Source organism: Periophthalmus magnuspinnatus, chromosome 19, assembly GCF_009829125.3.
Source record: "Periophthalmus magnuspinnatus isolate fPerMag1 chromosome 19, fPerMag1.2.pri, whole genome shotgun sequence".
NCBI classification, from domain to species: Eukaryota; Metazoa; Chordata; class Actinopteri; order Gobiiformes; family Gobiidae; genus Periophthalmus; species Periophthalmus magnuspinnatus.
In genome coordinates, this window is record NC_047144.1 from 10,181,150 (window position 1) to 10,283,805 (window position 102,656).

At 41.7% G+C, this 102,656-nt stretch overlaps 1 protein-coding gene across 19 annotated transcripts; it reads right to left on the minus strand.

Moving 5' to 3' along the window:
- Window positions 1-9,128: 9,128 nt before the first annotated feature.
- Window positions 9,129-94,849, minus strand: tcf7l2 (transcription factor 7 like 2). Of its 19 annotated transcripts, XM_055229325.1 has the most exons (16): window positions 94,267-94,848; window positions 94,066-94,132; window positions 93,786-93,910; window positions 67,762-67,863; window positions 60,534-60,593; window positions 27,808-27,940; window positions 24,777-24,879; window positions 23,179-23,265; window positions 18,771-18,911; window positions 18,097-18,259; window positions 17,288-17,396; window positions 16,771-16,833; window positions 16,005-16,055; window positions 15,093-15,165; window positions 13,681-13,741; window positions 11,221-11,280 (listed from the first exon to the last, which is right to left on the minus strand). In XM_055229325.1, the coding sequence occupies exons 1-15, from the start codon at window positions 94,453-94,455 to the stop codon at window positions 13,699-13,701; spliced, it is 1,509 nt and encodes a 502-aa protein (XP_055085300.1). In that variant the 5' UTR covers window positions 94,456-94,848; the 3' UTR covers window positions 11,221-11,280; window positions 13,681-13,698. The 19 variants fall into 19 exon arrangements, with proteins under 19 accessions (XP_055085289.1, XP_055085288.1, XP_055085286.1 ...); XM_055229314.1 differs by lacking the exon at window positions 13,681-13,741 and having other exon boundaries at window positions 9,129-11,280; window positions 16,771-16,819; window positions 17,289-17,396; window positions 18,771-18,896; window positions 94,267-94,849; XM_055229313.1 differs by lacking the exons at window positions 13,681-13,741; window positions 15,093-15,165 and adding an exon at window positions 14,217-14,289 and having other exon boundaries at window positions 9,129-11,280; window positions 18,771-18,896; window positions 94,267-94,849.
- Window positions 94,850-102,656: the final 7,807 nt, after the last annotated feature.

Sequence of the window (102,656 nt, forward strand, 5' to 3'; positions counted from 1 at the left end):
TAGATTGTAATCAATGCAAACCTTTCACAATTGAAACGAACAACAATTCTAGGTTTTGACGAAAGTTTGATAAAAAACGACTTTATATAATGATCTTTCTTGAGTGTCATGGATGAACAGTAGAAAACAAGACAATACGTTCTCACAAAAGTCTACTTAAAACCGGATTAATCTTGTGGCAGAAAGGGCATCTGATAGACTTGGGAAAACTTGGGAAAGAAGTAAAAGTAATCGTGAACACTGAGGAATGAAGCAGCTATGATTAGGCTTGGTATTTTATTGCTGAAATTACTTAAAAACTTGGTTAAAAGTGTAAATTTTGCATAATATACAACTTTATATAGAACTTTTTAGTCTTTCGCCAAACTTTTAGCTTTTTAACTGACATCGCTACATAAAAAACGAGTGAAAGAAGGAAGTGGTCAATGTTACAAGACAAGGATGACCTCAGTATCTGTACTTTTCGCTATCTGGAAAAAGTATAGATCTGGCCATAGTCTAATAATCAGCTCAAGATTGTAACATCTTCGCCTTGTTAGACTGTTTCGATGAGCTCTTTCAGACAGTAAGAACAAAATTTACCCACAGATTCACTATTTCCTCGACACAATCTCAAAAAACAGATAAACTCTCCCCATTAATTCAAATACAAGATGGAAAAGGGAGTCTCGGTATTTGTTTCCGTGGCGATCAGGACACTAATCCCTGCATGGGGATGTGTCCGTCTGTTTTTCTAGACTCCTCTGTAAATACAAGTGTGAGGCGCACAGAGGAGGTCAGAGAAGAGGAGCAGGGCTGGTACATCTGGACTGCATTAGGACCGGATCACACTGGATTATTCTCACTATCTGCTCAATGTAAACTTACACTCAGCAGGGGTGTACAGCTCATTTCATTATAACTCTTCTCCAGCAAAACTTACTGTAAATAATGTAACTGTTCAAATTCGGTTTTACTTCTTTAGCCAACGCTGCCCTGTTTTTGCATGTACGGATACTATTTTATACTGTTGTCACTGTATGAAAAGTTGTGCTCTACATTCCACATCGAGCCAAGTTTATTGTCAGGATTTAGGAGTACCCAGCTGGAGGATTAACCTATATTGTGTGTAGGTTGATGTGGGAAATAATATTCAGAGGAAACCCACACGGGGAGAACATTCAAATAACCCATCAAGCAAGTACAGCTACTCAAGTAAAAGTAACTCGCTTAAAACTCACTTAAAAATGTACTATAAGAGTAAAAAGTTGAAGTATTGTTCAAGTAAGTGTTCATTTGTTGTGATATTGACTATAAAATGAAACTTATTTTGGTCAACAGTAGTAATACAAATCAATTTATCAACTTTTCTCATGAATTTTGTGTATTTATTTTCGTTTGCTCAAAGATGAAGCTTGAACTCAAAAACTTTAGTCAGGATGTTACTACGAACATGGTCAAAATAACCCCTCAAATCATACGAAAAGTACTTTTTACTTTTCAGTCCAGTTAAAAAATGTAGTGGAGTAGAAAATACAGATCCTGCTCTCAAAAGTAGTGAAGTAAAAGTAAAAAGTATCCACTGTAAAATGAACTAAAGTATCTGTCCTTTACTTAAGTACAGTACATTACTACTTGTACTTCATAACGTTCCCCCACTGCTTCTCGGAGTGAGACAAGAGCTGTTATTTATTTCGTGAATAGGATCCTAATAGTCTCTGTACACAAATGCAGCTGGCTACTTCTGGTCAGGGGGAGGGAGGGTCAGCGAAGCCATTTCCACTCTAATGTAACGTCTAGGAGGTTTTTGCTGAATCGCACTAAACTCAAATATACAAATACACAGACAGATGAGGCAGTGGAAAGGGAGCGGCGTGTACTACGGTTGTTATTTTGTAGTAGAATTATTAGTAGAATTTTACCCATGTGTTAAACTGGCATGTTCTGTATTTATATTTTACACAAACGTAACTTTTCCACCCCAATAATCATTTCTCTATATTTCTCCTGATCCTGAATTGAACATCACTTTGACACCAACTCTTGAATTCTGGACAGATCTCACCTCTCTTTTTTTTTACAGAAAGTTTCCTCTCGCGTTGCTCTCCCGTCTGGCCTCGGGACAGGGAGCACCGAGCCACATGCCTATAGGCTCGCCAGCAGCTCCGAGCCTGTGAAGAGCCTGATTATCACTCCCTCCTCACTGTTACCATACCTCCATTTACCTGTGTGTGTGTAGGCTGCTCTGTATCCCTGTCATGTGCCCACACCGCTGCATGTTTCCCACCAATGAATGCAGATAGACTTTTGCAACATTAAGTCTATGCAGTGACAGAAGTGGTGCACTGGTCCGTGAGCTGAAGAGGCAGAATCAATGCAGCTAGAAGTGGGAGATCAAACTCAATCTGCAGGTTTGGATGTGACAGTAGTGCTGCAAATAAGTTGTTCTGTTTTATGGGGTGTGTATACAGACACATTTTTATTCTTTAATTTGCTATACAGTTGTCCCTCATTATAACGCTGTGCACCTCTCGCTGTTTCGCAAATTTTTTGTGCAATTTTACATGTTTTTTTTTTACAGCGTATGAACATGTATTATGTTCTTTGTCCTGATTGGCTGAGGGACTGTAGACCATTGTCCATCAGTCTCCTCCGTGCCGTGTCTCCTGTACAGTACAGAATGTGTTCAGACAAATTTACATAAATGTTGGATTGACTCTGAAGTGCTGTACGTTTGCAAGTTTTCTCCCAGGCACCTATTTTTTTAAATCTACGAAGGTTTGAACTTTGAGAGTGTTTAAACAAGAGAGAAATGTGAGAAAATGTTAATGTCTGTCTGAGAAAAGTGTATAAAGTGTGTGGTGAGGGGTTTTACAGCCTTAAAATATATAGAACACATGTGTCAAACTCAAGGCCCGCGGGTCAAATGTGGCCCTTCACATCATTTTATGTGGCCCTCGACAGGGTAAATTAAAAGGTATGATGGTCTTAACATGTCATTTCATCAAGAGATACGCCATTACACAGCCATATTTTTACATCTGTGCAAATGAATATGCAATATTTGTAGCTTGAATAAGTAATAACTACAGAAACAGGATGGATTTCACCTGCTACGGGTTATTTTTAGAACACAATAAACGAGGGACCACTGTAATATTAAACTTATCTGTCTCCATGGAAACAAGCAGGTGACACCTTCAGTCCAACAGGTGAGATCTGTGGACAGGTGACCTCGTTCCCAGTAAGAATACATGTTTTTCAAGATGTTTCGAGCAATGAAAACCTGTAATCGAACTGCAATAGAGATACACTTAATGTCATAGTGAGGAACATTCCAGGCAAGGCACAGAGTACATAGCACAATCTTAAAGGTGCTCTATGTAACTTTCTGATGCAGGGTCGGCTCTGCTTGTCTCCATAGAGATGTTACAGGTGAGATCAGTGGAGAGGCGACACCGTGAGAATGCATGTTTTTTTGGGTTTTTTCTGTCGCAATAAACAGACCCATAACGAATAAAGGCAAGTCGAGACAAATAAAGAAAAGTTACATTGTGCACCTTCTAAGAAATCAGTCCAAAGCTCAAATTTAACACATTTAATTAGTAAAAACAGTATAACAATAATTGGCATATACAGACTGCAATGGATCCACAACTGTAAAACTAATCACAACTTCAACTTCACGATAATCTCACGTGCATCGTCTTTCTCCGTGTCTTTTAATCCTTCTATCCACTGCACATAATTAAGTCACTTTATCTGCATAATGTTGTTTTTATTCATGATACAAAATAGTCGCTCTACGTGTGGAAGCTAAAAGCGCAGTTACAACAAGAGCCCCACTCAACCTTCATCACTCACTCTTTCAGACTGTTCACGTTGTGTCTCTTTAGAAGTTTCAATGCCGCTTTTCCCACATTGTACCTCTGTTAACTAGACTTACGAGAGAGCAGGTGAATACATGAAATCAAAACTAGCATAAAGTTAAACTCTTTTGTCTGTCAGCACAATGCAAATAAATGCATGTTTGTAGATCATATTCTTGATTCAAATTTAGGGTTAGACAGTCGCCCATAGATAAATACACACTAGTTTTGCAGTATTAGTTGTAGTAATAGTAGCTTAGGCGCTTATAACTTTTGAGTTCTTAAAGTAGTAGTAATAGTAGTACTGCAGTAGTAGGATGAGGAGCAGCAGAAGCAGAAGTCAAACTTGGTTACTTTCACACGTCTTTTACCTATGTTATTTTTGGGGATTCTTGTAACACTGTAATTTATTTCAAAAGAAAAGCTTGTATTTCTTCAGTGAATGACACAAATAATCACATCTCCGTGTTCATTTGATATGTCATTGCTGGACCTTGTAGCGCATTAGAAAACAAGAGGGATCCATTATTGATATGTGGCAGCTAAAGTTGCATCACCTTGAGAGTTACCAAGGTGAAAAACAACACAAAGCACAACCGGGTGTTTTTGGTTTCTTTATTTATTTTGCTTTTTCCCTCTAGTGAGATGTCACTTCAAACACGCGCCCGGCCAAGGAGCGTTCCTGTGCTCAGAGAATGTCAGGCGCTTACAATGGGCTGCTTAATGAGCTAGTGTGGCAAACTTTCAGGCAGGGCCATATTATGAATTATTTGTCATTGGCCGTGTGCGTGTGTGCGTGTGTGTTCGGGTGTGTATGTGCGAGTGTGTCTTTGGGCCTATAGTGTAAAGCTGGGATGAAGGCAGGCCTTGATGGAGGGATGTGGCACTAGCCTGAGGGTTGGCTCCACTGTGAGGGTAGTTAGCTCACTGCACAGCGCCATCATTAGGGACTAGGGCAGTGGTGACACACAGCCGACAGCCGCACGCATACACGCACACACACACTCACACCTGTACAGAGATCTGCTGCCTTCCTCTCAAGTCGTGTCTTCTGTGCAGTGACCACAGTGCCCGCGCAGCCTCTCGCGGGCATCGCATTAGGCACTTGTCAAACCCAGGACTAAACAATGATCACACTGTCAGTAAGCAGAATTTCAAATGTGCACCTCCACAACTCAACTTTCATACATTTTAAATGTGGAAGAGCTAGTAGCACTTTTTATGTTCGTAGTATAGCTTCAAAATCAAACATGGCTCAGGTTTTAAAGGGGAACAATTCCAACTATTCAACAATAAACTTTATATCCTTCATTTAATGGGGCACAACACAGACACATTTCCACAGGCTGGGACAGTAGAGGTCATATTGACTTGGTGGTACAAGAGGGTGCCTCAGTAACTGTCCCAGAATGCTTTGGGAATGCTAAAGTGTGTTGCACCACTTTGCAGAAAGGTACCAATCGGGCAGAGTCTAGACTGCTTCAGAGGTTGGCACGGTTCTCTTTGGTTAGTGAAACTATTTCCAACCAGCCCCACCTACAGTGTGCAGGGTCAGTCTGTGTTTCACACTTGAACATACATTCCTATCGAGGGTAGTTTTTGTAGCAAAAATTGTCAGGCCAAATTAGGTTAGCTTCAGTCAGTGACACTGTCCATTGCACAAAGCTGTATCAGATCATGTGTTCATTCAACACCAGATTTATCTCTTGATAATATTCTATTGGCAATATTCATATGTTACATTTGTTGAAACGTCTTTTATTGTTAAACACGCAGCTTTTCTAATCTCAAAATAGATGATATCGCTTTGACTGGAATGTTCCACAGTAAACCAAATCTTATTTGTTTTCAGTTACAGTGTTTTTCATTGCTCAAAAACATTTTAAAAACATGCATTCTTACTATGAGGAGGGCTGCCTTTTCGCTGATCTGAACTGTAACTTGGCCTGGTGGCGTCACCTGCTCGTCACCATGGAGATAGATACCACAGAACATATCAGGCAAAGCATTAACATCTCCATGGAAATGGGCAGGTGGCAGACCCTTCATAATAAAGTTTTAAATGTAAACTTGTTGCCCGGCCCATTGTCCAGTGTATGATTAGTGTCCTCTTGTTGGCTGTATTAAACCCCCCTGTGGCCCCCCTGTGTACTGCGTCGCATTGGACCCAAGCGCGTGTGATTTGTGTGGCCTGTTGCTCGCTCACTGCAGGAGAGTCCTCAAGACAAAGCGCTGCAGCAGGCTCCCCCTGTGTGGTCGGCCCTATTTATTTACCAGATAAAAGCTCGCCTTTCATATCGTAAGAAAGAGGAAATATCTGAAAAATAGCCACCTTTCATGTGCGCTGGTTTGTTCTTCAAGGTTAGAGGACAATTGTTAGTGAATAAAGAGTGGGACGATTCTTTGAAATTTTTACTTTTTAAAAATACTGCTGGTAAGTGTGCGCGCTTCCCAGTTTAATTTGCGAGAGGTTATTAAAACGCTGAGTGCTTAAGATGTAGGAGAAATGTGAGCCGCAGTAAACACTCTCATTTGTAGCATTTTAATTTGTGAAGTATTTTTGTTAAAGGACTTTGGGGTGCTTACAATTTGTTATTTTGAACTTGTATTAATATGATTTTATAATAAGAAAGTCCTTATTCCTTACATGTCTAAATGCATTGAAGTAAACTGTAGTTAGATCCATTTGGAAACAGGACTTTTGGAGGATAAGGGAGACATAACTTGGGTTGAGTTCACTTGTCCTTGTTTGGTCCTGGTTTAGTCCTGATGTAGACTTGGTTTGATCCTGTTCTAGTCCTGGTGTAGCCGTGGTCTTATCCAGGTTTAGTTCTGGGTGTAGTTAAAGTGCTGGGAAATGAACACAAAAGGATCTGCCTCCTGTCTCCATGGAGATTGTCTGCATGGAGGTGGTGGCTCAGGCGATGTCACCAGGCCTAGTTACAGGTCAGATCTGTGGTGAGGTGGTGAGGTGGTCCCACTCAAAGTAAGAATGCATGTTTTTCAAGGTATTTTTGAGCAATAAAACTGTAACTGAACTAATACAAGACCTCCATGGACACCAGCATGTGACGACCTCCCTAAAATTACAAAAAATGACATAGTGCAGCACAGTCTTTAAGTTTTCTGTGCTTTTTTGTTTAATTGCTTTGACTATTTACTTTTTATGCTTCTATACACCCTGTAACATTTTACAATTTGGAGTGCTGTGGATGGAGCAAAACTTTTCTCCGTCTAATGTGCATATGAACAGCTTTTTGCACAAGTTGTAAATGTGCAACTACGGACAGTCAAATCATAATGTGTGACCAAAGCAGTGGTCAAGATCTGCATAAAGCGAGCCCTGGTAACTCCTGAATGAAGGACTATACCTGCAAAAGGGCTACAAAAGCATCACAATCAGTTTCAATGTGTATTTTCACCTTACTCAAGACTCTTTTCAACAAATATGACACCAAATATGACTTTAAGATGAATTGAGATGAGGTTTTGAATATAAATTTGTGTTGAAATAAATCCATTTTTATGCTAACATAACTGTTCTATTTGAAAACAGGGTCATGGAGGCCTCTTGCTCAAAACCATTCAAAACAATTTGTACTTGTTTGTCATAAACTAAGGGACATTTTATTTAATGTTCTGCAGCGTGTCTTGCCTGGAGAGATGGCCTTCTATATTGTTCTCTCCATGTCACTGGGATATCAAAAAACATCATTTCTTTTACTCAGGTATACAAAGGCTCCGCTCCCCCTTGAAACCAAATAGAACAGCGACAGAGCCTCCTATGTTGGAATATGTCACCTCTATAATGGTTTATAGTTCAAGGGTATAGCCCGCACAAATGCTTTAAGAATAAGCTTAGCGTATACACTCACCCGAGGAACAAAGGCAGAGGTTCAGCTGTCTTGATCACAATCCACAGTTATGTTTTTAGAGGACGGTTCTATACGTGACGGCCAAGCACACGCAATGTCACTTTTATGAGGACTTTGTAGATATGAGTAAACTTCACATAAACAACAAATCAATGTCATGTTTTTATATAGTATACACGTTTCCCAGCAGGCTATTGACACAGTAAAGCAAAGTGATGTGAGAATTGCATTATGGGAAATTTCATAAGATCTACACAGTTTTTTCCTGTACCAGTTGTAGTGAACAATTAATTATGCGATTTCAGGTAGGCAGCTGATACAGTTTTTAGAAGCTGACAGACCAGAGAATGATGGTATTTTTCAAATATATATTCTATCAGTGTTGATAGACGTGACGTGCAGCAGTAAATGTCTTTCTATTCACTTTGAGCACCGTTAAAAACAACTTATGATGCACTGGTGTGCAATAATCTTGGTTTGCTCATATGGTTTGTGTGGTCCATTACATCAGCCTCATTCCTTGCCTGGAAAATCCAGAATGAAATCCAGATCTGACTTGTTTTCTTCAGTGACACATGTGAAATGAAGGAGCTCATTGGTCACCTGTCATTTCTCTCACCTCAGATTAACAGCGTTTAGTGTTTCACCGGAAATGTTTAGTCCTGTTTTCTTTTTTCCTTTCTTTTTTGCTCATAAACTCCTATATTTGTTTTGACAGGGCCAGATTATGCATACCCCTGATTAGCTACATCAGCTGTCAATCACACCCATCTGATCTCGGGGAGACTCAACATCTTCGTAAAGTATTGGAGAAGTGTGTTTTTGGATCCCAGGCAACCTCCACCCTCACAGTCCATAGTCCATATATGTTATAATTAAGATTAAGATGAATTCACACACTCATTATTAAACGAGGTCATTCATGTACAGGAGGTTTGCAGTAAAGGCACTAATAATACAAACTGCTGGATATACATCAGTAGTTTAGACCTCTCTATTGCTAATAAACATTAGACCTTTTAAACCTGTGATCTGGTGTTAAATTGAACTTTGATAGTGACACATTTCCAAATTTTGGGGTTTCAGCTTCCTGATTATAGGTGACATTTTGAGGACTTTTGCCCATATAATAAAATCTTTTGTTTGAATTGGCAACAGTGCTAGATTTCATCACTCTGAAACCCATAGATATTGATGCATACTCCTTTGTGTCTTTGTTTCCTAGTTGACTTTTGCTCACCTTTTACTAATATCAAACACAATAACAGCTTTATATGTATAACTACAGTGTACAGTTTTACTATTTTTATTGCTGCACCTGCTTCTAATGTGGTTTCCTTCTGCAGATGGCACATCCACTGCACTGAGACTAGGCCTGTGTGAATAAGTGGAAGCCAGGCGTGAGCACATACTAAGTTGCTTTTATTAATACAGAACTGCATGCTACAGAGACTGTACAGCATAAACATTTATTCATTACAAAAACATGGTTTTGTGAACCATTTTAAAATAACAGGAAAAACAAACAAACAGAAAAGATAAGAGCATAAAATAGAACAGGAACATCACAGCCGTTAAGGAAACATTCAAACTATTTATCATTAGCATCTTAATAAACCAGAGAAGAAATCGACAGCTTACAGTCGTCATGTCAACTACAATGGCACCGAGGGGATGATTCTCTTGTAGCTTTTTTACAGCCTCTTGCAACATCAACATGCCTATTTTTTCTATCTACCTATATGTAGTAGTGTACTTAAAAGTGGCAGTTTGTGTATTTTTTTGTATTTAATAGTTTTTTTATGAACCTCCTAATATACATAATTTGGCCCGCGTGGGTTTATACAGTATGATGTCCGTCTTTTTATTAAGTTTAAATTTTAATATTTGACAATTTGCTACCAAACACATTTGTTATAGCAACATTTATACTACATACATAGCAATCTATGTAACGTCACAGCAAAGAATGGTGTCTAAATTAAAAATGACAATGAAATGAACAGAGATGTCCCTACAACATGGTTAGAGGGGCAGGGGAAATTATCACAAAAATTTGGCACGCAAAATCTGTACACAAATCTACAGTCTGGGAGATGGGACTGTGCAATAAAAAAGAAGGGTGTTTTTTCCAACCACTGAAGACGCGGTGCCCACTGTCGGCTTCAAGTTAGTCTTTTCTTCTTTTGTAAAATGGCTTATAGACGCATCGGTTGAAATGAGCTTGTGCATACTTTTTGTTTGTGAGTGGAATCCAGGTTTTCAGCGCGGAAAAGAAATCCATAATAACAAAACATTTTTTTAGTGTTTTTCAAATCCTCCTTGTAAAAATGGATCATTCATATATATATATAAGTCGCTTAACCTTAAGAAAAAATATTTGTACAATGTATTAATAAACAAAAGTCAAAAAGAGACACGTACAAGGAACAACAAGCAATCTCTAAAGCAATAAATACTACTGGTCCTAGCGTTGTGACATTTTGAATTTAATAACCCCCCAACTTACAATTCCCACCCACCAAGCCCCGCCCACTCACCTGACTCCGCCCCAAAAGGTAAACAACAAAGAAAAAGACAACGCAGTGGAAGAATGCATATTTAACAACAGTAACCCTCCCCCACACACTCCCGCCCCTTATTCTGTACATTTAAACATGAACAAGTAACATCACAATATTGTTCCTCGGTGAGGTGTCAACGCCAGCCTTGTGCCCTCATCACATTAGTCGATGTCAGGGATTGGTTCGCAAGCTCGTATTTAATACAAATAAAGAAGGAGAACCAATGCTTCTGAGAAAGGGCTTGCTGAGTATCCTAGCCAACCTTTATATCCTTTAGAGGTGGAACTAAATAAACGTTTCTGTTTGCACGGTTTTAACACTACAAAAAATACATCAAACAAAATTCATAAAAAATTTGGCAGATTCACAAAGCTATACTACAGCTCATTGTATTTCTTTATAATAATTAGACTTTTGATAATGATGGGTCAAATATTGACCAATGAACTTTAATAAAACAAAACTCAAATTCCAACGCCTCAATGGCACAGAAAAAGAAGATGAAGGTGACAGACAGGTCTAAAAAAGGACTATTCTACAGACTTGGTCACTAGCGACAGAGGCTGCGAGGCCGTAGAGGAGAGCAGCGAGCGGGAATGACAGAGCGAAGCTGCAGGACGTCCCATGGAAGAGCCCGGCTGACCCCGCGAGGGCGGGACGTCTCCGTGCTCCAGGGACCCGTTGTGACTGGAGGTGCCGGGCGTTTTGCTAGGCGCCGCGGAGGAAGAGTTGTTGTTGTCTAGAACCAAAGATGGCGGGCCGGACAGGAGGTGCGCCGGGTGGTGGTGCAGGTGGAGTGGCTGGTGGGCCGGTTTCATAGTCAGTGAGAGAGGTTGCATTTGTTCAGTCTGAGGTTTGGACTCTTTAGGCGAGGGGGAAGGGATGAGCGAGGAGGGGGAGGGAGGGGGGGAGTCGAGTAAGCTTCCGTCCGAAGAGGGAGGACTGGCACAGCTGCCTTCACCTTGGATGTAGCGAATGCACTTTTTTTTTCTCCTGAGGGACAAGGCCAGAGAGAGAAAGAAGCTTGTTTAGATACAATGGATTTATTTGCTTTTCAAAGACCTCAATGCATCTGCACTTGACAAAAGATCCCCTCTGACACCAACAATGACAAATTCTTAGATTCCTACTCAGTTTATTTAAAATGCATCAACAACTTATTTAAAATGTATAAAACAAAGCTCTATATACAATAGTGCTATATTGTTAACATTGAGCCATCAGAAGAAAATGTGTATTTACTCAGAGGGGAACACAGTCAAGTTAACCACAGGTGCATTTAGGTGTTTACAGATACAATGCGTTGCATTCTCATGCCAAAGAAAGATGATAGAAATGACAATATATTTCCAAAATCAAAATCACCAGACAGGACAGACATGGAGTAGTCACAGGTTTAGCGCCAGGACAAGAAACAGCAGAGAAACAAGGAGACCAAAGAAAAATGAGAGATCAAACTGGATGGGTCCTCACTTATTTTGTTTTTAACTAAGTTTTGTGTTATTTATTTATTTATTTATTTCAATTTGATTTTCGCAGTACTGATTGTTTTTATTGTTAGTAGGTATGCCTAAATTTGGGCTTTAAATACGACATTGTCATTTAATTAGTGGAATGACTTATAACTCCTGTAAATGTCAAAACATAAATTGTGTTTAAAACTAAATTGGGGTGATGACTGAGCCCTGGGGTACTCCTTCAGCAAATTATGTTCACATTTTGAAACATCGTGTGACAAATTTTTCTGTCCCAATTACCGTGATTTACCAAAACTATATCTTGTCCTAATTGCGTTCCAATCTGAGTGCAGATGTACATAAACTTTCATTTCATTCTTGAGATAACAGCCTGTGCGTAAAAAGGCCTACGCTGCAGCGCTGTTTCTACTCGCTCTTCTCCTGAGGGGGTCCAAGTTCTTACAAAGTCGACACGATCCCGGCTAACCCTTTGCCTGTGCCCCACAGACACGAGTGTGAGTGCGCGTGAGGGGTCAAGGCATCATGTCTGCACTCCCGCCTGAGGTCACGACCCCTCCCCCTATTGGCTGCCGAGTCCCGAGGCCTTAGCGGTGCTCTGGCTTTGGGAGGAAGCAGAATAAAGGAGGGAGAGCGGTTGAATGTAGTGTATGTGGAGTGACTGCTCACATTTGGTTCAAGGGGGATTCTCTGCCCACCTCATCTCTCTGACCCCGGCACTGACCTCTCTCTACTATGTATTTTATCACACGGATGCCTCAAGGATATGGTCTAGTTTTCAAACTTAGAGGGACATATTTTATATTTTATTTAAAGATGCAATTGAAACAGGAGCTTGAGCTTGCAAGTTTTTCTCTTTTAAAATGTGGACTGTGCGGAGGGCAAATTAGAAATAAAGTATGTTTGATACTACAGCAATTGTATTTTTTATCCTACGTATTACTCATCATTCTGTGTTGCTTCAGTTAGTATAAGTTGTCATATTACTTCCAGATCAATTAACTTATTACCATTTACAACATAAATATTCTAAATTATTTTTATTTTATTATGTTGGAGAATCAACCTACACATGTTTTGCTTATCGTTTTTAATATTGTGTCATATTGTGCACCCTATTTGATCCGATGCCATATTTACCATGGTCTGCAGGCCTTTACTAGCTCACAAACTAACTCTACAGGTATTTGGTCGCTTTTGGGTGGCACGGCGTATCGACCGGAGCGGAGAGCGATCATTTTGCCTCTACATAGACATCTTGCTCCCGATAACTGTCTGTCAAACTGCTACAAATGAGCTAATATCCATTTTTGAACAGACATATCGATTCATAGTATGTGCCTGTGTTTCTTATTGATTTCTTGGGTCTCGCGGGAAATTACAGCAGATGCATCTTTTAGGAAATGGAGCCCAGGGAGAACTTTTAACCTCTCGGCTCCCACAGCAAAACGCCGGAGCTCGCCAGGCGCACATATGATGTTTTTCTTATGAAACACATTGCAGCTACTGAGAGGGAATGAGAGAGAGCGAGAATACAAGATACAATTTAAAGTTGTTATAAAGTTATTCAATTAACAGTAAATAAATGCGTATAGAATTCGCCTGGATCCATTGAGGCCTATTCATATTTTTTCAGATTGATGTAAAATTAGGACCGTTGCCATAGTAACCTAATCCTCAAAACGTTGCCTCTAATAAGAAGCTGAAACCTATGAATATTACAGTGCAACTCATATTTATCATATTTGCAATTTTTGGTGTTTGATTTTGACTTAAAAGATAGTTTGTTTTTTTTGTTATTTAATTAAAGAGTTTATGTAAATGTGAAACAATAAAAAAGAATGTTGGTGTTGAAAATAAGGTGACTGAAGCCAAGACACAAAGAAGGGTGTATTACTTAGCAGAAACAAATACCTACCATGAAAATATTCCCAATTCAAAGACTGCTTGTGTCAGAACAGAAAGACAACAGGTAGGGACTAAGTAAGGGTTATTGAAGAGGAAGAGGAGGTGGGAAAGGAGGAGGGAGAGGGCACAGAAAAGAGTGTCACTCAAAAGGCCCTCAGAGGAAACAGGCCTAAATTTGTCAGCATCACAAGTATCAAGGGCGCCAATTTAACATACAGACAGTGAAGAAGGGGAGGACTATCCACTGCCCTGGAAGAAAATGGATTCCCACACTCATAATGAAACAGTTAATTTTAAATAAACACAGAAAACATCAACATATGTACATTATTAATAAATTATCCTAGCTAGTTAGAAATCCATTTTCTGCCACTGGGCTTGAACCAAATGAAAAATTTATAGCAGGAAATTTCTGAGTTAGGAAAAGGAGTTTGCCATCTGTTAGCACATGGCTGGAAATAAGTTTTAGAGCGAAATCTGAGCAAATAATCAAGAGGAAGGATCTGCTCAGTGGACGTCCTCCTCCCGTTGGTACAGCAGTTATACCTGCACGGTTTGCACCATAAACTCAGCTGGTCAAGCCCGAACAAGGCGCGACACTTCTTTGGGGTATTTGCATCTGTTAGCCAACGAGGTACACAGACATAGACACAAAAGAAAAAAAGGGAAAAGGAAACAAAATGGACACGTCATTGCACAGACAAAAACATGGAGCCAGGACTTAGGCTTTGGCTGGACACACTGGGATATCCTCTGTGTTCACCAAGCTACCACCGCTCACATCTGCCTGAAGCTTTGACCTGCCACGTTTCTTTAATAACAAATTTTTAGCGTATTTAACACTACATATAAGGGCTGGGCGATATGGTGGTGAAAACTGAATCGTAACCCAATTCTGAGCCGGTAATTTTCCGAGTTTTAACTGCCCTTTCCTCCTATTGGTCAGTCTCTGTAAGGCGTCTGAGTGACAGGTGATTATAACCAATCACAGTAAAGGGTGAACTCTCAACAGAAACAGATGGCCTGCGTTACCTCTTAATGCCAGATAAAAAGATACTAACTGCGTGAATTGGGATAAAATAAAATAAAAATCTTGATCATTTTGTTTGGCATATCGCCCAGCCCTACTACACATTCACAACAACCATACACAAACCTGCTGTAAAAACCCACTTCCCCAAATAGGAGGTCAAATCGAACAGTGCAAGCCCAACGAGAGACCGGCAGGGCGCAGCTAGAGGAAGCTGTGAGGTGGCAATAGCTTGGCCCGACGCACACACGGAGGCAAGAATCACAAGAGCAAGAGCGGAAACATGGAGCACAGCAGCAGCAGCAGCACAGCCAAGAGAAAAATCCCAGTGTTTAGAAGAGTTTAGCGTCTAGCCTCGACCTGGTCCTGGCCTGCGCACACACCATACACACCTGCAGGGGCCACACCAGTTATTCTGTTGATCGAGACCAAAGCGCGCTCGGCACTTCTTAGGAGCGCTCAGATCTGATGCCACGGCGACAGGGGGAGGGAAGCCAGCACAGAGGAAGAATAGAAACCCAAACAATGATTCAAAAATAATAAGAGAAATGAGAAGAGAAAACAAACAGTGAAACTATGAAGGCTAGCAGTCAAATCATGTCAAAGCAATTCTTAAGATTTTAGTCATACCAAAATGCATGCAAAAAAGGTCAATTATTATTCTAAAAAGGAAAACAACTGCTTGCGGTAATGTTATCTAAAGCTGCAGATAAGATTAGGTCGTCTGGGATTTCAAAAAGGCAGTGTGAGTGGAGCTAGAGCTAGTGGGTTGCTAAAAATTGCTTGGTTGTGAGTTAGCTTTAGCCAAAGGAAGGATTAAAAAGGCTGGAACCTGAAAGGGGGACTATGCCTTTTAGACCTGGCATCAAACACTTCCAGTAGCATTGGCAGAAAACGTGCCACATTAAAGCTACCACGCTAACAGCTAATCAGTGTTTGAGACCAGGCCTAGATGTTCAAAGTGCAGGCCAATCTCATGCTGGCCCATAGGAAAGGCACAAGCATAGATCAGATACTATAGAAGTCCATTAAGGAGGTTTACCCTGATATTTCACACTTTTAACATTATCTAACTGTATTTTTGTCAAACAACGATATTCCAAAATACGTTAAGCTAACTAGCATCATACCTACTACTCCTAACGCTATAACAGCAGCAGTTTAAAAAAGAAAGCAGTAATAAAAGCATATTGTATCCGTACGGAACAGTCAAAGAGGAATAATTTTACAGATCATAATAAGAAAAAGAGTAAATAAACAAGTTAGTAAAAATATTTAAATTAATGTCAAAATGTCATTAGCACCTGTAATCGGAGGGAGTGAAAGGCAAGGGTTTGGAAAATATTCTCTGTGTTCTGAAAAAAAGAACAGATAGAGAGGCCTTCAAGAAGAAATCCATCACCAAAATGAGCGCAAAATACAATGATACAAAGTTGCTCCGGTTTTCAAATCAACAATGATCAGGATATAGGAAGATATGAAGGTGGGGAAATGGATAGGTATAAATAAATAGATTTGCAAACCTCCTTAATTTGAGATGTGAGTATTCATAAAGCATGCATGAAAGCGGGCACTGGGGGGCACATGCAGTCACATACACACGCATTTCAATGTACTACACACAGTACTGTAGTAGTAATAGTAGTAACTGGAGGGCATAGGCATCTTAAAACAGGCGCTGGCAAAGTTAATGGCTTCAAGTTCTCAAAACACACATCATCACGATACGCTAAGGGGGAGAGAGAGGGTTTGGGGAGGGTCCAGCGGGGGACTGTTGTGAGGGGGGGGGGTCATGCATATTCAGTTATTATTAGCTAAGGGAAGGCTACGGGGAAATGGGAGGGGAGGGGGTTGTGGGAAGGGAGGGCGTCTGTGTTACAAGCAACACTAGCATTTAAATATTGCATCGCATTGAGTAGTACAACTATACCAAAAAAAAAACAGAGCCAGGCACAATAACGCAGGCAAAAGGAGAAAAAAACTAGCTTGACTTTTATCTGGCAACATGTCACATCTGCTTGACACATGATGGGGGTCTTCTAATATAGGAGATAATTGCAGCTCACTTACCATTGCTCTCTGCTTGCTGCTTTTCCCTTTTTCTCTTCTTCCTTTTCCCCTGTTGGTTAGCCGCCAAAAAAATAGAAAGAAAAAGAGAACAAGACACAGACAGGAACCTTAGTTATTATATTGCAGAATGCCCAAAACATAAAACAGACAACAGCATTAGTTTTTTTGCTTTTGTTTTTTGTTTTTTTCGATTCATTCAGGCTTTTTACTTTTTTGTCTCGTCTTTGCCCTGCAGTTTTGAAACAGCTACTATAGGCCAGACTTCCTCCCTCCCCTCTTCTGTCTGGTCCTTATCTACCTCTGTTGTAATGTTTTGTTTTTTTTTTTATATTGCTCTTTTCGCATTTACAAAACTTGATGCGCTACAAGTCTGCAGCTCTGCTAAGGTTTCCACTGCTCAGACGAGACTGTGATGGGATGATTAAAACGCATTAAAAAAAACAAACTATTTCCAAACATTTGTCCTGGTTGTGTTTGGGAGAAAGGATTCATTATAATTTGAAAAAATAAAAACTTACATAGTTGTCTCGTGCCGACCAGCCGGGGTAGAGCTGCATGTGGAGCTGTCGTTCTTTCCTGGCCAGTTCATAATACTTGGCCTGCTCCTCCCGCGATAGGGCATGCCACTGTGAAGGCCAAGGACACAATACAAGGGATTCTTAGTGTCTGGGAAAGCAGCCATATTTCTAGACAGTGGACTGGTTTTAAAGGACTGTAATTTTGACCCATGCGTATAAAAAGTATACTTGAGGACAAAATAACTACTACTCAAAGCTATTTAGATGTTTTAAACAGTTTGCCTTTCTGTTGAACTATTCACTTAAAGGGGATGGATTATTTAAAATAGACGTTGTTAGCCATGTTATAATCATTGGCTTTCGATGCGTTCATGTGTGTTTGAGGCTTGAGTGCTCTGAAAATTCCCATTATCACCTACCCCCTATCTCTATCCATTCCTCTGTAACTACTTGCATTTATTAAAAAAAAATCAAACTAAGGGTCAAACATGCAGTGTTCTAAAATGTCACATAACAAACAACAACAAAAACATTTAATTTAAAATCTGCTGCTTGCTCTGGTGACATGCTACTATCAGAGGACGTTCTTTGAAGTTGCTGTCGGTCACAGCCAGAAAGAATCTAATTTATTCAAGTCCCAAATCAATTTAATGTAATCTGCAAGTCAAGTATTGCAGTTCAGACGTACTATAGAGAGTTGACATGAACTAGAAACTACGTAGAATGGACAGGTGGATTTGTCATTAAAAGCTAATGTAAGTTTCATGTCAGTGTAATCTAAGTGTAATTATTGTCTTGTGCGCCTTACCCTTCGGCCCAGTATCTGGTTGATGGCGGCGCTCTCCTTCAGCGTGCACTCGGCCACCACCTTGGCTCTCATCTCCTTCATGTACAGCATGAAGGCGTTCAGAGGCTTCTTTATGTGCACCTGCTTCTTCTTCTCCTCCTCCTTCTTCGCGTCCGACTGTTTCCTGTGTGCGCAAATATAAGACAAGCTCTAATCAGTATGGTATTGTGCCTGGCATTGTAATAGAGGTGGGTGATTTATTGTAAACAAAATCATATTAAAATGTTGTGTTGATGGTGTGTTTAGAATATAAACTACATACGAATACTGTCAAAAAGCTGCCAAAAAAGTTACAGAGTGAAGAACAGAAACTTGCAGGGTAATCATTCAAACAGGGGCATGAGTATGGGTGGGCGATTTGCCAAAAAGCTGTGATTTTCTGACAGTCGGATCACAATTTCAGTTTTATTATGATTCATGTACATATTTATATTGCTGTTAAGAGGTAACAAAGGCAAACTGTTTCCTTTGAAAGTGAGTGTCTGAGTTTGAACATAGAATTACTGAATCGTGATATTATGATTTGGCCCAAAAAACTGATCGCCACAGCAATAAACTAATTTTATTTTTATCGCCATATACCCATCTACATCTAAAAATGTCAGGAAATGTGAGTATTTCCAAAGTGTACTCACGAGCTGTTGAGGGAGCTGATGTCGCTGTGTGAAGACTCCTGCTTGACGTTGGGGGTGACGATGGCTGGGTGGGGGATGCCGGTGGTGTGCAAACTGTGATGGGGGGGCACCATGTGTGGGGGGAACCTGGAGGAGAGAAGACTGTGTAAATCGTCAGAATGGACACGGGTGAAATGGGGAGATGAAGCACAAATACACAATAAGAACAATAACAAAGACACTTCAATGGATAAAGCTCAGCCCCAGTTCCCAAGTCCAGTTCAAAATCTATGTTCTGTTGCTTTACTACAGGAATGGGGCTGACCTTCAACTTGATAAATACAAGTACATGCACAGGCAAACATGCACATGAACATGGCCAAGGACAAAAGTGCTATTCAGTCTTCACTGAGTAGGCTACTTCAAGAATTTCACAATTATGACCATGACAATTAGGCCTGTCACAATATAACATTTTGAAGTATGATTTATTGTTTCTTAAAATATCATGATAAACGATAATACTGAAGATGTAAATAGACCTGTCATGATAATAAATTTAAGTGTGATATATTGCTGAAGAAAATATAGATGATAAAAGATAATACTAAAATTAATTTATGCCACTGACACAATAAGACTAAAGTAGAATTATTCTTTAAAAAAACTACATAGCTGAACGAAACGCTTTTAAGTAGTTTGTATCTATAAAGACCCACAGAAGTTATTTATTCAACCCTCGACAGCTCAGATCTAATCGTAGTATAGAAAAATAACAGAAGGTTTAGCACTTTTACAAAAAAAAAGGTCCCCACGATAATTATTGACCCCCATCTGTCATCTGTTGAACAACAAGTCGACATAGTATTTATCATGACAGGTCTATAGATGTAAAAATCCTAGTAAACTTTGTCTCAAAATAAGGTATGCTCATAAAACACGAGCTGCAACAAACAGATATAATTATAGTAGTATAGTATAGATAGTACAAAGAAATGCAAAAAGCCTAAAACTACTACATAATGATGTATGATGAATATTGACCCCTAAAAATGGTTGTTCATTCCATCATCATTTATTGAACGATAAATTGTGACAGGCCTATGCGCAATTACATGTGTAACAAAATAATCACAAAAAATACTGGGTAAAATCAGTGTATGCGATAGCTGTGATAGTGTAGTGTTTTCATGTCTAAACCATATAAAAGTATTGCATAAAAGGCTAAGCTGGTTTTATTTAGCTTTGTTACCCTCAAACTTTGAACTCAAGTGTTTATTGGTGAAAATGTTGTGTAGATCATTCTGAAAACATCTGTGCATACCTCGCAATTAGCAGCCAATGATTTCCTAATCTGATTTTGTCACCACACATGACATATTCCAGTTCACTGATGATAATTTATGGCAGAATATGTGAAAATGTGACTGATATGACGCTGGGTTCCTAGGTTTAAAGTCAGGGCTATTATCTCCAATGAAAGAATAGATTAAAATGGTCTATCAAAGTCTAGTATCACTTCAGGTATTGGCTCTCTATTTGCTTCTTCCTAGTTTTTTCTGCCAATTCAGCACTGTCAGCAGCTCTGACATTTTTATCTGCCTCCCTCTCCTCCGCTATCATCATTTCATCATCTCCACAGCTGCACACATTCAGGCCAGAACCCTTTATTTGTGAAATGGATTCAGAACGAGAGAGCAGCCAGAAGACGCCGAGGCCGCGCTGCACCCAAATGTTACGCTACAGTTTGTACCACACTAATTATTCGCCTGTGATTATTCCAACCTGCATCTGCATGTGTGTGTGTGTTTACAAAGTGCACACACATTTAAGAGAAGAGGATGAAGGAGAAAAAAGAAAGATGGAATAATTCTTTTTTTTTTTCTTTTTTTTGAAAACAGCTCATTATCTGGCTGTGTCTGGCTGCATGGCTCCGAGCCAGAATATAATGATGAGGATAAACTCGCCAGGAACAACTAGTTTCTGTTGGAGGCCATCTCAGGGGAGTGCCAGTGTGCTCCCCCCTCTCCTCTCTCTCTCCTCTCTCCCTCCTTCTCCCCTCTTCTGCCTTCATCACTGACACATTGGTGTTTGTGCCATGTCATGCGTTGATGGGGAGCTCAGGCAGCACACTGGCTGTATATATCGCCCATCATTAGGGCTGCCGCATTTCCCGTGCTCCCTGCTTCTTCCTCCTTTTCTCTCTTGTTAAAATTTCCTCTGTTCCAAGATCTATTTTTTCTACTCCTCCCCTGTCCCCTCGCCACCTCACCCCAGTCACCCTCCCTCCTCCCCTCTCTCCCTCCTCCCAGAGCGTAGCACAGGTTATGGTTTAAACATGACGGCCATCTCTTTGAAGGCATCATCTTCATCAACCATCATCAGCAGCAAAGGACCAATTTAACCGACACAGCAAAGAAGAAAAAAACTCCAATGCCCCTCCCACCACCAACCCCGGGGCTGCGACGTCTCTATCTGAAAGGTGAGGGCGTTTGGACGGACAGGAGGAAGAAGAGGAGGAGGAAGAGGAGGGGGGTCAGAAACGCAGCGAGCCCAGTGTCAGCCAGTGCCATTTAATTGCCGGTGCTAGGCAGTAGCCCGTGCGCCTGTTTAATGTATAATGATCGGGCCGGTTCGCTTCCCCTGTTCCCCGGGAAAAAGAGAGAGACGGAGGTGTGGGGGCCGTATCAAAGGGCAGGCTTAAGCAGAAGGGGCCAAAGGGGGGCTCTCATATCCTCCCACCTGTCACACCATCCCACATTATATAAGGCACCTGTGCCCAACCCCATTATCAAAATAATGTCTTTCATTTGCTCCGCTGACTACTACTACTACCTCTTTTTCTCCACGTCCTGAAACAATGTATTTTTTAACAGGACCTGGGTGTAAGGTGCTCATTGCGGGCCTTACAAGATAGCACGTCCGCTCTCTGCATCCTAATTCGGCGATACAGAAAAGAGTAGACTTGGAACAAGAATACAAGGCCAAGAATGTCTTTTTGCTTGCGATTTTCCCCGCGCCTGTTACACATCTTTGAGCTATAACAATGGTTGAAGTCTTTGAACAAAACCAACCGTCTGACAGTTGCGCTTCTCTTGAATTTTGTCAACAAATTGAAGCCTCCTCTGTCCTGTACACTCACCACTTTTTTTTCCTTTTTATTTTTTGGGAGATGTTTTAACCCTCCCCATTTTGCGGAAAGCCCTCCCTTAGCCCCCCATCTATTCAGTTATCCTAATTCAATTAAGGCCCTCATCACAGGCATTAGGTCTTCCCTGTGGCCAGTGCCCCCCTTTGCACAAGCCAGCCGGCAGATTCAATTAGCCACACTGGAAATACGATGATCACAATGTAGAGGCTGTCATTATGGGGGCAGATTAGCAATCACTTAAGGCCCAGGTTTTGGCTGTGTGCATGTTGCCAGATGCCAATGTCTGACCCCCGTGCCCCCAAAACAAGTTTGAAATTTGACACACACATAAATACAATTGAATTTAAGAGTAAGGTCATCTGAAGGGAGTCATCCATTCATTCATCTGGACTCTGCGTAAGCTCACTGCCAAACTTTATTTCAGAGCTTTAAATAATACGGCGCCCCCTACCCCTCCTCTCCGCATCTGCATGATCCATCAATGTCACGGAGGCCTAACCAGCCGCCCTCAGGAGCTGCTGTTCCAATCAGACTGTAATTAAACCAAAGCTTGGATTCGTCCCCTGACTCCAAATAAAAGTCCTAAAAGTCCCCTGCTGCAATGGCATTAAAAAGAGGGAGGAGAAACAGAGGAGAGAAGGAGAGAGGGAAGGAGGGAGGGAGGAGGAGAGGGAATGGGAGCTTGTTTGCTTTTCTGCTTTTTGGGCTGTTCTAACACCACAAATCACAGGCTTTTTAGTCACCCCCCCAAATTAATTCTCCTCGCTTTCCACACGACATATAGACAACGTGCTCCTCTCTTGGGAACAATAAGTCGTTTAGCAGGCGCTGACAAACACACACATACGCATGTATATGCAAGATGGTAACACATACAGCTTCGCCTCGCGGGTGCAATAACATCTACACTCGAGTGGGACTCTAATGGGCTAAAACCAAAGTGTCAAGGCCTCGTCTCCTATCAACTAGTCCCCTTCAAAGTGTTTTGCAGTGTTTGTTTATATGCTCAAATCTGAAGCAAGGACACGGCTCGGGCTGACATGCGGCGGGGGTAAACGTACTTCTGGGGCCTCATTAGAAAAAGATAAATATAATTAATATTTGAGCATGCGAGCTGAAGCGCCACACTGGAGGATTGGGCCTTTTGATTGTGGAGATGTGGAGAGGGAGTTCTGGTGAAGGGTCTTTTGAGTGAGAAGCTAAGCCCAGTGGCACCTATGAGCTAGCGTGTGTGGGTTTGTGTGTGTGTATGTGTATGGCAAGAGTAGCAGGCCTCACCTTGACATGGACGCGTTGACAGTCAGCGCAGTTGGGTAGGGGTGTCTGAAACCCCCTGTTGTGATTGGATAAACAGGTTGACCTTGCCTGTGAAGAGGGAGGAGAAGAAGAAAGGTGTAGAGGTAAAGATGGATGCTTGACGGACGTGCTTAGCAAAGGTACGGCCCCGTGTCTCGCGCCTGCTCCCCAACGCGGGCCTCTTTATTCTCATTTGATCAGGACAAAAATCTAGGGGATTGCAGAGCGCGGATCAAAGGCAGGGAAAACTCTGAACAATTTGAATGCCACAAATCTTGATAGCGATGGCTAATTAAATTTCATAACCCTTCGCACGGTGACGACGTAGCGGGGCCCTGTTCCTCCCCGAGCTGGAACTAGGTGTTTTGTTGTGATAATTAAAGACGAAGCGCGGTTTCCTTTAATGGAGCCATCACGCTAATTGAGGTCTACACTTCCAAAGACAAACAATAATGAATGTAAATTTATACCAAAATAAAGTGCAGCAAATCAAAGGGCGCCGTGGCTGTGCTCGGGGCCTCTTTCGGTATTTAGATCGCGGTGAGAAAACATTAAATTAACAGAGCTTAATTTGTAGCCTTTTGTCATATTAACAAGTGTTGACATGAGTTACCAAGGGAGAGCCCCCATGTGGAATTGTGGGTAAAATACGGCCAATCACAGTTCATTAATGTAATTGGACCATACAGAGACATGCAAAATAGTATGTGCCACGGAGTTGGAAGTTGGGGTTGGCGCGGGTCGGGGGAGCTCTGGTGGGCTTCATAGGTTCAGGAGTAAAGATGAAGTTAAACACTGGGTTAGACAGGTGCAGACAGGTGACCCACTCTAGAGACCAGCGCTAGACAGATCAGGTTTACGTGGGCTGAGTGTTACGTGGACTAAAGGCACCTTGACGCTAGCGTTTGAGCAATAGCTGGATATCTTGTTCATTTTCAGTTCAGAAAGTTGAGAGGTAAAGTTTGACCATCTTCAAATCGAGGTGCACATGATCAAAACAACTAATTGAAGCACTAATAATATGAATTTCACAATAGCTCTTAATGGTCAGATGCATTATGTAACTTTTCTGATGAAGGGTCCGCTGCCTGCTTGTCTCCATGTAATTGTATTGCTTGGATAGATATGTTAATGCCATACTGTGAAACATTCCAGGCTAAGAAATAAAAGTCGAAAAGTTGATACATACTGAACCTGAAGTAATGTAGAGAGTAATAGAGGCTACAACATCTATGATAAGTAAATTGGTAAAGCAGATACTGTATATAATGGTGGTGGTAAACACGTGTAACTGTATTACATAAATTATACAAATAGAATAGATTCTGTAGTACTTGGTTCATTGATTCTCAGCCGGTATAGTTTGCTTATAGGTGCCAATTTTGTGAGACTGTACAGATGTTTTTTATTTATCAAATATTTTAGTCAAATCAATGAACCTTGAGTAAACAAACTGACCGCACCAGCTGAAAACCACTGACCTATATCATAAACAATTGATAACAAACATGCAATTCTGCGCAGTGACATACTCCAACTCCCCAACTCATTGAAAAAGAGTAATAGAAGGTTTTGCTTACTGTGGTACTAACCAGCCCAGCGGATGGGGGATTTGGCCGACTGTGCCTGGTGACAGTGGGTAATAAGGAGATATATCTGGAGGGTGTGGAGGCCTCGGGATCCCTGTGAAACGGGTGACACAGAGAAGGGAGGAGGTGGACAGAAATGGAGAAGGCAGAGGGGGAAAAAGAAGCAAATCTTTGTCAGCACCAGGTCGGCCTTTTGTGGAGAAATGCACAAGTGAATGAGGGATACATCAGAGGAGGAGAAAGAGGGAGCTAGAGTGTACACAAATCACACATTTTGATCAAAGGTAGACAAGCAGTGTGTAGCTAAAGGTGAATGGGAAAAACACCAACGTGATTCTTGTCATATTTGTCTCAACTAAATCAAATTAACAGAACAGAAAATGGATGAGGTTATGACAAAACATTAAGGTTGATGTGTGATTGTAGATACTGGTTCTGTGTAGGAAAATGTAAATACACCATTGCAATGACTACTGACATTTTTTGTTTCGTTTTTTGACAACCTGATTCAGAGATTATTTTTAAAATCTCAAAAGGGGATAATAATCAAAACTGAAAGTGGTAAAAACCTTAACTATGAAAAGACTTCTAAACTAAACATTTTAGTTTCTGACACCTTAGTTTCATTAAAGCTCTGACAAGGCTTTTGTCTAGTTCAGCCTGCTTATATACTGTGGGCCCAACAAGCTGCTCTGCCTTGATGTGTTCAAACCTAAAGTACAAATTTATATAGACTGTAAGAACCATACAATTTCAAAGCAATACTTTTTCCCATCATAGTTGCGGACAGCTCAGATGCAGCAGGTGGTACTGTTCTAAACTCATTGGTGGATCTGATTCAGCAGAAACAGCAGCGGTGCCTTGTGTTTGTTATCCCCCACAGGTAAATAGTGACAGAGATGTCCAATTTGAGGACAGCACTAGTTGAGGGCAGCGCCAAACAATCACAGCGTCCACCATGTTGCCTTTACTTTCGGTGGCAGGTGACAGGCACAGAACCGGCATCAGCGAGACGTCCCCCGAATCGATGATTTGAAAAGGTCTAGATGTGTAAAAATAACTTCTTTCTTTTTCTCGTGACAAACTTGAGACTAGAAAAATGGGCAAAAGAACGCAGCGGGGAAGTGTGCGTACCTAAAAGAGTGAGATTTGGAGAGGGACGGTTGTGTATGATGCTTGGCTTGCCTGAGCACATGCTGGAGATATTTTGGCTATTTTAGTGCCAGCATAGCTCAAGGAAAACTGGAACAGTGTTTGTAATCTGAATTTGGAAGGAATCGATGGTTACACCCAAGATCTGCAACTGATCAGGGCCGTGAAGGGAACTAGCTAGGTGCTTTTAGAAGTGAAGTTCAAGTTTAACATCATAAGTATTGAATTAAAAATACTTGATATACTTTACTCGTTGATCTAATGTATCTGCACCTTCACCTTAGTGTCAAATGGTTAGACATATTATTGTTTCGGGGGTGTTTAGAACCAAAGTATAACATATGTTGATTGTTATGTTACATTTTGTTCCAGCCACAATATCGATCTATAATGTCTTAATACTAGACCAGACATTGATTTCCTATTCAAAAGTGAAAGGCTTCGTCATAATGGGCTAAACTGTAATAAAAAACGGAGACTTATTGTTAAAAATAGATGTGACATTTTTGAAGGGGACATGGGATAGGTGAAAACTGAAATTTTCTGAGACAAGGACAATATATAATGACTCAAACATGCGTGACTCAATCAAAATACAACTTTGATTAGGGGAAACTGGTATAACATGGTTAAAAGCTCATAAATGTTGATTGTTCATAACATGTCCCCTTTAATATTAGAGTCAGTGTTAGTTAGTAGTGTCATAGTTACATTGCCCTATGCCCCCTTTGTCCCTGTTATAATTGATCTTACAAATGGGTATTAATGGCTTCAGTAGTGCTAGTAATGGAAGTAGTATTGGTGCCAAGTTGCCATGGCAGTACCACTTCTGTTTTTTACTTAAATCAAAGTCCTACTCTAGTACAAATCTGTTGCAAATTGTGATACTTTCACTTTTACATTTCTGCAGCGTTTAGCTTGAGGTTCTCCAACAGCTGTAACCTCTGACTTATCCCAGAACAAAAGGAAAGTGTATTAAAAGCCAACATTATCCCATCGCCACCCAGTGCACGAGACCTAATACTGCTCATTAATTAATTAAATACTGAGCCCAATTAAGCAGCCCCCATTAAGCACTACATTAAACAGCAGCTGGCACTTTGTTCCCCCTTTGTACGGGCCATCATAATAGACCAACATTATTACCTAAAACGCAGTCAAACCCACCAGAGAGATGAATGAAAAGCATGGAATTACCGCTTTAAATGCACCTGAATACATGGAGTGAATGAGATTTTTGCAGAAATGAATCAAATTGTCAAAAACTGTATCATTATTTTGGTAAAAATCTTGGTAAGTTCAAAAGTTTTTTTTAGATCTACAGTTGCAGTGTCAGTGCTGATAAGATTCTGGCAGGAAGCATTGCGGTCATGAGATACTGTGGTTACACGCTAAATTCCACAGTTCATGCTGGGTTTGACAGACACTTATCGGGTTATTAATAATGAGGAAAATACATAAATATTACCAGAGTCTGGAACAACTGGCACCATATGGGAATTCAAAATGTTTGTATCTCCAAACTGTTTTCTGCATTTAGGTTACAATTAGCCATCTTTACACGCCAGGTGGTAAGTTTGTTGTTGTCATTTTTAAGAGAACTTGGCAACCAAAAAAAGAAAAAGTTTACTTTTGGTTCTACATACAAATTTATGGATACGTATTTATGTACAATTGCAAGATAAGGTCAATGATAATGACTTTAAATTCAAATCAGTTTCTGCTGTATTGGTAGTTAAAATATATAGGTACTTTGAAAGCTTCATGTTTGTGGAAAATAAGAATACACCGTGTATAGTTTTAATTGTGAAACAGATTAATAAGGATCAATCAAACTGTATACATTCAATAGTAGTTGTAGGGCGCATACCTGTTTTGGGGTCCACGTCTGTCTGTAGGTGTGGAGGGGGGTTGCCTGGTGTGAAGTGCTCATTGCTGTAGGTGATCAGAGGCGTGAGGGGATGCACGTGGTGAGGGTGCTGTACCACAGGAACTTTATTCGACTGCAACAGAGACAAAAGACAACAGACCAGCGTGTTAATGACATTTATGATGAAGGCTTTGAGACTGCAGGAGCCTACCACACGCTCACAGCCGTGTCTGAAGAGGGGGGCTATCAAGTTCTGACTTCTCCTAGAGGCGCCAAACCACGAAGCCACAGCGAAAATAGTGCGGTTTGTAATTAAAAACACTACTTGTGGTGTCGCCGTGGAATTCGGTAATACAATCTAAGAGGCTCTGGGGGCGTTTGCCAGTTCACATTTAGGCCGAGAGTGAGATGAAGATCTCTTAACCGCGCTTTGCAGCAAGTAATCGATCATCTGTAAACCACACAAATCAAGCCAGCGCGTGTAAATCTGCAGTCATTAGTAGCTCCAGTTCTCTCGCCTGGTCTTCCTCCTGCGTTTTCTCCCTGGGGGGCTCTTGGTTCATGGCGGGTTAGGGGCGTATTGTAATAAAAGGGTGAGCAAGAGTAGGAGGTGGAGCTAAAAATCCATTTCTGCATTTTTGCCAAATTAGTTTTAGCTATGTAATCTTCTTTTTGTGCTGCTAAGTGGCGCACGCAGACCCCGCTTTTTTTTTCAATTACCACAAAGATTACAGTGGAGCTTGCCTTTGGGGCCCTCAAAACCAGCCCGGGACAGAATACACACACAAGCCCCCCTTCCAAATACCAGATAACCAGATTAGAGCTAGGCTAGTGGCTGCAGAAGCTCCTTATCCTAGCCCTTAGCAGTCAAAGAAGCAGCACTAATCAGGCTTATCATAACATGACGCTTTCAGAGCTAGCTCGCCTGCGTACGCGCCCGGCTCAGAGGCCACACATCCTCATTAGCGACTCGAACCCAAATGCGAAGAAATAGAAGAAAAAATGCTCCGCTGTGGCACCCGACTTTGAAAAACACTAATAAGACTAGATGTTGGCAGGGGAGGAGCGGGGGCTTGGTTTACGCGATGCTCATTGACAATACAAATGCAAAACTAGCGAGCCCAAGGGCGACTTTTAGACAAATGTGGGCCGAACTAGAGACATAATGATTTACTTAATAAGGGGCCCGTTTGAGATCCTAATACACCCATCCTCCATTCAAGACTGTTAGCTCTTTTGGCTAACGTGGACCCATATAGTATAGACTTCTTTCTGATGGAGGTTGCATGGAGCAGGAAGAGAAGAGAGGAGTGAGGGGGTGGTGTATGGGGGTGTGGGGGGGCATTCCCTATTGCCATGGTCCCAATGAAAGATTAATGAACCCCAGCAGAACTCCGGGGAGGCACTGGGACTCCTGGGACCCATTCACAGCCCTGAGCTGAAAAGGCAGAAGAGAGAGAGTGAGGGAGCGTGCATAGCGTCAAGGCAAAGGGGGGTTGGAATAAGATTCATAAAGAAGAAACCAAGATGCTATTCTCATGATGTGGAAAAATAACATTTGTAAATAAAAAAACACAGTCCGGTCAAAGAGGTTACGCCATATAACCCTATCTAGTGGCCTATCTTCACCTCCTAACCTCGCACTCCATTCCTCCCTCGGGTAATGATGTGAAAGAATGTTGTCAATTCTTCATCAGTCTTTGGGCACTGAAAAGCCTGCAGTGGTCATTTAAATAAGGCCTTTTGTCCAGCAGGCCTGCACCATTCAGAAGGCAGTTCAAAATGCCCCTCCAGTGAGTGCACATTTAGATGGAGGGTGTTACAAAGGGCTGAGGGGCAGAGGAGAGGCAGCCAGAAGCCAATGTATTTACATCATTGGCACTTCTGGGCTGCTGTGGAGGCCAGACGAAGGCCCATGGCAACAGGCTATAGGGACATCGTGAGTTAAGCTAGGTATGTTATCAACGCAAATAACTGTTATGTAATAGTCATCCGAGCAGTTAGATGTATGGGTTGAGATCTTAAAATGAATGTTCGCATCACTTAACTGACCATACTCTGCCATTTATTAAAAAAAAAAAAAAAGTGAAAAGTGCAAGTTAATACAAGTTAATGTTCTTTATTAAATTGAAATACATTTAGCCTAGGTAATATATGAAGATTTTGAGATTGTGCAATTTATGTCTTTGAAGCAACACTCGTCTTTTTCTTGGCTTGGGAGTAAAACTAAGTACTAAGGTTATGGAAAAAAACAAGAAAAACATTCCTTTGAATCCAATCATATTGAAATCCAAAAGATGTATTCCAAATTGAATCAGGGACCAAATCATTATAATCCAAATAAAAGATTCACACCCTAGTGCACTTGCTTGTGGCCTTTTGTGACTAGACAAGGATCAGCAATTTCAATGGTAAAGGTGTAAGTAAATAAGAAAGTACAAGCAGGTGTCATTGTGTCCTCAGCATGACCATATTGTCAATAGACAGTTACAGGGAGCATACAGACTGACCGCTGGCTGTTCCAACTTCACTAGAGAAACAAAGGCAGTCGACGTGGGTGGCTTCAGTGCGCCCCTTTTAGTGCCACAAAAGCCAGGGGACAAGAAAGCTTCCTGCCATGACACCCCTGCTGGCTCTATCCTTACATTACTGCATATAAAACAACAAGCAACAATCCGGTAAAGCCTGTGAAGTCCATATTGTCTTTTAAAGCTGTGATGAGAGACTCCAAATGAAAAAATAAAAAATAGGAACTTGAGTTGGACCTGAGTGAACACAGGACACATAGGGAGGCCGCTGCTGAGGCCAGTGTTGTGAAGTCAAGTGGAGGCAAAGAATAAAACGCACAGAGCTTTTTATTGATAATGCCACGGCTCGTTTGTCAGCACTTTTGTTCTTACGGTTTAAGCTATAACGGGAACAAAGAGTAGAAATATAGTGAATTTTAGCACAGTAATATTATAATGACTACGAATAGCAATCAAAGACATATATACTATAAAGTCAGTTTAAGTCAGGTCACCAGAACACATTAAAGCTGCAGTGCAGGTTTTTAAAGACATAGATGGTTTATGCCTGTCATAAGACTAGATACACATGTTTATTAAGGATTTGGCACAATCATCAAATTGCAAAAGCTGTTTTAGATAATAGAATGTTCCCTGCAAAGAAGAAAATATCCTATTTTTATAGAAAAAAAAACAACTTGTAACTGACTGTAGTTTCAGTCTCTTCAAACATTTTCTGCAATTCATGAGATTCTTGTATTGGTTTATCAGTTTATATTCCAGCCGTTTACAATGTTTTCAACAGAATCCTACTTTTTAATATCACAAATCTAACCACAATCGCAATATTTTTTTTTTTTTTTTTTTTCAGAATTCACCCTATATAGCATGTGTTGTGAATTTCTTAAATTTTCCTAAAAGAACTTTTCATATTTGAAGCCAGTAAAGTGCACAGTCCTCACTTTCCCTAATGTGCCCTCAGAGCTTTTGGACTACTGAATAAGCTGCTTTAGTCCTCCGTTAGTCCCATTCAGAAGGGAGGGGGCACGACCACAGTGACAGCGGGACACAGCCACACAAAGAATAGACAGGGGCTGCACACTGCTCCGAAAAGGGGGGCGAGAGAGGCCGGACAGGAAAAAGCTGTTGGCCTTGCATTTCCGCCTGGTGGCACCTCGCAGGGCCAATTTGGGGCCTAAATGTGAAGGTGCTGACCCCACAGGCCTCGGGGGGCTCGGACTGCTCTCTGCTTTATGTCATGATATGATGAGTTGTCACAACAGCTCGCGGGGCGCTAATGAGGCTAGGGCAGGAGGAAGGAGACGAGGGTAGGAGGTAGGAGGCGAGGAGGGAGGAGGCGAGGAGGTTAAGGAAGCACACACAGAGCAGGAGATGTGGGGATGACAGTGGAGTGATGGATCGGGCTCCTAGCAGCTCTCTGGATTCCAAAGCAAGCAGAAAATGTTGCCAGAGCCTCTCTCAACGTGCAAGTGGCAGAAGTCCAAAGAGGGGAACAAAAGGGAGAGTCTACAGCTGATGAGAATTTTTGTATTTGATTACAGCAAAACAAAGTAAAAAGTGTGGCAATGAAAACTTGTAATTCTGTATTGTTGGTCCTAGATTATGAAACGAGCTTCATCCGTACCTTAAACAAGCTAATTCACTTTTAAAATTGTTCCTTAAAACAAATTTGGTTTGTAACTAGTTCGAGGCCATAGTGTTTACTGTTTCAATAATTGTAGTCCTTGACTGTTTTACTCTTTACTCTGTTAAGTTTTATGTTCGTGTACAGGACTTTGGTCAGTTTTATTGTTTCTAATAGAGCTTTATAAATAAACTTGATATGGATTCTAGGCTAGGAATGCATACCACTGAGCTATCGAGCGTGCCATCCAGGTCAAAGATCAACTTCTAGCAAGGAAATCGAAATGAAAAACTTGTACAAATCACATTCAAACAGATCATCTCAGGGAGTACTCAGATAAGCACCAAAACACAATCCGACAAATTAACGCCTTATCTCACCCTGCTAATTAAAACACAGGCAAATTATATATTTCTTGGTTAATGAAGAAGAAAGGACTTTACAGTATTGAGAATCTGGGGATTGTGGGAAAAAGGGAGGAGATCTGGGGGTGTTGATCAGTTTTCCTCTCTCTCGGAGGGCGCTGGGGGCTCTCAAGACCCTGCTATATTTAAAAGTTAATCTATTCACTTTGCTGCAGTGACATGCCGACTGCTTGATCAGAGCGTTGAACAAAAATATTATGTGGGCCAAAGCCTTTGCCTCCCCTTCCTCCTTCTCGCCGCTCAAGTCGTCACCGCTTATTTTCAGCTTCCATCTTTGATATTCAGCACATCAAATGGAATGGCAAAAAGGACATGTCAGGGCTAAATAAAAGTACGCACAAATAGCTTAAATATGAAGTGGTGTTTGGTAAGCGCTGTTGTATTCTGTAAAGATTTAGATGCGTGTTGAAGTCTTTTTTTTTCACCCCTTTGCCTTGGCCCTTTCAGTATAAACAGACTCTTGAGCGCTGCTACCTGAGTTAAAGGGTCTTTCTCTAAGAGGTGATATTGTATCGCGGTGTTAAGAGCCGGCGTGAATTCTGCCTTTTGAAATGCAATCAGCTCCTCACAATTTCAGTTGAAAGCCAAGGCAATTAAGAATTTGAATTGGGTGGCAACATTTACAAAGGGATATGGTAATGCGCAAGGTTATTGAAAATCTTACTTTACATGTCATGGTTTTGCATGAGTTTTGATCAAATAAGGTTTTAATAAAAATTCACCTCAAGAGAGAAAATGCCCCTTTCAAAACTTAATTTAGTGGCGTCTTTTGAGAGATTTCAAAGATTCCAATTAGATTCGAGTGCAGAAATGGTTATTGTAGACACATTTACCTTACATAATACTGTCAGACTTAACAACTGCGCAGATGAGCAGAGGCCATGAACACAAAAGTACACATACAAACTACAAAGTGATCCAACAACTTGTCATGGTAGAATCAAACTCTATACCAAGAAATGTATATTACAGGGATAAAACACTCTTTTCTCTCAGGTCAAGTTCACTAGCATTTGTTATTAGCTGGATTGTGAAAAGAGGAATAGTAAAATACAGTCAAAATAAATATGTTGTTCCTTGTAACTTCTTCTTCTTTTCAATACAACTAACAAAATTTCTACTAAAGAAAAAAAAAAGGCAAAAAAGTCTAATTAACAATGATCTCAGGATTGTACATTCTTCCAACCAGCTCTTTAATCAGTAAAAATGAAACTTTGATTACAGCCAAACAATTATTCAAATGTAAAATGACTGAAATATTTACGAACGGTTAAATGAAAAGTGACAAACACACAAATACTGTACATAAAAAGATACCCCTAAATGACCCTTACACGTGGCTATTACAAATATTATTATTCAAACAAGCCTGTGATGCCTTCTCTTTGAATCTGCCCCTGTCCAAAAGGCCTTCAGCTGTTTCATACATTATTCACTGGGAATAGGAAAGTTCAAATTTTGTTTCACGAATATCATGGCCTACATAACTGTGATGAACAATAATAGCACAATAATTACGAAAATGTCTGAGTGTTTAAAAATGTTATGGATATAAGTCTTCACATTATATATTATGAGTGAGTTCCATGTTAAATAACTATTATAAAATTGTTAAAAGTTAAAACAACAATGATGGAAAAAAAAAACAAACAACTTTTTCCTGAACATTCCGGTGATAGAAGGACGATTATCAAAATTTTAAAAATGTCCCACTGTTTCCTATCCCATCTGTATTACTCACCCAGTTGCTGAGATTGAGATGCCAGCATCCCACCTGTTGTAGCAGAGACAGTCCCGGGCCCATCCCCAGTCCTGCTTTAGCCCCCTCGCTCTCCTCCAAGATCTCCTCCAGCACCTCCTCCTCCCCCTGCTCCTCTGCCCCCGTTGAGGCACTGTCCCGCGGATACATCACCCGTCCTCAAAATGCTCTGCTTCGTAGGGTCTCGCTGGTCCTTCCTTTAGCATGTGTTTAGCCCGCTTTAGCCGCCATTGTCCCCTTGAACTCTGGGTTGAGGCCTAGTAGTAGTAGTAGTAGTATCCTCAAGCAGTCACTACCAGCGCAGTGCCTGTGCTCCCCTCCCACCCATTCTTCAAAAAAATCCTGCTTGGTGGAGGGCAGCCATATCTTCGGCTCCTCTGCTCTAGTCAAAAGTTGTGAAGATGGTTGTGACAAGACGTACACAAGAAGGATGCGCCGGGCAGAAGGAAAAATTATTGCAGTGTGCCGCCTTCTCAGTACTGCTTCCCACCAGCAATACTGCGCAAAAAATATATGCTTCTCACAAACAGACAGAGAAAAAAAGGCGAGATATTACCCAAATCCCAGCTGTACGTCGGGCTGTGTATGCCTTTCTTAAGAGTGTGTGTGTATATGTGTGTGTGTGGGCTCGGCTCTGCCTCCAGGATGCCCAGAGAAGAACTGGCAGCTTGAAAAGCTCTGGCTACAAGGTAAAGGAGACAAAGAGGAGAGAGCAGCATGGAGAGGGAGAGAGAGATCTGGTGGAAAACGGGAAAAAAGGAACAAGACACAACAACATCCACAAAGGGAGGGCAGGCGCAGCAAAGTGTGGCCAACAGTAGTGACAGTCCGCTCCTCACACACTTTTTGTTCCGGGGGGAGAGAGAGTGTGGCTCTGACATGGACGTGGCACCTCTCGTCGCCATCCTTTGGAGTTTTTTTTTCTCTTTCTAAACAATCGCTCGCAGAAGAATCCTACACACTCCTCCATTCAAGGTTCATGTGAACAAGGCCTAGAGCAGCTCCCTCCTCTCAGGACCAGCACTCTTCAAGTCTCGCCTTTGTCAGAAAGTCAAACGCTCACATTCACGTGGTCAACACTTCCTCTTTTAGATAAAAGACAAAAAGCAAATTCCACATATCTCCTGGCCGCGATTTGAACAAAGATGGAGGTGAATTCCTCTAGACTCTTGTGATCTGACTTTTAAAGGCAGGTTTTTTTGTACACAAGCACACAGAACATAAATATTTCAATCTGAATTTGGATTCAAAATTTTGCTATTTTTTACTCGGTTGAAAGAATGTTATTTCTAATTTTGCATTCTACCGACAGATATTTAATTTAGGAAATGCTCATTTAAATAACAATTTGATTTTAAACAGACCAAAATAATAATGAAAATCTCTACATTAATAAAACATAATCATTTACTTTAACATCATTTTCTTGACTCATTAAAAATGACTTGACTCGTCTTGAATAAAAATCCTGACACGTTTCCCACTGAGGCTCGTCTCTTGGATTTGTTCGTTCTTCTAATTAACTGGACGTGTCATCCTTAGATTATCTCTCATAACCTCTAACTACCTAAACCTGACTAATGACCATGACAAATGAAATATTTATGGAATACATTACGCGCACGTCGCCCCGGTAACACGTGTTCTACGGATGTAAAATGTGACGAGGTTCAGTGGCCACACAAAATAATGAAAAGTAATTAGGCGTAAAACATATTTGCACAAAAAAATCCTGCATTATTTTTTCAAGCCAGGAGTTATATTTTTTTGAGAGCGCGCGGTCGCAGCGGCCTGGAGAATCCTGAGGCCCTGGGAGCAAAACAAAAGCCCGGGGAATGTCCTTTACACAGTTTGGGACAATAGCAGCGGTGCGGGACAAGGCAGCGGCTAATTGGCTGCCCTCCCTCCATTCAGATGCCCCGCCACGCTCCTGCCACCTCCTTTTGTCCTGGGACCACTTCGCCGAGTAAACTGCTAGGGCACCGCAACTGACGGACAGCTCGCCATCACCAGTGCGACAATAGCATCAACAACACAATAAAAAGTGAGGGGAAAAAAAACGTGCAATGTCAAAAAATATACACACAAGACCAAAAATTATGTACCCAAATTTAAGAATTAAAAAAAATATAAAAAAGAATACTTATAAAATGTAAGAGTTTTCAGAAATTTTAGTCATAATATTAAAACAAAAAATAATACAAAACACACTAAAAATATTAGAATAAAAAATATTAAAAGAAAGAATACATTTGTGCTAAACACAAACACAAGAACACAAGCTCTTTCACTGCCTCACATTTACATGCAAATCTGACATTTCATATTTCAAAATTTCTTCTAAATAAAAATCTAATTTACAAATCAACTTGCATGTAAGTGATTTTTAGTGGCAATAAATTCTGTGTGTGTTTATCTGCATGGCTCTCCATAATGGAGCCCTGTCAGGCTGTCAGGACAAAGCAATCAAACAGCGTCTTTCATTACCCAAATTGTCAATGTGTCACTTAGCCACATAAGTGTTATAAATTGCTAAACACAGCAGAGGAGGCAAAAAAAAAATCAATAACAAAATGCAGAAATATTTCAATAAAAACACAGCAAAAAATTAAAATTAATCAAATTAAAATGATAAAAAGTCTTACCATTTAAAAGAGCTGTAATAGGGATGCTGCTCGGTTCCTGGTTAAAACAAGCATGCTGGCACTCTCCGTAGTGCACAGACTTCAAGCAGACTCCCACCACCATGTCAGCAACTATTCCACTGGGGGGCAGCACCTCCTTCTAACCGCAGCCTGCACGGCGGACGGTGGGCTCAGCCGATATGCAGCGACCGGCCCGGGAATCACTGGAAGAAGAAGGACTTGTGCCGACTTCTTCTACCCTCCATCCGGCTGGAGACGCAGGGGAGCGAATGGTGCTTTCTGGGATACCCTCCGCTAGACGATCCCCCCTCTGCGCCCCTACTACGAGCCCTTTTGTGTCCATCTCTTTTTCTTTTGATAAGTTGAAGGCGAGAGGGGAGAGAGCGCGCCGGGCTTTCATTCGCGGGACATAAAGGTAAAAGCGGAGTGCGTATAGCGTCTACGAGTTGCCCCTAACTTGGCTAAAAATCTCAACACAGCGAGTCGTCTCTCGTCATGTCCTTAATCCCCCTGAAACTTAGCTACGCTCCATTCAAGTGCGAGTCACACTAAATTAAATACAAAATCAAAAACACAAACGCCTGGTGGAAAAAACTGTCAGGGAGCAAGGGAGAAGAAGAAGCCCAGAAAACACGCTTCGATCCTGGGCAGAGCGATCAGGTTTGCCCCTCCACGCTTTTGCCTCATCGGTGGATTTTTTGATGCTCCAAAAAATCAAATCCAGGAAAAGAGAAAAAAGGAAAAATATTTATCAGCAAAAAACGCTTGTCATAGCAGCGCAGCTTTTTCCAAATCCAACTTTCAAGCCTCAACTCTCTCTACTGAAAAGGCTACAAGCAACTCCAAAGTAAGACCTGCCAGACACCAACAAACCAACGTTGAGCTAAGTTAAAACAATAGCAAAAATACCAATAAATGATACAAGCGCTGTAAGGTTTTCATGAGAGCTGGCAATAGAAAATTCACGCCGGCCAACTGGTGGCTTGAAGAGAGGAAGCCCACTCTTAAAGCCGTGATCCGAGCATCCACTAAACCACCGCTGTGAGCCTTTTAACCACAACAGAAAAAAATGACTATTGATCTTCAAATGGCGATAATTGAAAAGATCAAAAAGATTAAACAAAAAAAATCAAGAATGCTGACTTACCATGTTGTGCTCCTTTTTGTTGAAAGTTTTTTTTTGTTTAAAAAAATATTTGCTCAAAGATGCAGCATTGGAGGTGTCAAATTTTTGTAGCCGTCTTCTGATCGTATTACTTCCACAGTGCTGGTTTCCAATGCGTCTGAACTTTTTCCCTTTCTCTTTTATTTTGTTTGTGGTACCTAGCCTTTTTTTCCCCTGCTTAAGACTTAAAAAGCCTCAGCTCAGCAAAGCAGCACAAATTATCTTGCCACCTTGCTCAGCTCTGATGCTTTGGCCGCTAACTTTGGAAGGCCCTTTACTACTGCATCAAAATTAGCATTGTCAAAGCAGTTAATGAATATTAATATTGTATTTGTCATTGGAGCTGGCCCATTGCTGAACTCCAAGTCATCCATCAGGGACAAGATTAAGCACACAATTATTTCTGACTGACAGGGACCAAATCTGCAAGATTTTTTTTCTCCAACAATTTAAAGAAAAAGACACAACATCATCTTAAGGTACCTCCCATGAGAGCAGACAAGATTAATACACTTTTAATGAAGCAAGATTTCATGGTGCACGAACAGCGGGAACTGCCAGAAAAAAAGGAATTTTAAATAATTTTCTTGTAATTTTAACAGTTTTTTCAGACAAAAAATTACAAACTATGACTAATTCGGACAACCGCTCACGGAATGCAATTCAAAGAGCATCATCCTTTTAAGATTACACAGAATTTCACTGCTTTTTCTTTCACAAGGATATGGATTTTCACCTTTCTCAGCGCACACAGAATAAGATGTAGACGCACCACGTTTGAGAGGCACTGGCACTAAATTTAACATGAAACATTCATTAAAATCCTGGACCTCCAGCGCAGCACGCGGAGCCCAGCGGAGCCCAGCGGAGCCCAGCGGAGCCCAGCAGAGCCCAGCGGAACGGCGAGTGGAGGACCACACAGAGCCCACACACAGCCTGATGCCGAGGAAGACGCCTCGCACCTCATCGCCTCTCATCTGTCACAGCTCTTATTCTCTCCAACAAAACAGCAGAGAACGCTCGGTACACAGCGTTTGACACACTAAATATGTGCCACAACCAGACAACCCTACCTGCACCTGTCTTTAAAAATTAAGCAGATGACACTCGTGTGCTTTTCTCTGCGTTCCCTCAACATCACAGTGTTTTACACATTATTTCAACAGAAAGCATTTTCCACATTATTTAAGACAAAAATAATAATATTTTTTTTTTTCATAAAAAAAATAAATAAATAAATAAAAAAAACTTTTTTTTTTTTTCTTCTGCTAAACTGCCGGGCAGCGGTTTGGACTAAAACATCAGCACACACAGCCTTTCACAGCCACTTTAAAACTCATTTTCACTTGCACTTTTCACAGCAGAATAAATACAAACAAAAGTGTTGGGGATTTGTACGAGCTGGCAGATGTGAGAGAGCGGTAAGACTGGCTGTGAAGAGGTGACACTGCAGGAGCTCCAGGCTCTGCTCCGGCCTGGGCCTTAATGCCATTAGCTCCCCTCAGATGAACACTCTAAATCAGCCTTTTGTTCCTGAGGAGCCGCTGGGCCCAGCGCGGAGCTGCCACCTCCACGGCTCATACAGATGGTCTTTTACAAACCAACAGCACGCTTAAGAATACACTTTCTTTAAAACTACAAGTACAAAGCCCACGGCAATGTCGCCGCTCGCAATAATTGAAAAATAAAAAAAATGTAATAACTGAATTTAATAACTTTTATACAAACTATAAAAAGCAAAGAACTATATTAGCTACATTAACAGATGTTTAATGTGGGATTTTTAAAATGTTTCCACATTTTAGTAAATAAAAATATATATATTTGAAAAAATATATATATATATATTTTATTATTACTCTTAAAACTTGCCATAATATAATAATAAAAGAAATAATAATTTGTTGACTTTGTTCTGTAAATTTCCAAATATTTTTCTATTTTGAAATGACATGCAATTATATGAAAATTATTTGAAACTAAATGTGCATATAAAATCTATGTAATCTTGGGTATCACACAGTGAGTGTTGCTTAAATGCATTCCACATAAGTGTATACAAACAGTGAAAGACACCAGCAGTGCCTGATTCAACCCGTGAGGCTGACAAAGGTCCCGTGTAGGTGAGAGGAGACAAGGAGAGGAGGGAAGGACTCTGCAGTCCAGTGTGATCGCATCAGTCCCACTATCACATTAACGCACGGCTCTGAAAGGTATTGATCTGTTATTAAGACACTAGTGAACCTGATGAGGTAGTGCTGTAGGTGACTCAGGGACTTCAAAGTGTGGCAGCAGCCTCATAAAACACAGGGCTTTGATCGGCGCTATCACAGACCGCCCAAATCTGGGACGCCTGGGTCCTCACTCTGCCTCCTCTCCACAGCACCGCTCAGGCCCTGAAACTGCAGCAAAGAGGCGCTAACACACAACAACATTCAACTGTATTCAATCTCACTCCATTCTTACAAACAGGCTGAGTGTACAGCACTGCAGACAGATCCTCTTTCTGATTCAACAAGAAATAATAAACCAACATACACCCCGAATATGAAATATGATGTCAAAACAACTACTAGAATGCGCCGGCCATCTAAGCGCATTGGCATTAAAATTCAGTGCGGATAAGAAGGGGATTCTTCATGCCAAATACGGCATGTAATAAGGTCGGGATGAGAGAGACAATGCAGAGCGCCAGATAGCGGCACCATTGTGTCGTGAATACATCCCCCGTCGCTTAAGGCAACTCTTCCTGCTACATTAATGCCGTGTGCTGCCAATCATGCCTGCCTTTTTTCACTTTGTGCCACTGGGTGGAGGTAGTACTTAATGTTTTCAGCACCTAAATAGACTGAAGGCCGCTCCTCACTTTTAATGGGATCAGAAAATAAATCTTTTCCTGTTTGCATCATGGAGAAATCTCAGGTTCACCCTCCACTAAGCCGCTAACTTAGCAGCACGGAGGGAAATAAATATTAACGGCCAAATTAATCATGAGCGGGCCGATGTGTGCGCTGGGCGCAGAGCAGAGCCGGGGCTAAGCTGTGCTGCTTTAATTAAGAGGCTAAAACAGATGACAAATGGAGACAGTTAAACATTTAATGTGCACTTATCTGCCCTCATTTATTTAGCTACGAGAGACTCCCTCTGAGTGGGCGGGTTTAAGAGTGATGCAAACACACAAGACATCAGCCATTTTCTGACTATTGTTTTGACGTTTGGCAACTTAATTCTGTTTGATGAGGATTACATGACAAAAGACAAGAGAATGTATACATCCAGGCTGTTTTTGAAATGTACCTAAATGCAGTGTGCATTTGAGCACAAATTAAAGGCTTTCTCAAAGTGCTACACTCTCCTTCATTTCACCTGACACTGATTTCATTCTTTCGGGATGATCCCATTGTGTATGTGCTGCTGATGCACATTGCCTAGAGTCAATGTCAAATCCCAGCTCCGGTAGTCGTCCCGAGAAAAATACAGAACGAACAGTGCCCGCGGCGTACACATCCCTTTACTCAACCCACTTGCAATATTTCACCCAAAGTTATGGCTTCCTATGTGACAATGTTAAAATGAAAAACAAAAAATAGATATATAAATAAATACGGCAAGGGGAGAGATAAAATGGATGGCTGAGATGGGGCGGGGGCGGATGGGGGGAAGAGGGGAGAAGAGAAGAAGAGCAGGAGGAGGAGTGAAAAAAGCCCTGTGCCACGAGCATATATAAGAGAAACCTGCACCAATTAGTGTGGAGGAACGGCAGAGGGAGCACTCAAAGAGCGGGCCTGGCGGCGGAGCTGTCATGTCGGCAGGATTGATCAACAGGCCTGCGATTTCTAATGGCATGTTGTCATGAAGCCGCAGCCATGGGGAGCCACCTGCCTGGTCCCACTGCTCTGTTACGCTGTGTGCAGGGTGGGGTTGGGGGGTCCATACCTATTCTGTGCCCGTATATCTTTTACTAACAATTTGAAAACAGCGAGGCTTCCTCCTCCCACTCTCTGGCAGTCTACCTCGCCTATCCCTGAAGGTGGAAAAAAATACGCTCGCACAGCAAAGCTCGGCTATTGTAAAATATAGCACAATAGAAAAAGACTGTATGTTATAAAGGGAAATGAAAGGAAAAGGAACAAAACAGAGGCATCATAATGTTCAGGATAAATATCATCTGGGCTTTGTTTGGTTATTCTCATCAATTTCACTGTATTTAAAAGAAACATTTTCAACACAACAAATGAAAGCTTCAATCACAGAGAATGAAACGCCACATTACATGGTTAAAACCCTTGTCGAATTATCATCTGAAAAATAATGCATTTGATTTCTTGAAAAAGCTAGCAAAGCAAGTAATCTGCAGATGATGAAATCTCCTCAAGAAAATGCCATCGCCGGAAAAGCCCAATCAAACATTGTTCTCAAACAGACACGGCCATTATCCGCTCTTCAGTGCGGCACCTAGAGGCCGCTGTGTTTCCCCCTTAGCCTTTAGCGGCTAAACAACAGCGGCCTCGCTAACAATATAAAGTCAAATAAAAGTTACAAAACTTGAGAGTTCAAGGTAGCGTGGCTACTTGGAGTGTGTGTCACGTACAGTTAACCTTTTTATCGGGCGCGCCTGTGGTCTCATCAGTCGATGAAATTCTTCGCCCGCGGCGGTGGCTTAGCCGAGGGACACGGACCAATAGAAAAATATTTCATTGTGTTAGCATTTCAAATGGTCGTGGAGGATGGCGAGGAGGGCATTTGGAGGGGCGGTGGGGGAAGACGCTCGAACCGATCGTTGCCAACAGAATTAATTGCCTATTCGCAGAATCGCGTCCCTTATCCACGATCCTTGGAGGCCGAGCGATAGCAGAGGCCACCTTTTTTTTGGTGTCTTCAAAAGAGCAGCGCTCAGGGGCACCGGCCACATTAGGCTTTAGCGTAGGCCGCTTTAGGCCCACCAAATAATCAGAAGCACTGAACCAAAATGAGCCCCGACGTGCGCTAATTAAAAATGCAGACACTATTACCACTCTATACATTAACATGACATACTAGATAATTTAGATGAATATTTTAAATCATGTTTGAAACACACAAGTGTTAGGGATTCAGTTATTCAAATAAACGTAGTAGAGGAAACAAAAGTATGCTTGGCTTAAAGCCAGCGCTCGATAAATGGCTCAAGATTGAGTGACCCAATGGTGCTTCTGTCCTTTTATTTAAGCGGATTTATGTTCAGGCTCTGTTTCACATTGACCAAACATATGCAATGACCCTAACTGATATGGGTGCATCTTTAGCCACATCTTAATCTAACCTTTCTAATGCTCTCTGGCTTTTCAGAGTCAAAACAGCATTAAAAACGAGCATTGTTCGCAGCAAACACGGAGGCCGCCCTGGGAGCGGCTGCTGACAAGCTAGGCCAGGAGCCGGTGGAGAAACAGCTGCTACTGCTCCAATCAGACTCCGCAGACCTCCGTAGATGGCCGCCACTAAGACAGTCCCATATTTGAGGCTGAGGCGTTCCACCAGCCCCAGTTCAATGGCCCCATACCACCAGCCCCGGCCTCATACCACCAGCCCTATACCATGGCCCCCTATCACCGGCCCCATGCCACCAGCCTCATACCACGGCCCCATATCACCGGGCCCGGGCCCGGGTCCATTTCATCCTGGGCAGAGGGACGCGCTGCTCGCAGCAGTCCCATTACACGCCTCTCCTCAGCTCATTGTGGATTCAGTCAACGAAGTCAATCTTATTAACTTCCGCGCCGGTTCACACATGACATTTTCTTCAATTTTCTCGCCAACATCAAAAACATCAATTAGCAGCTCGAAAATGGGTAGGAGCGAATGACAGAGTCCGATAACGCTGGCTTATTTGAAGCCCTGAGTAAATCTATTCTCCAGTTTTGAATGTGTTCATTACAATTGCATTTTCAAAGAAGACCTCCAAATAGCAAAGAAATTAAATTTATCTCCTAGAAATGTCCAGAAATTGTTTTTTTCTTTTCCTTTCTTTTTTTTAATCCTGTGTCTATCTCTCCGCCTCAGCGGGTGACACAAAGCATTGTGGAGCTGCCTTGGCTTTTTCTCATTAGAACAGATCACAACTCTCAAAGCCGTAGAAACCCTCCACTGTAACCTCCACAATAACCCATAGATTTTGTTTTAAACATGACTTCAAATATCAGACATCCCCAGTGGTGACCTACAATTTAGACAAAAAAGTGGGAAAATTCCCTACTTCCTTTTAAGTCCAGAAATAACATATTACACCGCTTTAACATGAATGATGGTTTAAATCATGTATATGTAAACCTATTTCATGACTTATTTGGAAACCCTATGCATTGTGTTAAGACTGTCAAAAGGAATACTCAAAGTAAACCCTTTTAATGCTAACATTCCTGTCAGGCTAAAACATTTGTCCTAATCAATTGCTCCAGTCTTCTCCATCCATTTAGTTACATCTGACCCAAACTTCTATTTTATCCCGCTGCTCATTGATCATTTCCTGCCCGTGCACATCACAGCTACATCAAAACATGAAACTCAAACCTGGGCATTACCAAACTCCTCTGCCGCTGTCACTGCAGAACATGTAACTCTATAGACCTCGGCCGTAACCTTTAAGTAAAAGGCTATTTTTCGCTCCGTGTCCAAACATTGTCGGCCGGCTTCCTCATGCTTCAGTTACATCTCCAAGGGGGCGAACACAAGCAACTCCGACCACCGCAGAAAGACACCCATAATGCAAAAGGGCCGGGGGTCGCACGGAGCCGAGCGGATCATGTTCCCGCGGTTCATTGATTTCTGATCTTTTGACATTATTTAGTTGCTTTATATTTTCTCGCCCGTCTTTTATTCCATGTCACAAAAGACAGAAGTGTCCAAACAGGCGATGTTACAAATATCTACTATCTGTCAGAAGAGCAGGCCTTTCCCGGCATTAAGACGAGTAAATGCTCTGACGCAGTGCCGAGAAGCGTCGGGATGAAAATATCACTCTTTATAATGGAGGATAATCAGATTTCGGATGCCGTTTGCCTTAGAGCTAAAAGGAGATAAAAAAACGTACGACACCGGGCTGTAACCAATATACTCCCAGTTCACTGCCAGTCTGACCTCCACAGGCCCCATTCTGTCTTATATCGCTAAGTGAAATCTGAAAAAAATAAATAAATAAATTTAAATTAAATATCTTTAGTAAAAATTATGTGTAAAAATGTTGAGTTTTTTTTGCCAGTGTCAAAGTGGATAATAATGGGTATAGCAGGTGTAGTAACAGACAAATTCATGGGTTTCAGCTTCCTGCTTATAAAATATAATTTGCAGACTTTTGCCCATTGAAAAGATATAAATGTTATTGTAAATTACTAATTGCTATAGCAACAGAGCTGGATTTTAGTCGCTCTGAAATCCAAGTATAAGCAAAGGTGCTAGTAGCAGTTCTGGTAACCACAATTTGCAGTTTTGCTTCTGTAGATTTTGTATTTAATATATAAGTTTACAATATTTATTAAAAGCAAAGCAATGTGGGTAGTAAAAAGCAACAGCAAAAAACAAAAGCATTAGTGATAGTTTAAAAGAGTAGTCCAAAGTATTAGTGACTGAGTAGCTGTAGTCATAGTGACAGCAAAGCACTTGTGGTGACCATAATATCAATTGTAATAGCAACACAGGAGGCAGTGTTATTTTTTTCAACAAATATTCTTTGACATAACCTTATTTTTACTCAAGTACAGATTTGAAATACAGATCTGGACTGAGATTGTAACAAACAGAAGTGATCATGGCATTACACATGGATTTGGCCTTGTCCCCACCACAGAGCGTCAGATTAGATCCCTGTGAAAACGGTCAAATGCTGTTTATCTGCGAGTAATTATTCTGCTGCAGATGACAGAGATGGGTTGTTTGGATGTGGCTCCATGAACACGCACACAACACAAGCACACACACATACACATACACACACTGTTGGCATGAAACTAGCCTGTCACTGCATTAACCCATTAGACTGTCCACACAAAGGCCAGGACACGCGGTGTAAAATGGGGGAAATAAAATGTCAGGACAGTGCATGCGTAATTACAGGGCTGTGTTTGCTATCTTATGACTAATGTTCATGTTTTTGTTTGCTGGCAGAAATGGACTTTCAATGAGAAACATTTGGTGGTGAAACAACAATGGAACAGGTTGAACTGAATGTTACAATAAAAATGCATATATATATATGTGTGTGTGTGTGGGGGGGGGGGGTGTATGTGTGTGTATGTATATATGGGTGTGTGTATGTGTGTGTGTGTGTATGTATATTAAAAAAATCAGAGTATCAGTCAAACGCTATGACTTACACTAGACTGAAAACCCACCACTTCTCTGGCATTTAAGACTAGCTGGACAGGACATCTTATCTTTATGGTTCTGTTTTTTGTTGACTTTTTTGGTCAGCTGAAGTTTTTTTTAAATGTGCTATATACATAAACTTGAATTGAATATAACAGTTCTTTAAAGATGGAACCTATTCATAATATAAACATGATAATTATTCATACTCATTACCCATCCAAAACATTTTAAAACTGTAACTTTAATTATTATCATGATTAAAATCATTAATCACAATTATTTAAGCCATGATAATCGCAACACCAAATTTCAATATTGTCCCATGCCTACCATACACTTGTAAATATATCCTTTAAAATGTATACATAAAAAATACAATTAACAAACCTCTCAAAAACTGCACGTTGCATTCAAAAGTTAACTACTGATATGATTCTGTATTATTTATTTATTGTTATAATTTGAAATACATTTTGCCACCAGAGATGTGCAGTGTATTTGTGACATTTAGCATCAGTAGATTCGTGTTGTTTTATCTCACCACAGTTGCTCTCCGAATAGCCACCGACCATATGGCGCCCAGGACTGAACCGCTGTTAATCCGGAGGGGTCATTCTATGCAGATCTTGTGCATACTATTGCCCTTTCTATACTACTTATAAATTCAGAGAGTTACAGTCCACAAGATGACTGACTTCTCCTTACTCCCAATAATCAACTCCACTTTACTGCAGCGTGTCACCCCATTACTGGCCCTTCATATCTACCTTTCCAATTACTTTTAAGAGTTTTGGATGGACAAATTTGTGCTTTCATGTAGCGTGTTAGCTTACGAGCTGCTTCTGGCCATGAAAAGGCAGTTTTAATGAGTGAGGCTGGGGTTAATTGGTTGGACTCCCATCCCCTGAGTCATCTGCCCCTATATGAAATTAAGTCTATTTCCTGGAGTTTCCCTGGATGTCTTTAATAACAAACACTTCAGACCAATTTCCCACAAAAAGGGGGATGTAGATGCAGACCAGGCATTTGTGGTTAAGCCTTCCTTGCTGTAAGTGTTAAAATATGCTTGATTTTTAATGTTTTTTTTCCTACAAAATGTATATCTTGTTTTGTTATTATCATGTAAACTAAAATACACTACAATCTACTACAAAGACAATTTTTCTTTGTTCTCAACTAAAAAAGAAAAATGTAGCCAGTTTAGATGCTGATGGTAGAAACACATCTCATTGTGTTATGTCTCAAGCTGGGACAAAGTCAACTAAAGCCAGAAAATTAATTTGTATTTACAGTCAGTCTTTTTTGAACTTTAACAAATAAAACAGAAAAATATAAATGGAATAAAATCTATTATGTGTATAGTTGCAAAATCTGTAAAGTACTTTTGTTGTCCCTGCTCCAACTTATTTGAGACATGTTGCTGCCTTGAACTAAGTTGTTTAAGCTCTATTCTGAATAAAATTGGTTGGAACGAAATGAGGACATCGGTGCATTTTTATATTCAATGTTACAGCTTACATACTATAAAATGCTAAAAATAACAAGATTCGCAGTTGATTATATCCCCCCCCTTTTCCGAAAGTGCCACATGAGCCGTAGTCACGTGATTCACTTTGTGTTTGGGACAATGACACCAAATAACACACTCCTAATCCTTTTGCTATTGTTTTCACTGCTGTTACAATGAGGCTACAATGACTTGATCACCGCTATTGATTCGGTGCCTGGGAACGCACACACCCGCATCCACGCGCAGACAGGGGGCGACGCTCTAATCTACCGCAAACGACCGGGCCCTTCACTTGCCATTAGTGACCACATGAAGTGAATCAACCCAGGCCGCGGACCTTGTAATCACAAACACTGGCGCGAATGTGTTAAGTTGAATGTCTTGCTCAAGGGAGGGGCAGTGAGTTAGCGAGACAGTGTAATCACGGGTTATGACCACAGTGCGTCGGCTTGGGCACTTTAACGCTAATTCAATCCATCTTCATTTCCAAAGAGTGCCGCCTCTGCTGTTGATGGATAGTTATCATTAGAGGGTGACAAAGCGCTGGAACGGCCTGGGCGGGACAGGGAGGCGAGCAGTAGGATGTGCCCTCTCAGATTCACTCTATTGCCCCGAGAAAGCAGGATTATATATGACGCGGAGCAGAATAGGACAGAGACAGGGGACAAGTTTGGGGTCAGGGCAGCTGGGTTGGATGCTTCAAACTATGGCTGAATATGAGAGAAAATACACAACACATTTGACAAGTTTCTTCTGTTCTTTTCTCTTCTGTCTTGCTTATATTCAGGAAATTAATACTAAACACATTTTAAAATCTTTGTTTTTAATATGACGAAATAAAACTGAAAATTGTGATTGATTGCAATTAATCCTTCGCTCATATCACTCAGTCCAGTTATTTCTGACATTTACATTTACAAGTTTTGAAAATCTTTCTATGATGATGAACTGAAATATCCTCGGAAATAAAAAAGAAACATCAAGAGCAATACCACAATTTGAAAATGTGAGCATGTCCCTTCAAAATGATGTCAAAATCAAAGAAATCTAAACAAAATGCTCATTTCATTTGAAAATTACTGATTTCTGTCACAACATATACCTGTTGAAAGTGATTCAGTGGGATGTACTTCTGCATACATGAGAAATCTGGAAATAAGGACACTGTATTTGCTGATATTGCAGTACCACTACTACTGCTCAGCCCTCTTTTACACACACACACAGAATCTCCTAGAGTGGAGAGAGTACGTGTTGGAAGCCATGCTCCGTTTGGCTCAGCGTGACCTCTGCACACAGAGAGGCGATGGCTCTGCTCACCAGCCTTTTATAGCACGCTGCTCCGACCGCTGACAGGCGCATACACACACACAGATACACACACATACACACACACAAATATACACACACACATTGGTGCAGGCCCGGGCACCGCTTGCAGCCAAACACTGAACCACAGGCTGCGATTGAGGCCGGCTGCTGCGCTCCTCTATACTTTCAGGCTATATATTCAGGCCACGCTGGGCTGTGTATCTTAATTATGTGCTCTGCCTCGTATCCTAAAAGAAGGGGTGACACAGGCAGAGAGTCAGACACCAAACAGCAGTAGGCCGCTGAAATGAGGTGCTCCTGGTCTTTACAGGGCCTCCAGCTCGGCCACTGCATCATTACAGCACTTTGGAGCTTGGGACAAAAACACTGCAGACGTCTTTTTCCCTGTGTCCTTCCCTCTGCTCTGTACTCTCTCGCCTCGTACACAACCAAAATGATCCTGTCGATGAAAACTTTCAAAACAAACTCCAAAAACCTTTCATAGCAAAAAGGAGGCAGCGAAAGGCTATAATGAGAGTAGGTTGTATAGGTAAATGGGCAGCACAATGTGATTATCTCTTTGTCTCCACGCAGGTCAGAGCGTCAGGGGTCAGGCCCAGCTCACACTCGCCCTCACACACGCTCACACATAGGGGGAGCCATTTTCAATGACTCAATCAGAGTCTCGATCGTGTTCAGTGACCCAGCAGAGGATAATGTGGCCTTAGTGAGAGACCCGCTCCCCCTGTCCATCGGCCAACAGGGGGCGCTCCTATGGTGCTAGGCTGTGGCCTTTTGCCTATAGCACAGGGAAGCAGGAGGGGATTTGTTTGCTTGGTTTGTTGTATAATAGAGGGATTTAAGGGCTTTTCTGACACCTGGAGTTGTCGACACTTCCTCAAAGACAGACGTACTATGTTTTACTGTCTGAGGGAGCGCAGAGAGGTTCACAGTCAGGTGATGCTGCCGCTTGAATGCATAAGATTCTCCGACTTGTAAGCTCTTGTTCTGTTGGCTCATTGTGAGGAGTGAATGTGCCGGTTACATCCCTCGGCCTCAGAGACGCCCACATGGCTAAATGAGAAGCTCAGTCGTGCACATTTCTAATGTGCTGTTTAACGCAGAGATATTAGCAGTAATAGTGGTACTATGTTGGATATACACACACACAGTGGGGCTGAGCGGACTAGCTGGCCTGCTTGCAGACCCTGCAGTTTGTTTAGCAACACTCCTTTTGACGACGCCCGAAGGGTGCAATTAAGCCCAATTAGAGCCTGTCAGTTTTATTAAGAGGCACAGACTGGCCAGGCTTGGGGCAGTGAGGGGTAGAGGAGGGAGAGACAGGAGAGGGAGGAGAAAGAGTCTCTAGCACCAAGCTACTGCTGCTCTGAGGAGCAGGCACAGCTGAGAGGAAACTGGTGTAAATATGAAATATGCCAAAATCCAAAGTGACTGAGTCCAGAGCCAGGTCCAGTTCAAATACATGCATGTCGTCATAATAGAGCAAATACTGCTCTGGTGACATGTAAAGTACGTGATCAGACGCTCCGAGAGTGTGGATGGATGACAAAAGCTCTATAAATATTCTGTGGCTGGAGTGAATGGGACATGTGTGGATGCAGATGTCACAAAGCCTTTTCGGAAGGGGGTTAAGGGCTGAGAGAGGAGCAGTTATCTGAGCCTGCCCTCATACATTAATGTGGCTGTGAATGGAGCAATACAGCTGGTGTGGAACAAAAACTGCAGCATCGCTTTCATCAGCAAATCAAAAAAGAAGAACGCAAATGAATGTATCATTTTCCCCCTCACAATTCCTTTTCCGTCGACCCCTCGAACAGAGATGTTTACAGATAGCTATCATTCCCTCTCTTTTTCACATTTGTGCTTGGACATGATTCAAAAGACAGGGCCTTTTCATCTCTGCTCTCGCTGTGAGGAAATTTGCTCCTTAATGGCTTTCAAAACAGGAAGCACAGACAATCAAAAAACGAGAGAAATGAGAAGAACGTTTTGCTCCCCGGTCCCCTTCACTCAATGCAGAGCTAAGTGCTTCTGCACACTGCTGCCAGTGCCAAGGTGCCAACTGTGCCAGTCACACTGACCTCCATCTGCAGGCAACTTGATAGCATCTCCACCGCTGCGCGCTCCTCTGAATGGGCGCGCTCAGTCACACTGCAGTCTGAATGCCATTCAAGGCTCAGTCTTGGAATTGTGTTTCGAGTTTGTGAGCTATTGTATTCTTTGTTCACAGCTGCTGTGTAAAAAAATCCTTTATCACGAAACGGAATACTAAAAGGGTTGTATTGGAGGAATGCACACAGGAATACATTACTGCCAATGTGCAAATCATTCCACTATCAGGCAAATTAGAGCCGATTTTACACAAGTCTTTATCAGTGACCTCAGAAGCTGAGGAAGCTTGAACTGCTACGGACTGGCTCAAATTACTCCTCACAATGGTTCCTTGCCAAGTACTAGCCTTACTATTTTAATAGTATATGTAGGTGTGTGTTTACTCATGTTGTATTCATAATTCCGCCTCCTGCAGGGCACGTGTGTCCACTGAGTGCCCTTGAACATGCCATGAGAAGTCTTTCTGCGCCTCAACTCAAAAGAGACCTGAAAGACAGATACACACGCTTCCGCACAGTTGGATAAAACAAACCTTAACCACACAACTCAACCTCACCAAAGACAGAGCGTTTTTTCAAAAGATGTTCAGAAGAGAGCTTTTTTCTCTCTCTCTCTCCTCGTCTTTGCTGTTTGTCTCCCTGGGTAAAACAAATGCATCATTTTTCAGAAAAAAATCTTTACTCCCTGCTCTCCCTCCCATTGTGCCATTTCCGTGTATGGAAGTGTTCCCTGCAATTGATTTTCTCGCAGCCAGGGCCCTACCCAACACCAGGCGCTTCCTTGCCGATGTCATCTCCCTGCGCCTTTCTTCTTTTAACTGTGCTTCACTCTTGCGGCTTAATGTACAACTGCCAAACTGATAGTGGGAGGGGGGAGCAATGGGAAAAAACTATATGCATGCTCAAAAGTTTGGGATATTGTTTTCTTTTTGGTGCCGATGAAGAAAAAAGCGAGTAGTTCAAAGTCTTTTTGATCACCACTCAAGGCAGTTGGTCATGTTGTTGGTAAGAAGCAACAGTAGTAAATGTTTTTGTTTGTTTGTTTTTTTCTTTTGTAGTGAGTTGTTCTGTTTATAGGCACAATCAGGATATGCCTACTACATCCACTGACCAACATGTACCTCATCAAGGAATAGTGAAGGGCTTGCATCATCCTGTGTGCAACGCCTGAGGAAACTGTCAGTGTGAATGTTAGCCCTAAGCTCCTCTGTTAAAAATGTAAACAAACATTGAACTGACTATTACCTTTTTTCATTCATCGAGAAATAAATATATACATAATTTCAATTGCTAATAATTTGGGGCTTGTCCTTTTTGTTTCCTCACTATTTAGATGCTCATCTGGAACCAGTTTACTTAATGTCAACCAATAAAAACAAACTTGTCAACAGGTTACAAGTTTAAAATAAATAATTTTAAATATTTGAGGTGGCTACTACTGTGATAAAAAATAATTGACAAAGCATTTGCAGCTTTGTAGTTAGTTCTCCCAATCTGGCAGCCCACTGTGATGTGTGCCTGTGTCCACTGGGGGCTACAATTAGTCCATCAAACTCATTCCAGCCGTGAATCTACTGCTGCTGCTGCCTCTCCAATCCCCTTCTCTGGTGCAGGGATCCTCTAAAGAGACAGGCAACTTGTAAGACTAGGGGGAGGTAGGCTTTGATGTGCCAGGTTCTGCCGAGACCTCCCTTTTTGCTCATATCAAGGCTAAGGAGATATAACAATTCAAATGGCGGGCTGACACGGCAGCTTGTATGTGTGCTCTGGACTCAGGGCCTTCGTAGGTTATGAGTGCGGAGGGCGGGCGGGGCGGGGGGGGTACCTCAGTGGCTGATGAAGCAACTTGAAGACACATGACAGTTGAGAAGTGTTCTTTAGGTCAGCGCTGTAAATCTGTCTCCCAGCGTCTCCTGTCCTCTGATTGGCCGGCCATGTTTCCGTCTGTGTCTGTCTGTTAAAAGTGTTCTAGCCTGTAGCGGTAGTGCAGCATTTCCTGATCTGTCACTCAACATAGAAACGAGTCTATTAGGCATTGCACAACACAAACATCTCTGCATGCCACCGGACTGGGTGGATCCAAACACCTATCTCTAGAAACATTTTACATAAACTTATAATTTTTACCATTTTGATTTTGTGAGTACAATTTATATAATTTTATAGAGATCACTATCCGGTCTCATGGTTAAACGGTTGTCTGAAATATTGCTCCTTTGAGATAAGCAATTTTCCATAATGTATGCCCTTGTGTGTGACATATATATGGAGTATAAGTGTAGAAGGCAGACATAATATCAATAGAAGTAACTTTAAAAATATTTATTCAATGATTTGATTATCCATGCTTAATACGCTGCTTCAACATGTCAATAAAATATGTTGATGGAAAGCCGGCTATTGTCAGGGAGCTCAAAAAGCATTACATGGATCTTCTGCAATAGAAATGGCAATCTTTGTAAATCTCCCATGACCCTGTGTGGATCTGTGCGCTCTGGCCTGCTGTCTAAACCTCAGGCTGCAGCAGCTCAGGCCCAGTGCTTCAGATGGGCTGCTGGGACAGTTACATTGTGTAAGACACTGCTCCACTTGTGTCTGTGCTCTGGTGGGACTGTGGCAGACAGCCAGGTAATTACACAGCACTGAGTCCAGAGCAGAGAGAGCGAGAGAGAGAGGAAGGCCCGCAACACACACAAATACACACATAAAGACACAACACTTATTTACATGGGCTAAGTACACAGACCACACAGCCCCACCTGCACACACCCATTCTCCTCCATCTGAACACAAGGAGCACATTACGGGAATGGGGGATTAACCTGCTGCAGACAGTGCCTCTGGCCCAGGCCCGTGTGCCTGACTTTACTGTTGGAGGTGACGAGTGAGCACAGTTTAAACAGGTGTGTGCTTATGCAGATGCTCCACACAAGCATGTGGTTTACATTAGACACTGCTGAGCTCACGCCAAGAGGTACTCTCTCAGGAGCAGCAGTCAGGCCTAACATGTCATCTGGGTCCACTGATCCATTTCCTCCTTATTCCCACAACACAGGAAAAGGAAGAATTCCATTCTTAAAAATGTCCAAAAGGTACAAGCGTGGATAAACTATTTAGACATACTCTGCCTCACATTTCACGAGAATAAAAAAACATCAATAGTTAAACAGGACTTTTCAATATGCTTTCTTTTGAATGTTAGTTTGTGGTTTATTGTTAATCAGATGGCTGTTGTTATGAAGCTATTGAACTTCCCACTGAGGACAAATGCCTCAAGCTAAAAGCCATGATGCAAATATTTATTCTTCAACATAAGAGTCTCAGCAGAGCCAGTATTGTATAGTGGTTTTGACCGGTGCTATCAGGCTAGTTACTTTCACCTACCATATATATATATGGTTTATAGAAAAATCTGCATCAAATTATTTGGGAGTTTCAATTATCCTGACAGTTCAAAATGTGTATTTTGACAACTATACAATTATTTACTGCTATTAAAATGCCACTCAAAACTCTTTTAACAGTGAGGTAAGTAAACTGCCCTGAGAAAAAAAGGTGAAGTCATGCTTCAAGGAGGCAGGAGGTATTGTCTCCTTCATGTTGGTTATCCCAGACTTTTTCTATAGAAAGACTTTTGTTTAAAAAAGTGCCATGGACTCTAGTGAATGCCTCTGAAAATCAGTTGAGCTATTCATGCTGCCAGTTGATTTAGGCATGGCTCACTACACACCAATCAGCCTGGGCCAACCACTCACTTGTCTGCCTTTCCAACGCAAGATGGAGACAGTGCCAAAAGTTCCAATTAAAATATCCATTTGTGATGTGTCTGCAGTAAAAAACGGGGAAAGAGGGACAACGTTATGGGCCTTTTCGATAACGCGGGAGAAAAATACAACAAAAGCTGCCAAAATTTTTGCGAACGAGCCTTATGAGTATTCCATCTGCACATAGTGAATGCCGGGCGTGTGTGTGGCATTGGGAGCGTGCATGTGCAGATTGGGAGACAGTCGAGGAGCGTGCACGTTCTTGTTATGGAGGAACAGAGCATGTCGCAGATAAGAGGGCGCCAGCGTTCAAAGAAAGAGGAGCGGCGGTAAAGTGCGCACCCATCCGACATCATCGCCTCGTACTGTCCCTTAATGAGCCTGGAGAGGAAGTCTTGGTGTCCGCCGAATCCGCTGCTGTCTCGCTCCCATCACGCTGCCGGGACTATTTTATTCAAATCTCACAAACTGTCACACATCCAGTCTGGCCGCAGCTGTTTATCTCACTCCGGGAGGATGTTAACAAGACAAATGAATGAATAAATACACAAATAATGCGTTTAGGTAATGTTAATAATGTATGAAATGGAGGATGCGTTTTGACAGTAACGCTGCGACGAAGGATTTTTCCCCAACTTTGGTGACAGGCTTGTTTATTCTTTTACCCAGCATGCATTTCTCCCTGCAATTTCTCCAAGTTGATATGCGGCCAACAGCACATCTCCATGATAAGAAAAAGTGCATTGACATATTAGTTTAGACTAGCTGCCCAGATAACGTCAGTATTGAGCCATCTGTAGAACTCCTGAATGATCATTCTTCATTTTGAGGTATCCTAGACTGAGGACACTTACCTCCTGCTATTGCACGACTGATTCTAGGGATTCTTAACAATCTTTTCACATACAGTTTTGCGAAAGCCCTGGGTAAATAAAAAGTATTTGAACACCTGCACAGGTATGCAAGTCAATTCTCTGCATCACCTGCCTCAAAAAGAAACTGTCCCAAACTTCCAGGACTATAAAACAAAACAGAGCAACAACAAAAAGCTCAAAGAAACGGGCTGGGTAGGGAAGAAGTCTCACATCAAATTTGTTTTTTTTCTCCTCATGCAGAGACAAAAGCGAGGCCTGCAACTCAGACATTGTCGACTACACAGACTTTAGAAGATGGAGAGGGGAGGGGAAAACGCATATAACAACATGCACATCAAAACAGGAGCCAAACAAATCCCACAAAAGTTCAGATAGGTCTTCGCTGGAACGGCTGCGGTAGAACAAAACCGAATAAATTGGAAGGGGGGTAGTCGTGTTATGTCCAAACCTAGGGAGGAATATGTGAGTAGGGTGACAGAGGAAAGCGAGCCAGACGATGTTTAGCCATGAAAACTCCAAACGGAAAGCCCCCTCGCCGGTTATAAGGGGCGGGAATCAGAAAAGTGAAGCTTAAGTGCTCACCAGAATCACTGAGCGTCCCAACAAAGCTTACAGAGGAGTTCACATTTGACTGTGACAGTGTACTCATCCATAGCTATAAATTGTTCTTTGGGGAATTTGGCCTGGATTCTTATTTTCATCCTAACTTTCCACACAAACTTTTCACACTCTCCATCCTCCAAAATCCTATCACCAACACAGTCAAATGCAGGTATGCGTATGTTTTCATAGATTACGAAGAAATTGATTTTGGCTTTGGTTCTTTGAAAGGTAACACTTAAAAATCAATAATCTATTATCCCAAACTGGAATCTTCAAATCTTCTGGTTTTGGTGGGGCTTCCTGAAAACCATCAGATTTCAACATTAGGAGAACATAAAGTACTAGAATCTGAAACCAGGTCAGATGTCTTCTCCAAAATATTGGCTGCAATACGACAAAGCTCTTAAGGGCAGGTCCCTGATATGAAACAGCAGCTAGCATTCTTTCAGAAACATACTGTCTTCAAGATGCACAACATATAGGACTGTGTGCTCTTTGATTAATGTGAAAAATGTACACTAACATAAAAGAGTGTTAGATATTGGCATCTAGCATGTTGCACCAATTCTACAAGAGCCCCCAGCCACATAGAATGTTAATAACTAATAACAAACAGAAAACATATGGTCCACAATCCACCCACCGCTTTTCAATACATTACTTTACTAACCTAAATCCCAGGCAGCACAATCACTGTTCAAGTTTCAAATGATAAATTAATTGCTACTGCTTTAAGACAGTTTTTAGTAGCAGTTTCTCTTCTCATTCATGTTTATTTGCGCAAATAAATCTACAATGCAAACCAAACAAACTTGTGTATGTCCACATGTGTTACTGCAATAACAATCCAGAGCCAAGAATCACTCCGAACTCCAAAGCCACCCCAGGGACTTCCACTTAATCACTTCACCTTGTTCCCAAAGTTCAGTCCACACTTCCTGGAAATCAAGAAGCAATAACAAAGCTGAGTTAGTGAGACCAATAACATTGTGTTTAATCCGTCAGTATTGCCTTGGACTGGAGTGAGAAGCCGAGAGGGGCTTAAAAAAAACAACTGAGCACTTCTGGAGACGGATGTTGTTTATATCATATTACAAACAATAACCCCAAAATTATGTTAAAAAGCTCAAAAGAAATAGTTGTATTGTATAAAAAAAATTGGCCCAACCCTAAACTCCTAATAATTTTTGTTTCTCCATAACCTTTTGAGACTGGATTAAATATGGTTAGCAAGATCTATCTTAAATACACAAGTCTTTCAAATTCACAAACCCAAATCAAAAACAAATGTGTTCCCTGGACCTATAGAGCTCCAGATTATATCGTCGTACATAGAATTTTCAGGAATGATAAACCAACAGAGATTTTAAGATGTTAAATGCTAAACTCCACGTTCATTCAAAAGTATTCTGACTCTATAGTATGATAAATGTATTTACAAGTAGTCATCCAGCAGCCATTTATACTGTTGCACAACTCTTTTGTTTACGTGTTTACAATGTTTATGCTAATGTAGTCTACATCTATGGAAGTTTTCCAAAAATCAAATTAGTGTTATGTTGCTAACTCCTAACCCCACCCTCTTTTACTCCTAGCATTCCCCCTCACAAGCAAATCCTCATTCCATAACTACAGTCAAATGATCCATTTTCCCTCCCTCCTCTTGTTTCCTAGCTCCTGTCTCCTCTCTCCTCCCTCCCTCTCCCTGTGCCCTCGGCCCACTTGCTAATTGGTAAATCTGTTGAACCATGCCAGCTCCAACAATGAGACACCTGGAGTTCTGTCACAACAAGTTTCCCAGTGAATCGGGCCTTCGCTGAGTGTACAGTTGTGCTGGGAGGCTGCTGTCATTCAGGCTCTGGGCGGGCACTGCAATGGAGCAATGCTTTTTGTCAGTGCTAGTTAGCGGCTCTTTAGCTCTGCTAGCATGTTAAGCTAATGTTTGGTTTACAGTTGAGTTGGATAACAATAGCCTCAGGTAAAACTGGAGAGTAGAATTAAAGTTATGCATCATGTTATTTTATGTAAAGGAATGGATGAATGAACTGCATTTCACTTGCATAAAGTAATAATTAAATAATTATATTAAGGTATTATTATTGGTTTTATATGCTGACATTGCAATAACGGACACTCCCATTGCTTATTACTTGAAAGTCTGTAAAGTATGCTAACAGGTGTCTTATAAAGACATCCAACACATGAAAAAAAAGTATTTGGTAGATCAATAATTGTAAATGTAGGTCACAAAATAATATAATATAACTGTTAAGAATATAAACAAAAAACAAAAAACAAAACCATAAATCTGTATAAAGTAACACTGTCTCGATAAATACTTTATCAACATATCATTCAATACATAACAGATGGAACAATCATTTTTGGGGGTCACTATTTATCGTGGGTACTTCTTCTTTGTACTAGTGGGGAAATTAGTATTTTATTTTTAGGTCCTGTGATTACATTTAAGCTGTCAAGGTTTGAATTATGAACTTCTATGACTCTTTATAGATACAAAGTAATTTATTTCTTTACTGCAGCTCATATATTTTAACAATTTTGTAAATTTCGAATACTTTTGGGGATAATTCTGCTTCATAGTTTGGTTTTAATATTATTGTTAATCGTCTATATTTACTATAATATATATTTACAGTATAATTTATCCTTCAGTATGACTTCATTAGGCTAGTGTCATAATAGACAAATGGTGATTCCTGACTATTTGAATGAAATAGACTTCATTGTTCCCCATTGTTTGCTCACTGTGTCAATCACCGTGAATACTTGTAAAATCATGTTTTGATACTGTGATGTTCCTAGATTATAACATTTGCACATTTTCAAAATCAGGGGAGGAACGGATTTGAACTCAAGAGATGGCAGTGCAAAGTAAAACAAAGACCCATATTGTCCTATCCTAAGATGACCTACCAAAGTACTACTATAGTCACACCTCAGTCCTTGTCATAATATTACACACAATACACCACTCTCCATTACATGACACTGGCTGCGGGAGACAAAGGTGCATTTTCTGAGACACAAACTCACACATGTGTAGAAACAGACAGGCACACCCTGCGCCAATCTGCCAGACCTCGTCAAACAAGTTCTAGCAAAGTACCTGAACGACTCACGAGAGGGCTGTGAGGTGACTGCATACACAGGGAATGTTGTTGTTTTTTTCTAATTCAAATAGATTAAATCAAGCGTGACTTTCTTTACTTTTGGTCTACAAATTGTTGTTTAGAGGCAAAAAACGTACTCAAAAGTATTCATCTGCCTTGTCACTTCCAATCACCTTTACTCTGAAATCTGAAAACTGTTCTGCTGTTATAATCTACTGGTTAAAATGTTATTTCGCCAAATTTGATCGAAAACTTCCAGTAGGTCTATAAAATGTGGAATTCTTTATCAACCCAGAAGCCTTCAAAGTCAATAAAATCAATGTACTACCACATATTTAGTTTAATTCAGTACCATAAAGCTTCAAGTAATCCGCATTTCTTTTCATTATTAAAAAAAAATAAATGCAAAAGTCATATTTAATCTACCCATTTTTAAGACCTAAGAATGAGAAATCCTCACATTTTATCACTTAAAACAGCTAAAACCAAAATTTGTAGGAAAGTTAGCTGATTTGATTACAGACAAACCGGTCCAAAGACAATTATTTTTACTTTTAAAACTTAAAAAAGCACCACCACTTTCTCATGACCATCAAAGCCATTGTCACCCCAATGACCCAGATACTTGACACGGCAAACAAGTGTTCTTTACATGTAAAAACCCTGTAAAACCAAACATGCCAAAATAACAGAAAACAGGCGGTTGTTTCCCGTGCGAGATTTTAAAATTTAATCACGTACTTTGATCAGAGACGAATGAGAAATTTACTATCAAAACAACCAACACCCTTCACCTGGATTGCAGTAATTTGCATCAGCCCGATTTCGTTTTGATTTGAAATTGTGTTAGAAATCGAGAGCAGATTCAGAATCAAAATATCAAGCATTTTTTTCTGGAGGAGGTCTCTCACCAAATGAAATTGGTATAGGCTCACATCTGACTGTCCAGGGTATTCCCAGCAGAGGGGGCCCTGAAAGGCAAAGATGGGTGGTCCCAGGTCACACAATTATTCCAGCTTTATGCATACAGAAGCCTCACATTCAGTTTCAGGAAGAAGCAACATTCTCCTTGAAAATTTGACATCCCGTGGCTTTTTAGTTATTTAAACTACGAGCTTGTCTCTGCAGCCTGTTCAAACACATTATTGGTCATTTTACATAGAAAGAAAAGGAGAAAACTGGGTTATATTGGTGTTAATGGTCTCATGCTGTTTGCTAGGGCAGGATTTAACTATGTAGAACACAGATTATTACAAGTGGTCGGCTTAAGCTTGGAAAGAATCGGGCAATATGAACATACGTAAAAACAAAACAATAATCATGAATAGTTTTACATGTGTTTGTTAGTTAGCATGGTTATTTATGTTATGTTAGCCAATAGAAAGCTAAAGATGACAATGTTAGTTTTGGCATGATTCCATCATTTCCTGAATTTTTCTATATTTTCACAGTGACCATTGTGTTCTGCTAGCAGCGTTAGACCTGTCATGATAACAGATTGCTACGGAGATATACTGCGATAAATGATAATATTGAAAGCACTTTATGCCACTGATACACTAAAATAAAGCAAGATAATCTCAGTGAACCATTTTTAAACAGATAGTATCATTAAAAAGCCTGAGCTGCGCCAAATAAATAGCAGAATGATCTAATAAGTAGCCGTAAAAGTCACTTACTCAACCCTCTACTGCTCAGATCTTACTGTATTATAACAAAAATAACAAAAATACACTCGCTTTTGCAAAGAAAATGTACACACAATAAATACTGAGCCCCAAAATCTATTGTTCCAGCTCTCATATATTGAACGATAAGTGGATATTGTAATTATCGTGACCGGCCTAAGGAGCATAACTCAAAACCAGTGCGTTACAACTTGCAATAATGAAATGTTGCTGTGTTGGATATTTTCACCCCAGCGATCGTTCACATTGGTAGGGCGCACTCAAAAGATTTCTGCCAACTTTGATCGATAGACATCAAACTATGACAAAAGTAGACAGGGAAAGCTACTTTTCAACACATTCAAAAGCAGCTGGTCTTGTATTTACTAAAAGCCCTCTCTACCTAAGCGCTACTGCACAACTCCTTCTATTTGTGCTTATACTTGACCCGGGGTCGGCCTGATAACTTTTCATAAGAGCCTCACACAGCAGTTCTTAACGCAGACACAAATATGCACTATGTTTTAAAATGTCCGCCGTGGAGTGGCAGCTTAAGTTCACTGAGGTTGGACAAAGGTCAAATACCAAAGCAAAGACAATAACTGCCTTCAACACAAGAGGAAGCTATTCACATTGATTACAATCGGGTGACTCCTTATTGATCACAATTCAATATAGTTGGTGTTAAAACTAGTCTTTCAGCAGTTTTTCTTAATAGATGTGGCATTACCAATAGCCATAACATTATGACCACCACATGACTAATAAACACAACCCCTTATCAATGAATTGTTCTGCTCTCTTAAACTTATTAACAATTAAAATGAAATTGTGATATGATTTTTTTTTGGCATATGGCCTAGCCCTACTGACTAGTGACTACTATCTTCACACGCCAAAATCTTGACACATTTTTTATGCTTTTATCACATCAAATTCCAGATAAAAAGTTCACTTGTTGCCAAAAATCATACATCCATTTAGGGTTGTGCAATTTATTAAATTTTAAAAGAGATTTATTTCTAATCATCCTCTGTGAGTAAAAGCATGTGGTTTGGGACAGAGTTCAGACTTTAGAGGAAGAAATTTGACAATTTTGTTTTAGCTGACAATAATTAGAGTATGTCTTATGTTGATGAAATAAAAACTGAAGGCTGTTTTAAAGAGACAAAATAAAACTAATAAAAGATTATTTGTTAAAGGCTCATTCTGTCTTATGTTTTAAATGTAGAATCAGTGATTCTTTTTGACAGACAGGAGCATTTGTTTACATGCTTTACATGTTTTGGCTACTTCCTGTACCTTCCTCAGAAGCGTCACGTGATGGTGTAGTGTCTTGTACGCTGCTTAACTTTGTTTTGCCCGACAGCAGGGGAAGCTCAAGTGCACGACTGTCTGACGCCTTCTCCAGGACTGTATCCCATGTGTGTGATAAGGTGTACGCTCTCTTGTCATGATTTATGCTCCTTGGACCTTGTTTGCGGATCTCAGTGGCCTCTGAAATATGTAAAGTGGGTAAACAAATGCTTCTGTCTGACAAAAAAATCTCTAAATCGTACTTTAAAACTGAAAATTGTTATTGATCAACATGAGGAATAACTATACATTTTAATGCCAAATCACACAGCTCTATCTCCATTCCACAAACAGGAGCCTTGAGGTGGTGATAATTGTTCAGTTCAAATGTCACTAGTTGTAATGTTATGGCTGGTCAGGGCGAGCTCTCTGGTTGTGGGACAGAGGACAGACACTTGAGGCATTGTTGTGGTATTGTTGCTGACTAAGCCAACACTGAGTGGATTGTCTGAGGAGAAGCCACCCAGACTGCTGCTGCTGGACACACAAAGACCAGGGTGCAGACCAGGGTGCTCCCATTCTCATTGTTTCAGAGCCCGGGACTGACGCCACGTCTCGTCCGGCCGCATTTTGGCCCTGGACGCTGGTGTTACTTTGACCCCTCTCGTCTGGAGGAGACAGAGGAGCAACACACAACAGTTCATTGGTTCAAAAAAGACAAATTCTGGAAAGCATACAGTTTGATTTTGGCTTTTCAGCAGCAACATTTTTATACAATTATTCAATATTAATCTTTAATTAATATAGAGTCTGAAAAGTGTAAAATAAATGAGATTTTGTAACTGTTGGAATCGCATACTGTTTACAAAACATTAAGGATAAGGATCATTGTGGGCCCTGTCATGCGTGTCAAGTTATTTTAAAACATTTTCCCTTCTTAACAAAAAGATAATCAAAAATCTTGTGACAGAGGGAGGACAGTAACAAAAATATACTCTTTTATGAGAGAATGAAAAGATTCCACAGTGCAGATTTATAGAAAAAAACACTGGCTCTTGAGATTAGTGTTGTCACAATGCTAACATTTCAAACCTGATTTTTATACTGAAGAAATATTTTTTTACAGAATAGAATGTAATTTCCAACACAAAATAAGAAGTTCTTTATGTTACCATGTGATCTTTAACTTGTTCTGATAAAGCATCAAGATCATTATAAAACTACTCAGGAAAGGTCAAATTTTGTTCTGCTTATGTGGGGTTTTTATACATGATATGAAAGCTCGTATCAGAAGTATCTACTGTCGGTATTAGTTTTAGTATCTATTAGAATGTGATTTTCGACACTTTTGCCAACCCTACTTGAGATACAGCCAGGTGAAGGGTTGTTTGGAGAGTGACTTGTTGAATGAAGTGAAAGCCCAGTCTTAGTCCACACAGCACTGGCCTCTATAGGTAAAGAGCATTAAACTGTGTGCTGCTATGTGTGCTGTCCGTGGGGTCTCTCATTAACGCGGACAAGGCCAGCCCTCCCAGAGCCCCTCTGCTTTGTGTGCTTGGTCCAGGTGCACGGCCCTTTCAGACCACCGGAAGCCCCCTTTATCCATGGGCCTCAGGACGGACAGGACATGGTCAAAAGCCTTAAACGTGATCTGTCTCCTGAACATATTTGAACAGGAATTTAAGCTTTTGTGCTAATTTTTGTATAGAATCTGAATACAGCTGTTTTGAAATCTCTAATCATGTATTTGACCAAATGACATTTCTTCATTGAAACAAGTGCACCTCAATGGAAGTCAAAAACCATGCTCATTTTGGACAGGCTCAGGTGGGAGGTCTGTGCTCCCGTAAAAATGGCCAAATTCCATCACTTCCTCCACTATAATTACCATACACTTAGTGCGAGTGCCCTCCCTCTCCTCATCGCATGCCTCAGTACCTCACCCCAAGCACACACACAAACACACACACATGCAGCAAAATGCGTCGTAGCCGGGAAATGGTTAACACTCCAGCCATCCCCTGCTGCCAGTGAAAGCTCATAAAACAATGGAGACATTGTTGGGCCGGGCCGGGGCTGTAGACCACGGCTGTGAGTGCATGTGCTGTGTGTGCATGTGAGTGCGTGTGTGTGTGCACGTGAGCGTCAGGGAGGCAGTTGGTGCGTGTGCTCTTAACATATGCGAGTTTCTGCCCCAATTCCCAGTCAAATTAAGAAACATGATTCCATTGGAGTGACTTTGATTGCTGTGTTTCTGTGTGGTTAATATGTGATTCTGGAGATGCGTTAGTGCACATTACAAGACTCTGTGATGAGGTGTCCACTGTCTCTAGTGTTGTGCTGTCTGCTGTGTGCATCATTTGCACCTGTCACTGCATAAATAAACAATTATGAAAATGGGCAGCCCCTTATATGTTTGTCCACGAGAATAATGCCAAATTAAAACGTCACAATGAAAGGAGAGCTGACAAGCAGGGACTGTCTTTCTGTGATCTTTCCCTCAGGAACTGTACGAGGCAGAAAAAAATGTGTCTTGAAGCCTACCCCTCAAAAACACACATCAATAGGTGAATAAATATTGAATACGTTTGAGCCAATGGCATAAAAGTTCAGGAGCGGCAGGTTTGGAGGCAGCCTGCGGGGTGGTCAGGCACTTCAAAGGCAGCGGCCTGGCCCCCTTTGAGGGCATGGTAAACAGGGGCACGAGCCTGCCCTCCCAAAGACCAGCTGCGTGAGGTCACTTCCCCTATCTCTCCTCTCTCTCCTCCAGTGCTCCAGAGCAGCCTGTTTGCATCATCCATTGCACAGCTCTACAGCTCTATAACAGCGCCATCTATTACTTTCTATTGTTGTTTCAACTGTCTGAGGGTCACAGGCTTTAGATCAGCCTTATCAGGCAAACCCATCGACAGCGTCTTATCACTGCCAATGCAGCAGTGAGCGCTGCAGGCAGCACAGGTCAAGGTGCCAGAGTGTTTCTTCGCATTTGTAAACAAAGAAAAACTACCGTTTACAACCCAATTTATTGATAAGGAGATCACGTACTGGAACATGGAGGCCATCTTGTAGAGAATAAGAGAGAAAGAGGAAGCTTGAGTGAGTGACACCAGAGGGAGTCCGCGTGGGGTTATCATTGGCATTCACGTAGCTGTCCACACTAATCTGACTTTTCTATATGTACGACAGGCGTATGATGCAAACCTGGGAAACATCCAATCACACTTCCTCCTCGGCGAGAGGTGGATGCCGGAGCAGGGTGCAAGGAGCGCCAACAATACAAGCTGCATTTCACATTCAATTTCATCACTTGTGCTAACAGCAACTTGTGTGTGTCTATGCGGCAACAGCACCATGCCTCTGATCTTAGCAGCCTGTGTACTCTATCAAACAGAACACAGTAGGGCTGGGCAATACGACCACAAATATTACAATATATTCCTTTATATTGATCACTGTCAGCACTTGTAACAATATTCATTTAACTGGGCTCCCACAGCTCTGTTGTGCTCTGGCTTTTGTCTGCACATTCCACCTAATGGAGAAATCAAAGGCACTAGACACTTGATAACTTTCCAACACATCTGTGTGCTTTTGGCCCTCCTAAACTGACTTTACCTTTTTTTTTTTCATTCAAAGTCTTGTAAAAATCCAAAGCTATTACTATTATTATGATCCATGTCAAATAAAAGGAATTTCAGTATCAACCAAAAAGCCCCATTTGTTAAGGTTAAGTATTCATATTCAGTACTATAGCAGTGTATCTAAAAGCATCTCTTAAGTGTGCTTCTCAGTGGCGGTTTTGGAGCATGTAAGGTGGGAAGTATTTACAGCAGCATGACTCAGAACGCCGCAAACCTCAACTATTTACCTGCAGCTTTTGCAACCCACGACCAGTTTAATGACTTCATAAGAGCTGAGACGCTGCTTCTCCAAAACACCAGAATAAAAGAGGCCCCTTGAACTCTTCTGGTTTAAAAATAACATGAGCATCACAAGCAGAGAAAAGGGACGCCCGCTGTTTGCAATAGTAATGTCACTACCTGCTTAAATTTTTGACAAACATTTTTATTTCTATTTAAAGATGTTCTTTATTTATCCAGGCAAAAAGGAAGTCAGAAATTACACATCAAATTTTGGTACGTGTTTTTTATAGCCAACAATACAGTAGTAGTCCTTCACAGGAGATGATCTATATTCATAAGTTTACAAACTCAGATTGTTTCTTTATCAAAAAAATCATTACAAATTTTCATAAGATATGTAGAAGACTGCTGGAACAAAAGTAACAACTGTGCCAATATGGGCTCAGGGCATTCTCAGTCACCTCACTAATTCTGCTCAATCCCCAACTCTCATTGATTTTCCTGGCTAACCCTGTGACCAAACACACAACACCTCCCAAAGTTCAACCTTTTTGCTGACCTCTTCAAAACTTCACGCCTTTGGCTAGCTGCTAAGTTCGCGCTCGGTGCTCGCTCGGGTGCTCGCTAGCCTCTTCAGATATTGACATGCCTTAGGTGGGTGCTCTGTAATTCTTATGTGTAGCGTATGCCCCCTATGGCCGTCCAGGCAAACTCCAGTGCCAGAGTGCTCCTTCAACTCCACAGATAGGCTAATCAATGTGCAAGGAACGCCCACACTTTCCTACAAAAACAGTATTAAGCTAGTTTGGATTTGTGCAATGTGGTCAACGTATTATTTCTTTTGAAATCAAATCTTATTCATGACTTCAGAAAAAAACTGCATTGGCGATAGCTACCACAATCTCTTAAGTTGAAGTATTCAACTGTTTTCCCCCAAGAAAGTATATTTCTAAAGCAGTACTAAATAATCCGACCACTACACACTTTCTCTTAATCTAATTTTTATCTATTGCACACGTGTAAGTCAGAGCCATGTGAATCACTTTATGACACTTTGGGAGGAGAGCCGATTGGCCTCTTAAAGGTGGTCCACCCAGCTTCACTTCTCTGTGCTAGTGATCAAAAAAGGCATGCATGTGAATACTAGCTATGTGCCAAAGGGTTTGTGGAAGCTAGAAACAAGTTAGTTAAACAAATACTTCCTCCTTTCACTGTTTGAAAATCAGATACCCCAGCTTTAAACATGAATACCAACAACAACATAAATTCAGAGCAGTGCAGAGGAAAAGGTGCAGAGTGGTTGGTCTACTTACAACGATGTGTGCCGGTGACGGTGACCTGGCATCTTTAAGTGCTTGTCTACTCTGAAGACCTCCTGGTTGAACATCTAGCAGGGGCCATTTCATCTGTAGGTACTGAATGGCAGAAAGGAAACACAATGGAAAGAAAGAAAACAAAACATGTTAACAATGCAAAAAAATCAAACCAAAAAGACAAAAACAGGGGAATCGACAACATTTCTTAAGAGGTGGTGCATGAGTGTGTGAACTTAAAATACATGAGACAAGCAAATCAAAATGTGAAGGCAGAAGAGAGGATGGAGTGGCCTCGAGCATGCAAGGCTAACAAACAGACAGCTAATTACACTAACATTAAAGACACAATGCTGACCAATATATTAGAATTTTGTGGGATATTGCAGTATCTGTAAACACAATATTTTATGTTCACATCTGTCACATATTAATCTTACAATATTCATTTCAAGAAAAAAGTAATATGAACAGCTCTCATATTGCCCTTGTCCTGCTCAGCCATTCCAAAGTCTTGTATTTGTATTCATGGACAAAAAAAATGAAAGGTACACTATGTGACTTTTCTGGTAGAGGGCCCGCCACATTCTTGTGCTCAAGGAGATGTCAACACTTTGCCTGTAAAGCTACAGGTCAGATTTGTGGATAGGCAACCTCGCTCACAGCACGAAGCAAGCATGTTTTTCTAGGAGTTTTTAAGCTATTAAAACATCTGTAATGGAAGAAATACAAGAATGATATGTTTAATGCTGTGGAAAATTCTGGGCAAAGCAATAATATCGCCATGGAGACAAGCAGGCGGCAGACCCCCTCAATAATGTACCTTTTATAAAAGACAAATTACATATGTATTCCACGATGTCTGTTGATTCACAAATGGAACTGTACAATTCATTGACAGCATCAATTAACAACAGATTATTTACGACCACTGCTAGATCACAGTTATCAATACTTTTTTCTTTAATTACACAGCTCAAAAATGTAACATCTTTCTGACATTACAAATACTCTTAAGTAAAGCTATGATCACTGATGACCTAATGTATAAAGGTGTGTCATTGGCCTTTTTATTGTGAACCATAAAGAGTTTGGAGCATGGTGCCCGGACACGCTCCTCTCCTCATCAATGATTGACCCGGGCCCTATCAGAGCGTCTCCCTGCCGTCTCGCTCACAGCCCACAGGAGCAGATAAGCTCCACCTGGGGCCATGAGAAACATCTGTGTGTTATAAAAAGGGCGGAGGCCTTTGGATCTGATGACACCAGCAATTCTGAATATTCTAGTTTCAAATGCAGTCTTTAAAAATTTGAAGTACGTCACTTTGTTGACAGGGTTCACAACTGACCCAATACCTTACTGATGGCTGACATGACTTATCAATGTCATAACCACCTAGTCGGAGGGAAAGAGGTCATTGCTCTTGTAAGTGTAAATAAAGCAAATGTAATTGAATAACAACATTTGAAAAATATAAGCTTGAAAAAACAGGTGAACACTGTGGAAAAGGCTAGAGCTGAACCATTTGCGTAAAATAACTAATTGTGTTTTTTTTTCTGACAAACATTGCAATTACAATTAGATTTGTGATTCATCTTTTATCATAGTTTACATTTTATACGTGTGCAGAAAAATTGACAAAAAGACTGAAATATGAACTGACAAACTAATACAAGAATCACATTTCAGAACATGTTTGTACAGACCTAAACTACAGGGAAAGTGTTTTTATGCAGAATAACACAGGATATTTTTACGGTGAAAATGACTAAATGCAGTCTTTGTGAGTTGCTAGTTGCATCCATTCAAATTGCGATTTTGATGCAGCCCTAGAAAAGGCCATAGTGATCCATAGCTATAAGATCCATGAAAACAGAAAGATGAATGAATGTCTCATCATCGTAGAATTACACTGAGTACATGCTGAAACTTTACCTATCTTGTATAACTGTAGGGATGTCATGTTATTATATACAAACCACATGACCTAAGCTCGTACCTTTAGTTAACTTAGTCCCAGACAGTGTGGTGATGTGGGCACATTAGAGTGTATGTCTGTGTGACCGCTGGTTTGTATGCATGTCTTTGTGTATGTGTGTGTGTGTGTGTGTGTGTCCACGCTGGTCTGGGAGGGAGCATGTCGCGACCCTTCCACAGTCTTGCGTCTAAATCAGTGGTAATTAGCAGAGAGTTCACTGCGGGGTGCCTGCCAGTGCGAGACGCTGGAGGGAGTTATTGACTCCGTGTCCTCGGTTACAGCCCCAGCCCAGGAAAAAAAAACTGCTTTCTGCCTGCTCTTTCTCCACTGCTACCACTCATTTATGACCCCAAGTCGGCTTTTACTGCTAAAAACCCGGTTTGTTTACGCTTGTTTGTATGTCCTGAGAGTGGAAAATGGAGAGGTTGTAAAAAAGTCCAGAGCTGAGTTCATGTTGGTTTTTTATGGACCCCCCACGCTGGGTATTAATTGCCAAGAGAGGCGTGGCAGAGGAGGGAGAGAGGAGCGTGATGGGGTAGTACCAAAGCTGCCATCAGTGAGAGCATCCATGACAAGTATCCTAAGCTGCAAATGTGCAAATTTGGAGAGAGCTAAAATAAAACTTTGTGGTTCGCTTTTAGCTTCTAGACTTCATGACAAACAAATATTCACAGGAATGCTAAATAACAGCATTATTTATGGCAGTGCGCAGAGATATTTGAGCACAGCTGCTGTCAGGGGTCGAGGAGGTGCGCGTTGCGAGTAGGCGGTTAAGAAGCGCGAAGGTGACACCCATGATTGCTTATAGTGCAGGGGGACACTGGGGCGACCATAGGGGGACGGTGCCATAACGCATGTCCTGACAAGAGGCTCTACTTCAGTCCCGCTATTCTCACACGCTAATCTCTACTGCACGTTTTACAAGCATGCCAAGGAAAACTGCGCCCTGGCTAGCACCCCTGCACCCTACTTATTGTCCCGCCCCTTTCTTGGCCTCGTTTCTTTCCCACCAACCCCCACCCTGCCCAAGCGACCACCGACCCACCCACCCGTTGGTTGCCCACCCTGCTAACGGACACACCGCTTGGGCTTGAGTATAGGCCACAACCTTTGACCTCTCCGCGCTGCTCTCTAGCCCCTCCCTCTTTCCCACTCCGCAGTCTGAAAACTCCGCAGCTATGTGGGGGCCCCGTGGGTAACTCAAGTACCCATTCCGATGTGACAAATTGCAGTGGAGTTCGGGGATAACTCTCTCTCTCTTTGCCCCCTCCCACACACACACAAACACTAAACATGCCCCTTTGACAGATCTCGCAGGACTGTGCAGCAGACGGCTTCCTGCTCCCCTTTCTCCTCTTTCAGCGTCGTACCCCCACCCTCTCCTGCCCCCCCACCCCACCCCCACCCCCCGGACCTACTCCCCCACCACTACCCATCTCTCAGCGGCCCTGCCCCACAATGGGAGCTGAATGACTCAATTGTCTCTGATGAAGTGAAAGACAAGGCACTTCTCTTAATCCTAACACAGGATGAACTTACTCTGGCCGCCCTGATTCTATTAGGAGGCCGTTTACTATGATGTAAGTAGTCTTTACTTACATGTGGAGTGTTTTCAGATGTATTATGTCAAAAATGCTAGGCCGACATGATTTTGGGATATCTATCTAATATCTAATAAAAAATAAAAAATAAAAATTGGAAAAAGTTTTTAAAAACACACAGAGAACATAGAAATATAGTCTACTAAACTAATAGAAGATTCCCACGCATTTCAGGAGGTCTTTTTAAAGGTCTAAACTACAGGTTTAGCAGGTTTTATAGATAACATCCCATGGAGACAGGATCATTTGAGAAAAAAAATCTAATTGCAATTTGTCTGACAAGTATTACAATTGCAATTTGATTTGCAATTTATGAATAAAAATGTTTCTTTTCGATGTGCTCATTTCAAACATGTTCAGGAGTATTGACATTTGAGCAATAATTGGAACAACTAAACTAATCCCAATAAATAGAATTAGTCAATTAAATTAGCAAACCTCTGACATGGCAAGGTGAGTTGGTTGCTATGAAAGTGTAAAAGATAAAAACATTCACCTCATCAATTGTTCTATTTTTCTATATCTTGTGCACCTTTCCAAAGTTCAGGCTTGGCGTTGCCATGCAGGGCAGTGAGGCGCGTGTGAGTGACTGCTGCGGCTCTCAGCTTTGGCATGTTATGAGCTGGAGTGTGTTAACCCAGATCCGCACTGACTGTCATCACAATGACAACAAGCCGGGGCCCTGCTCTGTGCGTCACCATGAGGGAGAGAGAGAGGCCCCTGACAAAAACAAGGGCACTGATGGGCTCACACATCCTCCTCACATCACTGTGTTGTTACTAATTTAACATTTTAGGATCAAAGCAATTTGGTCCAAAACAGTCCCTGTTGGTATTGCTGCTAGCTTCCGATTCTCCAGAAATAAACCACTTTCTTTCATCAAACATTAACCAAACGTCAATACGGGCTATAGATAGGAGGAGGAGAAGTTGCCCTCATATATTTTTAGTGTGAATGACAGGAGAGGAAAACTGCTGGACTGTTTCTGCTTGTTTCTGGTCGTCTCCCAGCTCTTGCTCCTGGATCCAGCTCCATCTGATGTGTTCATCGAATGAGGCTCGGCGGCTGGAGCAGTGGCCAGCTCACGGCTTGTCCATTTTGTTTTGGATTTAGAGCAGACAGCTTTGAAGTAATCAAACAAGCAGGGACTGTGGTGTGCCAACGTGGCTCCGATGCACTGGACAGATGATGATGGGACTATAGCGACGATTCACTGCAGACATCAGCTATGCAACAAACAGCTTGGCTTCGGCGTTAGCATATGGAGGGAGGGTGCAGCTCCAGAGAATCCATCCCATCTTTGGCCCATCTGTGGCTCCCTATCAAACGGACCATGTAGTTGTGTGTATGCCGATTGTACTTCTGACACACTTTCCGAAAGGGCTGAACGATTTGGGAAAAAGATCTAATTGCGATTTTTCTGACGAGCATTGTGTGTGCGATTAGATTTGCGATTTATGCTTTAATAATAGGATTCTCTTTAAGTTCACTTTTCACAACGAATCCAGAAGAACTGATGAAAACACTGAACTATTAAATGATAAGCTAATACAAGAATCATATTTAAGAACATGTTTGTACAGCTTTAAACTAAAGGGTTAGCACTTTTCAGACAGAATGAGACAGGATATTTTGTTGTTTGTGGAGTAAATGATAGCGCTTCAAAAACTGCAGTCTTTGCGATTTGTTAATTGCGTCCATTTAAATTGAGATTCCGATTTGATAATGATTAATCTTGCACATGTAGTTTCCTCCATGGATCTCAGCACCTAAACAACAGCGTTCGCCCACTTTTGAAGGTGCTCTTTGGCGGACGGGCCCAGCAGCTCCTCTGGGACAACGCACAGGGATGGGATTGACAGCTTGCAGATTACACCAATCAGACTGTTACTATAAAGAGCTTTATTTAAGGCTCAAATGATCAAGGCTAGTAAGACGAACTGGCTCAGACCTCTGCAAGTAAACTGCACTGGGCTTAAACGATTAGTCTATCTGCAGTGACGACAAGTTTATCCCTTTAAAAACAAAAGCTAAACATATTGTCCTAATCTGTTGTCTCGTGTTAACTTCAGGGGCAGAAGCTAATGCTAAAAAAAAACTACACAGCTGATTTGATAAAGCAGATCATTTGATATCAATCTATGAGAAAACTAACCTTTGTTGTGCCCATTTGTAAACTAAAAATTAGGTTTAAATACACTAGCATTCGCATAAGAGGCCATCATGACTGCTTTGGTTCTGCTACTGCACATTTTATGAGTAAATATTAAAGAAAAAACACCCCACCTGCTCAGATAGCCAGAGGCGTTTTGCAACCAGGAAAATAAAAGTGGGATGTGGAAAAGCCTGGGGTTTCTGTGCCCTGGGGCAGGAGGGTCCTCTGGGTCCACATCTCCTCCTAAACCAGGACCGCTGGGGGTTTCTACCGGCCCCCACAGCAACGTGTACCTGCTCCCAAAGCTTGCCTCCTCACCTGCTCCTGCCTTTACTAAAAAGACACATGTAAATCTCACTGCTTTTCTTACAGGAGAACTCCAACTGACAATGGTTTTGCAAGTAGGTGGATCAGTTACTACCAACTTACGAAGACTGATCATTCCTAAAAATATGCCTGACAAGGATATACTGTTTTAAGATGCTGGTCATTGGAAGTGGTCTGTGGTTGAAAATGAGGCATTTCTGCAGACTTATTCAGGTGTGCCTTGGAAGTGAGCTTGGCTGACTTAAACACAGGTTCAAGTGAAAAGTATAGCCTTGCTCTGACACTGTTTACTTTGCAGGTGTGGACAAAGTGCTACTCAAACACCAGCTGACTGACCGGAAAGTTTGGAGGGATTGCACAAGAAGAATGCAATACACAACACAGCAAATATACCCTATAGTTCCTTCACAATTAAAAAACTACAGAGAAGTGAACATTAAAGGTGGACATATGGACACTGTTCTCCAAAGAAATAAGGAGGAGACCAGAAACTTCTCCAGGAGGCTGCAGTGTGTGACTTGTCGCCCTCCCCCCTCACTGTCCCTTTCCCAGTGTCATTAGGAGTGTATCTTGGCTGCTCTATAAATAGTGCTGTAGGGTGAAGGCCAGCAGGAGCTGGCTAGTCTTCCATCAGAGCGCTAATGAACAGGCGCTCTGGCACCTTTAGCATCTGGCTCGGAGGCAGAATGCCTCTGCTTTCAGGTCCCTGCCACTTCACACACGTGTGTTTGTGGCTCTTCCATCTCGCTGACACCTCCTTTTGCTGGCGTTTCTTTGACTCTGACACAAATATAACCTGGACTGTGATGAGCTTTCATAAGCCTCCACATTCACAGGCTGGAGGAGAGGGAGCCATGGAGCACTAAGGATTCTGGGTAAGGGAAATAAAATGTGCATCATAGTCACTTTCCAAACTTGTTATGGCAAGTATTTACAGTATTAGATGACTGTAAGAGAAACTATGTCCACATAAAACGAATAAAACAGCAATAGTTTAACGGGAGGAAGAATCACAGCCCAGTAGAAGTAAACCGGAGCACTTCCTGGGTAAAGATCAGGTTGGACCACACTGGCCCTCAGCAGACCAGTGCAGGTGAATGTGCCAGGCCCTAACACAGGGCCAGAGCCGAGGGCGGAGAGAGGCCCCTGCACTGCTCGCTCACCTTCATGAGGAGGAAGCTGGGCGAGAGGGGCAAGGAGAGAGGATGAGGAGAGAGGGGAGAGGGGCGTGTAGAGAGGAGTTAAAAAGGTGAAGGCAGCTGCTGAGCTCTGCAGAGGAGAGAGAGCACCCACGTCTCTGCTCCTCCACGCTGTATTTGGTATTGTGCTGGAGGAGAGCTGATTGCTGCCCTTGATGTTGGGTGTCTGGTTTTGTTCTGAGAGTTCACTATGAATTAGTTAAATGGTAGACTGGATATAAGAAAACTCTGAAACATGCCTCAGAGGGAGAGAATGTGTACTCATTGGCTTCACAAAGACTTCCGATATTTCCACGCCAACGCTTCAAACTATCACACAGTTCCACCTACACATCGTCGTCAATCGGAGAGCATTATGTCGAAGCATCACAAACACACCAACAGGCAATTAATCTGCACAAAAGCTTCATAGGAACCAACAAACATTGAGCTTGCTCCACTTCTCTTTCTGACTTCCACACAGCACCTTGAAGCAGTGCAGCCTCCATATTCATGAGGTCGACTCCCTGAGCATTGCTAAAGCCCGTGAATTTAAGGCTTTCGCTCCCTTCTCAAATATGGTTTCAGGTTATGGATTTAGCACCCAACCAGGAGGCTAATTCACCTGCTTTTAGCTATCTATTTTGGGTTTAATTAGCTTTAACCTAAATTATTATCCTTGTTACAAAACATGTTATTTGCTATGATAATATGAGTGAAGGAGGGGTGAAAATTCCCACACAAGCAATTACATGCAAACTGGCTCAGTGGGGTACTGCCGCTTTGCCACGACGGCTTAATGAATAAATAAGTAATAAGGGCTTGGTTACAGGAGCTCATTAAAATGTGGAGATGCTTCCGTGACAATAAGACCTGCAGAGGGTCAGGGGTGGCCCAGGACAGAGTGGGTGGCTAATGTGCCCCCCCTCCTCAATCTCCTGTCTCCCTCACCCGGCCCTCACCTCCAGAGCACCCGAGAGCACCCTGAACCCTGCTTCACCTTATAGGTCTCTACCCCAGCACATACAAACAGCCACGCACAAGCTAGCAGCGCGCGCACCTCTCTCACGGTTAATTACCACTTAGCTCAATCACGTGCTGATGGGTCCATAAGAGAGCCCCCTCCCTTCTGCCCGCAACACAAACAGCCGCACACATGCCAATTATTGATGAATCTTTAATATGCCGTTTTACAAAGTCTCCATCTCATTTCCGACAACTGAGAGGGTGATTATCCACATGTGTGCTATAAAAACCAGGATCCTCGATATTATACAGAGAGTCTTAAACAAGGATATGCAAAGTGTGGATATAATATTATTTTGGCATTTACAGAAAGTGTCCAGAGCCATTTGAAAAAGCACTTTTTTCTTTGCCTCAACCTGCCTCACATCTTTGCTGGTCTGTGCTAGTGTGTATAAAACCCCCGGACAAAAATCCCACGCCGTGATAACATGTCAATAATGAGCTGAGGCCATCTATTGATCAGCTTAATTTTGCATCTATTAGCTGGGGAACGGCTTGCTCCGGGGGCGAGGGGAGCCAGGCGCTAACACGCACCGACAGGCTGGATGGAGATCATTACAACTGATGTTCACACACACGCTGTGATTGACATGGAGATAAGGCAGGAGAGAGAGCGCCTCGCACGCCTCCCTGCGCACTAAGCTAATGATACACCAAACGTGTGCTGCTGTGTGTATGGCTGTGCGGGCATGAACGCGCCCGAGACAGCGTCTATCTAGAAAGAGAGCTGGAGCGGGGTAAAAAGAGAAAAAAGAGGAGAAGAAAAGCAGACCGTACGCCTTTGCTAATTGGCTCAGTCAGACAGGGAAGCTCATAAAAGGCAAGAAAGTATTTAGTGGAGCACCTCAGCTTTCTAGATGGCCTTATCAAGCCTGTGCCATTTAAATGCAGCTGACGACAACACAGAGGAGCCCGGCTTTGACCTGCGATGCATGGTTTCATCTGATAATTCCTTCATTTAAGAACTGCATTTGCATACAAAAACTTAGTGTAGGCGTTCATTAGAAGATGCCTCCATTATTGTAAGCTTCACTTGCACTGTGCCAACAACACACCAGCAAAAAGAGCAGAAAAGAGAGCAAAAAGCAGGTCTTTCTCCAGCTTTGATCGACTGTCTTTTTCTACCATTTTGAACTGAGAAACTAAAGATGGATCCATGCAAAGAGGGCACGCAGGAAGCTACATGGTGCGCTTGCCCTTTGCTCCTCCTCGCTCACCTATCCGCCATCACCACAGGTCGGCCTGGCATTGATGCAACCAGCTGCAATACAAGATGCTGTGGGAGAATGAGAGAACCACTACAGCTTTTACTGCACAGAAATATACTTGCACCATCTGTATGTTGAGGACTAAAAGGGAGGGGGGCTGTTGTGAGTCTACTGTACAACCCAGGTCAGAGGCACACAAACCTAAACCACCAAATGTGTGTTTTTGTCAGCTGAGGGATGTAGAGGAGGGAACGAGGGAGCAGCGAGGAAGAAGGGAGGGATAGAGAGGTGAGCGAGTGAGAGGGGGAGGAGGAAAAAAAGCCCTCAGCCAAGCCATCAAGTTGAACATTGAACTTCACAGTAGTAGCTGCCTTTCTATGCCTCTCCTTTTGATGTTACCTCCAAAGCAAAGGATCAAAGGCTTGGAGTGTGGCGTGGGGAAGTCCCAAGCTCTTAGCCTGCCAACCGGTGATATATGCAAAAGTCTACGCCAAAAGAGAGAGAGAGAGTGTGGGTCAAAAACCAGGAAAGAGGGAGAGAGAGAGGGATGGTAAACGCGAATGGAATGTGGCTAAATAGCTTTGTGTGTAATGAACGACAAGGGGATGACGCAATGTGTCAGTGAGGCTCAATCGTTTGCATACGGCTCATGAGAGGGAAACTACAAAAATGGCCGCCCATTGTCAAACTGAAGTGAAAGTGAAAACAAATGACTGAAATACACAAGCAGCCTACAATGAATCCTCTGACATACTGCTAGTTTTGATATTAATGTACATTTACTGGCTAAATAATTATAGTGATTTAGCATTAGCAACATTATCATATTGTTCTGTTCGTTTGTATTTGACTGGAATGCTAGCATATTTTAATGATAAGGATAAGCTCTAGGAAGTAGTTGTACAAATGCTAGATTTTCTAGGTTTGCCATAAAGTTAGCAGCATCGCAGTAGTTTTTGTTGACATCACACATTTCCCCTTCCACCTTCAACCCCCTCCTCCACCTCACACCAAGCCAGCGCTCTACAACATCAAGGGCTTTCGAGGCTGTGTCGTCTATATACAAAGTGCCCCGTTAAACTGAGTACTACAGTAAACACGCGCGTGACACATGAAATCCTGCCCGTCCTTCCCTGCACCCGGCGTCATAAACAAACAGTGGACATTCAGACACGCTGTAGGCTCAGCTGGGCCAAAGTGCGGAGTGGAGGTGTGCTAAAATTGACAAATATCTATGAGACAAAAACACACACACACACTCACACACCCCCTCCCCAAGGCTCTGGGATTAAGAGGTCCAGCTGGCTGACAGCAAGCTCTTCCTTCCCACGTATCCCGTCGATCTGCCCCCCCCCCTCCCTCCCCAACCCCAGCTCCACTTCCACAGCCCCTCCCACCTCTCCAGTCTGCACCCAATTCTGCCAACCTGCCCAGTGGAGTCTGTAGAGAGGATGCCAAGAGGACACACATGTATTTGACATTAACTGGCACAGAGCGACTTCATAGAGCAGCAAAAAGTTGTCAGTAATGGTGCGGATTGTAGTCCAATATTGAGTGTCAGAATAAAGTTACGCCTGCAGTGACAAAATAATAAGACTGAAATCCATATTCATTCATCAATAAATACTATCTGAATGTTGTATACAGACACTGACTGTGAATGATTCTGTTAAAAATAAGTAAAAAGTAAAACTCAACCAGGCTTAAATAAAAGACTGAAAATGAAGAAGTCTCTAGACCTTTGCACAAGACCACCCCAATCACCCCCCCCCCCAAACCCCACCAACCCCATCAACCCCATCCCTCACCCCACTCCTGAGCAGCTGCCAGGTCACTTTACCAACGTCTGCAAGAAAATATGCACCCGGGTGTTGTTGGAGCGTTATATCATTTTGTCGACAGAGAAGTATGTGCAGGAATAGAAGCATGGCGTTGCAACATGCGCGTTGGCTAAAAGTATAGATTATATGGGAATAGGCTGAACACATGCCTAGAATGTGTCATCATTGAGAAATTGGACAATGGTGAGGAGGTAACTATAACCCTAGCCTGGTTTAAAGCTGGCACATAGTATAGAGGTTTTGTTGGTTCGCTATAGATAGATTTTAACATATACAAATCTAGGGTAATAAGAATGGAACAAAATATTTCAGCTGGTCATGGGGGTGGTGCATTCCAGAAATATGGAAATACCATTGAAGATATATAAAAGAAAACTGTAAAATATTCAAATGTGCACATTCGCCATTCTGCGCAATGGCCGACCCAATGCACTGTAGTACTGTCAGTATTTTGGTCTACTACGAACACTGGCAGGAAGGTCTAGGCCAAGGAGGGGAAACATAAATTCTGACTTGTTACCTCGAGCCAGGAGTGAGTGACAAGCCTAATGTTGAGAAAAGATGGAGGGGCAGGATTTCGGTGAAGTTTGGTGAAAAACAAGAGCAGAAGGCACCGTCTGATTTAGGCTGTGATCACAACCAGAGGAGGTTAAAGCCAGGCTCGGGGGCTGCCTCACCCCAATGAAATCTAATGAGAACCCAGAGAAATCTTTGCTGCTATTGGCCATGATATCGCCAGCACGGGCACAACCTCACAGCATATTGGACATGGAGCAAAAGTAGGATACAAAAAATAAAAAAGACACAGGGCAGGGATGTTGAGTGGAGAATAAGAATCAGGGAGTGAGAAATTGAGAAGCGAGAGAGCACCAGATAGAAGAGAAGGGGAAAAAACTCCCAATGATGACACGTAAGTGCAAAGCGCGATTAAGGATTTACTTTCAAAAGGACTCCCATTGATCTTTTTTGATAGACCTGCGATAAATCAAACCGGATTGACTCGCATGAGAACCAGGCCTAATCCTTTAGTCAGATCCAGGAGAACTCCAACCAAACCAGCTGTTAATTTAGGCTTTACAAGATAAAGCGGGAGAAATCCAACCTGATGTACCCTAGGGCAGGGGCTTACATCATCTCTGTAAAGCAATCAACTTATTGCCAGTTTGGAGAGGTAATCAGAGCACATGGTGAGAGAGGAGGGATGGCTGAGGGGGCGAGAGAGAAAACAGCAAAGAATGTGCAGAGAGAGACGGGACCACTTGGAATGAGGAAACAAACTGTGCATGCTGAGCAGACAGGCCCGCACCTCACTTTACATTACATTACATCCAATAAAGAGGACTGTGATGACAAGGAACACTGGTGTTGGCAATATATAAACAAACCATTTATAGTGATCACCAGTCATTCTGTAATGTTTTTTCATATTGTTATAGACATGAATTTACTTAAAATCATTTACTGGAGTACATTCAATTATCAATTATTCAAACCTCGGTATTTTCCACCAAACTATCATGCCCATGTTGCGGCTTGTGGTAAGTTGACAGCCCCCACCCCCACCCCTCCTCCTCCTTTGCCTGCCCCATACACCACCCTGTAATTTCCCTGCGGGCTGGTCCAGGCCTTGTCCCCGTCCCCAGTGGCCAGTGCCACCTCAGCCCTGTCCTGCCAGCGGCGTTGTGGCTGCTCCTGTCTCCAGCATAGTAATTAAAATGGTTATTTTTGTTTGGGCCAACAAGCGGGATTTTTCTGAGAGCAGGGCGGAAGTATTGCAAGAGAAGCCGCACTGAGTAAATGATGTCTTTTTAAGTAGTAAAGTCTGTGCTTTTTCTGTGGGTGAATAGAAAGGGCAGTCCAGGTAGAGTTTGGGTTTCACCTCCTGTGTGACACTGTGGTAGACAAGCCCTGCTTACTCATTAGTACCATCTCCATTGTCTTTAATGTCCTGTTTACAACCAAAACAACCAGATCAGCACTAAATCCAATCAGAGTCTGTGCAGGGCCCTTCACGGCGGACCAGCAGACACAGGCCTTGTAATCTCTGGACACTGTCCAAGTGAAAAGCAAACCAAGATTGTCCAAACAAAACCACATAGAAAACGAGCAAAAACAGCAGCTCAAATACACAGCCTTTGTTACACTGGCTGCACACAGGGATCACTCCAACCTCTGCTTCACCAAATTTACTAAGGCTTCATAAATACAGCTTTGACACACTTTCTTTATGTGTCACTGTGCGCGCACAAACATGGGAGGCATCCATGTAAAAGACACTGTCACTTAAGCTTGGCTCACTATGCTATCTTTAGCAGCTGTGCTAAACAGTTAACGCCACTCCACCACCCCTTCCCATCGCCCTGACCAGACTACCCCAACTTCAAATAAGACAGCCTGCTCTGGTCATGGCTGCCCACTGGCACCTCCCTCCACGACCACAAGGTCACACGTTTAATTACACAGAAAGTGGTAATCTCAGCGGACAGATGGTTAGCAGGCCGCCTCTCAATTACTTTATGCCCAATTGAATCATTTCTGATGTTATTTGCTTAATTCTAACCACAAACAGTGGATTTGTACTCAAAATGGGGCGAGGGCAGGTTTTAAAAGGTCATGGACACTGAGTCTTGTCTGTTGTAACTGTTCCGATCAAAAGGGCGTGAAGAACACGAGCACATGACTGCTAACATTTGGACGGTGGACGACCGGGAGGTTTAATGCGGCAGTGATCAGTGCCAGTAAAAACAACACCCTCATTTTTCTCCAAACTGGTACAGAACATTGGCTCTATGTGGGAACAGCCAGCTCCCGGCAGCCCAGTGGAGGAAACCACATGACATGGCCAATTTAAAACCTGAAGAAAGTGTCTGTCTCCCAAAGAAAGACTTCTCCTGGTTGTTTGCCGCAGTAAAGGAACTAGTTTGTCAGTGAGTAGCATCCTAGCTGGCTTGACTTCTTTTGCTTGAATGGCAAGTGTAAGTTCTCATCTCAGCATCCGCCCTCGCCCATGCCTCATTTTTCCTGCCAGTGGCTTCTGTGAACAATTAGAGGTCGACTTTCCCGGCGTTCTAGACCACAGAATCTCAATCTCTGGCCAGAAAATTCTGACAGTAAAGCTAAATGTCCAAGAGTGTCTGTGCTCTTTATGCTCAAAGATGACTTCTGCGACTTACTCACTGCTGGCAGGTTTGACCAAATGTTTCACATGATAGCAAAACCAAATGACACTAAATTAACTGCTGTCTATTGTCATTATCATCAAGAAAAATGATTTTTGTGGGACATTTCTTGGACCAAAAGGTGGTTCCTCCCAAAATATGCTTTGGCTTGACTATATAATCCCTGAGGTGATTGGTTGATGAGGACATTCAGTTCCATTCCCCTATGGCTATTTAAGTGTCATATTACACTCCAGCGCTCTGTTATTGTTGGGAAGCCCTATATATGCTATTTGTTTAAATCCATAACTTGATTCAGCTTGTTGGACATCAAAACAACCTCCTCCATAAAGTACATGACAGTTGTAGCCGGCAACATTTGTCCTACTGGTGACTGTAATTAGACTGGCAGATCTCCACTAACTGGGAACAGTTGCGTGGAGAGGCACGTCCACTGGTGTAAAATGATCCGGGAGCATATAGAAAACTTCCACACGTTTTTCTCTTTCTGTCAGAGAAAGGAATTCCTCTGGCCTATAGACAGCAGTTGTTCTCCCACGAGGCTGAAGACTGCATCTGGGAAGGAGAAGTGAACGGGGAGAACTGGAGATGATGACTGCATAGTATATTGACAGAGCTGGAGATGTTCAAATTGGAACGATTGAAAAGCATCCCTAGGCAACAAAAGAGACAGACTTGGCTTTGAGGCCTCGCAGAAATATCTCCAGAACATCGCTATCTAGAAAATAGGGAGGTTTCCTGTCCCATTACTGCTGTGCTAGTGCAAGTGGGGAGGACCGCTGCACTGTGTCCTTCAGCGCTGGGAGGTACCATCAGGCTGACATGAGCATAGACGTTTATATTAATAGGAATGTACACTTTCACACAATAATTAGAAGTACTACATAAAACTGCTGAAAAAGTAGAGTTCCAAATACTTGTGAAGTTTTGACCTAATTCTGGGAAGATGTCACTTGAAAAACCTGTTGATAAATTTCCCACTCCTTTAAACCACCATGTCGCAGAGCACTTGTGATACTAGCCCACTGATCTTCATGGGCTAATGTGCAACTTTTTCCTCATTCATAAGATATAACATTTTGTTTTAAATTGTCAATCACTATGGCAAGGGTCCCAAATTTATATCATTCTGAAACCCATGGATAACCCCAAATAAACCTTGTATTTCAGTCACACATTTACAAGATAATCAATAATTGTGAATTTCAACCATAATTCAATTAAATGAGAAACTGTTCCATATGGTTAGTAGTAAGTCAGAGTACAGATTTCTTTGAATAGTCTTGTATGCATAACATGTACCAGCCCTTATCCATAGTACTGCCTCGAGTCCTTTCTTTCCGCTCAGCAGCAGGGAACCTAAGCCGGGCCTGTCTCCCTAAGGCCCACACTTGACCATGGGCCCCGTGGTCTTACTCTCCCCACCCAGCTGCCGCTCCAACAGGCATGATCCGCAGCGCCGGCACCTGTCACTGACAAGCCTCGGCATTCACACCGACTTTGGTTTCCTGAGGCCTGCTCCCTGCCAGTCAGGTGACAAATACTAACACACACTTAGTGCACAAACACACACGCACACCAGCGGGCCAGATCGAGTCAACCAAGAGGCTCTTAAGAATGATCCCAGCCACTTGAACAAGCCGGCATCATACGGTAGTGAGAGAGCGAAGTCTGATAGCAGCTCTGATTCAGGCTCTGGCTTAGAACTTCCCTCTCCTCCGCTCACCCACCCGACCATGCGCTAACCACTGTTTTTGCATACCGCCGCGCTTGTGTAACTGTTGAGTGGTTTTGCTCCAACGAGACAAAGGCGGTGTAACAGACTAAGCAAAGAGGCAAGCCATCTAACGTCAAAGCTAAAGAGTTGATAAACACAATACAAGACACACACACACAGACACTTGCAGCGTTGAGTAACAGTTGTGCGTTTTATGATAACAGAAGGAGAGAAAATAGGGTGAAATTGCCAGTTGCCGAGACAAACATGCTGGGTGTCAAATGCTAAGACTTCTCCATGAGGACTGTCGCTGTCCTGAGCAGACATGGTGCTCAAAGTAAACATCGCCATCCACAATGTAATTTTAACTTAGCTAAAAGTTCTCTGAGTTCAGCCAGAGTAACAAGTCAGGCTGGGTCAACACATGAATAAGCCTTGTGTAGTACTATGGACCAAATGAATAACTCAGATTCACTGATAAATGGCATATAAATAGAGCTTTGAGCTATTGCAAAATGTGCTTGTTTATCATACGACCTAAAAGTAATTTAAGTTTGACCAGTTTAGAGAACATGATACTGAAAAGTAGACCAATGATGCTATGCAAATTATCAAGCAAGTTATAACAACTTTGCTTAGCTTTGATGAATGTGTAAAACTCTTTTTAACGTTCTTGACATTATTGTATTTTCCTTTGGCCAGATATTTCATATCACTATGTTTTGAACCTATATCATTTCCCATTTTATCACCATTCATGTAAAGCTAATTTCTTCTTCAGAGAGTTCCCACTTCATGGTGACTGGTTAAAACCACCTGTCAATCAAAGCATCATAGAAGTTAACCAACCAGTGTGTTTGAGCAGACAACTGGATTAAACAGAGAATTACCTATTATTACAATATGACAACTTCACCAAAATCAGGAATCAGATCACAATTTCATTTTTATAACCATATGGCCCACCCCTCGCATGAACACATTTCTAAGACTTGTTTATTGTGGCCACAACTGCTACAAGTTATATAAAAAATCTTTCTTTAACTTGGGGGAAGTGTGGTGATGACAAACCTGAGTAGTTTTTAGGACAGTTGCAGTCATGGCGCCCAGCAGACCACAGCCATGTTTCCATAGCTCATTTGCACAGCCATCCCGCTCCCCCGAGCTCACTGCATCTTTTTGTCATTCCCCTGTCTAAGGTCCATTTGTTTTGCTCACTGGGATGGGTCAGGAGAGAGGCAAGGTCTGTACAAACTGCTCTACAAGCAAAGTGCGCCTTCACGGGCAAGCCAAAAAGACAAAACCAACACGCTCCCCCTCTGCCGCCTGACTAATGTGGCCTGACACTCGTACATCACCCGCAAATTGGCCAAATGAATTAACCACGGCCCCTGCTTAGCTTTACGGGCTTTAAATGGATTTTCTCCTCTCCAGGTCTGTCCAATAATTGCATTTATCCATCTTGTTGAAGCCAGGTTTACACACTCGCAAAGATCATGCCAATCCCCCGGATACATTTTCCGCTCCAGTGGCGGGAGCAGCAGAGATTTGTCATCGGATCATAACAGCTAATTCAAACAACAATTAACTTGACGCGGGCGTATGGTGATGCTGGAGATTCTTGACAGCCGGACAAACCAATGAGGTAGCCCCTATCTCCTCATCAGTCAGTCTAACACTTCTCACAGTGGGCTAAATTGGGCTTTGTAACAGTTTTTATCTATCTTCTGAGCCTGCAGGTTAAAGCAACAAACCGTCGCAGTTGGACCGTTGACTTTTTATTGTTCTGACAGAGAAAGAGCCGGGCGAGTCCGGGTGAAAGCATGGCTGTGAACTCCGGCATCAGCGGGGGTCATCTCCACACTTGTGAATGTTTGAACAGAAGTGCATTAGGCACCGGGGGGGCCCGAAGGACAATTCAGCTATGTAAACATGCAGAGACTTCCTTCCCTGCCTGCACTGAGATGGGCCACTGTTTAAACCGCACACACAGCATTCCAGTCTCCAGCTGCTGCATCCTCCGGCCATAAGAACAGGAGAGATACAGGAGTCAGGGGTTAGGGTCATCACACACTCAAAAGGCCTTTATGGACCATCCACAAGCGACACTGTCTACTAACCCATACATCACGTTTTTACTAGCAATCAAACTGAGCATGTGTAAAGGTTTATTATGTTCAAGCACTACAATTAAACACATTATCTAGTCACAAAAGGTTCTGTGCATCAAATGCAGAGGTGTTAAAAAGGGCATCTGGTCCAAAGCCCATACGGGGAACCATAAAAGAAACCACAAAGGGCAGAATTATCACTTTATACCCTTGTCTGGGTGATTACATTAGACTCATAGTCTATTTTAAAGGTCATTTTTAATTGTTTTAATTTTAGACAATATAATGGAAATTCTAATTTAACACATCTCCAAAACAACAACTGCCATATTTTACAATTTTTGATACATCCCTACCTCTTTAAGAAAATCCAACTAAACATTCTATATTGAATTTGTCTTTAGAAAAAAAGGCCTCTTCCTAAAATCTCAACTCCTCTCCACCTCCTCAAATGACAAGTCACTGCAGTTATCTTTATTGACATTTGAAATATGTAAAGTGTGGCGGGCCATAAAGATAAAGAGGGCAATAAAGGGGAGATTATAACATGTCCTGGTTCTAAAGGGCAGAGTGACGTGCATCACATGACGACACCCACGCTCAGCTTAACTTTCATAATGACCAGACACGTTTCAACCACCTTTGCCTGGACTAATCTGTGCTCACCAAAAAGTTGGAAATACTGAGCAAACAAAACAATCACAAACTATTCTTCATAATATTGATTTGAGACCATGTTCCTTCCATTTGCAATGTTTCACCAAATCCCAAACTGCACACTACAATAGAGTAAGCTCATTTTTTAGGGAACTAGATTGCATTGTTTCCCAACACAAGAGCACCATCCTGTTTCTCTACCAGTTCATTTGGATCAACTATGTGTCTCCGTGTCTGTCTGTCCCATTGGCCTGGATGGTGAAGGCCGCTCATTTCACCTCAGGACAGTTGTCCAAACAAGGCCCACCATTGGTTGTGACCCCTCGGGAAGGAAAAGCCAATTGACAATTCACTCAGAGCTGCGAGTCAATTTGTTCACTTTTGGAATTGACCCTGAACACGGCTGACACGAAGGCCCCTTACTAGAGCCGGGCTGCTGTGATGCCGTTAGTAACATGCCAAACAATGCACACGCATGTTTGTAGAGCACAAATCCAAAGCTTATTGCAAATGGAAAATGAAAACGAATTTTGAACACACTGCCATTATTAACACTCTATTCACCACTACCTGCACAATGGTGGACAATTGGATCGGCAGTGCCAGGCCATGTGGGGATGTGACAATCTGTCCACATGAAATGTTATCTAGCGCCGTACACACACTGACAGCTGTCTCTTAACAAGAAGCGCATTATGATTGTGAGTAAATAGGTTTCTAACAGCTGGTTAAAGAGCTAACATGGGAATTTACTTAATCTGTTTTGGCACTGGAATTGGTTCATCAACAGAAAAAAACAAGGACTCAAATCTGACGCAGGGCTAAAGAAGGTTACATTTTATTAGCCTTGTGCATTTTTTAAGTAATCTCGCCAACATTTCTAAATCCGATCTTAAGCCGCAGATTAGTAGATGAATTTGTTTCTGCCTCCCTTCACCTTTCACGGGCAGTTATGATTCCAGCACCTTTAAGACAAACAGGCAGACCATCACCTCATTATCGCTAAGGCTTCCTCTACGCGCCCGCTCCTCGTGGCTTATCCGGCTACAATTAAAAGTTTAATTAGCAGATCAAAAATACGCAGGCTGGAGTTTTATTGCCGTAAACTCTAGGCATTATGTGTTTAGTGCATACAAAGTGTTCACATTGGACCCCATTTCTCCAAAGATTATCTACGTCTCCCTTGACTACATAAAGATAGGATAAGAAAACAGGACTGCCGAAAAACCACATAATATACTGGACGTGTTGGCGGTAATGCAATTCAAGTATAATAACAATGGAAAATGCTGGATGTATGCTAAAATTGAGCTATATTGTCATGGCTGATGTTGCATTGTTGCGTTAGCTAAAATTAGCATTTACGTAGCATATAGTAAGAATGAGGACTTTTTCACTACCATAAAAAGGCATACCCAGGTGTTCACCGCAAACTAGCATGACTACTCATTATTTCCCCCAACATGATCACCGAGTGCTGTGATGGCAGTGAGCTATGGGGGGAAAAAAGAAAAAGATACACTCTTGCACTCCATATCAGTTGTTTAGAGGGGGTTTCTTAACAAAAAGCATGTCAGCGCTAGTGAACTTTGACCCTTCCCTAACGCGCTCTGCAATCCAAACAGACCCGGGATTCCTTCCTCTAGCGTCACTCGCACCCTAAGCATTTAAGGGCACATATTTCTGATGACGACCAGTGTGGGAGGCACGGCTGGGAACGTGACCACAGTATATAGGTTGAACATGGAGGGAGGGGGAGAACCACCACACGCAAGAAACTTTCTCCCAATTTTTTTTTTCTTACAGGAAGATAAATGTGAAGCCTTGGGGCACTATTGTTTGGACATCTAACCAGGAACTGTCGCTGCTCTCATTGCCCTGGCATTAACAGCAATTATGCGCTCTATTCAGACGGCTTTTGTGTGTCCGACCCTAGGCCCCCTCTCCGCTGGGCCCCCCCAACCCTTACCCCAGCCACTCCACGCACATTTCCCGCTTCTCTCTCTCCTTCTCTCTATCTCTCTATCTCCCCCCTCCCTCCCACATGACTACCGCTGAACTCTATTGGCCTACTGCAGCTCTCAGCTCCCATTATGAATGAACTTAGAAATATGCACATTCACACAAGGGGAAAAGAGGAAGTGTACATGCCACAAGTATTTCTGGTGATACCTCGGCAGGCCTATTAATGTTTCCTACTCGGCATGGGGGCTTTCACTTTTCGAAAATACAGTCATTTTGTAATTACGAGCTATTTTGAAGATAATTGGTTGATCAATTTTGAAGTTTGTAAATCTTAGTTCTTGTTTCTTATCTTTACAGAGGGTTCAAACGACCAACATTTCTCAAAACTATCTTTCAGTTTATTTTGCTGTTATTTTCCAGATCAAATGGAAGTCAAATGTATAACTATTTGATTTTCTACACAAAGACAAGTGACATAAGCTTTTTTTCTCCAAACATTTTGATGCAATCATTTCAGTTACATGTTTGAGCTTCCTCATAGCCCTGTAGCACAGCGAGCCTATATCTAACAGATGACAAAAGTTGCATTCCAGATGTACAGTGCTATCTTTGTGTGCACGCTCTATAGAAAAGCATGGGAGAAAAGAAGGAGCAGGGAGGGCGGGCGGTGGGAGATGGCGCTGGGGGGGTTACACTGAGGGTTGGGGGGCTGCGGCTGTGGTGAGGCGGGGGGCACCAGAGCACAGCTGCTAAACTAATGCCTTTTCCCCTTTTCTTCACGTGGAGGGAAAGAAGCAGAGAGTGGTGGTGGTTCACTGACAGACACAGGGAATGCATAAAATAAACTCCATGAGAATGCTGTCAAAATTAGCTTTCACGATAGCTGTTGTTGAATTAAAAACACTGACGAGATAATTAAAACAAGGTGTAGCTCCAGAGCAGAGCTGACTGCAGCAGCTACACCCATAGCTCCCTCCTCCACCAGGGAAAGACTATTCCCTTTGCACGAGTTAAAAATCTGATTAGAAACACACCCCCAAACTCTTTTTTTTCCCCCTGTGCTTCTGTGGTTCACGCAGAGTGACAGATCGACGGCTCATGTGTGCACGCTGCTCAGCCTGCCAACATCATCAGCATTAGACAATTAAGCCCCGCTCGCACAGAACAAAAAATATATCTCTTTTCGGTAAATATTTACGGCACAAATCTTTTCCATTCATTCGCCAGGCAGCAACAAAACCCTACTGTACTCTCTGGCCCTGTCTTCCCCTGTCTCCCCCACCACCCCTACATCTGCGATTCATTGACTTTACAATTTACCACATGTCGAGATGGGAGAGGTCGAGCCTCCATCTGAATCACGGCACAAATATGCGAGTGATTTATTGTTTTAAAAACCCAGGGCCGATTTAGAGCAACTCCACTTTTCCTGAGCATTACTCCTATTGGCAGACCATGAACAATTACAGTTCGGACTAATTAAGCTTGGAGAATGTGCTGTGTGCCGCTAATGTCTAGCAGGCCCCAATTTTAGTTTATGGTGCCAAACTCTGCCTTGCGGCCCCCTCCCTTCCCCTTGCTCGAACTTAACTCCTCAAATCCAAAGCAGATTGTACTTTTTATGACTGTTTATTGAGTAGAAGAAAAATAAGGACCATTTCTCTCCCTCCTCTGTGGCTATGAGAGAGAGAGAGGAAGAGATGCCGCACAAAAAGAGTAGTGGGAGGGAAATGGAGTGAGCGGGAGCCGTTTCCGCCATACTTTGTAAACAAAAGTGATTTGCAAGACAAAAGGAGTGCAACCTTCCGACTGGATTCAGAGTGCATTTTGCGGCTAGAGGCGCGGAATACGGCCGCGTTGTGCCATGAAACCCCCCGCGGACACCAATTAGGCCCCATTAACATGTAAAGCCAATTTGATAAGGTGTGGGCCCTGTCCCTTAAATCCGCATTACACTATCTTTCCTCTTGTCACAGCCAAAAATCCGTTTACAGCAGTCGAACCAGCGTAATCCTTATGATATATCATTGTTATGCTTAAGCTGCTGCCACAGTTAGCAGACAGTGTTAGTCCAGGCTGATAAGGCCGTGCACGTGAGCACAATGGAGGTGTGTTTATTGCAATAATCTGGGCAGAAAATCCTCTATTATTTCTTCCTGAAATAAAAATAATGACAAAGGAAGAAAAAGAAGTGTGCGCGAGGGTGGTTTATTTTTCTCCAAAAGGTGATCCCGGCGCATCACGACAACTCCACAAACAAAGGGAGAAGAGGGGAGAAGAGCTATTGTTTCAGGCACAAAGCCTTGTAGTGGAATCGCCACGGGTTCTGGGAGCATCTTTTTTCACTCCCAACACAGCGCTGAAAGCTCTGTGTTGCATTCTCATCCACCCCTCCTTCTTCCACTTACTTGTTCTTTTTTAAACTACTCGTAATTATACGTCGAAACTCAAAACCTCCGCCAAAAGTCTCGAGGCCTGGAGAATTATGGGGCCAGGGGTGGCGTCAAATATCTTAACATTCATAAGTCCGAGAGGTAGTAAATAAAGCTGGTGGATTTACGGCCCTGCACCTTCGCTCTCTCCCTCCTGTAGCCTCTGCAGACCTGCCGAGGTGTGCCGATAGCCCACAGCACTGGAGTTAACCTATCTCCTTCTGGCACAAGCCCTGCACTAGCACCCTTAGGAGACAAAAGGTAGATGAACATGGGAGAGACACAGCCAACCGGGTGCAGTGGTGAGGCCACTTCTCCTGATTCAACCTGCACCCAGAGATCCAGCGGCCTTTGTGTGCGGTTTAGGGAGGGGGCGTGAAGAAGCAGGGCCACAGCATCATGTCAAATAGCTAAATGATACTAAATTGTGAGCCTTCTTGGACGTAGGTGGAAGGAAACACAAATTCTTACTAGTTATGGCTCCCAGAGGTCAGGGGAATTATGGTAACAGCCACAAGAAGGAATTTTTAAATCCCTATGGTCATGCAAAAAAGGAAAAATATCAAGAGACAAAATACAAACAGCATAGGTGCATGGCAACCAATGACAAAAAGTGGAAGTAAATTATTCATTCATGAGCTCCAATTAAAACAAACATTAAACTAAATAAATAAATAATGGCGACACAGCTAAAATGATTTAAAGGCCTTTTGATTTGAAAATATGAAGCAGGTGGAGCAGCGGCAGGAAGGGAAAAGCAGTGAGAATCAAAGGCTTCCCGTGACAAAAGAGAGATGGTCTTGTTGCAAGAACAGTCATATTCGGAGCCTTACACGCGCCATGTTAGGGAGCAAGACAGCTAATCAATGTCCAGGTGAATTATTTATGCCGGCTTTAAGTCTAATACATTTATATTACAGGGACTGCTGACTTCAAAGCTAATGGCTGGACACAGTGGGCGCCGCAGACAGAGGGGGCCGAATCCTTTGCAGTAGGAAGACCACCGTGAAATGACACACTTCAGGTATAGCTTCAGAGATAATAAACCTGGCAAAGAATTGTACGAGCTTGGATATAATCTGTAAAATGTCATTAATAAAATATGAGTAAATAAAATACAGATATAATTTTCACTTTTGTAACTAAGTATTAATAATAAAGAAATACTGTCGAATAGGAGATAGTAGTGATAGCCACACAGACAACCGCAGCCACTGAAACAAGAAACTAGAGCTCACCTCATGTGTGTTTATGCCAGCACGAATGGGAATAATGAGTGACTAATTCCAGCAAGCAGTCGGTAGCGTTAACAAGCCTGGCTGACTTACAGGGAAAGAATGGTAAAATGTTTTCAAATGGGCATATGCCAGAAATGTTCAATCTATAAAACAACACATATAAAAAACATATAAAGACAATTGTGTAAGCAGCTGGGAATATGTGATTAAAAGTCTTGGGTGATCATGTTAAACTCAAAAGAAAGCATTATTTGTCAAATGTGATTTTTTTGAAGATGTGCATAAAATATATGTAACAAAAATCTGTTTCATTATTAGGCATTAGTAAAGTGGTGGGGGGCACAGAGGGGTCAGATTCCCTAACGCTTGCCTTTGCCTTAACCTTGTAAAATGAGATGACAGGTCCTAAAGTGCAGACTTGTAATTGCGAGCGTTTAAAATAGGGGGGCAAAAAAACACCCCGTGGTTTGAGAAAATTATGCCGCTTAAGGATTGCCATTGCCCAGTGGGACCGGTGAGGTGCTGAGCAAATGGGTAAGTGTGCATAATTATAGGATGGCTGATTGTAGCTAAATAAATAACATGAATTTATTTATAAACATGATTACCAAGGCACATGCGCTTTTTTTTTTTTCTTCTTTTAAGCCTTGACCACGGTATATGAAAAGGAAGAGCTCATGCAAACACATTGTCACGGCAGCATCATAAAAAATAAATATATTTTACAATAAATTTTAAAAACAAAATAAAAGCGGTTTTCAGTTTTGATTAAAACTACAAGAAATCCTCACATGCAAATTGTACATAATATCTAAGCACAATGTGGCACATGCTAATAATTGAGACTCATTAGCATATTGATTTTGTATGGATGCCATTTCTACACTGGTTTAAAGGGCTCACAAGCCAGTCTAAAGGTCTGCTTACATGCAGCTAGTGTTAGAAAAAAGAGCATTTTAGATGAGGCTGTGCAAACACAAGCCATTTGCATTATTCAGTGGCTTAAAATCATGCACCTGGAATATAGCAGCCATGTACAACAATATCATTAGACATAAAATAATAATAATAATAATAATAATAATAATAATAATAATAATAATAATAATAAAATAGTTTTATCATTTTTTTATATGATACAAGTTAGCTGCTGTATTCTCCTCCACTTTAGCGCACTGACTCGTTAGCATCGTTAGCCTGCTAGCTGCTGTCCCCGCCGTCATGCCGCTGTACTGTACACTTCACGGGGAGTTGGCAAAACTTAGCTCCTACATGTCTCTCCTCGCTGTCCGCTGGTCTTACGGTGACAGCCCCGTGTGCCCGCTTTACCCCGTGTTTCCCCAGCCCCTGTGTGCCTGCGTGTGCGTCTGCGGTGTTTGTGCAGAGACATAGGGAAAGAAATGAACTTACTGTGCGTGCTGTTGGAGAAAGTGATCCATTGGGAAGGTAGGGGCTTGTGAGATCGGGGATCATTATAAATGGATAGCCCGGGTACGGTGGGCTCTTGAACAGCCCTCCATCTTGCCTTTTCGCAGCTAACATGGCGGGGGAAAAGGAGAAAAACTTTTATAAAGTGGCCGTTTAAGTTTAATTCCTCTTTATTACATTTGCGTATTAGCGCGGAGTGTTGAGTACGCTCCAAGCACATTACACTGACAAGGAGTAAAAAAAACACATAGCATTCACTCACCCTCCTCTAAACTTTCTCTTGTTTTGTCTCTGAAAGTTTCAGATCTAGGCGGAGGCCGTCTTTCCGCCTTGAAATGCAATGAAAACACAGGGATTGCGTTAAAAAACAAGGGACGAGGGTGATAGTTAACTTTAATAATGTACAAAATGTAGGCCAGGAACTTCCAGCGCCGGGAGCCGAGTCGTAAAGGTCCAAACTTACCTCTGAATCCGACGAACTGTTTTGATTCGTTTCTGACTCGTTTACAAGAGACGACTTGACATCTGCTAAATCCCTTTCAGCCGACGAGTTCTCCGAAATTTTCTCTTCTTGTTCTCCCTCGTCTTTGAAAGAAATCATTTCATCGTTTGCGCCCAGGTCGTCCCCTCCACCGCCGTTGAGTTGCGGCATTTTGCCCAAGCGCTATTTTGTCTTCTGCAGGGGGCAAAACACAAAGTTTTAAACCCGCGACGATGGAGTAGAAAGTCCGTGTTGAAGTTTCGGCGCTTGTATCGGCGTTTTCCAAAGCTCTGGCTGCCTGGTAGAAAAGTCAAAAAGAAGGGAATGTTGGCAGAAAAGGGAAGCCGGAGAAGGAGGCGAGGCGCTCGGATTGAGTGAGTTGAAGTTGGTCGGAGTGGTTTTCAGTTCAAAGGCGGCGCTGATTGACAGATAGAGAGGGATGGAAATAGAGAGAGTCTGGATTCGGGATTATTGACAGGGAGAAACACACAAGAAACTAATGAGATTCAAACAGGGAGGGACTTGAAGTGACGTTTTCATAAATAGGAGGAAAAAACGAGGGGGGAGAGAGAGAGAGAAAGAGAGAGAGGAACAGAGAGAGAGAGAGAGCAGCGCGCGCGGAGAGGGAAGAGCCAGTGGTGCAAAGTGAGCAGGAAGGAGCCCGTTTGGAGCAGGACAGGGATCACGGGCAGAATATGCACCAAAAGCACACAGCCTCTGGGCGGGTTCAAGGTGAAAGAGGGGGCCACTTCCTCCGGCAATAACGCTGCCTATTTTCTATTTTTTACACTCCAAATCTTCATGTACTGCTGATTTTCAATGTCTTTTTTAACCATAAGGCCCATCATAACTACCACAACTCCTCCTCCCATCTTATTTTTATCCGTTTTTACCTGCTTTGTCACCCTCTTTTGATCTATTTTTCATTACATTAGATAATGCTTCCTCTGATCTATTTTTTGGATTGAGGTTGTTATTGCTTTTCAAGGGCTGGTTTGACAGGTGTGATGTCCTATGGGACCAACCTGAATTCTTCACTGGATGCACACCGGATATAACATTTATTTATTTTATTTTATGCATTTTTCTGCTTTAGGACTGCTGCAACCAGACTGGACGGAAAATTAAGATGAAGTGGATTTAAAACAGTGATTTAAAATACTGTTATTATTATTATCCATGGATAATACAGCCTTTTTATGCTACTAATTATAACAGATACACTCAAACGTGCTATTACAATTTGAATATTTTTATTTCACTTAGGCCTATATACATGCAAATAACATAGATATTAAATAGCAGTATAAACAGCACAGATAAACCAAAATTTAATAATGAAAAATATCTGTTTCCACAAAGGGAGAGAGTGTGTGTGTCTGTTAGAGCTGATTGGGTAACCTTATCTCCCCAAACCAGGAAATGCACTTTCTTATATAGCACATTTTTAAAGAAAGCAATTTGAACTTTTTTTTTTTTTTTTTTTTTAACTGTGTTGCAGATTACTACTGTCTCACCGTGTTCCTGAATCTGACATTTACACATTTTGACTCCCCCCTTCTCTTTTTTAAAGGCAAATCTGCATAAGATCAAAACCAATTGGTGTATTATTGTTAGACAAGTGTTAGCGTGCTATAAACAAATATTATGACAGTAATTTCTCTGTATGCGCCGAGGAGGCTTGTCAAAAATGCAGCGATTGGGGAATTATTATGCAGCCGTACTGTATCCTAGTGCTGTGGTTTTGTCTCCTATAGGAAACACATCACAATGTTAGGACGCTACACTGCTCCATTGATGAACATGGGGGGGGGGGGGGTGATGATAGGGATTTGAATTTCACAATAAAATGATATGGGGTTTTGCCATAAAGAAATAAAGATATGATTTGAAATAGTTATTAGCCCCATAAAGCAGAATTGCATTTCTATAGCAACCAAATATTTTTATTATTTATGACCTATTTATGACCTATCATCAAATTTGATAAATACTACCATAGCTATAATTGTGTTTTCATTAATGTGTAATGTAATGTTAATATACATTTACACAAAATAATATTCTATCAATAGAACAGGATCATATTTATTACACTGTTAATTACATATTTATTAATACTAAGAAAGTGTAGGTACATTTTGTCACAGTATTTTTAACAATACGTCATCATCATAAAAAATGGGCTATTAAATGTACCGTATATATTTTATTCATAGTTACAATACCTACGACTATAAAAGCAACATGGCAACATAAGGCCCTACTCTTATGTATTTACGAGTGCTGTTAATTAAATGATGTGTGTTTTTTTTTTTTCTATAACAAACACTAATGCGCTGAACTGACCCAATGATGATGAGGAGGGGGTGTGTCTTGTGTTTAGACGGTCAGCGTTTGGGAGAAGAGACATCCCGCTGCTCCGGACCCTCCATGACCAGACCACAGCAAAGACAGGAGCGAATCACACAAGTCAGCATCCTTCTCCCTCTCTCTTTCTTTCTCTCCTTCTCCCTCTCTCTTTCTCTCCTTCTCTCTCTCTTCCTCTGGACCGATCCACTGGTTATAGACCTGAGAGGAGGCTATGTGCTATTTCAGCGAGTAACCCACATAGAGAAAAGACTCCTGGTTGTATTAAGCGATTGGGAGGTTGCATAAATAAACACAACAAAGACCATTTAAAAAGTCTTTTATTTGATGGTAATGTTATATCATTAGCAGCAATGTATTGTGATCTGCAGACAGTAAAATGGTACAACAAGGCATTGTTTTTGATAAATGACACCTCATGGTTTAAAATGTGTTTTGACACGTTAAGATATTTCAGTTGTGCAATTATTTCCACAGCAAAACCTTAAACTGGAGGATTGCATTTTAAATATCACTATTTTGGCACTACATACATATATTGTTTATATTATTTTGCTGGTAAAATGCGTTGCTAAGAGATTTTGCAATGTATATGGTCCAAACTTTTCTTGAAGTGTTTTGCATTTTAACCTTTCTTAGCTTTGTCCAACTATTCTCAAAGCATCCTTTCTGAAGAACAATTGTTTCCTATTTGTAACAGTATACACAAAGGCTCCTTCATTATATGTGATTTTGTACTTGTAGACCTTGAGGAGAACACACAATAAGCCGCATATCTGTGACAAATAAAGTACAGGAAAAATATCTTTACCTTGAAATGTATGTATCACGTCAACGCCATAAACCGGACAATTTGAGAATAAACATAAGGGCTCTTTACACAGCAGACATTTTACCTCTCACCATTGTTTGCTATTAGGAGATTCAAGGGACATGGATTGTTTGAATAATTTAATACTAGAGCCACGGTCATTACCCGCTGTTTGAATACGCAAAGTAAATAAGGCTTTCACTGAAGAGCGCTTGTTAGGGGGAGCTCTGAAGGGTTTTTCAATCCCATTGCACATCATGTTTGTTTATAGGTCAAAAGGGATGGTAAAAATACATTCGATTAGAGTGGGCAGGCCGCGTGCCGTCCACAATACGGCTTAAGTTTCTGATAATATTACTTAAAGGTTCACAGTGGAACTTTTCTAACGGAGGGTCCACCACGTGCCTGTCTACATGGAGATGTCATAGCTTTGCCTATGTTCCACAGTTCCACAGGCTTTAAACATCTATGTAACAACGAGACACAGACCTGACCTGTAACTTGGCCTTGTGGTGTCACCTGTTTGTGTCTATGGAGTTAGATCAATTTAATGCTGTGGAACATTCTAGGCAATGCATAAAAATGTCCACAGAGACATGCCCGCTACCAGAACTGAGTGCACCTTTATGGGTATAAAATGTAGCATGCTTTCTTACATTTGGCACCTGGGACGCTTTATATACTCGTAGAATATGGCAACCCAAGCACAGACTTTCTGAATGGATCGTTATATGTTACACCCATAGGCCATTAAGTAACAATGTATTGTGTAACTGTTTGAATTATTATTATTATTCTTTTTTTTTTTTGTTTAGCTTTTTTTAAGTATAGATATAATCAGTACAAACATAAAAAAGAGTAAAAGTATGTTGTGCAATCAAACTGCTTCCTAAAATGTAGGCTACTTATTCTAAAAAGTCACAGAAGTAAATTAAATGTTAACTCATTACCACCCATCTTTGAGTATCCCGTGACAACATTTTTACAAATACCCATCATGCATCTCTCCGTCTAAAAAGCCTGCTCATTATCATACTACTACTACTGGACATTTATATGCAAAATTATGCCTGTTTCATTGTGAATGCGTTTTGATTTGTTCCAGTGATAATCAGAGAAACTTAACATTTAGCTTTAGCTGCTTTTTGTCAAATTTGCTCTTTTGTTGCAGATGCCATTTACTGTCAAAAGTCTAATACAGTGGTTTGGACATAATTACATGTAACCTAATGGTCTTGTTTTGGCAAAGTAATATTTAAAAAGGGAAAGAGGGCACACATATGAAGACTGCGTGTTAATGGGGGACTCTTTCCGGTGCTTGTTAAATCCACATACGCACTTTTTACACTCCAACATTCTGGTTTTGCAATTATTCTAATTACTGTGTGCAAATCTCTGCTCCATCACTGCAGGCCAGGGATTTATATACATCAAAACATAACAAATGCAGAGAAAATTGCTGCATGGCTCGTATGTACAGATTAATATATTTATTTCCTCCTATTGTACTTATAGGAAAGTTGTTTGTTTGACCCGACGCTGTAATCATTTGATACAATGGAGCGAAAGCAAAGCTGAAGTCACATTTATGAGTGCTTTAGAAATGTTTATAAAGGGGATAGTGTGTGTATTGACTAAAGAAGTTGTACATGACTACAGGCAGTCAGTCAGCTTATATAAAAATCACTTATTATCTACAATGGAAACAGGAAAGTACTGGACAATTATGGCAAATGAGACAAGAGCAGTGCTTCTTTCTCGCTTCAAGTGGCTCCAGGTTTGATGTGAGATTTTACATTTTGGATTGGTAGTGTTTGTCCACTGATTCGTAGGTTGATCATTTAACTTATCTATCTCCATTGTGACTATATTTGTTTGGATAAAGATGGATCATGCCAGTCCCTGATTGGCTAATCCACCTGTCAGTCATGCCCATCTTACTGGGGAGATAAGATCAGTGTAGAAACCATGGACTGTATATATAAATGTACATAGCTAACCCGCTAGCCGCCGTGTTCCAAATAGGAAGTGATGGGCGTACTTCCTCCTCCATCGACTCTGGCTCCAATTCATTTTACATTGAAAAACTGTCACCCCTCTCTCTACAACTGTTGCTGTCAGGCTTGTCATTTTGGTCTTAAAATGTTCGTATTGACCCACTCTACATGTTCCTGGTATTTTTATTTCGCTACTGTGTCCATCAATCGAGATATGAACATTAATAAGAGACAAATCAGGCGCCTTCTTTCAACGGAGGGCGCTCACGCTAGCGTTAGCAACAGGCTTGATTGGCAGCGTTGCTAAGTGCCCATTCGTTGCTAAACCAGTGGTGTGAGTGGGAAGGGGCGTTACCTTCAACAGCCTCACTCCGGATTGGCTCTTTGGTTGCTATGATACTTGTGGTCGGAATTCCAAATATGAAACTTGGTTCCAAATTTGCCCCTGTAACTGCTAGCCTCAAGGAGCTTCATTTCATTGGAGCCGAACGCGGTGAAGTCACACTCCCTTAGTCCACTTCTTTATACAGTCTATGGTCCAGACTACATGTCTCTGGAAAGTATTGGAGAAGGGTGTATCATTGGCAGAGCAGAGAAGGTGGGCCCAAGACTTCCAAAACAAATAAAGGAGCAGCTTTACAGAGACAAACATGATAGTTCATCATCAGGCACTCCTCTAAATGTTACTCAGAGATCAACAGTACACACCTGCAGCTTACCTGTCACCAAGTTACTTGAAAAAAAAGAAAAAAGTTGTATAGCCTATCATCTCTTTTTAAACCAATTACGTTTTTAATTACTATTTTTACTGAGGTAGTAAACACTATGGGCCCCATTATCTGTATCAGTGATTTTCCCTGATATTGGTGTTTAATACTGAACATTTGGTGGATATGTGGCATCATTTTTTCCTGAACTGCCCCAGTCTCTGTGTACCCATGTGTCAAATTTGTCCATAGTCCCTGCGTTTACACAATCATTTGAACATTATTTTATATCCCCTTCCCAAATATCTTTTTATTATTTTTACAAAAGTGAAAGTTAATTGGTGAACTTCACTATAACATAAACTTGTGGGCCTTGCTCTGGATTTTAAAATCTTATCGGTTACACCAGCACAATGAATATTAAAAGTCCAAACCTCATCCCTTCCTACTTGCTTACACCAGCCATAAAGTGTATGAAATGCACGTGCTAAATGCTAATCATATTAATTATGTATGTATTTAGACTGATGCAACCCAAGGATCATTGCTGATACAGTGGCGCTGGCACTTTATCCACTGTTGCAATTATTTACTTGCTATCTTTTTCACTATTCGCTATTATGTGATCTAATTGTTTAGAGAGCAAACCTTGCCAGCCAGGCAGCATTAAAAACCAAAAAAGTGTTTCCCAAGTTGTGGTTCAGGAACGAAAAGTGGGCAGCACTAAGCCATAATGCTGATTGCAAAATTAACTAACTGTAAGACTGACAGTATGAGTGAAGTGAAGTGTTTAGCAGCTAATGGGTAATGAGTTTTAATGTGTAATTAGTCTCATTTATGATATAGTATATGCCATTTACATCTAGGCTTTATTCAAACACAATTCCTAACCTCCTGGACAGAATAATGAGATAATTGCTCTTTTTGTAGGGCCAGATGGACACATAGAAAGTCCTTCCTGTTGACCCCTGCTTTGTCAAATTCCTGGGCTCACACTGGACCCTCCACCACTTTGAATGGAGCTTCAGGTCTGGTATTATTCTTGATTGTGTGATTTTCACTGTAGGTATTTTTGTCCCAAACAGGAAGCTGTAGGAGGACCGGTGTCTTCTTCGGACAATGACTCACTAATTAAAAATTGAAGGGCAGTTTGAGAGCTATCTTTGTACGTGTGTGTGGGTTCTTTTAAACTTTGCTTCACTTTTGTCAGGTCCTTTGAGTGTCTACGCCGAAAAGTGCAAGATTGTTTGACATTAAATAGATTTTTTATTTTTTTTAATGAAATAGCTATTACCTTGGTCAGTGTTATGTTTTGGTTGGCCATTTTGTCCACTTACATTTTATAGCATCAACCTTGTCCAAAATGAATGGATGTTATAAGGAAAACTTAAAATTTTCCGACTTGACACCGCTGCTCATTTGCGATAAACCACAACTGTTTTTCTTTGATTACCGTAAGTTCATGTAAAGCGGTGCTCGAGAAACAATCGCACTTATTAACAAGCAACGCCGGCGAGTTACGACCTTGAGCCAAATGAGTTGCCTTTCAGTGCCACGATTTATCAAGAGGAAGAAAAAGAGAATATAATGTAGCGTTCATTTGACGATGTTTTTCATTAAGAAGAATGGGGAAAGGCGCCGCGGTAATGAGACATCACTCTATGGGCTTTGTACAATGGGATGCCAAAAAGAAAAGCTCCGTACAAGGTTAAGTTGTGAGCAGGTTATAGTGGATGTAAAGGCTTGTCACGTACTGCCACCATTATGTGCTAACAAAGGCCCGCACAGAATAGCAAATACAAATCTATTAATCAGACTCGGGATTGTGACGTCAAAAACATCGAAGAAGAAGAACAAGAAAAAAACAGGATGCAATTACAAAACAGTTTTTATGACTTGAAACTCACCTTGATAGATAGATTGTTCAAATAGGAAGACGATCACCGGCGTTAGAGTTGGATTTTTCAAAGTCTACTGATCAAAATGACATTCACATATGTGTGTATATGTGCAATGTATTACTTAAGCACTTATAGTTGCACTGTGGAACTTTTCTGTTGAGCGTCTGCCGCCATGGAGATGTTGTTGTTTTTCCTGGCATGTTTTTTTTTTAATTTTATCTTGTTTTTATTGCTCAGAAATACATTGAAAAACACGTGACTTTGCCTGATGGCATGAACTGCTTGGAGATAAATATGTTTAATGCCGTACTGTGGAACATACTAGGCAAATTAGACAACTGACATACAAGACTGAACCTTTTCTTAGCTGTTTGTGTACTATCGATGCAGATTACAAAATGTTCCATCCTTCCATGTCAACTGTTATTTTAGCATTGCAGTACAGAACCAGTATCAATCCCTTTAGCAACATAACACCAGCAGTTAGCAACCAGTAATGATTAGCTTAAGGTTAAGGTTTTTATAGGTTAAGGTCAGAAAGTGTCAGTGACTCAAACACAGTTGAGTATAGTTTGTAAAGTGAAGA

Bases quoted from the DNA above. Each gene is read 5' to 3' on its own strand.
- tcf7l2 (XM_055229309.1), bottom strand. From the start codon at position 94,455: ATGCCGCAACTCAACGGCGGTGGAGGGGACGACCTGGGCGCAAACGAT. The intron at 93,911-94,065 runs GTGAGTGAATGC...CCGCCATGTTAG, and splicing joins AAGAGAAAGTTTAGAGGAGG to CTGCGAAAAGGCAAGATGGA. The intron at 16,834-17,287 runs TAAGTTTTTATT...CTATTTTTTTGG, and splicing joins GTCGGCACGAGACAACTATG to CGGCTAACCAACAGGGGAAA.